This window comes from Anastrepha obliqua, chromosome 6 (genome assembly GCF_027943255.1).
Source record: "Anastrepha obliqua isolate idAnaObli1 chromosome 6, idAnaObli1_1.0, whole genome shotgun sequence".
Taxonomy (NCBI): Eukaryota; Metazoa; Arthropoda; class Insecta; order Diptera; family Tephritidae; genus Anastrepha; species Anastrepha obliqua.
The window spans coordinates 52395654-52539832 of NC_072897.1; the positions used below are offsets into that span (position 1 = coordinate 52395654).

General features: G+C 41.6%; 2 protein-coding genes, 3 long non-coding RNA genes and 1 pseudogene across 6 annotated transcripts; 1 reads left to right on the top strand and 5 right to left on the bottom strand.

Moving 5' to 3' along the window:
• Positions 1–8568: 8568 nt before the first annotated feature.
• Positions 8569–15617, bottom strand: LOC129250014 (uncharacterized). Of its 2 annotated transcripts, none has more exons than XR_008582788.1 (3): positions 15172–15617; positions 14970–15119; positions 8569–8786 (listed from the first exon to the last, which is right to left on the bottom strand). It is a non-coding gene; the product is annotated as an uncharacterized LOC129250014 (long non-coding RNA). The 2 variants fall into 2 exon arrangements; XR_008582789.1 differs by lacking the exon at positions 8569–8786 and adding an exon at positions 14820–14906.
• Positions 15618–29245: 13628 nt separating this feature from the next.
• LOC129249976 (uncharacterized) lies at positions 29246–30732 on the bottom strand. Its single transcript, XR_008582772.1, has 3 exons — positions 29598–30732; positions 29396–29545; positions 29246–29332 (listed from the first exon to the last, which is right to left on the bottom strand). It is a non-coding gene; the product is annotated as an uncharacterized LOC129249976 (long non-coding RNA).
• Positions 30733–43781: 13049 nt separating this feature from the next.
• LOC129250011 (uncharacterized) lies at positions 43782–44372 on the bottom strand. Its single transcript, XR_008582787.1, has 3 exons — positions 44094–44372; positions 43892–44041; positions 43782–43828 (listed from the first exon to the last, which is right to left on the bottom strand). It is a non-coding gene; the product is annotated as an uncharacterized LOC129250011 (long non-coding RNA).
• Positions 44373–67045: 22673 nt separating this feature from the next.
• Positions 67046–68224, bottom strand: LOC129250526 (putative nuclease HARBI1). Its single transcript, XM_054890148.1, has 4 exons — positions 68084–68224; positions 67871–68015; positions 67660–67815; positions 67046–67573 (listed from the first exon to the last, which is right to left on the bottom strand). The coding sequence occupies exons 1-4, from the start codon at positions 68222–68224 to the stop codon at positions 67476–67478; spliced, it is 540 nt and encodes a 179-aa protein (XP_054746123.1). The 3' UTR covers positions 67046–67475.
• A 163-nt stretch (positions 68225–68387) lies between these two features.
• Positions 68388–69758, top strand: LOC129250527 (uncharacterized; annotated as a pseudogene).
• Positions 69759–75621: 5863 nt separating this feature from the next.
• On the bottom strand, positions 75622–113133 carry LOC129250020 (ephrin type-A receptor 4a-like). The gene is made up of 7 exons (XM_054889669.1): positions 113086–113133; positions 110758–110886; positions 110609–110704; positions 110184–110554; positions 109984–110130; positions 109597–109926; positions 75622–79538 (listed from the first exon to the last, which is right to left on the bottom strand). The coding sequence occupies exons 1-7, from the start codon at positions 113123–113125 to the stop codon at positions 79434–79436; spliced, it is 1218 nt and encodes a 405-aa protein (XP_054745644.1). The 5' UTR covers positions 113126–113133; the 3' UTR covers positions 75622–79433.
• Between the last annotated feature and the right edge of the window lie 31046 nt (positions 113134–144179).

Consider the following 144179-nt stretch of genomic DNA (forward strand, 5'->3'; position numbering starts at 1 on the left):
TAGAATGTGTTTGTACAATATGGATATCAATTGGAAGCTGTTGGTGAATGCTTTAGTACAGAGTATTTCTCATGCCGCTCCGTGACTGAGGTCTCGAGATATAGGTCAAAATGTGGGCCCGGGTAACCTTCGGATGTGTATATACAATATGGGTATCAAATGGAAGCTGTTGGTGAATGCTTTAGTTCAGAGTATTTTTCATGCGGCTCCGTGACTAGGGTCCCGAGATAGAGACCAACACGTGGACCCTAGAATGTGTTTGTACAATATGGGTATCAAATGGAAGCTGTTGGTGAATGCTTTAGTTCAGAGTATTTTTCATGCCGCTCCGTGACTAGGGTCCCGAGATAGAGACCAACACGTGGACCCTAGAATATGTTTGTACAATATGGATATCAATTGAAAGCTGTTGGTGAATGCTTTAGTACAGAGTATTTTTCATGCCGCTCCGTGACTGGGGTCTCGAGATATAGGTCAAAACGTGGGCCCGGGTAACCTTTGGTTGTGGATGTGCAATATGGGCATCAAATGAAAGCTGTCGATAAGTGCTTTAATGTGGGGTAATTTTCATACCTATTGATGACTAGGGTCTCGAAATATATGCCAAAACGTGGACCCACCATGTCTTTGCCCAGCGAAGCGGGCCGGGTTTGCTAGTAATAAATAAAGCTACTTTCTGTATACTGTGAATTACGCCACTTAACTAAAACTGAAATAAGAGTTGTTTTGAAATTAATTGCTTTTAAATTTGCTCGTATGATGTTTACTGTTAAACACAATTTACCGTTATTATTTTGATTTGTATATGTTTGTACATCGTAATACTAGGTATGAGAAAGGGTAACAACAAACATTAATAACCCGTATATCTTTATTTCCCTTATTCCACCACCCATCTATAAAAACGTATAACTACGTGACCCGCGCTCTACCCACAGTTTGCGAAAAACGTATTTTTATGTGTCCCGCACACAATGTGTTAAGCTCCCGACGCCCGAATGCCGTAATCGGAGTCCAACCACCACCCATCGCCGACGAAGAGCTCCAGCTTCCCCGAGAATCCCGCGTAACCTTGGCACAATTACGTTCTTGATACTGTATCAGGTTAAACTCCTACTTATCCAGAATCGACTCCGATATACTAAACATATGTCCGGCATGTGAAGACACCCCGCAGGACACTAACCTCCTTTTCATATGCCCCATCAAACCCACTCATCTAACACCCCTCTCCCTCTGGACCCAGCCTATCGAAACAGCAAGTTTCCTGGGCCTACCGTTAGATGAGCTAGACGAAGACGACCGTTGATTACACTACACTGACAGGGCAAAGTTACTGCTACAACAAAAACAAGACTCGTAACGTCAAATCTTACAGTTTTGTACAAACGTTAGACTAACGGACAAAAATTAGAACGAGTAATAAAGAGAGAATTTAAAAGGGAACAAATAAAAAGCTGTAAAATGTAAGTCCTATATTAACTAAACTATAAACAAGGGTTGCTCAGGGGTTCTCCAAATGCTCAAAGGAAGAGGCACCTAGCTGCTGCCGAAACAGAGAATAGCGGACCCGATCCGAACGTATCCATGCTGTCGGGTAACTCCAGTCATTTTTTCACGAGACGTGCACCAACAGCCCAAAAGCGAGTCGATACAACTGCTGCAGATGTTATTAAAAAGCAGCTGGAGCCTCAGCATTTTGCTCAGCGAGATATGAAGCTAGACAATCTCGCTTCGACTAGGCAGCGAATGTGTTCGGCACTTGAAAATATGTGCGACCTGAGAGCAGCCGAGCTGGAAGAAATGCGCAGCCACCATAGAAACATGGAGTGCTTGAATGCGGCCCAAAATCAAAAACAACAGCAACAAATGTTAGAAGTAGAAAATAAGAGTCTAGAAGCGTTGTCTATAAAAAAAAATAGAGGGCAATACCAGTCTTGGCGGGATTTGCCGACAGCCCGTTCGCACAGCACCAAGTGTCAATCCGATCCAGAGTTTTCTGCACTTTCTTGCAGATGTTCATAAGCGAAGAGCCTGTTACCAAACAAGCAACATCGTCCGCATATGCTTGTGCGTAGACTCCCGAATCATTTAAGGTGGTGAGTAGAGGATCGATTACCATGCACCAGAGTAATGGAGACAGCACACCGCCTTGGGGGCAGCCCCTGTTAACCCCAGATGACACCAGCAGATCTTCCTCTCCTCGCACCGAAACGATTCTTTGGGCCAACATCGAACGAATCCAATTTACTAGCACCCGGTCTACGCCGTGCCTACCAGCAGAGTTACACATACTATCAAAAGTGGCATTATCAAACGCCCCCTCTATGTCTAAAAAGATACCCATAGCGTAGTCCCTCCTGTCGATGGCCAGCTCTACCCTAGCAACAAGGTTTTGCAGTGCCGACTCGCAGGATTTTCCCCTCTGATAGGCATGCTGAAATAGAGACAGAGGGTGAGCCTTCAGCGACTTCTGACGTATGCGCAGTTCCTCCAGTCGTTCGAGACTTTTCAGCATGAAAGAGGTCATGCTGATGGGTCTAAAGCTTTTGGGGCTGGTGCAGTCGTCTTTTCCAACCTTTGGGATGAAAGCGACCCTCACCATCCTCCAAGAGCGTGGTATGTAAGCCAGTGCCAGGCATGCCGAGAAGATTTTCTTCAGGGCTGCTGTCACGAACTCTGCACCCTCCTTCAGCATAGCAGGATATATGCCATCTGGTCCGGGCGACTTGTAGTCGCCAAAAGATTTGACGGCAAATCGAATGGCGGCCTCATTCACCACAGATCTGGCAACGAACCAGTCATGCCGAGAAGGTGTAGCAGCTCTGACAACTGCCTCTATCAATAAGGGCTGTTGCCGGCTGATGCTTATCTGATTACCAGGAAAGTGAGACTCCATCAGCAAGCTGAGTGTCTCACTTTTCCGCTCCGTGAAGGAGCCATCAGATTTCCTAAGTGACCCCAGCTTTGCCGTTGGGTCCCTTTTCAGGATCCTAACCAATTTCGCCGTGTCACTCAGAGATTCAATACCGCTGCAGAATTCCCTAAATGAGGCTTTTTTCGATTACAAACGTTGGCTGTGAGCCCTTGTTTTGTATGTCTAGGCAGGAGGACGCGATAAATTCGAATAGTCGAGAGCCCCGTCCATTGCACTTGCTGCTGCCCCAGATTGTATGCTGGGCATTAGCATCGCAACATAGGATGAGGCCCAGACTGCGCCGCTCACAGAACCTCACGAGACTAGTGGCCTTCCCGGGTGGTGGCCCTTCCAGAGCATCGTAAGGAAAGTAAGCAGATGCAAACACAAACTTCGACCATCCGCGTCTACCTCTATAACACACCTCTGCCGCTACCAGGTCTTGGCAACAGAATTGCTCAAGACCCGTCACAGTGAGATGGGATGATACTATAAGACCGGTCCTAGGTCTGCTAGAACTCCTGTCATATAATAACGTGGCCCCTTTCAGCGCACTTAAGCCACAGAGACGGCCCCTAAAGACCCAGGGCTCTTGCACTGCTGTTATGTGGGGTAATGTGTGCAGCTGGGAAAGCCTTCTACTTAGTAGTGCAGTAGCGGCTTTGGAATGCTACAAGTTAATTTGCGTGACCGTCAAGGGACGATAGCTACAGGAATCGTCCGAGTCAATCATCTGGGAAAGACATGAAAGCTGACCGTCCCAAAGAAGAGACTCAGACGGTTCCCGTACCGTGAGCCCATGACATCAACACTGGCCTCGTCCACTCGCACCACAAGAGTAGCTCCTTCCTTCCCGTCCCGGTTTTTACTCTTGGTGTACGAGACGACTCGCCAAATCCTCGTGTTGATGCCCGGATTCTGGGCACGTAGACAGGATAGGACATCCGCCGTAGACAGGTCTGGATCCGGAATCCAGCAGATGGCCTTCCTGAGGGGTACACTCTCCTCGCTGTAGACTGCGAAGCGAGTGGTCCCCATGGGGGGCACGTTATTGACCACGGTCCTGATCCACTCGAAGTTGGCCAGAGACACGCACGTCACCTTTATGGTGCCGTCCTTTGTCTCATAGCCCTTCGCGTTGGCTTCCGGACCGGAGGCAATAACCCGACGCATCAGTTGGCTTTTGCAGTATTTGATTTCTGCATCCGTCAGCTGATGGTCAGGCCCCAGTTTTCCCATCACAACCACAGGTCGTGGGCCAGCAGCCTTCTCGCTATAGGATGGCTTGGCCGCACCCTTGGATGTGCTTGGGCGAAGGTCCAGCTCCCGATCCTCCACTGACGAAGATTTCGCCGACAGCTGTGCTGGACATTTTGTCGAGGCGCCGATAGGGACGTGGCCTAGCAGAACCTTTTCCCGGCACATTGACTGGCGCCAAGACCGCGCTCGTACCTTGGGGGGTCGTGGCTCGGCCATTGGCGGCAACCGCAGGGCAGGGAGGTGTGCTGCTTTCAGCCACCGTCTTTCTCCGCTTGCCTCGAGAGCGAGACAACTTGGGAGTGCCTGTGCCCACCGTAGATTCGGTAGCTTCCGTGGGTGTCACTTCCGCTGACCGAGGTCGTTTGGAAGACACAGACGCAAAAGGGCCGGCAGAGCCACATGAGGATTTCTCCCGCATGAGCCTTGCCCGCTGCTTTCTTCTCTTCCTCCTTGCCGCGCTCTTCGATTTCCCTGCTTCTTTGGGAGATCGTGCAGCCACCGAAAAGACCTCATAACTCAGGCCCTCAGAAGCAGGGAAACGTTTTTCAGACTCTGAAGGAGAGGAGATTGCGATAGCAACCCCCGTCTTCTCCAGGATGCGCTCTCGCTCGTAGAGCTGAGAGACTTGGGTAATGGTTGGGGCCTCCAGAATCCATGCCCCTGCCGCCGAAGCGGGTGGATTGCCACTTGTTTTCCATTGCCTTTTGGTTTTTTTCGGGACTCCTCCCTAGCCAGTTTGGTTCGCGGATGGCACCCTGATTCTATGCCAACTTTGAGTCATCACACGAGTGTTGAACCCACCCCATCAGGGAAGGCCACTCTTGTGATGCCAGGGCTCCTTATCCACCACCTGGGACGCGCCCGATGGGAGATCAGGCAACTCCACGGGTGACATCCTTACTGCAGTCAAATGATTTAAGTTGTGGCTCCCCATCTCCATTAAGCGCTGCTAAAACATCTGGCGAATTGCTTGACTAATTACGCATGTTGAAACCACATTTAGAGTGAACATCTCGTACATTTTTTGCCAATTTGATATCTTCGTCGACGGTTTGAGTCGAATCAATAAAATCATCGACGTAATGGTGATTCTTTATTGCACACGCTACCTGAGAATTTTGAGCAGCGTGTACCGAAGCATTTAGGTTTCGCACGTAATGCGCTATACATGGAGAGCAAGAAGCACCAAAACTTAAAACGTTGAGCCTGTAAACGTTTATCGGATCATTCATGTTAGTACGCCAGAGAAAACGCTGAGCATCTGCGTCTGGGTGTCGTAACTTAATGCGGTGGAACATTTCTTCGATATCACCGCATATTGCGATTCTACCCATCCAAAAGTTGAATAATATATTTACTAGTGGAGTTAACATATCTGGCCCTTTCAGTAAGAAATTGTTTAGGGATACATCTCTAGATTTAGCGGCTGCATCCCACACAAGTCGAATTTTATTTGGCTTGTGCGGATTGCGGACAATAAATACCGGCAAATACCAAATTTTGTCACCACGATCATTTATAGCTTCGTTCGGTAACTTGGTCGTATAATTTTTCTTAATTAAGTTGTCAATTTGTTGCTGCATATTGCGTTGTAGTTTAGGATTGCTAGATAACTTACGTTCCAGACACTTAAAGCGACTAAGAGCTGTTGGCAAGCTGTCTGGCAATCGTATATTATCATTTGACCACAGCAAGCTCGCGGTGTACTGACCCTCATGCAACTCGCAGTTACCCAAAATTTCTATGGCTCGTTGATCTTCCATTGAAACTGGATTTACCTTTGGCACTGAAATTCCAATATTTTCATTCAACATGAAAGACTTTACGAGTTCATGCAAGTTGTTATCGCTCTCACAGTCGCATTTATGTAAGTTTAATCCGTTACATTTACTCTGATTATTACCGCCACCAAAAATTGTCCACCCTAATTTGGTTTTCGCCCCTACGGGATCTTGCCATCCACCTTCACGGACCTTCTGTGCCATTATCAAATTGGGGTTATTTACACCAATAAATAGTTTAGGAACTATGTCAATAAAGTTTGGCAAGGGAATGCCTTTTAAATGTGCATATTTTGTTATCAATTGGTCAGCATTCAATGTTGATGATGACATATTTAAGCTACTAACCGTGTAAACACCTCGGAGTGGATATATTTTCGCACCTTGAATATTACCTGAAATTCGTAAATCGAGTCGTTGCGAATCAGCTTCATATCGGTTTATATCTCCAGTCCAGTGAATGCATAGAGGATCGTGAACGCCAGCCTCACCCAATTCATCTGCAAGTGTTTGATCTATAAGTGTCAGTGTAGATCCATCATCCATAAACGCGTATGTGGATATTGTTTTATTTCTTCCATACAAAACTATCGGCAAGATTCGAAAATATGTGGTGTTGTTGCTGGAAATCGAAAGGTGATTATTCAGAATCGTTGAAACTTCACTATTTTTGTTAACATCAGAATTGTGAAGGAGTCTGTGGTGACGTATTGTACAGCTATCCACCCCACACGACTTATTACTCCAGCAGCGGCGAGAGTGTGTTCCCAAACACTGGTGGCATAGATTTTTCCTCTTAACAAAGTCCCATCTCTCATTCATAGTGAGTGCTTTAAACCGGTCACACTGAGGAACCTTATGCGGGTTATTACATACTGCGCATCTGGGCATAGATTTTGCTTCTTCGTATTGTTTTAAAACGGCATCAGATTTTGAAAGAGGATTCTAATTTTTAATAGCTTCTTTGATGGATGCTTTAAAAAACCTGTAAATGTATTTATTTATTTCATTCTTTTAGTTTTTACATATTTTTTTACAATTCATAATTTAATTATATTTCAGTTTTTATTTACCTTAGTTTTCCTCTCTTATTCTTTATTTCTTTCAATTAAACCTTATATGTGTCCGCGTGCACAGATAAAAATGAAATGAGCGATATGAAAGAGTAAAGCTTAGTTATAATGACAAGTGATAATTTCGCGCAGAGTTGCTCTATTTCGTAAATTTTTACGGGTTGCTTAAGTCGGCAACATATGGGAAATCTCGGTTTTTAATTACGGATTGGGAGTTAAGCACGAAAAAGTAGATCACCTACTTACATATATGTAAACGTATTATAAGTCTTGGCTAACACAGTTCTAAGTGAATGTTAGAAGCAAAATATTATAAAAACCTTTATTAACTAAACATTTAAATGTATCTTTTCTCCTACCGAAAACTGTTGAAATGGAAAGTAGAGTCAGCTAAAAGTAATTATAACTATTGCTATTAATATTATTTAAAATCATACTTGTGTACTTCAGAAAAAAAATATAAAATCGGGTTCTCCACATGTAAACATATCGAAATAAATAGTTCTTTAATTTATGGGATAAACCTTTTTTCAGGATTTAAGAGAGGATTTTTTGGCTGGAATTTAGGACAATGTATATTTTGGAATTTCTGGCAAACTATAATGTTTTTTTTAATGAAACTTGGTGGAGATGTTAGTGAGGTGTTAAGGAACACTCTTTTTAAATTTAAATTATTCGGGAAATAATAATTTTTTAATTATTTACATTCAAAATGCCCTCGGGAACTTCACTATAATTTGCCACTTACACTCTATATTTTTTAACATTTCACTAAAATTCACCAAATATACACTGCCACGCGTGTTTTTACCGATTTTTATGCTAATATTCTAATTATATCTATTAAAATTAAATGCAAATTCATTTGCCTATGCAATCACATTCCAATTTTAAGCGCGAACAAGAAGATTGGAATTACAACAGTATGGTGTTGCCGGATGCCTGCAAATGAAAACAAAAATTAAATACTTGAGTTAAGTGTTAATGATGGGAATGGGGGTTATTGTGCCTGCTTACTATATCGCTTTGGAAAAAACGGTAAAAGGGGGTGATAGAGGGGTGTATCCCCATCTTAAAACTGAAAACAGAACTTGCCGGAGGCTTATAGTTTTTAAGTAATTTAATGCTAAAGTTCTATAATTTAGCGAAAAGTTGGTGTTGCCATACACCTGAAATGAAAACGAAGTTCGCACGCAGGGATGTTCAGTGGAAGGTTCATTGTAAAACTGCAGTATTTTTTTTCTGTAATTTAGAGTTGAGAAATAATTTTGAAAATAAAAACATACAACTCATTTAAACTTAAAAACAATGATATTAAGCGTATCACAAAAAATAATAAAGTAATTAAAATTAAATAAAATTAAGGCTGCAATTTAGAACATTGTATATTTTGGAATTTCTGGCAAACTATAATGTTTTTTTTAATGAAACTTGGTGGAGATGTTAGTGAGGTGTTAAGGAACACTCTTTTTAACTTTAAATTATTCGGGAAATAATAATTTTTTAATTGTTTACATTCAAAATGCCCTCGGGAACTTCACTATAATTTGCCACATTACACTCTATATTTTTAACATTTCACTAAAATTCACCAAATATACACTCCCACGCGTGTTTTTACCGATTTTTATGCTAATATTCTAATTATATCTATTAAAATTAAATGCAAATTCATTTGCCTATGCAATCACATTCCAATTTTAAGCGCGAACAAGAAGAAGATTGGAATTACAACAGTATGGTGTTGCCGGATGCCTGCAAATGAAAACAAAAATTAAATACTTGAGTTAAGTATTAATGATGGAAATGGGGGTTATTGTGCCTACTTACTACATACACGCATATGACGTTTTAATTTTGGGTTCATGGTTTTAACACGGAAAGGAGTTTTACGCAAAACTACTGTGCATTGCGTAGCCGGAGTTGGACTGATGAGGGTTATTTTTTTGAAGAGCGGCCGAAGGCCGCCCACGCGAAAAGGAGTTCTACGCAAAAATACTGTGGATTGCGTAGCCGGAGTTGGACTGATGAGGGTTATTTTTTTGAAGCGCGGCCGAAGGCCGCCTACGCGATAAGGAGTTCCACGCAAAAATACTGTGTTAATTAATTTAATTTAATTTTAATTACTTTATTATTTTTTGCGATACGCTTAATATCATTGTTTTTAAGTTTAAATGAGTTGTATGTTTTTATTTTCAAAATTATTTCTCAACTTTAAATTACAGCAAAAAATACTGCAGTTTTACAATGAACCTTCCACTGAACATCCCTGCGTGCGAACTTCGTTTTCATTTCAGGTGTATGGCAACACCAACTTTTCGCTAAATTATAGAACTTTAGCATTAAATTACTTAAAAACTATAAGCCTCCGGCAAATTCTGTTTTCAGTTTTAAGATGGGGATACACCCCTCTATCACCCCCTTTTTACCGTTTTTTCCAAAGCGATATACATTATACTAAATTTTAGCCGATTTATTCGATACATCACGCTTCCGTGGCTATGATTCCTTTAATTCGCACGAATCTGTCTGGCTGGCGTCTTATGGTACAAAAGATTTTCTGATTCTCTTACACACCAAGTTTATCTTTATTTACTTAATTAAGCATTGAATACTCGCATCAGAACAGCCACGAGATACTTCCTGATGTCTTCCCTGGAACTCCTCCATAACGAGACTACCATGCTCCCGGTTAAGAAGCAAAGTGAAACACTCCGCAAGCAGTTCCTACTTCGTTGCTCAAAGAAAACCGAAACCTATAGGGTCGTCTAATTTTCCAGAAACTACAGAATGTCAATTTGCCGGCAATTGCATGGCTGAAGAAATTGTGTGCATTAAAAATGATTCCGAAACTGCCGCCGAAAATAAGAATCACCTATTTTCGATCGAGGGTGAACCAGACAGACACACATACTGGTGTCAGTAGTAAATTTTAGGTAAAATCTAATTCGGTCTGGTTGTTAATTTTTGGAAACAAACACACTCCTAGATAATGAGAGTTATAGTTTATAGCAATGGAGGGAAATTTGTGTTAACATATAAAACGAGGGCGTGGTTTTAATTCGGCCTCAATAATATATGTCGGATCTATATAAGGTGGGTAGCGAGGCATGGACCCTGGTACAGTCGAGTTTTATCAAGTCGTAATTGAGATACAGGCGGTATGGGTATTTATTTTTTGGTTTATTATTTATCCCAAATTTTAATAATTTTGTATTTTTATAATAGAAATATCACATTTTTTTGCTTTTTTGAAATTTCTCATGGACGTTCTCTCGACATTCAGCACTGTAAACGACGACGCCCCCACCAGGATAGTGGGCAATTACAGCAGCCCGTCTGACATCACAATTGCTAGCGCAGGTCTGATAAATAGCATAACCTGGCGACCTATGCTATTGCTTGCATCAGACCACTTGCCCATTATCATCTCGATCGAAAAACCTGCCGACTTTGTTTCCGAGGATCACCGGTCATATATATAAAGACATCTTCGCCGCTCTCCCCCCCTCCCACCGATGTGCGCGCAAGGCCAACGCGCATTGCGCGAGGTAATCACAGCCACCGCGGCTCGCTTCATACCCGCTGGAAGGATACGAGACATACGTCCCAATCTCCCAGCTGAAGCAGCTGTTCTGGCGAACGAGCGTGATCTCCTACGCCAGGCTGATCCCGGGGATCCTCAGATAAAGGATCTCAATTCGGAGATCCGACAACTGGTAACCCAACATAAGCGGAACAAATGGGAAGAGCATCTGAAGTCCTGCAACTTCCCCTCTGGTGTGAACAAGCTCTGATCCACCGTAAGGTCCCTGTCGAACCCGACGAAGAAAAACAAGCAGGATATAACCTTCAACGGGTGTACTTCGTCGGATCCGAAGAGATGCGCGAGTTACTTCAGCCGGCAATTTATTCTGCATCCTTCGGCCGACAGATTAAACGTAGTGCCACCAGACGGCCGCACAAACCGACATATAACAGTGCACCACTTTTAAGCTTTCGATACAGTCAGCCACGCCACGCTAATCGATGACATTTTACAGTCGACACTCCCGCCAGGGCTGAAGGGGTGGACCGCGAACTTCCTGAGTGGTCGTCATTCGTCGGTGATATTGCGAGACCAAACATCCAAACAGAGGAAAATAAATCAAGCAATTCCGCAGGGTGGTGTCCTTTCACCCTTGCATTTTAACTTCTACATCTCGAGACTCCCCCAACCACCAGAGGGAGTCTCCCTGGTCTTCTACGCCGACGACTGTACGAGAATGGCGTCGGGCAATGACATTGATGGCCTTTGCTCGAAGGTAAACGACTACCTCGCCTGCCTTTCTAGCTTCTTCACTGCGAGGAACTTACAACTTTCCCTACTAAATCCACGACGACCCCCTGGACAAAAGAGATAAAGCTGCAACTCAAGGTGCAAGTCGATGACACACCAATTCCGACGGTGAACAACCCCAGAATATTGGGAGTTACCTTTGACAGCTTGCTCTCCTTCTCAGCGCATACAACCGCTATTGCAACTAAAGTACAGAATCGCAACAAGGTCCTCAAGTCGCTTGCCGGCAGCAATTGGGGCAAAGACTAGAAAATTTTGCTGTCGACTTTCAAGGCAATAGGACGACCGGTTCTAAATTATGCTGCGCCTGTCTGGTCGCCTGGAACTAGTGATTCGCAGTGATCGAAGCTACAGACGTGCCAAAACACCGCCATACGGACCGCGACAGAATGTCTCATGATGTCCCCAATACAACACCTACACGACGAAGCCAATATGTTGCCTGTGAAGGAGCATAACAAACTGCTCAGTAAGTTCCTGCTAGGGTGTTACCGCAGACCTCACCCATGCAGACATGTGCTTGAGCCTGAGCCAGCTCCCAGGCATGTCAGGAGGCACTTCCTCAACTACAAGGAAGAGATCCAAGATAAAACAGACAGACAGCTACTGGATCGGACAGTGCATAGACAGACCATCAACGACATTCATCGGGAGACTCTCATCACCTTCTTAACACATTGTGGTCGGGCGTTTTGTGCCAGTGCATTACGGCTGGAGCGGGTAATTTATTGAAAAATGTGCGCGAATTTTATTGTTATTAAAAATCAGTATAAATTTAAAAAGGCTCTGATTTCTTTTTTTAACTTTTATTTTCTTATCTTAGAATATATTCTCTATCGTTATTATCTATATATATAAATGTGAAAATCTGTCCCTATGTTCGCTTATAACTCGAGAATGGCTGAACGGATTTATCTTATCTTGGTCTTGAATTATTCGTGGAGGTCTAGGGAAGGTTTTAAAGGTGAGAAAAATTCGAATAACTGCCGGGAAAATGGTCAAAACGTGGACCCGGGTAACCTTCGGATGTGTATATACAATATGGGTATCAAATGAAAGCTGTTGGTGAATGCTTTAGTTCAGAGTATTTTTCATGCCGCTCCATGACTAGGGTCTCGAGATAGAGACCAAAACGTGGAGCCTAGAATGTGTTTGTACAATATGAATATCAAATTGAAGCCGTTGGTGAATGCTTTAGTACAGAGTATTTTTCATGCCGCTCCGAGACTGGGGTCTCGAGATATAGGTCAAAACGTGGGCCCGGGTAACCTTCGGATGTGTATGTACAATATGGGTATCAAATGGAAGCTGTTGGTGAATGCTTTAGTTCAGAGTATTTTTCATGCCGCTCCGTGACTAGGGTCCCGAGATATAGGTCAAAACGTGGACCCGGGTAACCTTCGGATGTGTATATACAATATGGGTATCAAATGAAAGCTGTTGGTGAATACTTTAGTTCAGAGTATTTTTCATGCCGCTCCGTGACTAGGGTCCCGAGATAGAGACCAACACGTGGACCCTAGAATGTGTTTGTACAATATGGATATCAATTGGAAGCTGTTGGTGAATGCTTTAGTACAGAGTATTTCTCATGCCGCTCCGTGACTGAGGTCTCGAGATATAGGTCAAAATGTGGGCCCGGGTAACCTTCGGATGTGTATATACAATATGGGTATCAAATGGAAGCTGTTGGTGAATGCTTTAGTTCAGAGTATTTTTCATGCGGCTCCGTGACTAGGGTCCCGAGATAGAGACCAACACGTGGACCCTAGAATGTGTTTGTACAATATGGGTATCAAATGGAAGCTGTTGGTGAATGCTTTAGTTCAGAGTATTTTTCATGCCGCTCCGTGACTAGGGTCCCGAGATAGAGACCAACACGTGGACCCTAGAATATGTTTGTACAATATGGATATCAATTGAAAGCTGTTGGTGAATGCTTTAGTACAGAGTATTTTTCATGCCGCTCCGTGACTGGGGTCTCGAGATATAGGTCAAAACGTGGGCCCGGGTAACCTTTGGTTGTGGATGTGCAATATGGGCATCAAATGAAAGCTGTCGATAAGTGCTTTAATGTGGGGTAATTTTCATACCTATTGATGACTAGGGTCTCGAAATATATGCCAAAACGTGGACCCACCATGTCTTTGCCCAGCGAAGCGGGCCGGGTTTGCTAGTAATAAATAAAGCTACTTTCTGTATACTGTGAATTACGCCACTTAACTAAAACTGAAATAAGAGTTGTTTTGAAATTAATTGCTTTTAAATTTGCTCGTATGATGTTTACTGTTAAACACAATTTACCGTTATTATTTTGATTTGTATATGTTTGTACATCGTAATACTAGGTATGAGAAAGGGTAACAACAAACATTAATAACCCGTATATCTTTATTTCCCTTATTCTACCACCCATCTATAAAAACGTATAACTACGTGACCCGCGCTCTACCCACAGTTTGCGAAAAACGTATTTTTATGTGTCCCGCACACAATGTGTTAAGCTCCCGACGCCCGAATGCCGTAATCGGAGTCCAACCACCACCCATCGCCGACGAAGAGCTCCAGCTTCCCCGAGAATCCCGCGTAACCTTGGCACAATTACGTTCTTGATACTGTATCAGGTTAAACTCCTACTTATCCAGAATCGACTCCGATATACTAAACATATGTCCGGCATGTGAAGACACCCCGCAGGACACTAACCTCCTTTTCATATGCCCCATCAAACCCACTCATCTAACACCCCTCTCCCTCTGGACCCAGCCTATCGAAACAGCAAGTTTCCTGGGCCTACCGTTAGATGAGCTAGACGAAGACGACCGTTGATTACACTACACTGACAGGGCAAAGTTACTGCTACAACAAAAACAAGACTCGTAACGTCAAATCTTACAGTTTTGTACAAACGTTAGACTAACGGACAAAAATTAGAACGAGTAATAAAGAGAGAATTTAAAAGGGAACAAATAAAAAGCTGTAAAATGTAAGTCCTATATTAACTAAACTATAAACAAGGGTTGCTCAGGGGTTCTCCAAATGCTCAAAGGAAGAGGCACCTAGCTGCTGCCGAAACAGAGAATAGCGGACCCGATCCGAACGTATCCATGCTGTCGGGTAACTCCAGTCATTTTTTCACGAGACGTGCACCAACAGCCCAAAAGCGAGTCGATACAACTGCTGCAGATGTTATTAAAAAGCAGCTGGAGCCTCAGCATTTTGCTCAGCGAGATATGAAGCTAGACAATCTCGCTTCGACTAGGCAGCGAATGTGTTCGGCACTTGAAAATATGTGCGACCTGAGAGCAGCCGAGCTGGAAGAAATGCGCAGCCACCATAGAAACATGGAGTGCTTGAATGCGGCCCAAAATCAAAAGCAACAGCAACAAATGTTAGAAGTAGAAAATAAGAGTCTAGAAGCGTTGTCTATAAAAAAAAATAATAAATATATTTTATTGAAGACCACAAAAGTTTTGTGTTAAAATTTGGACGAAAACGTGTTATCAGCCAAAGTTCCAAGGCGTATCCAACGTATCCTGAGCAACAAATATAACACTTTGAATTATGTAACGGAAATTACTCAAATTGTGCAGACATACCTAGTATCCAAGTATTTCGTTCCCCTTCTAGATATTTCCTCTCAAAAAAGGATCTCCCATAGCTCACATTCCATATATGAGGTTGGTGGTTGCTCCCGGAATATTGCGCGTTCAAGTAGCAGATTCTCATTTTATGGTATTGTCAAATATCTGAAAGTAAATTAATTAGAAATTTATAGTATAACTTATTAGCAATACTTACAATCATGTCATTGATACTGTAGTAGCCCTTCCGGTTGTAGTAGAGGAATTTTTCTTTATTGGGGAAATAATTTTTAAGTGCGTCTCATCCACACACAAAATGATGCAAGACATCTATATATTTGATAGAACTCCATCTTGCTTTGCCGTTTTTCATTGGCACTGCTATTAAGACTTCCCCCTTGGCACACAATCGTGTTTGTAGTGGCGTCAATACGTCTTTTAGCACATAGCTAAATGCCGACTGCCCCATTGGCACTTCGAAATATTTGCCAACTCCGTGCTGATAGCCTCCTTCTGCAAGAAACCGTAAAAAAGACGATAGCCGGAGAACTGAGGTCATGGATGATGATCTTGCTGAGCGCTGCCTTCAATAAAGACAAAACGTATATAAAGGCAGCTTTATTTAACCGGTAATTTTTGATAAGGCTATTTTAAACCGTATTTAAGTAAACTTTTTCTTTAACAAAAATGCAAGCATTTACATTGATTCGTCCATATCGAGAGAGTTGCTTGCATCCCACAATATTATTCGCTCAATTTTGAGACTCCGTTTGCTTCTCTTACTTTCCTCCTCCATCAACACAACCGCACATGTCAACGAATACAATTTAATTTGAAAATTCAACTAACTTGTCAAAAAACTTGCTAAATTGTTTTGTTTACATTGAAGTGAGCTGTTGTCGAAATATGAAAATATCGAAGGTTTTCCACGACGAACTCTATGACAGGGCTGAATATCTTTTGGAACATTGAATTGGAGGAATTATAGAGACGTTTATTTGAAGAAAAACTTCCTATGTTGGCGCGTGATTTTTCTCGTTCAGACCGGTACACGCAATGTATGTTTTCTCAGTAGTATAGTGAGTGCTTATTTTACAAGTTGTGTAACACGTGCCCTTTTTTCATTCTGGCAACAGATTTCTGCCAGTAAGTATAACTAAAAAGGTTGTGGGAATGTTTTTTTTTTTTGGTAATTTTTACCTTTTTAAATAATAGGATACATGGATATGGAAATAAGTGATTCGTTTGATAAATCTATAAATAAAAGCCAGCGAGATTACGGATTCTTTCTTCCTCCTCAGAATAGGATTTTGTTAATATTGGCAGGGTAGTGAGTGAATGTTCCACGGAAGTAGAAGATTTGGTGTCTAAACCAGAGAGCGAGGATCACGATGGAGAAATAACTTCAGTCATAAATGAGTATTCGGAAAAAGAAAAGTTTTTAAAAACACTGGCCCCTATTATGAGTTGGACTCGATCTTCGATATTCGCTGGTTGTCGAAGATCGAAAATCGAATGTCAATTTAGTATTATGAGCGGAGCATGCCTATCGAAATTTTCGTTGTATACCGAATTTACAGTCGAATGCAATTTTGCTTTCGATTGTGCAGCGTATTGTGGGAAAGTTCATAATTTAACGGTTGATCCCAGTCTATTCCACTTCGCCAGATATCTTGAATAAGAATCTTTAGATATGAAGTTAAGCAAGCTACTAGTCCCAGCGGATCGAAAACTGACATGAGCACTTGCAATACTTCTCTCTTTGTAGGGGCGACCCTGTCCGCGAATACATTGCGCTTAAGCCGAACAAATTTGAGCACGTAGCGGAATGTATCGGATTTTGGTTCCCAGTACATACCAAGTATTTTTTCGAAATTTATGACATCCCTTTTTTTTTTTTTTTGTCGGGACAACTAGCAAGTGCAGCACTCAGACATTAATTGAGTCCATTGCACTACACTTGGATTCCCTTTTAATTTTCTTTAAATCTACCCGATCTCCGAAGAAATCTGAGTAGATCTTGTGGTGCCAAGGAGCCAAGATGGTCGCTTCTTAACACATCAGTGCCAAAGACCTCAAACCTGATTCGGGCGAAGGCGGGGCAGACACACAGGAAGTGGTCCGCCGTCTCATCCTCCTCTTCACAAGCTGGGCAGAGTACACTGTCTGAGATGCCCAACCTTTCCATGTGCTTTGCCCACAGAAAGTGGCCCGTCATCAGTCCAACCAGCCGTCTGCACTCCCCTCTGCTTAATGACAGAAGGGCTTGCGACAGTCGATCGGACATGGCAGGTAACATCAGTTTTGTCCATCTGCAGCCTCTCTCAGCCTGCCAAGCTCGCTTGTGGGTAGTAGTTACCCATTTGCTAATCGTGGCCGTGATGGCCGCAGAGGGGAGTGGCAAAGCGGGCTCTGCGCCAAAGAAGTTGGCTTCAGAGCCCATCTTAGCTAAGGAATCAGAGGTCTCGTTACCCGCGATACCCAGGTGTCCCGGGACCCATGTTAGCATCAGGCTATTATGTCTACCGACATAGTTCAGCCTGGACTTACAGGACTTCACTACCCCTGATGTGGTTTGAGGGCTGTCTAAGGCCATAAGCGCTGCTTGGCTGTCGCTGCAGACACATATAGATCTGCCTCTCCATCGTTTTTCCACAACAAAGTTCATGGCTTCTTGAACTGCATACACCTCCGCTTGAAACACAGATGCATGCATTCCAAAAGCAAAGTGCAGTTTTGTCCCGCTGGATTCCACGTAGACCCCAGAGCCGGAGCCATGCTCGGTCCTGGAGCCATCCGTAAAAATGCGAAAACAGTGTTTGCCGGGCTCATTTTCTGAGTCTCCCCACAACTGAGCCTCTGGTAGCACTACACTGTATCTCTTTTCAAGTACGACTCTTGATGGCATTGAGTCAAGGGGCATGGAGAGAATCGTTGGATCGATGTCCATGCCTTCTCTGTGTTCCAATGCCGGACAAGGGCCGTACCAGTTCCCACTGTGTTTCAGTCTGCAGATGGCCTTCAGGGCCTCTCCTCGGATGAAAGCATCAAATGGTGGTAAACCAATCAGAGCATCTAGTGCCGGGCCTGAAGTAGTCGGAAAAGCTCCGGTGCAACAGATGGCCACAGTGCGTTGTAGTCTCGATAAGGTCCTCCTGACTCCCGCTAGGGGTAGTCTACTCATCCAGACCACTGATGCATAGGTCATAATGGGTCTTATCATAGCCGTGTAGATCCATAGGACCTTGCTAGGAGAGAGACCCCACGTTTTCCCAAAGTCACCTTTGCACTGCCAGAAAGCTGTCAGCGCTTTGGATGCCTTTGTCTCAACGTGTGATTTCCATAGGAGCTTACTATCGAGGATTACTCCTAGATATTTAATTTCCTTGGATAGCTGGATTGTGACTTCTTTTAGCCTTGGCAGAACGAGTCCGTCAAGCTTCCTCCTTCTGGTAAAGAGGGCAATACCAGTCTTGGCGGGATTTGCCGACAGCCCGTTCGCACAGCACCAAGTGTCAATCCGATCCAGAGTTTTCTGCACTTTCTTGCAGATGTTCATAAGCGAAGAGCCTGTTACCAAACAAGCAACATCGTCCGCATATGCTTGTGCGTAGACTCCCGAATCATTTAAGGTGGTGAGTAGAGGATCGATTACCATGCACCAGAGTAATGGAGACAGCACACCGCCTTGGGGGCAGCCCCTGTTAACCCCAGATGACACCAGCAGATCTTCCTCTCCTCGCACCGAAACGATTCTTTGGGCCAACATCGAACGAATCCAATTTACTAGCACCCGGTCTACGCCGTGCCTACCAGCAGAGTTACACATACTATCAAAAGTGGCATTATCAAACGCCCCCTCTATGTCTAAAAAGATACCCATAGCGTAGTCCCTCCTGTCGATGGCCAGCTCTACCCTAGCAACAAGGTTTTGCAGTGCCGACTCGCAGGATTTTCCCCTCTGATAGGCATGCTGAAATAGAGACAGAGGGTGAGCCTTCAGCGACTTCTGACGTATGCGCAGTTCCTCCAGTCGTTCGAGACTTTTCAGCATGAAAGAGGTCATGCTGATGGGTCTAAAGCTTTTGGGGCTGGTGCAGTCGTCTTTTCCAACCTTTGGGATGAAAGCGACCCTCACCATCCTCCAAGAGCGTGGTATGTAAGCCAGTGCCAGGCATGCCGAGAAGATTTTCTTCAGGGCTGCTGTCACGAACTCTGCACCCTCCTTCAGCATAGCAGGATATATGCCATCTGGTCCGGGCGACTTGTAGTCGCCAAAAGATTTGATGGCAAATCGAATGGCGGCCTCATTCACCACAGATCTGGCAACGAACCAGTCATGCCGAGAAGGTGTAGCAGCTCTGACAACTGCCTCTATCAATAAGGGCTGTTGCCGGCTGATGCTTATCTGATTACCAGGAAAGTGAGACTCCATCAGCAAGCTGAGTGTCTCACTTTTCCGCTCCGTGAAGGAGCCATCAGATTTCCTAAGTGACCCCAGCTTTGCCGTTGGGTCCCTTTTCAGGATCCTAACCAATTTCGCCGTGTCACTCAGAGATTCAATACCGCTGCAGAATTCCCTAAATGAGGCTTTTTTCGATTACAAACGTTGGCTGTGAGCCCTTGTTTTGTATGTCTAGGCAGGAGGACGCGATAAATTCGAATAGTCGAGAGCCCCGTCCATTGCACTTGCTGCTGCCCCAGATTGTATGCTGGGCATTAGCATCGCAACATAGGATGAGGCCCAGACTGCGCCGCTCACAGAACCTCACGAGACTAGTGGCCTTCCCGGGTGGTGGCCCTTCCAGAGCATCGTAAGGAAAGTAAGCAGATGCAAACACAAACTTCGACCATCCGCGTCTACCTCTATAACACACCTCTGCCGCTACCAGGTCTTGGCAACAGAATTGCTCAAGACCCGTCACAGTGAGATGGGATGATACTATAAGACCGGTCCTAGGTCTGCTAGAACTCCTGTCATATAATAACGTGGCCCCTTTCAGCGCACTTAAGCCACAGAGACGGCCCCTAAAGACCCAGGGCTCTTGCACTGCTGTTATGTGGGGTAATGTGTGCAGCTGGGAAAGCCTTCTACTTAGTAGTGCAGTAGCGGCTTTGGAATGCTACAAGTTAATTTGCGTGACCGTCAAGGGACGATAGCTACAGGAATCGTCCGAGTCAATCATCTGGGAAAGACATGAAAGCTGACCGTCCCAAAGAAGAGACTCAGACGGTTCCCGTACCGTGAGCCCATGACATCAACACTGGCCTCGTCCACTCGCACCACAAGAGTAGCCCCTTCCTTCCCGTCCCGGTTTTTACTCTTGGTGTACGAGACGACTCGCCAAATCCTCGTGTTGATGCCCGGATTCTGGGCACGTAGACAGGATAGGACATCCGCCGTAGACAGGTCTGGAGCCACAGAGACGGCCCCTAAAGACCCAGGGCTCTTGCACTGCTGTTATGTGGGGTAATGTGTGCAGCTGGGAAAGCCTTCTACTTAGTAGTGCAGTAGCGGCTTTGGAATGCTACAAGTTAATTTGCGTGACCGTCAAGGGACGATAGCTACAGGAATCGTCCGAGTCAATCATCTGGGAAAGACATGAAAGCTGACCGTCCCAAAGAAGAGACTCAGACGGTTCCCGTACCGTGAGCCCATGACATCAACACTGGCCTCGTCCACTCGCACCACAAGAGTAGCCCCTTCCTTCCCGTCCCGGTTTTTACTCTTGGTGTACGAGACGACTCGCCAAATCCTCGTGTTGATGCCCGGATTCTGGGCACGTAGACAGGATAGGACATCCGCCGTAGACAGGTCTGGATCCGGAATCCAGCAGATGGCCTTCCTGAGGGGTACACTCTCCTCGCTGTAGACTGCGAAGCGAGTGGTCCCCATGGGGGGCACGTTATTGACCACGGTCCTGATCCACTCGAAGTTGGCCAGAGACACGCACGTCACCTTTATGGTGCCGTCCTTTGTCTCATAGCCCTTCGCGTTGGCTTCCGGACCGGAGGCAATAACCCGACGCATCAGTTGGCTTTTGCAGTATTTGATTTCTGCATCCGTCAGCTGATGGTCAGGCCCCAGTTTTCCCATCACAACCACAGGTCGTGGGCCAGCAGCCTTCTCGCTATAGGATGGCTTGGCCGCACCCTTGGATGTGCTTGGGCGAAGGTCCAGCTCCCGATCCTCCACTGACGAAGATTTCGCCGACAGCTGTGCTGGACATTTTGTCGAGGCGCCGATAGGGACGTGGCCTAGCAGAACCTTTTCCCGGCACATTGACTGGCGCCAAGACCGCGCTCGTACCTTGGGGGGTCGTGGCTCGGCCATTGGCGGCAACCGCAGGGCAGGGAGGTGTGCTGCTTTCAGCCACCGTCTTTCTCCGCTTGCCTCGAGAGCGAGACAACTTGGGAGTGCCTGTGCCCACCGTAGATTCGGTAGCTTCCGTGGGTGTCACTTCCGCTGACCGAGGTCGTTTGGAAGACACAGACGCAAAAGGGCCGGCAGAGCCACATGAGGATTTCTCCCGCATGAGCCTTGCCCGCTGCTTTCTTCTCTTCCTCCTTGCCGCGCTCTTCGATTTCCATGCTTCTTTGGGAGATCGTGCAGCCACCGAAGAGACCTCATAACTCAGGCCCTCAGAAGCAGGGAAACGTTTTTCAGACTCTGAAGGAGAGGAGATTGCGATAGCAACCCCCGTCTTCTCCAGGATGCGCTCTCGCTCGTAGAGCTGAGAGACTTGGGTAATGGTTGGGGCCTCCAGAATCCATGCCCCTGCCGCCGAAGCGGGTGGATTGCCACTTGTTTTCCATTGCCTTTTGGTTTTTTTCGGGACTCCTCCCTAGCCAGTTTGGTTCGCGGATGGCACCCTGATTCTATGCCAACTTTGAGTCATCACACGAGTGTTGAACCCACCCCATCAGGGAAGGCCACTCTTGTGATGCCAGGGCTCCCTATCCACCACCTGGGACGCGCCCGATGGGAGATCAGGCAACTCCACGGGTGACATCCTTACTGCAGTCAAATGATTTAAGTTGTGGCTCCCCATCTCCATTAAGCGCTGCTAAAACATCTGGCGAATTGCTTGACTAATTACGCATGTTGAAACCACATTTAGAGTGAACATCTCGTACATTTTTTGCCAATTTGATATCTTCGTCGACGGTTTGAGTCGAATCAATAAAATCATCGACGTAATGGTGATTCTTTATTGCACACGCTACCTGAGAATTTTGAGCAGCGTGTACCGAAGCATTTAGGTTTCGCACGTAATGCGCTATACATGGAGAGCAAGAAGCACCAAAACTTAAAACGTTGAACCTGTAAACGTTTATCGGATCATTTATGTTAGTACGCCAGAGAAAACGCTGAGCATCTGCGTCTGGGTGTCGTAACTTAATGCGGTGGAACATTTCTTCGATATCACCGCATATTGCGATTCTACCCATCCAAAAGTTGAATAATATATTTACTAGTGGAGTTAACATATCTGGCCCTTTCAGTAAGAAATTGTTTAGGGATACATCTCTAGATTTAGCGGCTGCATCCCACACAAGTCGAATTTTATTTGGCTTGTGCGGATTGCGGACAATAAATACCGGCAAATACCAAATTTTGTCACCACGATCATTTATAGCTTCGTTCGGTAACTTGGTCGTATAATTTTTCTTAATTAAGTTGTCAATTTGTTGCTGCATATTGCGTTGTAGTTTAGGATTGCTAGATAACTTACGTTCCAGACACTTAAAGCGACTAAGAACTGTTGGCAAGCTGTCTGGCAATCGTATATTATCATTTGACCACAGCAAGCTCGCGGTGTACTGACCCTCATGCAACTCGCAGTTACCCAAAATTTCTATGGCTCGTTGATCTTCCATTGAAACTGGATTTACCTTTGGCACTGAAATTCCAATATTTTCATTCAACATGAAAGACTTTACGAGTTCATGCAAGTTGTTATCGCTCTCACAGTCGCATTTATGTAAGTTTAATCCGTTACCTTTACTCTGATTATTACCGCCACCAAAAATTGTCCACCCTAATTTGGTTTTCGCCCCTACGGGATCTTGCCATCCACCTTCACGGACCTTCTGTGCCATTATCAAATTGGGGTTATTTACACCAATAAATAGTTTAGGAACTATGTCAATAAAGTTTGGCAAGGGAATGCCTTTTAAATGTGCATATTTTGTTATCAATTGGTCAGCATTCAATGTTGATGATGACATATTTAAGCTACTAACCGTGTAAACACCTCGGAGTGGATATATTTTCGCACCTTGAATATTACCTGAAATTCGTAAATCGAGTCGTTGCGAATCAGCTTCATATCGGTTTATATCTCCAGTCCAGTGAATGCATAGAGGATCGTGAACGCCAGCCTCACCCAATTCATCTGCAAGTGTTTGATCTATAAGTGTCAGTGTAGATCCATCATCCATAAACGCGTATGTGGATATTGTTTTATTTCTTCCATACAAAACTATCGGCAAGATTCGAAAATATGTGGTGTTGTTGCTGGAAATCGAAAGGTGATTATTCAGAATCGTTGAAACTTCACTATTTTTGTTAACATCAGAATTGTGAAGGAGTCTGTGGTGACGTATTGTACAGCTATCCACCCCACACGACTTATTACTCCAGCAGCGGCGAGAGTGTGTTCCCAAACACTGGTGGCATAGATTTTTCCTCTTAACAAAGTCCCATCTCTCATTCATAGTGAGTGCTTTAAACCGGTCACACTGAGGAACCTTATGCGGGTTATTACATACTGCGCATCTGGGCATAGATTTTGCTTCTTCGTATTGTTTTAAAACGGCATCAGATTTATGCGTGTGCAAATGAGCTTCACGCTTGTTAAGTTTCTCTGAAAGTGATGCTGGATTCGTAACACGGCAAGCTTCTTCAGCCAATGTGGGCAACCAGGTAGAAAAATCTTTCAGCAAGGGTTATTCATGCCAGTTGAATAAATTGCCCAGTTAAGTTTTGACTCCTGAGAGAGCTTCTCAACGAATTCCTGGAATAGTAATGGGCTGTTGAGGTAACCGCTTAGTTTGCTTGCATGAATTATTGCTACTATATTCTTGATAGCAAATGCAAAGTCGATGAGTAGATCAAGTTTACCCTTAGGCTATGGTAATTGACGCGCCCTATCAATAAGTACTCAATAAGTATTTGCTCAGGGCGTCCAAAATACATTCTGAGCGTATTTATAATATCAGGTACCATCTCCGGTAATACCAGTAAATTTCGCACGACCTCCCTAGCCTTACCACGTAGACATTTTTGAAGGCGAACTAAATTCTCATGATGAGAGTAACCAGCCATTTGTGTGCTCTGTTCATATGCACTAACAAAAATATGCCATTCTTGGGGGTCACCGTTAAATACCGGCAAGTCTTTTGGCACGCATTGCCGCGCTGCAAACTGCGAAGTCGTAAAATTACAAGTATCGGCTGATTGAGTTGCGAACGTGCTGTACTTGTTGGTGCTGTGAACCGAATTACCGTTGCAGTCTACATGTAAGGCCTGACTACGCTCTGCCGCAGTCCGCGTCGACGGCTGACGTGGTGACTGCATAACTGTATGTACCGGTACCTCACGCGCTGGACATATGTTGGTTCTGTTATTTTGTACAGGCTGCACTGGAGTAGGAGAAAATGCTGTGTTACCGCTCACATTAGTTCCACACATTTTGGTGGGGCCAATAACACATGGGCCTTCGTTGACAATATCTACTTCCTCGTCTGCATCTTCTGCGTTTAAAATGCGAAATTTTTCCCGCAAATACTCTTCTCTTAAACGCATGGTCTCTTCTAGTTGCTGTAAACGGAGCTGTTTTTTTCTGCTATGGATTATCAATTCTTGTGGTGCGCTGAGACTGCTACCGTCGCCATCTAGATTTATTTGTAAATTTTGATCTAAAGGCGGTGCAGGATTAGTGAGGTTATACTCACAACCATTTTGCACTACAACTTCTTCAGCCATTGTGTTTAGCGTTGCTGGAGCACCGTTTAATTCCGCCATCATTTAATAAGGTTTTTTTAAGATTTTGTTGTAAAGAAAAGAGGATTCTAATTTTTAATAGCTTCTTTGATGGATGCTTTAAAAAACCTGTAAATGTATTTATTTATTTCATTCTTTTAGTTTTTACATATTTTTTTACAATTCATAATTTAATTATATTTCCGTTTTTATTTACCTTAGTTGTCTTCTTTTATTCTTTATTTCTTTCAATTAAACCTTATATGTGTCCGCGTGCACAGATAAAAATGAAATGAGCGATATAAAAGAGTAAAGCTTAATTATAATGACAAGTGATAATTTCGCGCAGAGTTGCTCTATTTCGTAAATTTTTACGGGTTGCTTAAGTCGGCAACATATGGGAAATCTCGGTTTTTAATTACGGATTGGGAGTTAAGCACGAAAAAGTAGATCACCTACTTACATATATGTAAACGTATTATAAGTCTTGGCTAACACAGTTCTAAGTGAATGTTAGAAGCAAAATGTTATAAAAACCTTTATTAACTAAACATTTAAATGTATCTTTTCTCCTACCGAAAACTGTTGAAATGGAAAGTAGAGTAAGCTAAAAGTAATTATAACGTAAAATAAAAAAAAAAACATTTATATGCCTATTGCTATTAATATTATTTAAATTCATACTTGTGTACTTCAGAAAAAAAAAATAAAATCGGGTTCTCCACATGTAAACATATCAAAATAAATAGTTCTTTAATTTATGGGATAAACCTTTTTTCAGGATTTAAGAGAGGATTTATCCGATACTTCACGCTTCCGTGGCTATGATTCCTTTAATTCGCACGAATCTGTCTGGCTGGCGTCTTATGGTACAAAAGATTTTCTGATTCTCTTACACACCAAGTTTATCTTTATTTACTTAATTAAGCATTGAATACTCGCATCAGAACAGCCACGAGATACTTTCTGATGTCTTCCCTGGAACTCCTTCATAACGAGACTACCATGCTCCCGGTTAAGGAGCAAAGTGAAACACTCCGCAAGCAGTTCCTGCTTCGTTGCTCAAAGAAAACCGAAACCTATAGGGTCGTCTAATTTTCCAGAAACTACAGAATGTCAATTTGCCGGCAATTGCATGGCTGAAGAAATTGTGTGCATTAAAAATGATTCCGAAACTGCCGCCGAAAATAAGAATCACCTATTTTCGATCGAGGGTGAACCAGACAGACACACATACTGGTGTCAGTAGTAAATTTTAGGTAAAATCTAATTCGGTCTGGTTGTTAATTTTTGGAAACAAACACACTCCTAGATAATGAGAGTTATAGTTTATAGCAATGGAGGGAAATTTGTGTTAACATATAAAACGAGGGCGTGGTTTTAATTCGGCCTCAATAATATGTGTCGGATCTAAATAAGGTGGGTAGCGAGGCATGGACCCTGGTACAGTAATTGAGATATAGGCGGTATGGGTATTTGTTTTTTGGTTTATTATTTATCCCAAATTTTAATAATTTTGTATTTTTATAATAGAAATATCACATTTTTTTGCTTTTTTGAAATTTCTCATGGACGTTCTCTCGACATTCAGCACTGTAAACGACGACGCCCCCACCAGGATAGTGGGCAATTACAGCAGCCCGTCTGACATCACAATTGCTAGCGCAGGTCTGATAAATAGCATAACCTGGTGACCTATGCTATCGCTTGCATCAGACCACTTGCCCATTATCATCTCGATCGATGAACCTGCCGACTTTGTTTCCGAGGATCACCGGTCATATATTAACTTCAACAAAGCTGATTGGACCAGATTCGCGGAATTTACTAAAGACATCTTCGCCGCTCTCCCCCCCTCCCACCGATGTGCGCGCAAGGCCAACGCGCATTGCGCGAGGTAATCACAGCCACCGCGGCTCGCTTCATACCCGCTGGAAGGATACGAGACATACGTCCCAATCTCCCAGCTGAAGCAGCTGTTCTGGCGAACGAGCGTGATCTCCTACGCCAGGCTGATCCCGGGGATCCTCAGATAAAGGATCTCAATTCGGAGATCCGACAACTGGTAACCCAACATAAGCGGAACAAATGGGAAGAGCATCTGAAGTCCTGCAACTTCCCCTCTGGTGTGAACAAGCTCTGGTCCACCGTGAGGTCCCTGTCGAACTCGACGAAGTACAACAAGCAGGATATAACCTTCAACAGGTGTACTTCGTCGGATCCGAAGAGATGCGCAAGTTACTTCAGTCGGCAATTTATTCTGCATCCTTCGGCCGACAGATTAAACGTAGTGCCACCAGACGGCCGCACAAACCGACATATAACAGTGCACCACTTTTAAGCTTTCGATACAGTCAGCCACGCCACGCTAATCGATGACATTTTACAGTCGACACTCCCGCCAGGGCTGAAGGGGTGGACCGCGAACTTCCTGAGTGGTCGTCATTCGTCGGGAATATTGCGAGACCAAACATCCAAACAGAGGAAAATAAATCAAGCAATTCCGCAGGGTGGTGTCCTTTCACCCTTGCATTTTAACTTCTACATCTCGAGACTCCCCCAACCACCAGAGGGAGTCTCCCTGGTCTCCTACGCCGACGACTGTACGAGAATGGCGTCGGGCAATGACATTGATGGCCTTTGCTCGAAGGTAAACGACTACCTCGCCTGCCTTTCTAGCTTCTTCACTGCGAGGAACTTACAACTTTCCCTACTAAATCCACGACGACCCCCTGGACAAAAGAGATAAAGCTGCAACTCAAGGTGCAAGTCGATGACACACCAATTCCGACGGTGAACAACCCCAGAATATTGGGAGTTACCTTTGACAGCTTGCTCTCCTTCTCAGCGCATACAACCGCTATTGCAACTAAAGTACAGAATCGCAACAAGGTCCTCAAGTCGCTTGCCGGCAGCAATTGGGGCAAAGACTAGAAAATTTTGCTGTCGACTTTCAAGGCAATAGGACGACCGGTTCTAAATTATGCTGCGCCTGTCTGGTCGCCTGGAACTAGTGATTCGCAGTGAACGAAGCTACAGACGTGCCAAAACACCGCCATACGGACCGCGACAGAATGTCTCATGATGTCCCCAATACAACACCTACACGACGAAGCCAATATGCTGCCTGTGAAGGAGCATAACAAACTGCTCAGTAAGTTCCTGCTAGGGTGTTACCGCAGGCCTCACCCATGCAGACATGTGCTTGAGCCTGAGCCAGCTCCCAGGCATGTCAGGAGGCACTTCCTCAACTACAAGGAAGAGATCCAAGATAAAACAGACAGACAGCTACTGGATCGGACAGTGCATAGACAGACCATCAACGACATTCATCGGGAGACTCTCATCACCTTCTTAAGCTCCCGACCCCCGAATGCCGTAATCGGAGTCCAACCACCACCCATCGCCGACGAAGAGCTCCAGCTTCCCCGAGAATCCCGCGTAACCTTGGCACAATTACGTTCTTGATACTGTATCAGGTTAAACTCCTACTTATCCAGAATCGACTCCGATATACTAAACATATGTCCGGCATGTGAAGACACCCCGCAGGACACTAACCTCCTTTTCATATGCCCCATCAAACCCACTCATCTAACACCCGTCTCCCTCTGGACCCAACCTGTCGAAACAGCAAGTTTTCTGGGCCTACCGTTAGATGAGCTAGACGAAGACGACCGTTGATTACACTACACTGACAGGGCAAAGTTACTGCTACAACAAAAATAAGAGTCGTAACGTCAAATCTTACAGTTTTGTACAAACGTTAGACTAACGGACAAAAATTAGAACGAGTAATAAAGAGAGAATTTAAAAGGGAACAAATAAAAAGCTGTAAAATGTAAGTCCTATATTAACTAAACTATAAACAAGGGTTGCTCAGGGGTTCTCCAAATGCTCAAAGGAAGAGGCACCTAGCTGCTGCCGAAACAGAGAATAGCGGACCCGATCCGAACGTATCCATGCTGTCGGGTAACTCCAGTCATTTTTTCACGAGACGTGCACCAACAGCCCAAAAGCGAGTCGATACAACTGCTGCAGATGTTATTAAAAGCAGCTGGAGCCTCAGCATTTTGCTCAGCGAGATATGAAGCTAGACAATCTCGCTTCGACTAGGCAGCGAATGTGTTCGGCACTTGAAAATATGTGCGACCTGAGAGCAGCCGAGCTGGAAGAAATGCGCAGCCACCATAGAAACATGGAGTGCTTGAATGCGGCCCAAAATCAAAAGCAACAGCAACAAATGTTAGAAGTAGAAAATAAGAGTCTAGAAGCGTTGTCTATAAAAAAAAATAATAAATATATTTTATTGAAGACCACAAAAGTTTTGTGTTAAAATTTGGACGAAAACGTGTTATCAGCCAAAGTTCCAAGGCGTATCCAACGTATCCTGAGCAACAAATATAACACTTTGAATTATGTAACGGAAATTACTCAAATTGTGCAGACATACCTAGTATCCAAGTATTTCGTTCCCCTTCTAGATATTTCCTCTCAAAAAAGGATCTCCCATAGCTCACATTCCATATATGAGGTTGGTGGTTGCTCCCGGAATATTGCGCGTTCAAGTAGCAGATTCTCATTTTATGGTATTGTCAAATATCTGAAAGTAAATTAATTAGAAATTTATAGTATAACTTATTAGCAATACTTACAATCATGTCATTGATACTGTAGTAGCCCTTCCGGTTGTAGTAGAGGAATTTTTCTTTATTGGGGAAATAATTTTTAAGTGCGTCTCATCCACACACAAAATGATGCAAGACATCTATATATTTGATAGAACTCCATCTTGCTTTGCCGTTTTTCATTGGCACTGCTATTAAGACTTCCCCCTTGGCACACAATCGTGTTTGTAGTGGCGTCAATACGTCTTTTAGCACATAGCTAAATGCCGACTGCCCCATTGGCACTTCGAAATATTTGCCAACTCCGTGCTGATAGCCTCCTTCTGCAAGAAACCGTAAAAAAGACGATAGCCGGAGAACTGAGGTCATGGATGATGATCTTGCTGAGCGCTGCCTTCAATAAAGACAAAACGTATATAAAGGCAGCTTTATTTAACCGGTAATTTTTGATAAGGCTATTTTAAACCGTATTTAAGTAAACTTTTTCTTTAACAAAAAGGCAAGCATTTACATTGGTTCGTCCATATCGAGAGGGTTGCTTGCATCCCACAATATTATTCGCTCAATTTTGAGACTCCGTTTGCTTCTCTTACTTTCCTCCTCCATCAACACAACCGCACATGTCAACGAATACAATTTAATTTGAAAATTCAACTAACTTGTCAAAAAACTTGCTAAATTGTTTTGTTTACATTGAAGTGAGCTGTTGTCGAAATATGAAAATATCGAAGGTTTTCCACGACGAACTCTATGACAGGGCTGAATATCTTTTGGAACATTGAATTGGAGGAATTATAGAGACGTTTATTTGAAGAAAAACTTCCTATGTTGGCGCGTGATTTTTCTCGTTCAGACCGGTACACGCAATGTATGTTTTCTCAGTAGTATAGTGAGTGCTTATTTTACAAGTTGTGTAACACGTGCCCTTTTTTCATTCTGGCAACAGATTTCTGCCAGTAAGTATAACTAAAAAGGTTGTGGGAATGTTTTTTTTTTTTTTTTTGGTAATTTTTACCTTTTTAAATAATAGGATACATGGATATGGAAATAAGTGATTCGTTTGATAAATCTATAAATAAAAGCCAGCGAGATTACGGATTCTTTCTTCCTCCTCAGAATAGGATTTTGTTAATATTGGCAGGGTAGTGAGTGAATGTTCCACGGAGGTAGAAGATTTGGTGTCTAAACCAGAGAGCGGGGATCACGATGGAGAAATAACTTCAGTCATAAATGAGTATTCGGAAAAAGAAAAGTTTTTAAAAACACTGGCCCCTATTATGAGTTGGACTCGATCTTCGATATTCGCTGGTTGTCGAAGATCGAAAATCGAATGTCAATTTAGTATTATGAGCGGAGCATGCCTATCGAAATTTTCGTTGTATACCGAATTTACAGTCGAATGCAATTTTGCTTTCGATTGTGCAGCGTATTGTGGGAAAGTTCATAATTTAACGGTTGATCCCAGTCTATTCCACTTCGCCAGATATCTCGAATAAGAATCTTTAGATATGAAGTTAAGCAAGCTACTAGTCCCAGCGGATCGAAAACTGACATGAGCACTTGCAATACTTCTCTCTTTGTAGGGACGACCCTGTCCGCGAATACATTGCGCTTAAGCCGAACAAATTTGAGCACGTAGCGGAATGTATCGGATTTTGGTTCCCAGTACATACCAAGTATTTTTTCGAAATTTATGACATCCTTTTTTTTTTTTTTGTCGGGACAACTAGCAAGTGCAGCACTCAGACATTAATTGAGTCCATTGTACTACACTTGGATTCCCTTTTAATTTTCTTTAAATCTAACCGATCTCCGAAGAAATCTGAGTAGATCTTGTGGTGCCAAGGAGCCAAGATGGTCGCTTCTTAACACATCAGTGCCAAAGACCTCAAACCTGATTCGGGCGAAGGCGGGGCAGACACACAGGAAGTGGTCCGCCGTCTCATCCTCCTCTTCACAAGCTGGGCAGAGTACACTGTCTGAGATGCCCAACCTTTCCATGTGCTTTGCCCACAGAAAGTGGCCCGTCATCAGTCCAACCAGCCGTCTGCACTCCCCTCTGCTTAATGACAGAAGGGCTTGCGACAGTCGATCGGACATGGCAGGTAACATCAGTTTTGTCCATCTGCAGCCTCTCTCAGCCTGCCAAGCTCGCTTGTGGGTAGTAGTTACCCATTTGCTAATCGTGGCCGTGATGGCCGCAGAGGGGAGTGGCAAAGCGGGCTCTGCGCCAAAGAAGTTGGCTTCAGAGCCCATCTTAGCTAAGGAGTCAGAGGTCTCGTTACCCGCGATACCCAGGTGTCCCGGGACCCATGTTAGCATCAGGCTATTATGTCTACCGACATAGTTCAGCCTGGACTTACAGGACTTCACTACCCCTGATGTGGTTTGAGGGCTGTCTAAGGCCATAAGCGCTGCTTGGCTGTCGCTGCAGACACATATAGATCTGCCTCTCCATCGTTTTTCCACAACAAAGTTCATGGCTTCTTGAACTGCATACACCTCCGCTTGAAACACAGATGCATGCATTCCAAAAGCAAAGTGCAGTTTTGTCCCGCTGGATTCCACGTAGACCCCAGAGCCGGAGCCATGCTCGGTCCTGGAGCCATCCGTAAAAATGCGAAAACAGTGTTTGCCGGGCTCATTTTCTGAGTCTCCCCACAACTGAGCCTCTGGTAGCACTACACTGTATCTCTTTTCAAGTACGACTCTTGATGGCATTGAGTCAAGGGGCATGGAGAGAATCGTTGGATCGATGTCCATGCCTTCTCTGTGTTCCAATGCCGGACAAGGGCCGTACCAGTTCCCACTGTGTTTCAGTCTGCAGATGGCCTTCAGGGCCTCTCCTCGGATGAAAGCATCAAGTGGTGGTAAACCAATCAGAGCATCTAGTGCCGGGCCTGAAGTAGTCGGAAAAGCTCCGGTGCAACAGATGGCCACAGTGCGTTGTAGTCTCGATAAGGTCCTCCTGACTCCCGCTAGGGATAGTCTACTCATCCAGACCACTGATGCATAGGTCATAATGGGTCTTATCATAGCCGTGTAGATCCATAGGACCTTGCTAGGAGAGAGACCCCACGTTTTCCCAAAGTCACCTTTGCACTGCCAGAAAGCTGCCAGCGCTTTGGATGCCTTTGTCTCAACGTGTGATTTCCATAGGAGCTTACTATCGAGGATTACTCCTAGATATTTAATTTCCTTGGATAGCTGGATTGTGACTCCTTTTAGCCTTGGCAGAACGAGTCCGTCAAGCTTCCTCCTTCTGGTAAAGAGGACAATACCAGTCTTGGCGGGATTTGCCGGCAGCCCGTTCGCACAGCACCAAGTGTCAATCCGATCCAGAGTTTTCTGCACTTTCCTGCAGATGTTCATAAGCGAAGAGCCTGTTACCAAACAAGCAACATCGTCCGCATATGCTTGTGCGTAGACTCCCGAATCATTTAAGGTGGTGAGTAGAGGATCGATTACCATGCACCAGAGTAATGGAGACAGCACACCGCCTTGGGGGCAGCCCCTGTTAACCCCAGATGGCACCAGCAGATCTTCCTCTCCTTGCACCGAAACGATTCTTTGGGCCCGCATCGAACGAATCCAATTTACTAGCACCCGGTCTACGCCGTGCCTACTAGCAGAGTCACACATACTATCAAAAGGGGCATTATCAAACGCCCCCTCTATGTCTAAAAAGATACCCATAGCGTAGTCCCTCCTGTCGATGGCCAGCTCTACCCTAGCAACAAGGTTTTGCAGTGCCGACTCGCAGGATTTTCCACTCTGATAGGCATGCTGAAATAGAGACAGAGGGTGAGCCTTCAGCGACCTCTGACGTATGCGCAGTTCTACCAGTCGTTCGAGACTTTTCAGCATGAAAGAGGTCATGCTGATGGGTCTAAAGCTTTTGGGGCTGGTGTAGTCGTCTTTTCCAACCTTTGGCATGAAAGCGACTCTCACCATCCTCCAAGAGCGTGGTATGTAAGCCAGTGCCGGGCATGCCGAGAAGATTTTCTTCAGGGCTGCTGTCACGAACTCTGCACCCTCCTTCAGCATAGCAGGATATATGCCATCTGGTCCGGGCGACTTGTAGTCGCCAAAAGATTTGATGGCAAATCGAATGGCGGCCTCATTCACCACAGATCTGGCAACGAACTAGTCATGCCGAGAAGGTGTAGCAGCTCTGACAACTGCCTCTATCAATAAGGGCTGTTGCCGGCTGATGCTTATCTGATTACCAGGAAAGTGAGACTCCATCAGCAAGCTGAGTGTCTCACTTTTCCGCTCCGTGAAGGAGCCATCAGATTTCCTAAGTGACCCCAGCTTTGCCGTTGGGTCCCTTTTCAGGATCCTAACCAACTTCGCCGTGTCACTCAGAGATTCAATACCGCTGCAGAATTCCCTAAATGAGGCTTTTTTCGATTCCCGAATAAGCCTCTTGTAGTTCTTCTGAACATCACGGTATCGCTCCCAGTCCTCTGCAAGGTTAGCTCTCGGTTCCACCACGGAACGGGAGTCCGGCTCGGGAGAGGTCGAATTAGACAGGCTGACTCAAAACAGTCGGTTAGGGCAGCGTTGAGTTTCTCAACAGCCGCCTCAATGGCCTATTCTTTTCGAAGTCTTGGTGGCGCAACGTCAAAGTCCCGCAACGCCTCCCTGAACTTCTGCCAGTCTGTTTTTCTTGGGTTTCTAGAGGGCAATGACATTTGTGCCTCCTCGCCACACTGAAACTTAATGTACCTGTGGTCCGAGCACGAATCTTCGGCAAGGACTCTCCAGTTCTTGATTGACCACCCAAGTTTTGAGTTTGATAGGGTTAGATCAATCACCTCCTGCCTTCTAGCCGTTACAAACGTTGGCTGTGAGCCCTTGTTTTGTATGTCTAGGCAGGAGGACGCGATAAATTCGAATAGTCGAGAGCCCCGTCCATTGCACTTGCTGCTGCCCCAGATTGTATGCTGGGCATTAGCATCGCAACATAGGATGAGGCCCAGACTGCGCCGCTCACAGAACCTCACGAGACTAGTGGCCTTCCCGGGTGGTGTCCCTTCCAGAGCATCGTAAGGAAAGTAAGCAGATGCAAACACAAACTTCGACCATCCGCGTCTACCTCTATAACACACCTCAGCCGCTACCAGGTCTTGGCAACAGAATTGCTCAAGACCCGTCACAGTGAGATGGGATGATACTATAAGACCGGTCCTAGGTCTGCTAGAACTCCTGTCATATAATAACGTGGCCCCTTTCAGCGCACTTAAGCCACAGAGACGGCCCCTAAAGACCCAGGGCTCTTGCACTGCTGTTATGTGGGGTAATGTGTGCAGCTGGGAAAGCCTTCTACTTAGTAGTGCAGTAGCGGCTTTGGAATGCTACAAGTTAATTTGCGTGACCGTCAAGGGACGATAGCTACAGGAATCGTCCGAGTCAATCATCTGGGAAAGACATGGAAGCTGACCGTCCCAAAGAAGAGACTCAGACGGTTCCCGTACCGTGAGCCCATGACATCAACACTGGCCTCGTCCACTCGCACCACAAGAGTAGCCCCTTCCTTCCCGTCCCGGTTTTTACTCTTGGTGTACGAGACGACTCGCCAAAGCCTCGTGTTGATGCCCGGATTCTGGGCACGTAGACAGGATAGGACATCCGCCGTAGACAGGTCTGGATCCGGAATCCAGCAGATGGCCTTCCTGAGGGGTACACTCTCCTCGCTGTAGACTGCGAAGCGAGTGGTCCCCATGGGGGGCACGTTATTGACCACGGTCCTGATCCACTCGAAGTTGGCCAGAGACACGCACGTCACCTTTATGGTGCCGTCCTTTGTCTCATAGCCCTTCGCGTTGGCTTCCGGACCGGAGGCAATAACCCGACGCATCAGTTGGCTTTTTCAGTATTTGATTTCTGCATCCGTCAGCTGATGGTCAGGCCCCAGTTTTCCAATCACAGCCACAGGTCGTGGGCCAGCAGCCTTCTCGCTATAGGATGGCTTAGCCGCACCCTTGGATGTGCTTGGGCGAAGGTCCAGCTCCCGATCCTCCACTGACGAAGATTTCGCCGGGCAGACAGCTGTGCTGGACATTTTGTCGAGGCGCCGATAGGGACGTGGCTCAGTAGAACCTTTTCCCGCCACATTGACTGGCGCCAAGACCGCGCTCGTACCTTGGGGGGTCGTGGCTCGGCCATTGGCGGCAACCGCAAGGCAGGGAGGTGTGCTGCTTTCAGCCACCGTCTTTCTCCGCTTGCCTCGAGAGCGAGACAACTTGGGAGTGCCTGTGCCCACCGTAGATTCGGTAGCTTCCGTGGGTGTCACTTCCGCTGACCGAGGTCGTTTGGAAGACACAGACGCAAAAGGGCCGGCAGAGCCACATGAGGATTTCTCCCGCATGAGCCTTGCCCGCTGCTTTCTTCTCTTCCTCCTTGCCGCGCTCTTCGATTTCCCTGCTTCTTTGGGAGGTCGTGCAGCCACCGAAGAGACCTCACAACTCAGGCCCTCAGAAGCAGGGAAACGTTTTTCAGACTCTGAAGGAGAGGAGATTGCGATAGCAACCCCCGTCTCCTCCAGGATGCGCTCTCGCTCGTAGAGCTGAGAGACTTGGGTAATGGTTGGGGCCTCCAGAATCCATGCCCCTGCCGCCGAAGCGGGTGGATTGCCACTTGTGTGGATTCCACCTGGAGTAATAGAACCATTGTTTTCCATTACCTTTTGGTTTTTTTCGGGACTCCTCCCTAGCCAGTTTGGTTCGCGGATGGCACCCTGATTCTATGCCAACTTTGAGTCATCACACGAGTGTTGAACCCACCCCATCAGGGAAGGCCACTCTTGTGATGCCAGGGCTCCCTATCCACCACCTGGGACGCGCCCGATGGGAGATCAGGAAACTCCACGGGTGACATCCTTACTGCAGTCAAATGATTTAAGTTGTGGCTCCCCATCTCCATTAAGCGCTGCTAAAACATCTGGCGAATTGCTTGACTAATTACGCATGTTGAAACCACATTTAGAGTGAACATCTCGTACATTTTTTGCCAATTTGATATCTTCGTCGACGGTTTGAGTCGAATCAATAAAATCATCGACGTAATGGTGATTCTTTATTGCACACGCTACCTGAGAATTTTGAGCAGCGTGTACCGAAGCATTTAGGTTTCGCACGTAATGCGCTATACATGGAGAGCAAGAAGCACCAAAACTTAAAACGTTGAGCCTGTAAATGTTTATCGGATCATTCATGTTAGTACGCCAGAGAAAACGCTGAGCATCTGCGTCTGGGTGTCGTAACTTAATGCGGTGGAACATTTCTTCGATATCACCGCATATTGCGATTCTACCCATCCAAAAGTTGAATAATATATTTACTAGTGGAGTTAACATATCTGGCCCTTTCAGTAAGAAATTGTTTAGGGATACATCTCTAGATTTAGCGGCTGCATCCCACACAAGTCGAATTTTATTTGGCTTGTGCGGATTGCGGACAATAAATACCGGCAAATACCAAATTTTGTCACCACGATCATTTATAGCTTCGTTCGGTAACTTGGTCGTATAATTTTTCTTAATTAAGTTGTCAATTTGTTGCTGCATATTGCGTTGTAGTTTAGGATTGCTAGATAACTTACGTTCCAGACACTTAAAGCGACTAAGAGCTGTTGGCAAGCTATCTGGCAATCGTATATTATCATTTGACCACAGCAAGCTCGCGGTGTACTGACCCTCATGCAACTCGCAGTTACCCAAAATTTCTATGGCTCGTTGATCTTCCATTGAAACTGGATTTACCTTTGGCACTGAAATTCCAATATTTTCATTCAACATGAAAGACTTTACGAGTTCATGCAAGTTGTTATCGCTCTCACAGTCGCATTTATGTAAGTTTAATCCGTTACCTTTACTCTGATTATTACCGCCACCAAAAATTGTCCACCCTAATTTGGTTTTCGCCCCTACGGGATCTTGCCATCCACCTTCACGGACCTTCTGTGCCATTATCAAATTGGGGTTATTTACACCAATAAATAGTTTAGGAACTATGTCAATAAAGTTTGGCAAGGGAATGCCTTTTAAATGTGCATATTTTGTTATCAATTGGTCAGCATTCAATGTTGATGATGACATATTTAAGCTACTAACCGTGTAAACACCTCGGAGTGGATATATTTTCGCACCTTGAATATTACCTGAAATTCGTAAATCGAGTCGTTGCGAATCAGCTTCATATCGGTTTATATCTCCAGTCCAGTGAATGCATAGAGGATCGTGAACGCCAGCCTCACCCAATTCATCTGCAAGTGTTTGATCTATAAGTGTCAGTGTAGATCCATCATCCATAAACGCGTATGTGGATATTGTTTTATTTCTTCCATACAAAACTATCGGCAAGATTCGAAAATATGTGGTGTTGTTGCTGGAAATCGAAAGGTGATTATTCAGAATCGTTGAAACTTCACTATTTTTGTTAACATCAGAATTGTGAAGGAGTCTGTCGTGACGTATTGTACAGCTATCCACCCCACACGACTTATTACTCCAGCAGCGGCGAGAGTGTGTTCCCAAACACTGGTGGCATAGATTTTTCCTCTTAACAAAGTCCCATCTCTCATTCATAGTGAGTGCTTTAAACCGGTCACACTGAGGAACCTTATGCGGGTTATTACATACTGCGCATCTGGGCATAGATTTTGCTTCTTCGTATTGTTTTAAAACGGCATCAGATTTATGCGTGTGCAAATGAGCTTCACGCTTGTTAAGTTTCTCTGAAAGTGATGCTGGATTCGTAACACGGCAAGCTTCTTCAGCCAATGTGGGCAACCAGGTAGAAAAATCTTTCAGCAAGGGTTATTCATGCCAGTTGAATAAATTGCCCAGTTAAGTTTTGACTCCTGAGAGAGCTTCTCAACGAATTCCTGGAATAGTAATGGGCTGTTGAGGTAACCGCTTAGTTTGCTTGCATGAATTATTGCTACTATATTCTTGATAGCAAATGCAAAGTCGATGAGTAGATCAAGTTTACCCTTAGGCTATGGTAATTGACGCGCCCTATCAATAAGTACTCAATAAGTATTTGCTCAGGGCGTCCAAAATACATTCTGAGCGTATTTATAATATCAGGTACCATCTCCGGTAATACCAGTAAATTTCGCACGACCTCCCTAGCCTTACCACGTAGACATTTTTGAAGGCGAACTAAATTCTCATGATGAGAGTAACCAGCCATTTGTGTGCTCTGTTCATATGCACTAACAAAAATATGCCATTCTTGGGGGTCACCGCTAAATACCGGCAAGTCTTTTGGCACGCATTGCCGCGCTGCAAACTGCGAAGTCGTAAAATTACAAGTATCGGCTGATTGAGTTGCGAACGTGCTGTACTTGTTGGTGCTGTGAACCGAATTACCGTTGCAGTCTACATGTAAGGCCTGACTACGCTCTGCCGCAGTCCGCGTCGACGGCTGACGTGGTGACTGCATAACTGTATGTACCGGTACCTCACGCGCTGGACATATGTTGGTTCTGTTATTTTGTACAGGCTGCATTGGAGTAGGAGAAAATGCTGTGTTACCGCTCACATTAGTTCCACACATTTTGGTGGGGCCAATAACACATGGGCCTTCGTTGACAATATCTACTTCCTCGTCTGCATCTTCTGCGTTTAAAATGCGAAATTTTTCCCGCAAATACTCTTCTCTTAAACGCATGGTCTCTTCTAGTTGCTGTAAACGGAGCTGTTTTTTTCTGCTATGGATTATCAATTCTTGTGGTGCGCTGAGACTGCTACCGTCGCCATCTAGATTTATTTGTAAATTTTGATCTAAAGGCGGTGCAGGATTAGTGAGGTTATACTCACAACCATTTTGCACTACAACTTCTTCAGCCATTGTATTTAGCGTTGCTGGAGCACCGTTTAATTCCGCCATCATTTAATAAGGTTTTTTTAAGATTTTGTTGCAAAGAAAAGAGGATTCTAATTTTTAATAATATAGCTTCTTTCATGGATGCTTTAAAAAACCTGTAAATGTATTTATTTATTTCATTCTTTTAGTTTTTACATATTTTTTTACAATTCATAATTTAATTATATTTCAGTTTTTATTTACCTTAGTTTTCCTCTCTTATTCTTTATTTCTTTCAATTAAACCTTATATGTGTCCGCGTGCACAGATAAAAATGAAATGAGCGATATAAAAGAGTAAAGCTTAGTTATAATGACAAGTGTTAATTTCGCGCAGAGTTGCTCTATTTCGTAAATTTTTACGGGCTGCTTAAGTCGGCAACATATGGGAAATCTCGGTTTTTAATTACGGAATGGGAGTTAAGCACGAAAAAGTAGATCACCTACTTACATATATGTAAACGTATTACAAGTCTTTTCTAACACAGTTCTAAGTGAATGTTAGAAGCAAAATGTTATAAAAACCTTTATTAACTAAACATTTAAATGTATCTTTTCTCCTACCGAAAACTGTTGAAATGGAAAGTAGAGTAAGCTAAAAGTAATTATAACGTAAAATAAAAAAAAAAAAACATTTATATGCCTATTGCTATTAATATTATTTAAATTCATACTTGTGTACTTCAGAAAAAAAAATAAAATCGGGTTCTCCACATGTAAACATATCAAAATAAATAGTTCTTTAATTTATGGGATAAACCTTTTTTCAGGATTTAAGAGAGGATTTATTCGATACTTCACGCTTCCGTGGCTATGATTCCTTTAATTCGCACGAATCTGTCTGGCTGGCGTCTTATGGTACAAAAGATTTTCTGATTCTCTTACACACCAAGTTTATCTTTATTTACTTAATTAAGCATTGAATACTCGCATCAGAACAGCCACGAGATACTTTCTGATGTCTTCCCTGGAACTCCTCCATAACGAGACTACCATGCTCCCGGTTAAGGAGCAAAGTGAAACACTCCGCAAGCAGTTCCTGCTTCGTTGCTCAAAGAAAACCGAAACCTATAGGGTCGTCTAATTTTCTAGAAACTACAGAATGTCAATTTGCCGGCAATTGCATGGCTGAAGAAATTGTGTGCATTAAAAATGATTCCGATACTGCCGCCGAAAATAAGAATCACCTATTTTCGATCGAGGGTGAAGCAGACAGACACACATACTGGTGTCAGTAGTAAATTTTAGGTAAAATCTAATTCGGTCTGGTTGTTAATTTTTGGAAACAAACACACTCCTAGATAATGAGAGTTATAGTTTATAGCAATGGAGGGAAATTTGTGTTAACATATAAAACGAGGGCGTGGTTTTAATTCGGCCTCAATAATATATGTCGGATCTATATAAGGTGGGTAGCGAGGCATGGACCTTGGTACAGTCGAGTTTTATCAAGTCGTAAATGAGATACAGGCGGTATGGGTGTTTGTTTTTTGGTTTATTATTTATCCCAAATTTTAATAATTTTGTATTTTTATAATAGAAATATCACATTTTTTTGCTTTTTTGAAATTTCTCATGGACGTTCTCTCGACATTCAGCACTGTAAACGACGACGCCCCCACCAGGATAGTGGGCAATTACAGCAGCCCGTCTGACATCACAATTGCTAGCGCAGGTCTGATAAATAGCATAACCTGGTGACCTATGCTATCGCTTGCATCAGACCACTTGCCCATTATCATCTCGATCGATGAACCTGCCGACTTTGTTTCCGAGGATCACCGGTCATATATTAACTTCAACAAAGCTGATTGGACCAGATTCGCGGAATTTACTAAAGACATCTTCGCCGCTCCCCCCCCCCCTCCCACCGATGTGCGCGCAAGGCCAACGCGCATTGCGCGAGGTAATCACAGCCACCGCGGCTCGCTTCATACCCGCTGGAAGGATACGAGACATACGTCCCAATCTCCCAGCTGAAGCAGCTGTTCTGGCGAACGAGCGTGATCTCCTACGCCAGGCTGATCCCGGGGATCCTCAGATAAAGGATCTCAATTCGGAGATCCGACAACTGGTAACCCAACATAAGCGGAACAAATGGGAAGAGCATCTGAAGTCCTGCAACTTCCCCTCTGGTGTGAACAAGCTCTGGTCCACCGTGAGGTCCCTGTCGAACCCGACGAAGTACAACAAGCAGGATATAACCTTCAACAGGTGTACTTCGTCGGATCCGAAGAGATGCGCGAGTTACTTCAGCCGGCAATTTATTCTGCATCCTTCGGCCGACAGATTAAACGTAGTGCCACCAGACGGCCGCACAAACCGACATATAACAGTGCACCACTTTTAAGCTTTCGATACAGTCAGCCACGCCACGCTAATCGATGACATTTTACAGTCGACACTCCCGCCAGGGCTGAAGGGGTGGACCGCGAACTTCCTGAGTGGTCGTCATTCGTCGGTGATATTGCGAGACCAAACATCCAAACAGAGGAAAATAAATCAAGCAATTCCGCAGGGTGGTGTCCTTTCACCCTTGCATTTTAACTTCTACATCTCGAGACTCCCCCAACCACCAGAGGGAGTCTCCCTGGTCTCCTACGCCGACGACTGTACGAGAATGGCGTCGGGCAATGACATTGATGGCCTTTGCTCGAAGGTAAACGACTACCTCGCCTGCCTTTCTAGCTTCTTCACTGCGAGGAACTTACAACTTTCCCTACTAAATCCACGACGACCCCCTGGACAAAAGAAATAAAGCTGCAACTCAAGGTGCAAGTGGATGACACACCAATTCCGACGGTGAACAACCCCAGAATATTGGGAGTTACCTTTGACAGCTTGCTCTTCTTCTCAGCGCATACAACCGCTATTGCAACTAAAGTACAGAATCGCAACAAGGTCCTCAAGTCGCTTGCCGGCAGCAATTGGGGCAAAGACTAGAAAATTTTGCTGTCGACTTTCAAGGCAATAGGACGACCGGTTCTAAATTATGCTGCGCCTGTCTGGTCGCCTGGAACTAGTGATTCGCAGTGAACGAAGCTACAGACGTGCCAAAACACCGCCATACGGACCGCGACAGAATGTCTCATGATGTCCCCAATACAACACCTACACGACGAAGCCAATATGCTGCCTGTGAAGGAGCATAACAAACTGCTCAGTAAGTTCCTGCTAGGGTGTTACCGCAGGCCTCACCCATGCAGACATGTGCTTGAGCCTGAGCCAGCTCCCAGGCATGTCAGGGGGCACTTCCTCAACTACAAGGAAGAGATCCAAGATAAAACAGACAGACAGCTACTGGATCGGACAGTGCATAGACAGACCATCAACGACATTCATCGGGAGACTCTCATCACCTTCTTAAGCTCCCGACCCCCGAATGCCGTAATCGGAGTCCAACCACCACCCATCGCCGACGAAGAGCTCCAGCTTCCCCGAGAATCCCGCGTAACCTTGGCACAATTACGTTCTTGATACTGTATCAGGTTAAACTCCTATTTATCCAGAATCGACTCCGATATACTAAACATATGTCCGGCATGTGAAGACACCCCGCAGGACACTAACCTCCTTTTCATATGCCCCATCAAACCCACTCATCTAACACCCCTCTCCCTCTGGACCCAACCTGTCGAAACAGCAAGTTTCCTGGGCCTACCGTTAGATGAGCTAGACGAAGACGACCGTTGATTACACTACACTGACAGGGCAAAGTTACTGCTACAACAAAAACAAGACTCGTAACGTCAAATCTTACAGTTTTGTACAAACGTTAGACTAACGGACAAAAATTAGAACGAGTAATAAAGAGAGAATTTAAAAGGGAACAAATAAAAAAGCTGTAAAATGTTCTCCAAATGCTCAAAGGAAGAGGCACCTAGCTGCTGCCGAAACAGAGAATAGCGGACCCGATCCGAACGTATCCATGCTGTCGGGTAACTCCAGTCATTTTTTCACGAGACGTGCACCAACAGCCCAAAAGCGAGTCGATACAACTGCTGCAGATGTTATTAAAAAGCAGCTGGAGCCTCAAAAGGACTTCCAGGCAAATAGTGTACAGCATTTTGCTCAGCGAGATATGAAGCTAGACAATCTCGCTTCGACTAGGCAGCGAATGTGTTCGGCACTTGAAAATATGTGCGACCTGAGAGCAGCCGAGCTGGAAGAAATGCGCAGCCACCATAGAAACATGGAGTGCTTGAATGCGGCCTAAAATCAAAAACAACAGCAACAAATGTTAGAAGTAGAAAATAAGAGTCTAGAAGCGTTGTCTATAAAAAAAAATAATAAATATATTTCATTGAAGACCACAAAAGTTTTGTGTTAAAATTTGGACGAAAACGTATTATCAGCCAAAGTTCCTAGGCGTATCCAGCGTATCCTGAGCAACAAATATAACACTTTAAATTATGTAACGGAAATTACTCAAATTGTGCAGACATACCTAGTATCCAAGTATTTCGTTCCCCTTCTAGATATTTCCTCTCAAAAAAGGATCTCCCATAGCTCACATTCCATATATGAGGTTGGTGGTTGCTCCCGGAATATTGCGGGTTCAAGTAGCAGATTCTCATTTTATGGTATTGTCAAATATCTGAAAGTAAATTAATTAGAAATTTATAGTATAACTTATTAGCAATACTTACAATCATGTCATTGATACTGTAGTAGCCCTTCCGGTTGTAGTAGAGGAATTTTTCTTTATTGGGGAAATAATTTTTAAGTGCGTCTCATCCACACACAAAATGATGCAAGACATCTATATATTTGATAGAACTCCATCTTGCTTTGCCGTTTTTCATTGGCACTCATATTAAGACTTCCCCCTTGGCACACAATCGTGTTTGTAGTGGCGTCAATACGTCTTTTAGCACATAGCTAAATGCCGACTGCCCCATTGGCACTTCGAAATATTTGCCAATTCCGTGCTGATAGCCTCCTTCTGCAAGAAACCGTAAAACAGACGATAGCCGGAGAACTGAGGTCATGGATAATGATCTTGCTGAGCGCTGCCTTCAATAAAGACAAAACGTATATAAAGGCAGCTTTATTTAACCGGTAATTTTTGATAAGGCTATTTTAAACCGTATTTAAGTAAACTTTTTCTTTAACAAAAAGGCAAGCATTTACATTGGTTCGTCCATATCGAGAGGGTTGCTTGCATCCCACAATATTATTCGCTCAATTTTGAGACTCCGTTTGCTTCTCTTACTTTCCTCCTCCATCAACACAACCGCACATGTCAACGAATACAATTTAATTTGAAAATTCAACTAACTTGTCAAAAAACTTGCTAAATTGTTTTGTTTACATTGAAGTGAGCTGTTGTCGAAATATGAAAATATCGAAGGTTTTCCACGACGAATTCTATGATAGGGCTGAATATCTTTTGGAACATTGAATTGGAGGAATTATAGAGACGTTTATTTGAAGAAAAACTTCCTATGTTGGCGCGTGATTTTTCTCGTTCAGACCGGTACACGCAATGTATGTTTTCTCAGTAGTATAGTGAGTGCTTATTTTACAAGTTGTGTAACACGTGCCCTTTTTTCATTCTGGCAACAGATTTCTGCCAGTATGTATAACTAAAAAGGTTGTGGGAATGTTTTTTTTTTGGTAATTTTTACCTTTTTAAATAATAGGATACATGGATATGGAAATAAGTGATTCGTTTGATAAATCTATAAATAAAAGCCAGCGAGATTACGGATTCTTTCTTCCTCCTCAGAATAGGATTTTGTTAATATTGGCAGGGTAGTGAGTGAATGTTCCACGGAGGTAGAAGATTTGGTGTCTAAACCAGAGAGCGAGGATCACGATGGAGAAATAACTTCAGTCATAAATGAGTATTCGGAAAAAGAAAAGTTTTTAAAAACACTGGCCCCTATTATGAGTTGGACTCGATCTTCGATATTCGCTGGTTGTCGAAGATCGAATCGAATGTCAATTTAGTATTATGAGCGGAGCATGCCTATCGAAATTTTCGTTGTATACCGAATTTACAGTCGAATGCAATTTTGCTTTCGATTGTGCAGCGTATTGTGGGAAAGTTCATAATTTAACGGTTGATCCCAGTCTATTCTGTCCGCGAATACATTGCGCTTAAGCCGAACAAATTTGAGCACGTAGCGGAATGTATCGGATTTTGGTTCCCAGTACATACCAAGTATTTTTTCGAAATTTATGACATCCTTTTTTTTTTTTTTGTCGGGACAACTAGCAAGTGCAGCACTCAGACATTAATTGAGTCCATTGTACTACACTTGGATTCCCTTTTAATTTTCTTTAAATCTACCCGATCTCCGAAGAAATCTGAGTAGATCTTGTGGTGCCAAGGAGCCAAGATGGTCGCTTCTTAACACATCAGTGCCAAAGACCTCAAACCTGATTCGGGCGAAGGCGGGGCAGACACACAGGAAGTGGTCCGCCGTCTCATCCTCCTCTTCACAAGCTGGGCAGAGTACACTGTCTGAGATGCCCAACCTTTCCATGTGCTTTGCCCACAGAAAGTGGCCCGTCATCAGTCCAACCAGCCGTCTGCACTCCCCTCTGCTTAATGACAGAAGGGTTTGCGACAGTCGATCGGACATGGCAGGTAACATCAGTTTTGTCCATCTGCAGCCTCTCTCAGCCTGCCAAGCTCGCTTGTGGGTAGTAGTTACCCATTTGCTAATCGTGGCCGTGATGGCCGCAGAGGGGAGTGGCAAAGCGGGCTCTGCGCCAAAGAAGTTGGCTTCAGAGCCCATCTTAGCTAAGGAGTCAGAGGTCTCGTTACCCGCGATACCCACGTGTCCCGGGACCCATGTTAGCATCAGGCTATTATGTCTACCGACATAGTTCAGCCTGGACTTACAGGACTTCACTACCCCTGATGTGGTTTGAGGGCTGTCTAAGGCCATAAGCGCTGCTTGGCTGTCGCTGCAGACACATATAGATCTGCCTCTCCATCGTTTTTCCACAACAAAGTTCATGGCTTCTTGAACTGCATACACCTCCGCTTGAAACACAGATGCATGCATTCCAAAAGCAAAGTGCAGTTTTGTCCCGCTGGATTCCACGTAGACCCCAGAGCCGAAGCCATGCTCGGTCCTGGAGCCATCCGTAAAAATGCGAAAACAGTGTTTGCCGGGCTCATTTTCTGAGTCTCCCCACAACTGAGCCTCTGGTAGCACTACACTGTATCTCTTTTCAAGTACGACTCTTGATGGCATTGAGTCAAGGGGCATGGAGAGAATCGTTGGATCTATGTCCATGCCTTCTTTGTGTTCCAATGCCGGGCAAGGGCCGTACCAGTTCCCACTGTGTTTCAGTCTGCAGATGGCATTCAGGGCCTCTCCTCGGATGAAAGCATCAAGTGGTGGTAAACCAATCAGAGCATCTAGTGCCGGGCCTGAAGTAGTCGGAAAAGCTCCGGTGCAACAGATGGCCACAGTGCGTTGTAGTCTCGATAAGGTCCTCCTGACTCCCGCTAGGGATAGTCTACTCATCCAGACCACTGATGCATAGGTCATAATGGGTCTTATCATAGCCGTGTAGATCCATAGGACCTTGCTAGGAGAGAGACCCCACGTTTTCCCAAAGTCACCTTTGCACTGCCAGAAAGCTGCCAGCGCTTTGGATGCCTTTGTCTCAACGTGTGATTTCCATAGGAGCTTACTATCGAGGATTACTCCTAGATATTTAATTTCCTTGGATAGCTGGATTGTGACTCCTTTTAGCCTTGGCAGAACGAGTCCGTCAAGCTTCCTCCTTCTGGTAAAGAGGACAATACCAGTCTTGGCGGGATTTGCCGGCAGCCCGTTCGCACAGCACCAAGTGTCAATCCGATCCAGAGTTTTCTGCACTTTCCTGCAGATGTTCATAAGCGAAGAGCCTGTTACCAAACAAGCAACATCGTCCGCATATGCTTGTGCGTAGACTCCCGAATCATTTAAGGTGGTGAGTAGAGGATCGATTACCATGGACCAGAGTAATGGAGACAGCACACCGCCTTGGGGGCAGCCCCTGTTAACCCCAGATGACACCAGCAGATCTTCCTCTCCTTGCACCGAAACGATTCTTTGGGCCCGCATCGAACGAATCCAATTTACTAGCACCCGGTCTACGCCGTGCCTACTAGCAGAGTTACACATACTATCAAAAGGGGCATTATCAAACGCCCCCTCTATGTCTAAAAAGATACCCATAGCGTAGTCCCTCCTGTCGATGGCCAGCTCTACCCTAGCAACAAGGTTTTGCAGTGCCGACTCGCAGGATTTTCCACTCTGATAGGCATGCTGAAATAGAGACAGAGGGTGAGCCTTCAGCGACCTCTGACGTATGCGCAGTTCTACCAGTCGTTCGAGACTTTTCAGCATGAAAGAGGTCATGCTGATGGGTCTAAAGCTTTTGGGGCTGGTGTAGTCGTCTTTTCCAACCTTTGGGATGAAAGCGACCCTCACCATCCTCCAAGAGCGTGGTATGTAAGCCAGTGCCGGGCATGCCGAGAAGATTTTCTTCAGGGCTGCTGTCACGAACTCTGCACCCTCCTTCAGCATAGCAGGATATATGCCATCTGGTCCGGGCGACTTGTAGTCGCCAAAAGATTTGATGGCAAATCGAATGGCGGCCTCATTCACCACAGATCTGGCAACGAACCAGTCATGCCGAGAAGGTGTAGCAGCTCTGACAACTGCCTCTATCAATAAGGGCTGTTGCCGGCTGATGCTTATCTGATTACCAGGAAAGTGAGACTCCATCAGCAAGCTGAGTGTCTCACTTTTCCGCTCCGTGAAGGAGCCATCAGATTTCCTAAGTGACCCCAGCTTTGCCGTTGGGTCCCTTTTCAGGATCCTAACCAATTTCGCCGTGTCACTCAGAGATTCAATACCGCTGCAGAATTCCCTAAATGAGGCTTTTTTCGATTACAAACGTTGGCTGTGAGCCCTTGTTTTGTATGTCTAGGCAGGAGGACGCGATAAATTCGAATAGTCGAGAGCCCCGTCCATTGCACTTGCTGCTGCCCCAGATTGTATGCTGGGCATTAGCATCGCAACATAGGATGAGGCCCAGACTGCGCCGCTCACAGAACCTCACGAGACTAGTGGCCTTCCCGGGTGGTGTCCCTTCCAGAGCATCGTAAGGAAAGTAAGCAGATGCAAACACAAACTTCGACCATCCGCGTCTACCTCTATAACACACCTCAGCCGCTACCAGGTCTTGGCAACAGAATTGCTCAAGACCCGTCACAGTGAGATGGGATGATACTATAAGACCGGTCCTAGGTCTGCTAGAACTCCTGTCATATAATAACGTGGCCCCTTTCAGCGCACTTAAGCCACAGAGACGGCCCCTAAAGACCCAGGGCTCTTGCACTGCTGTTATGTGGGGTAATGTGTGCAGCTGGGAAAGCCTTCTACTTAGTAGTGCAGTAGCGGCTTTGGAATGCTACAAGTTAATTTGCGTGACCGTCAAGGGACGATAGCTACAGGAATCGTCCGAGTCAATCATCTGGGAAAGACATGAAAGCTGACCGTCCCAAAGAAGAGACTCAGACGGTTCCCGTACCGTGAGCCCATGACATCAACACTGGCCTCGTCCACTCGCACCACAAGAGTAGCCCCTTCCTTCCCGTCCCGGTTTTTACTCTTGGTGTACGAGACGACTCGCCAAAGCCTCGTGTTGATGCCCGGATTCTGGGCACGTAGACAGGATAGGACATCCGCCGTAGACAGGTCTGGATCCGGAATCCAGCAGATGGCCTTCCTGAGGGGTACACTCTCCTCGCTGTAGACTGCGAAGCGAGTGGTCCCCATGGGGGGCACGTTATTGACCACGGTCCTGATCCACTCGAAGTTGGCCAGAGACACGCACGTCACCTTTATGGTGCCGTCCTTTGTCTCATAGCCCTTCGCGTTGGCTTCCGGACCGGAGGCAATAACCCGACGCATCAGTTGGCTTTTTCAGTATTTGATTTCTGCATCCGTCAGCTGATGGTCAGGCCCCAGTTTTCCAATCACAGCCACAGGTCGTGGGCCAGCAGCCTTCTCGCTATAGGATGGCTTAGCCGCACCCTTGGATGTGCTTGGGCGAAGGTCCAGCTCCCGATCCTCCACTGACGAAGATTTCGCCGGGCAGACAGCTGTGCTGGACATTTTGTCGAGGCGCCGATAGGGACGTGGCTCAGTAGAACCTTTTCCCGCCACATTGACTGGCGCCAAGACCGCGCTCGTACCTTGGGGGGTCGTGGCTCGGCCATTGGCGGCAACCGCAAGGCAGGGAGGTGTGCTGCTTTCAGCCACCGTCTTTCTCCGCTTGCCTCGAGAGCGAGACAACTTGGGAGTGCCTGTGCCCACCGTAGATTCGGTAGCTTCCGTGGGTGTCACTTCCGCTGACCGAGGTCGTTTGGAAGACACAGACGCAAAAGGGCCGGCAGAGCCACATGAGGATTTCTCCCGCATGAGCTTTGCCCGCTGCTTTCTTCTCTTCCTCCTTGCCGCGCTCTTCGATTTCCCTGCTTCTTTGGGAGGTCGTGCAGCCACCGAAGAGACCTCATAACTCAGGCCCTCAGAAGCAGGGAAACGTTTTTCAGACTCTGAAGGAGAGGAGATTGCGATGTTGTTGTTGTTGTTTTTAACAGCATAGTTAGCCCTGTCAGTGTAGGTATATCATCTATCGTCTTCGTCTAGCTCATCTAGGGGTAGGCCCAGGAAACATGCTGTTTCGACAGGTTGGGTCCAGAGGGAGAGGGGGGTTAGATGAGTCTGATTAAGGGGGCATGTGAAGAGGTGGTTAGTGTCGTGCGGGGTACCTTCACATGCCGGACATGTGTTTGGTATGTCGGGGTCGATTCTGGATAGGTAGGAGTTTAACCTGCTACAATATCCAGAACGTAATTGTGCCAATGTTACACGAGTCTCACGGGGAAGCTGGAGCTCTTCATCTGCAATGGGTGGTGGTTGGACTCCGATTACGGCATTCACGGGACGGGAGTTCATAAAGGTGGTAACGGTCTCCCGGTGAATGTCGTTTATTGACTGTCTGAATACTGTCCTGTCCAGTAGATCTCGGTCAGTTTTGTCCTGGAGTTCGTCAGCGTAGTCGAGGAGGTGTCTCCTGACGTGCCTGGGAGGCGGCTCAGGCTCAAGCAGGTGTCTGCAGGGGTGAAACCTACGGTAACACCCCAGCAGGAACTGCTTGCTGTGCAATTTGTTGTGCTCCGCTACTGGGAGCATTTGTGCCTCGTTGTGCAGGTGTTGTATGGGTGACATCAGGAGGCACCCGGTCGCTGTCCGAATGGCGGTATTCTGACATGTCTGAAGCTTTATCCACTGCGAATCACTAGTACCAGGCGACCAGACAGGCGCAGCATAGTTTAGAACCGGCCGGCCAATTGCCTTAAATGTCGAAAGCAACAGTTCTTTGCCCTTGCCCCAAGTGCTGCCGCCCAGCGATTTGAGGACCTTGTTGCGATTTTGGACTTTAGTGGCAATTGCGGTTGTATGCGCAGAGAAGGAGAGCAAGCTGTCAAAGGTTACACCCAAAATTTTGGGGTTATTCACCGTCGGAATTGGTGTGTCGTCGACTTTTACCTTAGGGGACAGCTTGACCTCCTTTGTCCAGGTGGTGAAGAGGGTCGCCGTGGACTTGGTGGGGGAAAGTTGGAGGTTCCTCGCAGTGAAAAAGCGAGAAAGGTCGGTGAGGTAGTTGTTCACTTTGGAACACAGGTCATCGATGTCATTGCCCCCGACGCCATTATCGTGCAATCGTCAGCGTATGAGATCAGGGAAACTCCCTCTGGTGGTTGGGGGAGCTTCGAGATGTAGAAGTTAAAAAGCAAGGGTGAAAGGACACCACCCTGCGGTACGCCTTGCTTAATCTTCCTCTGCTTTGACATTTGATCTCGAAAAATCACTGACGAGTGACGACCGCTCAGGTAGTTCGCGGACCACCTCTTCAGCCCTGGCGGGAGTGTCGACTGATAAATATCATCTAGTAGCGTGGAATGGCTGACTGTATCGAAAGCCTTCTTTAGGTCCAACGCTACTAGAACAGTCCTCTCGCAGGGGCGGTTTTGGTTAAGCCCGCGATTTATCTGGGCGTTTATGGCGGTGAGTGCTGTGGTGGTGCTGTGCACTCGTTGGAATCCGTGCTGATGTGGGGCTGGGGCCAGGTGTGTCGTGAAGAGTGGGAGTAGGAGGGCTTCAAGTGTCTTCACTACTGGGGAAAGGAGAGTTATCGGCCGATAAGACTCCCCTAGGTTGGCGGGTTTCCCAGGTTTCAATAGTGGGACCACTCTCCCTGCTTTCCACTTGTCAGGGATGATGAGAGTGGCCAGAGACAAATTGAAGACCCTTGTGAGGTATCCTACTCCCAGGGGTCCCAGATGCTTCAGCATCAGCGCGTTAAGTCCGTCAGGGCCGATGGCTTTCGATGATTTCGACTTGTTGATGGCCCCCTGAACCTCATCACCGGAGAAGGTAAGTGGCGCACTGTCGTTCGTCAGTTTGTGCAGCCTTCTGGTAACACGAGGTTTGGTTCTGTCGGCCGGAGTATGCAGTGTAAACAGCCGGCTAAAATAGCTCGCGCATCTCTTCGGGTCCGACGAAGTACAACCGTTGAAGGTGATCGCCACCTTGTCGTTGTGTTTCGTCGGGTTCGACAGGGACCTAACGGTGGACCAGAGCTTACCCACTCCTGAGGTGAGGTTACAAGACTTCAGGTGCTCAACCCATTTAGTCCGCTTATGTTGATTTACCAGTTGCCGGATCTCCAAATTGAGATCCCTTATGCGGGGATCCCCGGGATCGGCCTGGCGTAGGTGGTCACGCTCGTTTGCTAAACTGGCTGCTTCTGCTGGGAAGTGAGGACGAATGTCCTTATAACATCCAGCTGGGATGAAGCGAGCCGCAGCAGCTGTGAGCACCTTGCGGAATGCGCGTTCGCCGACGCGCACATCAGTGGGGATGGGAAGAGCGGCGAAGGTGTCCTCGGTGAATTCCGTGAAGCCGGCCCAATTGGCTTTTTTAAAGTTAAAATAGGACCGGTGATTCGCGGAAACGAAATCGGCAGGTCTCTCGATCGAGACGATAATGGGCAAGTGGTCTGATGCAAGCGATAGCATAGGTCGCCACGTTATGCTATTTATCAGACCCGCGCTAGCTATTGTTAGGTCAGGCGAGCTGCTACAATTGCCCACTACCCTGGTGGGGGCGTCGTCGTTCACTGTGCTGAATGTCGAGTCGTCTATCTGCTCTGCCAATTGCTGTCCCCTACGATCATTTGGCAGGCTTGAATGCCAAAGATCGTGATGCGCATTGAAGTCACCTACAACCAATCGGTTTTCACCTCTGATGAGCGCACCTATATCAGGGTGATATCCTGCCGGGCAGCAGGTGACAGGGGGTATGTATGTATGTAAAAATTTCGAGCTCGGAATCGCCTGACCGGACAGCTATACCTTGACATTCTAAGGTGCTGTCCCTGGGGTCGATTCCTTCATCGATAAGACGATACTGCACAGTGTGGTGGACTATAAACGCTAGGCCACCACCGTTGTCTCGCTCGCGATCGTGTCTGTGCACGTTGTAGCCATCGCTGGTGATCAGAGATGACCGAGCGTGCAACTTTGTTTCTTGGACCGCAGCTATCTTGATACTGTGCCGGTTCATAAAGTCGACTATCTCGTCGACCTTACTCGTAAGTCCGTTGCAGTTAAACTGGAGAAGCTTGAAGCTTCTCGGTGAGGTCAGTGTAATCCGGTGGGTGAGGGACGCGTGGGGTTGACTACGTTGGACCTGCTGTGCAATCCACTGTGGTTGTTGCGGCCTGATAGTGGTGGGCGGCCGCGCCTCCGGAGGAGGTAGTGGGTGCAGAGCTCTGCAGCAGGGGGCAACGTAGGCAGTTGTCCACTCACGGGTGGTGCGCAGGCCGGAACATCTCCGAAAATGGCACCAGCCACTGCAAGAATTGCATTGGACTGATACCAGATTCCGAGGTATTACGGTCTGACACACGGAACAGACTGTACGGGGGACCAGGAGCTGCTGGTTTGTCCCCGCACTGGGGTTGGAGCAGGAAGGGATAGGAGGGGTTGAAGGGGAGTTGTGTTGCTCCGATAGGCTCCTCACCGTGGAGGTGTGGGTTGTGGTCGCGGTTGGTAGTGCCGGCCTATCAGGGGGTGTTTTAGCCGTGGAGGCGTCAGTCGCCTGTTGGCGGGAGCAACACGTGGCCACATACCGTGTGGACCACTCCCTGTGCGACTTAAGGCCTGAGCAGGTCTTAAGATGGCTCCACCCGTTGCACTTATTGCACCTAACCGAGGTGGAGTTCGGGTGGAGCCGTTGATGGCAGACGCAGCAGTAGAATACCTCTGGCCCAGGGTTGGATTCGACTCCAGCCCTGAGGAGAAGTATTTGGAGCAGGTTTGCTCCTGTGACGTAAGGGGTAAGGTGATATACGATACACTAGACAGGGCTAGTGTACTGGGGCGGCAGCCCTTGGTCGGGAAAAACCCGAGTCATTCCGGTAACGTAGAACCGGCTGCCATGGGAGGAGATTGCGATAGCAACCCCCGTCTCCTCCAGGATGCGCTCTCGCTCGTAGAGCTGAGAGACTTGGGTAATGGTTGGGGCCTCCAGAATCCATGCCCCTGCCGCCGAAGCGGGTGGATTGCCACTTGTGTGGATTCCACCTGGAGTAATAGAACCATTGTTTTCCATTACCTTTTGGTTTTTTTCGGGACTCCTCCCTAGCCAGTTTGGTTCGCGGATGGCACCCTGATTCTATGCCAACTTTGAGTCATCACACGAGTGTTGAACCCACCCCATCAGGGAAGGCCACTCTTGTGATGCCAGGGCTCCCTATCCACCACCTGGGACGCGCCCGATGGGAGATCAGGCAACTCCACGGGTGACATCCTTACTGCAGTCAAATGATTTAAGTTGTGGCTCCCCATCTCCATTAAGCGCTGCTAAAACATCTGGCGAATTGCTTGACTAATTACGCATGTTGAAACCACATTTAGAGTGAACATCTCATACATTTTTTGCCAATTTGATATCTTCGTCGACGGTTTGAGTCGAATCAATAAAATCATCGACGTAATGGTGATTCTTTATTGCACACGCTACCTGAGAATTTTGAGCAGCGTGTACCGAAGCATTTAGGTTTCGCACGTAATGCGCTATACATGGAGAGCAAGAAGCACCAAAACTTAAAACGTTGAGCCTGTAAACGTTTATCGGATCATTCATGTTAGTACGCCAGAGAAAACGCTGAGCATCTGCGTCTGGGTGTCGTAACTTAATGCGGTGGAACATTTCTTCGATATCACCGCATATTGCGATTCTACCCATCCAAAAGTTGAATAATATATTTACTAGTGGAGTTAACATATCTGGCCCTTTCAGTAAGAAATTGTTTAGGGATACATCTCTAGATTTAGCGGCTGCATCCCACACAAGTCGAATTTTATTTGGCTTGTGCGGATTGCGGACAATAAATACCGGCAAATACCAAATTTTGTCACCACGATCATTTATAGCTTCGTTCGGTAACTTGGTCGTATAATTTTTCTTAATTAAGTTGGCAATTTGTTGCTGCATATTGCGTTGTAGTTCAGGATTGCTAGATAACTTACGTTCCAGACACTTAAAGCGACTAAGAGCTGTTGGCAAGCTGTCTGGCAATCGTATATTATCATTTGACCACAGCAAGCTCGCGGTGTACTGACCCTCATACAACTCGCAGCTACCCAAAATTTCTATGGCTCGTTGATCTTCCATTGAAACTGGATTTACCTTTGGCACTGAAATTCCAATATTTTCATTCAACATGAAAGACTTTACGAGTTCATGCAAGTTGTTATCGCTCTCACAGTCGCATTTATGTAAGTTTAATCCGTTACCTTTACTCTGATTATTACCGCCACCAAAAATTGTCCACCCTAATCTGGTTTTCGCCCCTACGGGATCTTGCCATCCACCTTCACGGACCTTCTGTGCCATTATCAAATTGGGGTTATTTACACCAATAAATAGTTTAAGAACTATGTCAATAAAGTTAGGCAAGGGAATGCCTTTTAAATGTGCATATTTTGTTATCAATTGGTCAGCAATCAATGTTGATGATGACATATTTAAGCTACTAACCGTGTAAACCCCTCGGAGTGGATATATTTTCGCACCTTGAATATTACCTGAAATTCGTAAATCGAGTCGTTGCGAATCAGCTTCATATCGGTTTATATCTCCAGTCCAGTGAATGCATAGAGGATCGTGAACGTCAGCCTCACCCAATTCATCTGCAAGTGTTTGATCTATAAGTGTCAGTGTAGATCCATCATCCATAAACGCGTATGTGGATATTGTTTTATTTCTTCCATACAAAACTATCGGCAAGATTCGAAAATATGTGGTGTTGTTGCTGGAAATCGAAAGGTGATTATTCAGAATCGTTGAAACTTTACTATTTTTGTTAACATCAGAATTGTGAAGGAGTCTGTGGTGACGTATTGTACAGCTATCCACCCCACACGACTTATTACTCCAGCGGCGGCAAAAAAAAAAAAAGAAGCGAGAAATGGAAAGTCATGGTGAAGAGCATTGAGCATAGGTTTCTCAAAACAGGCGACCCTGGACGCAGGGTGAGTAAGTAAGTGTCCTTCTTAGGACGCCGTCTTGGCCCTCTACCTCGAAGCAATGCGGAAGCAGTCCCGGGGTGGAGGGAAAACTCCAAGAGAAGAGGGGGGATATTTTTAGTGGATTCACCACACACGTAGTAGCGACGGTTACGATATGGTGCGAAGGGATTTTTAACCCAACCTCACCGCCAAAAAAAAAAAAAAAAAAAACTCCAGCAGCGGCGAGAGTGTGTTCCCAAACACTGGTGGCATAGATGTTTCCTCTTAACAAAGTCCCATCTCTCATTCATAGTGAGTGCTTTAAACCGGTCACACTGAGGAACCTTATGCGGGTTATTACATACTGCGCATCTGGGCATAGATTTTGCTTCTTCGTATTGTTTTAAAACGGCATCAGATTTATGCGTGTGCAAATGAGCTTCACGCTTGTTAAGTTTCTCTGAGAGTGATGCTGGATTCGTAACACGGCAAGCTGCTTCGGCCAATGTGGGCAACCAGGTAGAAAAATCTTCCAGCAAGGGTTATTCATGCCAGTTGAATAAATCGCCCAGTTAAGTTTTGACTCCTGAGAGAGCTTCTCAACGAATTCCTGCAATAGTAATGGGCTGTTGAGGTAACCGCTTAGTTTGCTTGCATGAATTATTGCTACTATATTCTTGATAGCAAATGCAAAGTCGATGAGTAGATCAAGTTTACCCTTAGGCTATGGTAATTGACACGCCCTATCAATAAGTACTTAATAAGTATTTGCTCAGGGCGTCCAAAATACATTTATTTATTTTATTTTTTATTTTATTTATTTATTGTCTTTGAATGGATACATTCTTACAGACTATATTAAGCTAATGTACAATAGTTTATTAATTACTAAGAAGAGAACGATTTAAGATGATTGACTAAGATGTCATACGGCCATGTAAAATCAGCACCAGAAGAATTGAAAAACATATTTAAATCTGAACATGCCCTAGGAATCGGAGCATTCATCCCATAGTTGGTTCTCGAGAAGCCAATTTTAAAGGTTTCGTACTGTCGGAGCCTCATATTGGGTATATTAAATTGTATTTTACTTAAAAGGGAAGGACAGTCAATAGATCCAGAAATAATACGAATAATAAATGAGCACGATAGAATAGAGCGTCTGCTATCAAGTGGTTTTAAGTCAATTAATAAACATCGAGAGCGGTACGATGGTATAGGTTCAGAAAAGTTTAAAGATCGGAGCGCAAAACGAAGAAAGACTTTCTGAACTCTCTCAATCCGATTAGACAGACCTATTTGGTACGGTCTCCAAATAATAGCGGCATACTCTAATCTTGATCTAACAAAAGCACAATACAATGTTTTGAGAGTGTGTGGGTTGGTAAATGCAGAAGAATTTCGGCGAACGAATGCTAGCATCGCATATGATCGTCTTATGACGTGGTTAACATGGCTGGTGAAATTCAGCTTAGAGTCGAAAATAACGCCTAAGTCTTTAATTTCCTCAACGGATTGCAAAGGTAAGCCAGCAATATTATACGAAGTATGCAAAGTATTGTTTGATTTAGCATATTTTACGTGAAAGCATTTACTAATATTTAGTGACAGATGGTTTAAATAGCACCAGTTCCGGACATTGTGCAAGTGGGTTTGCAACTTTTCAGAGTCCCTAACACTGTTAATCACCGCAAATATTTTAAGATCATCAGCATACAACAAGTGTTCTGCAAACGAAAAGCAAGAACCAATATCGTTAATAAAGAGTATAAAGAGGAGGGGTCCTAGAATACTTCCCTGTGGGACACCGGAGGATGCAATAAATGCACGGGATGTCGTATTATCGACGGCTACAACGCAGTGTCTGTTGGACAAATATGATTTGATCCAAGACAAAAACGTGGAGTGTATACCCAATGATGCAAGCTTTGACAAGAGTATTCGGTGCGAAACTTTGTCAAACGCTTTAGAGAAGTCTGTATAAATTGCATCAACTTGAGATCTGTTCTGGAAGGCTGAAATGCAGTAATCAGTGAAAATAGACAAGTTAGTGACAGTGGAGCGACTTGCGACGAAACCATGTTGGTTGGTAGATATTAGGCCTTTGACAGCAAAATATAACTTATCATTTACTGTTATCTCAAAAAGTTTTGAGACAGACGAAAGCTTCGAAATCGGTCTGTAATTGCTAACATCGTTTTTATTTCCACTTTTAAATATAGGCGTAATGGAAGTAAATTTCCAGTCGTCAACAAAGATACCAGTGAACAACGATTTATTGAATATAATTGTAAGAGGCTCAGCGAGACACAAGCAATTCTTCAGCAAAATGCCCGAAAGGCCATCTGAGTCAGTTTTCGTTGTAGACTTAAGCTTCGTAATACCCTTGACGACATCAGTAACAGATAGGCACAAAGTCCCAAAATTGAGAGGTGAAAAACTATTAGAGGGCAAACTAGAATCGGAGTCTAGGTCGGGTTCAAAATTAGAGCAAAAAAAGTCAGCAAATAAATTGGCAGATTCTATGGCAGAATTTGCATATTTACCATTATAAAAAACACTGTTTGGCACCATTGAGCAAGACTTTTTTGATTTGATGAATTGCCAAAAAGCCTTCGAATCCGAAATAATATTATTTTCGAAATTCAAGATGTAATTTCTATATATATTTCTTGTTCAAACAGTTAAACTCTTTTAAATGGCATTGAAATTTTGAGAAGTGCATTGGGTCTCCAGACCTTTTATACAGTTTAGAGAATTTGTTTTTTACATTCTTTAGGTGCCTAAGCCGTTTGGTATGCCAAGGTGTCTTATATACTTTCTTATGATAAATAGGAATGTGCTTCAAACACAGCTCAGAAACCTTAGTCTTAAAAAAATGAAAACAAGAGGTAACATCATTGTCGTGGAAGGCATTATCCCAGTCAATACTTGATAAAATTTCGTTAAAAATTGAGAAGTCGCATAAGTTGTAGTTAAATTTGATGTTAGGCTCATCGGATACCTCAGAAAAAAAATTCCAACTCAAGAGAAAGAGGAACATGATGTTTATCAGTTAAAGATATGGGAGCAATGCCTTCCGACAACGTGTAGTTGATGTTATTTGAAATGAACACTAGATCTAGGATTCTATTAAGGCTATTATAAAAACCATTGATTTGTGATAAATCAATGCTTAAAAAGCTATCAATGACATGAATTTCGGCTGAAGAATTTACATTAGAAGCCATAAAAGCAGCCGAGTTTCTAAGTGGGGACCAATTCAGGCGACATAAATTAAAATCACCAAGGACACAAAGATGACTGTCACCAGCTATGCTTGATGCTAATGACACAACATTGTCAGCATGTGCAAAGTATAAATGATCCGGACTATTCGGCGGAATGTAGGATGCACACACATAAACTGATCCAGCTGAGCCATAAACACGTACACAAAGCTGATCGATGAGTGTGTCAGAATTGGTAAGTGTAACCAATGATGCCCGAAATTTTCTCCGAACAGCAATGAGAACACCACCTCCTCTGGAACAACCAGATTTGACAGGGTCACGGTCTTTACGGAAAACATCGTACAAATTGAGGTCAAAAATTTCGCAGTCGAAGAAATTTTCATTCAGCCAAAATTCAACGAATACAAAAATATCAAAGTCTAAGAAAGAACTTTTCATATATACCGTGGAACATTTAGTCCGAAGTCCAGATATATTTTGAAAATACAATTTTAATAACTTATTACTAGCGATGGAGTTAGCTGCAGAAGTTACGGAATTAGAGGTGGAGTGACGTCTTTTCGAAAAAAAGTGAATGGCCGAATTTTTACGTTCGTAGGCCATATATCCGCATTTAAAAGCTTATCATAGGAAAATTCAGATACGCCTAGCTTAAAGTTGATTTTCTTGAAATCCTTTACGAGGGTATCCTTTTTGATAAGCATATAGGAGGACAGAAATTTGCGGTCAATTTCTGCATGTTTCGCAACATAATCAACAATATCGGCAGCTGTCACAGTATTTGAGAAGGACGATATGTGCAGCCACTTCATGTTCGGAACTACACTTAATTCACTATTTTGGTTTGAACCAATAACTAAAGGTTGTTTAACCTTTTTCCTATTAGCTCTAGTTCTGAGCGTATTTATAATATCAGGTACCATCTCCGGTAATACCAGTAAATTTCGCACAACCTCCCTAGCCTTACCACGTATACATTTTTGAAGGCGAACTAAATTCTCATGATGAGAGTAACCAGCCATTTGTGTGCTCTGTTCATATGCACTAACAAAAATATGCCACTCTTGTGGGTCACCGTTAAATACCGGCAAGTCTTTTGGCACGCATTGCCGCGCTGCAAACTGCGAAGTCGTAAAATTACAGGTATCGGCTGATTGAGTTGCGAATACCTGATTTGGCGAACGTGCTGTACTTGTTGGTGCTGTGAACCGAATTACCGTTGCAGTCTACATGTAAGGCCTGACTACGCTCTTCCGCAGTCCGCGTCGACGGCTGACGTGGTGACTGCATAACTGTATGTACCGGTACCTCACGCGCTGGACATATGTTGGTTCTGTTATTTTGTACAGGCTGCATTGGAGTAGGAGAAAATGCTGTGTTACCGCTCACATTAGTTCCACACATTTTGGTGGGGCCAATAACACATGGGCCTTCGTTGACAATATCTACTTCCTCGTCTGCATCTTCTGCGTTTAAAATGCGAAATTTTTCCCGCAAATACTCTTCTCTTAAACGCATGGTCTCTTCTAGTTGCTGTAAACGGAGCTGTTTTTTTCTGCTATGGATTATCAATTCGTGTGGTGCGCTGAGACTACTACCGTCGCCATCTAGATTTATTTGTAAATTCTGATCTAAAGGCGGTGCAGGATTAGTGAGGTTATACTCACAACCATTTTGCACTACAACTTCTTCAGCCATTGTGTTTAGCGTTGCTGGAGCACCGTTTAATTCCGCCATCATTTAATAAGGTTTTTTTAAGATTTTGTTGCAAAGAAAAGAGAATTCTAATTTTTAATAGCTTCTTTCATGGATGCTTTAAAAAACCTGTAAATGTATTTATTTATTTCATTCTTTTAGTTTTTACATATTTTTTACAATTCATAATTTAATTATATTTCAGTTTTTATTTACCTTAGTTTTCCTCTCTTATTCTTTATTTCTTTCAATTAAACCTTATATGTGTCCGCGTGCACAGATAAAAATGAAATGAGCGATATAAAAGAGTAAAGCTTAGTTATAATGACCAGTGATAATTTCGCGCAGAGTTGCTCTATTTCGTAAATTTTTACGGGTTGCTTAAGTCGGCAACATATGGGAAATCTCGGTTTTTAATTACGGATTGGGAGTTAAGCACGAAAAAGTAGATCACCTACTTACATATATGTAAACGTATTATAAGTCTTTTCTAACACAGTTCTAAGTGAATGTTAGAAGCAAAATGTTATAAAAACCTTTATTAACTAAACATTTAAATGTATCTTTTCTCCTACCGAAAACTGTTGAAATGGAAAGTAGAGTAAGCTAAAAGTAATTATAACGTAAAATAAAAAAAAAAAACATTTATATGCCTATTGCTATTAATATTATTTAAATTCATACTTGTGTACTTCAGAAAAAAAAATAAAATCGGGTTCTCCACATGTAAACATATCAAAATAAATAGTTCTTTAATTTATGGGATAAACCTTTTTTCAGGATTTAAGAGAGGATTTATTCGATACTTCACGCTTCCGTGGCTATGATTCCTTTAATTCGCACGAATCTGTCTGGCTGGCGTCTTATGGTACAAAAGATTTTCTGATTCTCTTACACACCAAGTTTATCTTTATTTACTTAATTAAGCATTGAATACTCGCATCAGAACAGCCACGAGATACTTTCTGATGTCTTCCCTGGAACTCCTCCATAACGAGACTACCATGCTCCCGGTTAAGGAGCAAAGTGAAACACTCCGCAAGCAGTTCCTGCTTCGTTGCTCAAAGAAAACCGAAACCTATAGGGTCGTCTAATTTTCTAGAAACTACAGAATGTCAATTTGCCGGCAATTGCATGGCTGAAGAAATTGTGTGCATTAAAAATGATTCCGATACTGCCGCCGAAAATAAGAATCACCTATTTTCGATCGAGGGTGAACCAGACAGACACACATACTGGTGTCAGTAGTAAATTTTAGGTAAAATCTAATTCGGTCTGGTTGTTAATTTTTGGAAACAAACACACTCCTAGATAATGAGAGTTATAGTTTATAGCAATGGAGGGAAATTTGTGTTAACATAATATATAAAACGAGGGCGTGGTTTTAATTCGGCCTCAATAATATATGTCGGATCTAAATAAGGTGGGTGGCGAGGCATGGACCCTGGTACAGTCGAGTTTTATCAAGTCGTAAATGAGATACAGGCGGTATGGGTGTTTGTTTTTTGGTTTATTATTTATCCCAAATTTTAATAATTTTGTATTTTTATAATAGAAATATCACATTTTTTTGCTTTTTTGAAATTTCTCATGGACGTTCTCTCGACATTCAGCACTGTAAACGACGACGCCCCCACCAGGATAGTGGGCAATTACAGCAGCCCGTCTGACATCACAATTGCTAGCGCAGGTCTGATAAATAGCATAACCTGGTGACCTATGCTATCGCTTGCATCAGACCACTTGCCCATTATCATCTCGATCGAAAAACCTGCCGACTTTGTTTCCGAGGATCACCGGTCATATATTAACTTCAACAAAGCTGATTGGACCAGATTCGCGGAATTTACTAAAGACATCTTCGCCGCTCTCCCCCCCTCCCACCGATGTGCGCGCAAGGCCAACGCGCATTGCGCGAGGTAATCACAGCCACCGCGGCTCGCTTCATACCCGCTGGAAGGATACGAGACATACGTCCCAATCTCCCAGCTGAAGCAGCTGTTCTGGCGAACGAGCGTGATCTCCTACGCCAGGCTGATCCCGGGGATCCTCAGATAAAGGATCTCAATTCGGAGATCCGACAACTGGTAACCCAACATAAGCGGAACAAATGGGAAGAGCATCTGAAGTCCTGCAACTTCCCCTCTGGTGTGAACAAGCTCTGGTCCACCGTGAGGTCCCTGTCGAACCCGACGAAGTACAACAAGCAGGATATAACCTTCAACAGGTGTACTTCGTCGGATCCGAAGAGATGCGCGAGTTACTTCAGCCGGCAATTTATTCTGCATCCTTCGGCCGACAGATTAAACGTAGTGCCACCAGACGGCCGCACAAACCGACATATAACAGTGCACCACTTTTAAGCTTTCGATACAGTCAGCCACGCCACGCTAATCGATGACATTTTACAGTCGACACTCCCGCCAGGGCTGAAGGGGTGGACCGCGAACTTCCTGAGTGGTCGTCATTCGTCGGTGATATTGCGAGACCAAACATCCAAACAGAGGAAAATAAATCAAGCAATTCCGCAGGGTGGTGTCCTTTCACCCTTGCATTTTAACTTCTACATCTCGAGACTCCCCCAACCACCAGAGGGAGTCTCCCTGGTCTCCTACGCCGACAACTGTACGAGAATGGCGTCGGGCAATGACATTGATGGCCTTTGCTCGAAGGTAAACGACTACCTCGCCTGCCTTTCTAGCTTCTTCACTGCGAGGAACTTACAACTTTCCCTACTAAATCCACGACGACCCCCTGGACAAAAGAAATAAAGCTGCAACTCAAGGTGCAAGTCGATGACACACCAATTCCGACGGTGAACAACCCCAGAATATTGGGAGTTACCTTTGACAGCTTGCTCTTCTTCTCAGCGCATACAACCGCTATTGCAACTAAAGTGCAGAATCGCAACAAGGTCCTCAAGTCGCTTGCCGGCAGCAATTGGGGCAAAGACTAGAAAATTTTGCTGTCGACTTTCAAGGCAATAGGACGACCGGTTCTAAATTATGCTGCGCCTGTCTGGTCGCCTGGAACTAGTGATTCGCAGTGAACGAAGCTACAGACGTGCCAAAACACCGCCATACGGACCGCGACAGAATGTCTCATGATGTCCCCAATACAACACCTACACGACGAAGCCAATATGCTGCCTGTGAAGGAGCATAACAAACTGCTCAGTAAGTTCCTGCTAGGGTGTTACCGCAGGCCTCACCCATGCAGACATGTGCTTGAGCCTGAGCCAGCTCCCAGGCATGTCAGGGGGCACTTCCTCAACTACAAGGAAGAGATCCAAGATAAAACAGACAGACAGCTACTGGATCGGACAGTGCATAGACAGACCATCAACGACATTCATCGGGAGACTCTCATCACCTTCTTAAGCTCCCGACCCCCGAATGCCGTAATCGGAGTCCAACCACCACCCATCGCCGACGAAGAGCTCCAGCTTCCCCGAGAATCCCGCGTAACCTTGGCACAATTACGTTCTTGATACTGTATCAGGTTAAACTCCTATTTATCCAGAATCGACTCCGATATACTAAACATATGTCCGGCATGTGAAGACACCCCGCAGGACACTAACCTCCTTTTCATATGCCCCATCAAACCCACTCATCTAACACCCCTCTCCCTCTGGACCCAACCTGTCGAAACAGCAAGTTTCCTGGGCCTACCGTTAGATGAGCTAGACGAAGACGACCGTTGATTACACTACACTGACAGGGCAAAGTTACTGCTACAACAAAAACAAGACTCGTAACGTCAAATCTTACAGTTTTGTACAAACGTTAGACTAACGGACAAAAATTAGAACGAGTAATAAAGAGAGAATTTAAAAGGGAACAAATAAAAAAGCTGTAAAATGTTCTCCAAATGCTCAAAGGAAGAGGCACCTAGCTGCTGCCGAAACAGAGAATAGCGGACCCGATCCGAACGTATCCATGCTGTCGGGTAACTCCAGTCATTTTTTCACGAAACGTGCACCAACAGCCCAAAAGCGAGTCGATACAACTGCTGCAGATGTTACTAAAAAGCAGCTGGAGCCTCAAAAGGACTTCCAGGCAAATAGTGTACAGCATTTTGCTCAGCGAGATATGAAGCTAGACAATCTCGCTTCGACTAGGCAGCGAATGTGTTCGGCACTTGAAAATATGTGCGACCTGAGAGCAGCCGAGCTGGAAGAAATGCGCAGCCACCATAGAAACATGGAGTGCTTGAATGCGGCCTAAAATCAAAAACAACAGCAACAAATGTTAGAAGTAGAAAATAAGAGTCTAGAAGCGTTGTCTATAAAAAAAAAAATAATAAATATATTTTATTGAAGACCACAAAAGTTTTGTGTTAAAATTTGGACGAAAACGTGTTATCAGCCAAAGTTCCAAGGCGTATCCAACGTATCCTGAGCAACAAATATAACACTTTAAATTATGTAACGGAAATTACTCAAATTGTGCAGACATACCTAGTATCCAAGTATTTCGTTCCCCTTCTAGATATTTCCTCTCAAAAAAGGATCTCCCATAGCTCACATTCCATATATGAGGTTGGTGGTTGCTCCCGGAATATTGCGCGTTCAAGTAGCAGATTCTCATTTTATGGTATTGTCAAATATCTAAAAGTAAATTAATTAGAAATTTATAGTATAACTTATTAGCAATACTTACAACCATGTCATTGATACTGTAGTAGCCCTTCCGGTTGTAGTAGAGGAATTTTTCTTTATTGGGGAAATAATTTTTAAGTGCGTCTCATCCACACACAAAATGATGCAAGACATCTATATATTTGATAGAACTTCATCTTGCTTTGCCGTTTTTCATTGGCACTCATATTAAGACTTCCCCCTTGGCACACAATCGTGTTTGTAGTGGCGTCAATACGTCTTTTAGCACATAGCTAAATGCCGACTGCCCCATTGGCACTTCGAAATATTTGCCAACTCCGTGCTGATAGCCTCCTTCTGCAAGAAACCGTAAAACAGACGATAGCCGGAGAACTGAGGTCATGGATGATGATCTTGCTGAGCGCTGCCTTCAATAAAGACAAAACGTATATAAAGGCAGCTTTATTTAACCGGTAATTTTTGATAAGGCTATTTTAAACCGTATTTAAGTAAACTTTTTCTTTAACAAAAAGGCAAGCATTTACAATGGTTCGTCCATATCGAGAGGGTTGCTTGCATCCCACAATATTATTCGCTCAATTTTGAGACTCCGTTTGCTTCTCTTACTTTCCTCCTCCATCAACACAACCGCACATGTCAACGAATACAATTTAATTTGAAAATTCAACTAACTTGTCAAAAAACTTGCTAAATTGTTTTGTTTACATTGAAGTGAGCTGTTGTCGAAATATGAAAATATCGAAGGTTTTCCACGACGAACTCTATGACAGGGCTGAATATCTTTTGGAACATTGAATTGGAGGAATTATAGAGACGTTTATTTGAAGAAAAACTTCCTATGTTGGCGCGTGATTTTTCTCGTTCAGACCGGTACACGCAATGTATGTTTTCTCAGTAGTATAGTGAGTGCTTATTTTACAAGTTGTGTAACACGTGCCCTTTTTTCATTCTGGCAACAGATTTCTGCCAGTAAGTATAACTAAAAAGGTTGTGGGAATGTTTTTTTTTTGGTAATTTTTACCTTTTTAAATAATAGGATACATGGATATGGAAATAAGTGATTCGTTTGATAAATCTATAAATAAAAGCCAGCGAGATTACGGATTCTTTCTTCCTCCTCAGAATAGGATTTTGTTAATATTGGCAGGGTAGTGAGTGAATGTTCCACGGAGGTAGAAGATTTGGTGTCTAAACCAGAGAGCGAGGATCACGATGGAGAAATAACTTCAGTCATAAATGAGTATTCGGAAAAAGAAAAGTTTTTAAAAACACTGGCCCCTATTATGAGTTGGACTCGATCTTCGATATTCGCTGGTTGTCGAAGATCGAAAATCGAATGTCAATTTAGTATTATGAGCGGAGCATGCCTATCGAAATTTTCGTTGTATACCGAATTTACAGTCGAATGCAATTTTGCTTTCGATTGTGTAGCGTATTGTGGGAAAATTTGTTAAAATGTAAGCTGTTTGCGATTATTTATTGTTTTATAGTAACCAAATAATAAACATGTACTAATTTTGTCAATTTTATGTAGGTCGAAAGTCGTGAATACCAAACAGCAATTAGAAAGGCTGGTTGCATTAATGGAAGAGAATCCACAATTCGTAAAAGGGATTTGCACAAAAGTTCAAGCAGCGAAAAATGGGAGGAGTTTACAACGGAGCTGAATTCCTTGGGACCACCAGTTAGAACGGAATGGTTTTTTTGGGATGTTTGTAGAAATACATTTTTATATTCCCTTGGCAGGTATGGGCTGACGAATGACGAATATTTGAATAAAGGAAATTTATAACAAAAATAAAAAAGAAACTATGGCGTAAAGGTTTTTATTTAATACTTTTTAGTTTTTCCCATAATATTCTAAGAATTTCATTTCTTATGTTTTCTGTTTCTCCGTTATTTGACTCCACTTCAATATCTCCAGCATCATCGCTGAGGGTCTCATTGGATAACTCTTCATCCGGAAGTTGAACACTGTAAAGCAGACAAATGTTGTGCAAAGCTGCCCACGCATTAATAATTTGTTTTGCTTGTTTTGGAGAATAGTGGAGAGCTTTTACCTGCAACAATAAATCGGGTTTTCAAGACTCCAATTGTTCTCTCAAGGATACTTCTCGCTTTAGCATGTTGTTTGTTGTATGTCCTTTGTGGAGACCCTTCCTCAAAGTTTCTGAACGGCGTCATTAAATATGGTTTTAGAGCGTATCCAACATCACCTGAGACAGACCAAAATGATTAAAAGCGGAATTTCAATTGGTGTTTATTACATACCGAGGAACAAAGTATTGGGACGGCCATTGAGATGTTGCTCCTTTAAATGCGCTTTCAATAGTAACATATTGAAAGCCATAGAATCATGAATAGCTCTTGGATTTTTCGCATTCACATACGTTATTTTCATTGTATGATCACAAACCTAAAATTTACATTGTTCGCATTTAGAATTTATAACTCACATTTACATATATGCAAATGTCTACTTACAATCAGAGCATTAATGTTGTAGAATCCCTTCCTGTTGTAATACCAATGTTGAGCGACAATTTTAATATGCGTGCCATCAACACAGCCAATTATTCCTGGAATCCGGTATTTGCTATAAAAATGTGCTTTTATTCGCTGCATGTCAGCCTCTGTACTACGAAATTGTATTCATCTTTGGCAAATATAATTTTCCAGGACATCTATTACCTCCCGTTGTACTCATTTTCACAAAAAAATACTTTTATTTTACTTTTAAAAATGAAAATTCGTTCGATCAGCGCTTTCGACTACAGTCGAAGATCGAATGTTGCTCATAATAAAGGCCATTGACTGTAATAACGCCGTAGCCGAATGGTGCGTGACTACCATTCGGAGTGAAACACCAATATGAAGAAAACGTTTTTTCTATTAGCGGTCGCCTCTCGGCAGGTAATGGCAAGCCTCCGCGTGTATTTCTGGCAGGAAACAGCTCCTCATAAAAAAAAAAATATCTGCCGTTCGGCGTCGGTTTAAATCTGTAGGTACCTCCATTTGTGGAACAATCACACATAAATCAAGACGCGCGCCACAAATAAGAGGACGAGCTCGGCCAAACACCCAAAAGGGTATATAAATATATACATATATGGACAGAGTTATAAGTACGGCTACGCGAAGCTATAGAGGCAGGTGACATCAATGTCGACGAATATGTGTTCCAGCCGGAAGCTCAATAGTCATCAACAAAAGCGGAACAGAATACAGAGCATCCAGGACCAACATCAGGTATAGACATGATTGTGATGATGCCTGCAATATCTCCAATCGCCTCGCAAATGTCATCGCAGATATCGCAAATGTCACAAATGTTAGCCGAATTGTCGTCGCAGATAAATGTGCAGCTGAGAAGACACATGTAACGTCATAACTGGAAACGATTCAGGCTGAATTAGATGCACTGAATACTTGCCCCTCTGAACTTCAATTGAATCATCCGAATATTTTAAGCAGTTGTCCCAAAGTAAAACTTACATTGTTCGATTTTACTGCATCAATCCCAATTTTTAAGCTCCAGTTCGAAAAAACAATAATAAATTACTAGAACACTGCAAACAAAGTTGCTGTATTGGTTGTCTCACCTACGGATTCAGCCACCGACACACTGCAGGCAGTTCCAGAAGCCAATTGTGGTAACTTTGAGAGTCCCATGATAGCTATAGAGAGACATTACGGGAGTGACCACAGGCAACAAATATTCCAGGTAAAACTGAAAAGGCAATAGAAAGTCATATGTCTAAGGCATTTTGGGTGCAATGGAATAGGCTTCAGATGATTGATGGGGTTCTGCATCGCGTATGGGAAAGCGAAGACGGAAATCATTCCCGTAATCTGATAATAGATCCTAAATTCAGAATGACATTCGTGTTAGAGGAATTTCACAATGGGAAAGCGGAGGTCATCTGGTTATCACTAAAACGTTGGAGAAGATTAAGCAGCGGGTTTACTGGGCAAATTGCACAGAATCAGTTGACGAATGGATTTGAAATAGCGCGCAGTATATGGCAGCGAAAAGTCCAAAGAGTAGAAGTCAAATAACCAACCTTTGCTGAGGTTTTTGGGCAGAACTGGGTGGCTAAGTTTAGTTAAATTAGGGCCAAGGAAGAAAATTCGAGTCCGCAATATTTAGAGAGATGTGTTGATTGATGGGGATTAAGAGAACTCGTTCTCATCTGCAATCGGATGGAATGGTCGAACAAAGACATCCAAATGTTCATATTGGCCTATCGCTCGGGTGCACATTAAATTAGTAGCAAATCACCCGCAAATACCATCTTTGGAAGTGATTTAAAGCTTCCGGCTGATTTATCGCTAATGAGTAATAAAATGAAGGATCAATTTGCACGTGCTGTGAACTCCGAAGGATTTAGCGGAGGTAACTTGGTACATCGTTATAATTCGCAAAGAAAGGGACTTCTCAATGTGATTAAAAGGTTTAATGATGGGGTATGTCGTAAACAGTAATGCAAAACTGGAACAGAGGAATTATAAAAAGTTGTTTACTTGGAGAAACACGTAATAATACCCTTGGCAAAAAGTGTGCGGCGCTCTATATCTTATCAAACAACATTTCACAATGGACTATCTATAGCTCTACAGTAGGATCTGACAGATTCTCTAAGCCGTCCTGACTGCAAGGTTATGCAAGACATGACAAAGGGGTAGAGTTGTTTCATACCTCGTAGTCTGCAATAATAAATGATATGGTAACTGTCTGATTTTAATATTTCGAAAAACTGTTCTATAGATATCAGTCAAGAACTTTGTCTCATATTAAACAATTTTTGTGTCTTTATCAAATGGTCGTTATCTTTATATGGTGTTGTCGGATTTTATTGCAGAGATCGCAGGAAGTGATCTGAAACACAACTCATGAAATGTTAATCTCAGTTTCAATTCGTAAATACTGAACTATAGTGAGACGAGTCTACGTAGTCAACGAAGATATTTATAAGCTTTTAATCCTTGTTGCAAATAGTCTGCATACAAATTAATGTCGTTCCTTTGCGATCAGTCAAATTATCCTTTGATTTACATGATGAGTTCATATTTCTGCGGGTGCCGTGAATGCTTCCTAAATTTTAAAATTATTATGATGCACATAAAAGGTGATAAATATATTTTTTATATAATTTACTAGATATAAACAAACAATATAAATAAGATATATAAATTTCAAAAGGTCTTCAAAATACTCCGTCGTATCTGATCCAACACGCGTCACCAGCCAGCCGAAAGCCTAATTATCATATTATGCAAGTTTTGTAAAAAAAAAAATAAAAATACTTGAGCACTTAGAGCGCTACTTTATTGCTACACAAACCGTTGAAAGGGAGAGGTTGAAGCGGTCGGCAGAATCTCTATAATAGCATTCCGCTTGTTCAGCAAACCACAGTAACAGCCCATACCCGCAGTCCGCAGAAATACAAATTCGACGAAATTCACACCCGCGGGACAACACTGCTCAAAGAAAATCAAATATAAGTTGTTTATTTTCCTATAAAAGTAAGCTTACATAATTTTCTAATTTTCAAATTTTAAATTTCTTTTTGGTTTTATTGTTAAAAAACAAACAATTTTGGCTTTGAAATATAATGTATTGGTCGTTCGGTTAAGAATACCGTAGTCTGGCCATTATGATATAATTTTCGACCATTAGCTTACTAGCGTCGGAGCTATTTCTTCCAAATATAATACAAACTTTTGTCCACGCTAGTGGAAAGTTCATTGCCGTTGGACTGACAAGAAATAATAATTTTTCTAACGGCTCAGGCAGTTCACAATTTCCGACTTCGTTCAAGTATTCTCCAGCAGCTACCACACACTCGCTTCAAGAATTGTGATGCTTACAAAGGTCTGCAGCGTCCCTCCACCTATAGTTACGACTGCAAACGGACGCTTATCTTCGAGTAAGCGATCTATTATATAAACGTAATAGCGTGACAGACGGTATCTCTTCAACTACACTGTCGGGATCCAGGACAAAACATAACTACAACTACTGGACCGGGGAGTATATAGACAGACAGCCGGTTCTACGTTACCGGAATTACTCGGGTTTTTCCCGACCATGGGCTGCCGCCCCAGTAAACTAACCCTGTCTAATGTACCGTATCCCACTCCAAATCTCACGTCACAGGAGCAATCCCTTGCAGCACGTTTGCTCCGAATACTTCTCTTCAGGGTTGGCGCCGAACCCAACCCTGGACCAGAGGTATTTTACTGCTGCATCTGCCACAAACGGCTCCACCCGAACTCCACCTCGGTTAGGTGCAATAAGTGCAACGGGTGGTGCTACCTGTTCAGGCCTTAAGACTCATAGGGAGTGGACCACAAGGTATGTGCCCACGTGTTGCTCCCGCCATGAGGCGGCCCCTGCCTCAAGGGCGCTACCGTCCTCAGGGCACTTCAAACTGCCGCCACCAACAATACCTCAACGGTAAGGAGCCCTCAGGCGCAACAAAACGCCCTCAATGACCCACAACCCTCCTGCTCCTATCCCAGTGCGGGGACAAACCAGCAGCTCTTGGTCCCCCGCACCGTCTGCTCCGTGTGTCAGACCAGGGTCCCTCGGAACTTGACAACAGTCCAGTGCAAATCTTGCAATGGCTGATGCCATTTTCGGAAGTGCTCTGGCCTATGCACCATCCGTGAGTGGACACGCGACTTCGCTGGAACGCACAGCAGGACCAACGCAGACAACACCACGCGTTCCTCACCCCCCGAGTTACGATCACACTACCGAGGAGTTTTAAACTCTTACAACTGAACTGTAACGGACTTACGAGTAATATTGACGAGAAAGTCGACTTCATGAGCCGACTTGGAATCAAGATAGCTGCGGTCCAAGAGACAAAACTCCACGCTAGCTCCCCCCTGATCACCAGAGACGGCTACAACGTGCACAAAAGGATAACGAGGGAGACCACGGGGGAGGCTTAGCGTTTATAGTCCACCATACAGTGCAGTATCGTCTCATCGATGAAGGCATCCACCGCAGGGACGCCACCTTAGAATGTCAAGGGATAACTGTCCGGTCAGGCGATGCCGAGCTCGAAATATATAATATTTACATACCCCCTGTCACCTGCTGCCCGGAAGGATATCACCCTGATATTGGTGCGCTCATCAGGGGTGAAAACCGATTGGTAGTAGGTGACTTTAATGCGCATCACGATCTTTGGCGTTCAAGCCTGCCAAATGATGGTAGGGGACAGCTATTGGCAGAGCAGATAGACGACTCCACATTCAGCACTGTAAACGACGACGCCCCCACCAGGGTAGTGGGCAATTGCAGCACCTCGCCTGACATCACAATTGCTAGCGCAGGTCTGATAAATAACATAACCTGGCGACCTATGCTATCGCTTGCATCAGACCACTTGCCCATTATCGTCTCGATCGAGAAACCTGCCGACTTTGTTTCCGCGGTTCACCGCTCATACATCAACTTCAACAAAGCTGATTGGACCAGATTCGCATTCCCATTCCCATCGATGTGCGCGCAGGCGAACGCGCATTCCGCAAGGCGATCATAGCTGCCGCTGCTCACTTCATACCCGCTGGAAGGATCCGGGACGTACGTCCCAATCTCCCAGCTGAAGCAGCGGTTCTGGCGAACGAGCGTGATCCCCTACGCCAGGCCGATCCAGGGGATCCCCGGATAAAGGATCCGAGATTTTTACGAGAAAATTCCGAGATACGGCAACTGGTAACTCAACATAAGCGGAACAAGTAGGAGGAGCATTGGAAGTCCTGCAACTTCCCCTTTGGAGTAAGCACGCTCTGGTCCCTGTCGAAACCGACGAAGTACAACAAGGTGGATATCACCTTCGACGGTTGTGCTTCGTCGGATCCGAAGACATGCGCGAGCTACTTAAGCCGGCAATTTATTTTGCATTAAATTGGCCCATTGGCCCTGACGGACTTAACATGCTGATGTTGAAAAAGCTGAGTCCATTGGGAGTAGAATATCTCACCAGGGTCTTCAATTTGTCTATGGATACTTTCATCATTCCTGACAAGTGAAAATCAGGGAGAAAGGTCACACTACTGAAGCCTGGGAAACGCGCCAACCAAGGAGAGTCCTATCGTCCGAAAACTCTCCTTTACCCAGTAATGAAGACTCTTAAGGCCCTTCTACTCCCATTCTTGACTACCTCGCCTGCCTTTCTCGATTCTTCACTGCGAGGAACTTACAACTTTCCCTACTAAATCCACGGCGACCCCCTGGACAAAAGAGATAAAGCTGCAACTGAAGGTGCAAGTCGATGACACACCAATTCCGACGGTGAACAACCCCAGAATATTGGGAGTTACCTTTGACTTTAACTAAAGTGCAGAATCGCAACAAGGTCCTCAAGTCGCTTGCCGGCAGCAATTGGGGCAAAGACTAGAAAATTTTGCTGTCGACTTTCAAGGCAATAGGACGACCGGTTCTAAATTATGCTGCGCCTGTCTGGTCGCCTGGAACTAGTGATTCGCAGTGAACGAAGCTACAGACGTGCGAATGTTTCCGCGACAGTCGGTTCTACGTTACCGAAACGACCCGGATTTATATCCGGCCAAGGACTGTCACTCCAGCAGCATTCCCCGTATGTAAGTATGGGGAATGTTTATGCTACTACAACAACAACAACAACAACAACAGACGTGCCAAAACACCGCCATACGGACCGCGACAGGATGTCTCATGATGTCCCCAATACAACACCTACACGACGAAGCCAATATGCTGCCTGTGAAGGAGCATAACAAACTGCTCAATTAGTTCCTGCTAGGGTGTTACCGCAGGCCTCACCCATGCAGACATGTGCTTGAGCCTGAGCCCGCTCCCAGGCTTGTCAGGAGGCACTTCCTCAACTACAAGGAAGAGATCCAAGATAAAACAGACAGACAGCTACTGGATCGGACAGTGCATAGACAGACCATCAACGACATTCATCGGGAGACTCTCATCACCTTCTTAAGCTCCCGACCCCCGAATGCCGTAATCGGAGTCCAACCACCACCCATCGCCGACGAAGAGCCCCAACTTCCCCGCGTAACCTTGGCACAATTACGTTCTGGATACTGTATCAGGTTAAACTCCTACTTATCCATAATCGACTGCGATATACTAAACATATGTCCGGCATGTGAAGGTACCCCGCACGACACTAACCACCTCTTCACATGCCCCCTAAAACCGACTCACTTAACTCCCCTATCCCTCTGGACCCAACCTGTCGAAACAGCACGTTTTCTGAGCCTAACGCTAGATGGGTTAGACGAAGACGATCGGTGACTGTAGGTCCCTCCATTTGTGGAACAACATCAAGACGCACACTACAAATAGGAGGAGGAGCTCAGCCAAACACTCAAAAAGGGTGTACGCGCCAATTATAAAGAACTTTTCAGATTTTTTTATTTATTTCACTGTCTATCTGAAACAAATTTCCAAAATATGTTTTTTTTTCTCCAATGCTGTAGCCTACCTGAAGGTCTATGATTTGAAGACATGCATTGAGAAATAATAGAAGAGATACCTCTCCATATCTGCTCGATGTTCTCGTATGAGGAAAGGCTGAAATCACCGCAACCCGAGAGAGCAAAACAATAAGAAATTGCGAGGACACAACTCTGTGCAGCAAAAAAAGGCAAAAGCAGAAATATGTGAGTGCAACGAGTTTAACGCGTAACCGCATGAATGCATGCATTTAAATATGCTCAATCAATCATCAATGAACTGGCTGAATGAGCGGTGAACAAAAATCCAGCGGGTATTATAACACCAGCTCTGGAAGTATTTGATGCGGAACCTGGTGGTGGCGATAGAGGAAGAGTACAGTCGGCGCTGTATTAGTAAAGCCATCTGGCGGTCTTGGCTTCACTTAATGGTTCTGGTAAACGAAACTAAGCACGAAGAAAATGTTTTCAGCTGAAAATATAACCAAAATAACACATTTGATGGAGATCCCCATGAGCACCATGCCCTTTGGTAAAGGCGAACACTTCTGTCGTTAACTTAGTTTTAATTTTTAACTTATTTTATTTAAGTCTGGATTTTACTTTATGTTATTGGTTAGTATGGTAGCTCTTCCAAAGATGTGTGGAAAACAAAACATGCATTCTTGGTATAATATTTAAAACCACGCAGGTTTTTGGTTGTCAGTGTTTGTTGTTTTGTAAAAGAAATCAAATATTTTTGTTTTGTAATATAAAAAATGTTTTGCTTTTATTATATATATTCTATTAGCAATATTCGTTTTGTTTTCGATTTCCTAACGATTACAAAAGTTAAGTGCAAGAGTATTATATCCATTACAATCGACAACCGTTAATCTGGTTCAAGGATTCTGAAATCCAAAAGCCGAGTCCCACAAAACATTAACAATTAAAAAAGTGAGAGGGCGCACCATCCAAATCGTAATGAATCTTTAGTACAATTTTTTTAAAATTGGATTACAATACATTTGTATTCAAACTATAAGAGTTTGGGGAGCACTCTGTTGATCGACAAATTTGATAAATCGGCTGGTTTGAAAAATGGTTATTGGATTACCGCTGACGGAGTGCACTTTCATTTGTTAAACTATATACCGTTTTCTAATACTGGCATATTCATGTAGCAAAGGATTAAAAAATAATCAAACCGCGAAACGGTTATAATCAGCTACTCAATATTGTACACTACAATATTGCATATAATATTTTACACCAAATTAAAACCTTTTTTTAACAACATTTTGTCCATTCAAAAAGAACTTTAATTTCTATAGCGGAGCTTTAGAGGTATTACATTAAATATTGAAAGGCTTAAATAACTTACTATATTATAATTTTATTATCTTTTATCCTAAATTTGTCGCTTTTGCACTTTTCCACTAAGTTGCTAGTCCACATATTGCTTCGACCAGGTCATATAGGTATGAATATGTAAATATGGAGATCCAACTGATCTTACAAAGCATCCGCAATACAAACAATGCAAACTTAAACTCATCAGTATCATTGTAAAAGCGTGCTTAGCGTCAATTCTGTTATTTTACAATTTATATATATCAGCCACTGATTTTAACACTTTTGCTTGAAATGTATAGATCTCAGTCAACTTAACACTTGAAAAATATATTCATTGTATTTATGTCTACGCTTATAATATAAATCATTACTTTCAGAAGTGCTCAAATTACAGCGGTGCATATTCAGTCGTTGGCTAGCATGTTTCCAAAAGATTTATTGGATGTGGTGTATATTATAATATTGTACGTTATGCTTAGCGTATAAATATTTAATTTGCTTCGAATCCAACATAGTGGGTTAATATACAAAACCACAAGGAAATTTATTAGTATCGACTCGATTAATTTTCCTAAATTCTATTTTCCTATTTCAGAACACTATTGTTTTACTAGAATTTTATATTGCTTTAGTTTTCAGAAAGTCCACCATATATTGTAAAATCAGATTCTAATAGAAGAAATTGGTGGTCCTGTGTCAGTGTTTTCTATGAATTTGTCAAATATTATATAAAAAAGATGAAGCTCAAGATTTACATATTTATAGGTTCAACTCGGACTCAATTTTAAATTAACTCGATGCAAATTGTATACGAAATCGCATTTCAAATATATAAGAAATGTAACTAATATTGATTAAAATATGGACCTGTAAAAGTTTTCATAGACCATAACGACAAGCTTTTGCTTAATAATACAGATCTGACTTTGGAAGATAATAGAAAAATTAAAATTCGCGTTTGGTTGTTTTACAGAGAATTCGTGAGATAATTAGCATAGATTTGATTTTCCCAATAACGATTCAAAGTTGTTGTGTATAGAATTTTCAATTTCTCAGATTTTCAGAAAAACTATTCACGAATGGAAGATTTTGAGATTAAAAGACATCAGAAAAATGTACAGATGCCAATATTCATTTATTTTCTTTGATATGCTTTTACTAGCGGCATAATGGACTGACTACTACTACTGTATTCCCATGGCAGCCTTTTCTATATTAGCAGAATGACGTCGGCTTTTCCCGACCAAGACTGCCATCCCAGTAAACTAGTTCTCTGTAGTGCACGGTACCTTGCCCCTCATCTACAGTCACAGGAGCAAGTCTACTCCAAATACTTCTGTTCAGGGTTGGTATCGAACCCAACCCTGGACCAGGAGTATTCTATTACTGCGTTTGCCTTAAACGATTCTACCCGAACTCCACCGCGGTTAGGAGTAACAAATGCGCCAGATGGTGCCACCTTAAACCCTACTCAGGCCTTAAAACACATAGCGAGTAGTCCACACAGGTGTTCCCAGGGAGAATACTGGTGGATGTCAGGTTCCGAGATACTCTGGTCTGACACACGGAACAGACTGTGCGGGGGACCAAGAGCTGCTAGTTTGTCTCAGCACTAGGGTTGTAGCAATAGGGGCGTCCCAGGCACGTCAGGAGGCACTTCCTCAATTACGCCGACGAGATCCAGGGCAAAACAGATCGATAATTACTGGATCGTATAGTGCACAGACAGACTATAAACGACATTCATGAGGAGACACTTACCACCTTCCTAAGCTCTCGGCCACCGAATGCCGGAATCGGAGTCCAACCAGCACCCACACCAGATGAAGAACTCCAACTACACCGAGATACCCGCATAACCTTAACACAACTACGTTGTGAATACTGTAGCAGGTTAAACTCCTACTTATCCAGAATTGACTCCGACATTCCAAACATATGTCCAACATGTGAAGTCACCTTTTCACATGCCCCATCTAACACCCCTCTCTCTCTGGACCCAACCTGTCGAAACAGAAAGGGCTTGTTCGAGGCACGTAATAAAAGCGGCAATACTGCTGCACAGATGACAACTTCCAACACTGTTGCAATTGCTCAACTGATACTCTTCTGCTGTTCGGCAAACAAAAAAATTTTGATGCCGATTTATTTGTATTCGCGCGCAACATTTGCCGAATTTTTGACACCTCAAACGTGATACTTTTGATAATGTTGCCAGAATTTTTCTTCGAACGTGAAACTTTCACAAATCATGCAACACTGCGGTTGTGATTGAAGCTCGAATAAGCCCATAGTTTCCTGGGCCTAGATAAGCTAGACGAAGACAAAGCTATATTGCACTGACAGGGTTTAGTATGCTGCTACAATAGCAACAACAACTGACTACTACAACGAGTGTTATACTTAGTAGTTTCATACAAAAAACAGTCGTATTTTTTTTGCAACTTCATCATTATACTAGTATGAAAACATCCTCACACGTATGAAACAATTTTGTATGAAAATGTATTTTCTGCACGAAGCGAGTATTTGGAGTAAATTAAATAAAAATTAGAAATAATATCAATAGCTCTTATTTATAAATTATTGCAACTTCCTCTCATCTAAAGAAGTACGCAAGCTGTGGGATAAAATAAGGGAAATTGCTCCTATATTGCGCCGTAATTTAATTGAACTAGGAAAAAACATATAATATTTGTATCAGTAAAGAAATATAAAAATATACCGATTCTATTTTCAGTAAATTTCAGTCAATGAGAAAAACTCGAAGTTACAAATATCTATCAACACCTCACAATCCCGTTTTTTTTTGTGAACAAATATTTAGAAAACTTACAATGACTTTTTTGGCGTAAACTAGTTTTTGAAGAGTTAATATGTTTTTAAAGAAACTGGTTGAAAAGAACTCCACACACGCGAATTCTTCTACCATATCAATATTTATAATTAGTAAACATATTGTTTTGAACGATTTTTTCTCACAATAATAATGCTGTATTTACAATAAATAGGTCTACGAATATAATAAGTCTTAAATTATAGTATCCAACTGTCTGGCCTGGTGTAAGATCTTTTTTTGATGTCCCACTAAAGTTATACCCATATCAGATAATTGTTGAGCCGTTAAGCGGGAGATCTATAAAAAGGAAAAAATTATTAAAGGTATTACTTGTTATCTCTATATATCCCACTTTTTTTATCGCATTTGTTCTATGTTGCTGCTGCTGGATCATTTTGCAAATAAAATTTTAATAACACAACACCAAAAGGTATACAAATTTGCAAAAATAATTGCAAAATATAACAAATACCATAAATAGTGCGAACTGTAAACTAAATGTAACTATATATATGTATATAAATAGCTAAATCTATGCAATTACCAAGAGTGCTCATATTAACATAAAAAAGGATATACATTTAAGATAAAATAACTCAACCTTATGGTTGTACTGAATATACTTATTTATTATATTCTTATGTTATCAAATAGATTTCCAAGAGGAAGTAAAAAGATTTTGTCAATGTGTGATAGTATTAACACCACTTTTCTTTCAGCTTCACGCTTTATGTTCGGCTTTGTCACAAGTAAATCAATGTTCTTCTGATCTCGCTTTGCAGAGGTATTTCTTTTTACCTCATCCGGTGAGTTCGTCAACGTTTTAACTTCGGTCTTTCGTTGCATTTATTTAGGAACGTTATCGAAATCCCTAAATATTTTGCTGCAGATGTACGTGACATTTTTGGACCTTCATGGCGTGTGTATAGGAAAACTGCTTCAAATCGTGTTTCACACACGGAACTCATTCTGTAAAAACAAAATTTCTCACAAAACTAACAAATTGCTCAATGCATATCGCGAAAAGGATATGCTTATTTAGCAGTATTTAAGTTTTTTGTACCGGAATTGTAAATGTGAACCTAGTCGGTCATCATTCCCATGGCAGCCGCTTCTACGTTACCGGGATGACTCGGGATTTTCCCGACCAAGGGTTGCCGCCCTTAAACCAGCCCCGTCTAGTGTACCATACCTCACCACCAATCTATCGTCACAGGATCAATCCTACGTAGCAAGTGTGCTTCAACTACTTCTCTTCAGGGCTGGTATAGAACCCAACCCTGGACCAGAAATGTTCTATTCCATTCCAACATATTCGAACTCATCCTCAGTTAGGAGCAATAAGTGCAACGGATGGTGCCATCTTTAGACCTGCTCAGGCCCTAAGACACATAGGGTGTGGTCCACACGGTATGTGGCTACGTATTGCTCTCGCCACCAGACGGCCCCTGCCTCAACGGCTTTATCATCAAATGTGACGCCACTAACCAAACCTTAACGGTTAGGAGCCCATCGGTGCAACACAACTATCTCTCTGACATAAAACCCTCCTGCCCCAATCACAGTGCGGGGACAAACCAACAGCACGGTTCCTCGGGACCTGACATCAATGAAGTGGAATTCTTGCCATGACTGGTGCCACTTTCGGAGGTGCTCTGGTCTGCTCACCACCCGTGAGTGGACACGCGGTTACGTTACCCCCTGCTGTAGAGCTCTGCACCCGCCACCGCCCCCCGTGGCGCGGCCTCCCCCCACCATCAGCCCGCGACAACGGGTATGTTCAACAATGCATTATAATGCGCAACATACCATTTCATAGTGAGCAGTGCGTTCAAAAATGCAAATATGGCAGTACTGCAAATGCAACGCGTTCTTAAACGTCATTTTTGTATCAAAAGTCGTGCATTATTTGCCGCAAAAATTTTCACACTGCCAATAAATACGCTAGTACAATGTCTGATGATAAGTGGGTATTTAATTATTTATTTTAGCTTTTAATACAAAAATTGATGAAAAATACGATATTTAAACTTTATTTTATTATACTTTTCTTGGTTTTAGTGATTACTTTAGTACATCGGAGATAAAATATACTAATATTATAAAGAGGAAAACTTTGTTTGTTTGTTTGTTACGAATAGGCTCAAAAACTACTGGACCGATTTTAAAAATTCTTTCACCATTCGAAAGCTACATCATCCACGAGTAACATGGATCATATTTTATTTTGGAAATAAGGCTCGAGATATAGGTCAAAACGTGGACCCGGGTAACCTTCGGATGTGTATGTACAATATGGGTATCAAATGGAAGCTGTTGGTGAATGCTTTAGTCCAGAGTATCTTTCATGCCGCTCCGTGACTAGGGTCTCGAGATAGAGACCAAAACGTGGACCCTAGAATGTGTTTGTACAATATGGATATCAAATTGAAGCTGTTGGTGAATGCTTTAGTACAGAGTATTTTTCATGCCGCTCCGTGACTGGGGTCTCGAGATATAGGTCAAAACGTGGACCCGGGTAACCTTTGGTTGTGTATGTACAATATGGGTATCAAATGAAAGCTGTTGATAAGTGCTTTAATACGGGGTAATTTTCATACCTATTGATGACTAGGGTCTGGAAATATATGCCAAAACGTGGACCCGCCGTGTCTTTGAACCGAATTAAACCAAACTTACACACATTGTTAAGGAGGTATTGAAGATGGTTTCCGTATAGTATGGATACCTATTGGTAGATAGGGTCTCGCGATATAGGTCAAAACGTGGACCCGGGTAACCTTCGGATGTGTATGTACAATATGGGTATCAAATGGAAGCTGTTGGTGAATGCTTTAGTTCAGAGTATTTCCATCCGCTCCGTGACTAGGGTCTCGAGATAGAGACCAAAACGTGGACCCTAGAATGTGTTTGTACAATATGGATATCAAATGAAAGCTGTTGATAAGTGCTTTAATACGGGATAATTTTCATACCTATTGATGACTAGGGTCTCGAAATATATGCCAAAACGTGGACCCGCCGTGACTTTGCACCGAATTAAACCAAACTTACACACATTGTTAAGTAGGTATTGAAGATGGTTTCCGTATAGTATGGATACCTATTGGTAGATAGGGTCTCGAGATATAGGTCAAAACATGGACCCGGGTAACCATCGGATGTGTATGTACAATATGGGTATCAAATGAAAGCTGTTGATAAGTGCTTTAATACGGGGTAATTTTCATACCTATTGATGACTAGGGTCTGGAAATATATGCCAAAACGTGGACCCGCCGTGTCTTTGCACCGAATTAAACCAAACTTACACACATTGTTAAGGAGGTATTGAAGATGGTTTCCGTATAGTATGGATACCTATTGGTAGATAGGGTCTCGAGATATAGGTCAAAACGTGGACCCGGGTAACCTTCGGATGTGTATGTACAATATGGGTATCAAATGGAAGCTGTTGGTGAATGCTTTAGTTCAGAGTATTTCCATCCGCTCCGTGACTAGGGTCTCGAGATAGAGACCAAAACGTGGACCCTAGAATGTGTTTGTACAATATGGATATCAAATGAAAGCTGTTGATAAGTGCTTTAATACGGGGTAATTTTCATACCTATTGATGACTAGGGTCTCGAAATATATGCCAAAATGTGGACCCGCCGTGTCTTTGCACCGAATTAAACCAAACTTACGCACATTGTTAAATAAGTATTGAAAATGGGTTTCGTAAAGTTTGGTTGTAATTCGGAGCACTGGCAACGGGTACAGCGTTCTTTTGAGCCAGCCATAATGTCGCTTACTTTTTTAACGCTTGGGGCGGAACTGAACTGTCAAATTGACAGTGTGAGTTACAATGTGTCAATATTTCTTTCTGATTTGGATGCCATAAGGAAAAAGCGTAAGTGCAACATGTAAAAATTGTTTGTGAATTTTTTTGGAGTGGATTTTGGAACAGTGAATAATTTCTTACGAAATTTGAGAATTTAATGTGAAATCCGAATGAAATTATGTGTTCGTGGAAAAAACAATTTTTTTCGTTTTTTTTTTTTTTGAAAAATATAAATGGATAATGGTTAAAAAAGCTCCAATGCTTAATAAAACATATAAATTGAAACGAAAAATTCATGGATGATCAGGAAAAAGACGGTTGTTTCTTAGTTATTCATTTGCGTTGATTTGAAATTTAAAAACAATCTTCTTTTTTCCTGATTTTCAATTTGTATTTTATATTTACTCAAAAACAAATAGAAAAACAAAAAATATTGTTTATGCCAAAGCGATTGAATAAAGAATAAAGAAATAAATAATATGAAAACCATATATTTTCTGTTCTAAACCATATCTATTCTATTTTAGTGTGCCCAGCGAAGGGGGCGGGGTTTGCTAGTCGGAGATAAAATTACTGCTCAGAGTCCGACTGAGCATGGAGAACGAGTTCACATCGGGAAGGAGGAAAAAGAGCGTCCTCTGGGCTAAGGTCGTAGATGAAGTAAAAAAAGTTAATAAAGATTTAAAAATAGACAGAAACATCGCCCAGCGAAAATTTTCTAATTTACTCATCACATATAAGCGAATAAAAAAAAGATATTAAACTTTTGACAAGATATGTCCTTCTTTTAAGCTTTACACGGTTTTTTTTTTCTTAAATTTAATAAAAGACTATCGGTTTTTTCCTCACATACATCGTCCATGACCAAACTTAGTAACAATTCCATTTTACTGCACAGCGCGTTCATAAATGCATCAAATCTATTTCCAATTTTTCAACAAATCTATCAGTTGCATGAATTGTCACATTGACAGTGCTGCCAGCGCTGCAAGTACTGCGTATTATAATGCGTTTCTGAACATAGCCAACAACTGCGTAACGCGCATCAGGACCTCATAATTCCCATGGCAGCCGGTTACCGGAATGACTCGGGTTTTCCCGACCAAAGGCTGCCGCCCCAGTAAACTAGCCCTGTCTAATGAACAGCTTATCACCCCACCCCTTACGTCACAGGAGCAAATGCTTCTCCTCAGGGCAGGAATTGAATCCAACCATGGGCCAGAAGTATTCTATTGCTGCGTCTGCCATAAACGGCTCCACCCGAACTTCACCTCGGTTAGGTGCAATAAGTGCAACGGGTGGAGCCACCTTAAGACCTGTTCAGGCCTTAAAACCCACACGGTATGTGGGTCTGATGCATCCACGGCTACTACTCCTCCTAATAGGCCGGCACCACCAACCGCCACCACAACCCTTACCTCCACGGAATACCTCGGAATCTGGTATCAGTCAAATGCAATTCTTGCAATGGCTGGTGCACTTTTCGGAGATATTCCGGCCTGCGCACCGCACGTGAGTGGGCAACTGACTACGTTGCCCCCTGCTGCACCCGCAACCGCCCCCCGTGGCGCGGCCGTCCACCATCATCAGGCCCCAACAACTACAGTGGATTGCACAGCAGGCCCAACGTAGGCAACTCCACGCGTCCCTCACTTTCCGAGCTACTACGACCTTACCAAGAAGCCTCAAGCTTCTTCAATTCAACTGCAGCGGACTCACGAGCAAGGTCGACGAGATAGTTGACTTCATGAGCCGACACAGTATCACAATAGTTGTGGTCCAGCGAACCAAACTGCACGCTAGGTCCTCTCTGATCACCAGGGATGGCTATAACGTGCACAGACACAATCGCGAGCGAAACAATGGTGGTGGCCCAGCGTTTATAGTCCACCACACAGTGCAGTATCGTCTCATTGATGAAGGCATCGACCGCAGGGACAGCACCCTAGAATGTCAAGGCATAGCTGTTCGGACAGGCGATTCTGAGCTCGAAATATATAATGTTTACATACCCCCTGTCACCTGCTGCCCGGAAGGATATCACCCTGATAAAGGTGCGCTCATCAGATGTGAAAACCAATTGGTTGTAGGTGACTTCAATGCGCATCACGATTCAAGCCAGCCAAACGATCGTAGGAGACAGCAATTGGCAGAGCAAATAGACGATTCGACATTCAGCACTGTGAACGACGACGCCCCCACCAGGGTAGTGGGCAATTGCAGCAGCTCGCCTGATCTAACAATAGCTAGCGTGGGTCTGATAAATAGCATAACGTGGCGAAATATGCTTTCGCTTACATCAGACCACTTGCCCATTATCGTCTCGATTGAGAGACCTGCCGACTTCGTTTCCGCGAACCACCGGTCCTATTTTAACTTTAAAAAAGCTAATTGGGCCGACTTCACGGAATTCACTGAAGACACCTTAGCCGCTCGTCCCATCCCCACCGATGTGCGCGCAGGCGAACGCGCAATCCGCAAGGTGCTCACAGCTGCTGCGATCCGGTTCATTGCTGCTGGAAGGTTCGAGGACATTCGTCCTCATTTCCCAGCTGAAGCAGCCAGCTTGGCCAACGAGCGTGACCACCTACGCCAGGTCGATCCCGGGATCCCCGCATAAGGGATCTCAATTTGGAGATCCGGCAACTGGTAGATCAACATAAGCGGACTAAATGGGTTGAGCACTTCAAGACCTGTAACCTCACCTCTGGGGTGAGTAAGCTCTGGTCCACCGTTAGTCCCTGTTGAACCCGACGAAGCACAACGACAAGGTGGCTATCACCTTCAACGGTTGCACTTCGTCGGACCCAAAGAGATACGCGGGCTACTCTAGCCGACTTTTTATACTGCATACTCCGGCCGACAGAACCAAGCGTCGTGCTACCAGAAGGCTGCACAAACTGACGAACGACAGTGCGTCACCTGCTTTCTCTGGTGATGAGGTTCAGGGGGCCATCAATAAATCTTAAACATCAAAAGCCATTGGCCCTGACGGACTAAACGCGTTGAGGCTGAAGCATCTGGGACCATTGGGAGTAGGATTTCTCACAAGGGTCTTCAATCTGTCCTTGGTCACTCTCAACATCCTTGGTAAGTGAAAAGCAGGGAAAGTGGTCCCACTACTGAAACCTGGGAAACCCGCCAACCAAGGCAAATCTTATCGTCCGATAACTCTCCTTTCCCCATTAGTGAAGACACTTGAAGCCCTCCCACACTTCACGAAACACCTGGCCCCAGCCCCACATCAGCACGGTTTCCGACGAGTGCATAACACCATCACAGCACTCACCGCCATAAACGCCCAGATAAACCGCGGGCTTAACAAAAACCGCCCCTGCGAGAGGACTGTCCTAGTAGCGTTGGACCTGTATAATGCTTTCGACACAGTCAGCCATTCCATGCTACTAGATGACATTTATCAGTCGACACTCCCGCCAGGGCTGAAGAGGTGGTCAGCTAACTACCTGAACGGTCGTCACTCGTCAGTGATTTTTCGAGATCAGAGATAAAAGCAGAGAAAGATTAAGCGAGGTGTACCGCAGGGTGGTGTCCTTTCTCCCTTGCTGTTCAACTTATACAGCTCGAAGCTCCCCCAACCACCAGAGGGAGTCTCCCTGGTCTCATACGCTGACGACTATACGATATTGGCGTCGGGCAATGACATCGATGGACTGTGTTCTAAAGTAAACAACTACCTAACCGACCTTTCTCGCTTTTTCACTGCGAGAAATCTCCAACTTTCCCCCACCAAGTCCACGGCGACCCTCTTTACCACCTGGACAAAGAAGGTCGAGCTGTCCCTTAAGGTAAAAGTCGACGACACACCAATTCCGACGGTAAACAACCCCAAAATTTTGGGTGTAACCTTCGACATTTTGCTCTCCTTCTCAGCGCACACAACCGCAATTACCACTAAAGTCCATTCGGACAGCGACCCCTGTTGAACACCTTCACAACGAGGCACAAATGCTCCCAGTAATGGAGCATAACAAACTGCTCAGCAAGTAGTTGCTGCTAGGATGTTACCGCAGGTTTCACCCCTGCAGACACCTGCTTGAGCCTGAGCCGCCTCCCAGGCACGTCAGGAGACACCTCTTAAGCTACGCCGACGAAATCCAGGACAAAACTGACCGAAATTTACTGGACCAGACAGTGTTTAGACACCTTCCTAAGCTCCCGACCACTGAATGCCGAAATCGGAGTCCAACCACCACCTACAGCAGATGAAGAGCTCCAGTTTCCCCGCGAGACCCGCGTGAAAATGGCAAAATTACGTTCTGGATATTGTAGCATGTAAACTCCTACTTATTCAGAAGTGACCCCGACATACCAAACATATGTCCTGGATGTGAAAGCACCCCGCACGACACTTTTCACATGCCCCTTAAAACCCACTCATCTAACACCCCTCTCCCTCTGGACCCTCAAATCGCTTGCCGGCAGCTCTTGGGACAAAAAGAAAGAAATGTTGCTATCGACATTTAAGACAATTGGCCGGCCGGTTCTAAATTATGCTGCGCCTATCTGGTCGCCTGGACGAAGCTTCAGACTTGCCAGAACACTGCCATTCGGACTGCGACGGGATGTCCACTGATGTCCCAACTTCAAAACCTACACGACCAGGCTCAGATGCTCGCCCTGAAGGAGCACAACAAACTGCTCAGCAAGAAATTTCTGTTAAGGTGCTACCGTAGGTCCCACCCAAGCAGACACCTGCGTGAGCCCGAGCCGCCTCCGTGGCACGTCAGGAGGCACCTCCTCAATTACGCCGACGAGATCCAGGGCAAAACAGATCGACAATTACTGGATCGGACAGTGTACAGATGGACTAAAAACGACATTCATGAGGAGACACTTACCACCTTCCTAAGCTCTCGACCACCGAATGCCGTAATCGGAGTCCAACCACCACCTACAGCAGATGAAGAGCTCCAACTTCCCCGTGAGTCCCGCGAAACACTGGCATAATTACGTTCTAGATATTGTTGCAGGTTAAGCTCCTACCTATCCAAAATTCACCCCAACATACTAAACATATACCCGGCATGTGAAGGTACCCCGTACTACACTAACCACCTTTTCACATGCCCCATCAAACGCACTCATCCAACACCCTTCTCCCTCTGGACCCAACCTTTCGTAACAAAAAGTTTCCCGGGCCTACCGTTAGAGGAGCTAGACGAAGATGGCCGGTGATTTACATTACACTGACACGCTACATAAATATGTATACTGCTACAACAACAACACCAGACTCTATGCCTAGTAATTCCCAGGAATTCGAAAATGCATATGACAGCGTTTTTCCTTGTACAATATAGAGATCTATAGAGAGATATTTCATAAAAGAAGTATTATAAAATATAATTATAAAAATTTGCACAATAGCATATGTTTCATGTTTTTCTACTCTTCTCGGTTTGCTCACATATAAGGTTGTCAAAAAAGTCTTGCGGTATTTCCGCAAGCTTGTCTTTGCAAGCGCGTAGTTCTAGTTGTATTCGTCGCATCGGTTCACGCTAGAGCTTTTTGGAAAGCTCTTTTCACGTGCTAACACGTGTTTGATTAATTGTTGTTTGCTTTTAGTCGTTCGTGAGTTATAGCCTCGCAAACATGGAGCAAAATAAAAAGAAAATACGGCATATTTTACAGTACTACTACAATAAAGGCAAAAATGCATCTCATGCTGCCAATAAAATTTGTGCAGTTTATGGACCCGATACAGTTTCCATTTCCACCGCACAACGATGGTTTCAACGTTTTCGTTCTGGTGCAGAGGTGATCGAAGATTCGCCACGGTCCGGAAGGCCTGTCGTCGAAAATTGCGATAAAATCGCTGAATTGATCGAAACAGACCGGCATAGTAGCAGCCGTAGCATCGGCCAAGAGCTGGGCATGAGTCATCAAACCGTTATAAGCCATTTGAAGAAGCTTGGATTCAAAAAGAAGCTCGATGTATGGGTGCCACACGACTTGACGCAAAAAAACATTTTTGCCCGTATGGATGCATGCGAATCGCTTCTGAATCGCAACAAAATCGACCCGTTTTTGAAGCGGATGGTGACTGGCGATGAAAAGTGGGTCACTTACGACAACGTGAAGCGCAAACGGTCGTGGTCGAAAAGCGGTGAAGCTGCCCAGACGGTGGCCAAGCCTGGATTGACGGCCAGGAAGGTTCTTCTGTGTGTTTGGTGGGATTGGCAGGGAATCATCCACTATGAGCTACTGCCCTATGGCCAAACGCTCAATTCGGACCTGTACTGCCAACAACTGGACCGCTTGAATGCAGCACTCATGCAGAAGAGGCCATCTTTGATCAACAGAGGCCGAATTGTCTTCCATCAGGACAACGCCAGGCCACACACATCTTTGGTGACGCGCCAGAAGATCCGGGAGCTCGGATGGGAGGTTCTTTTGCATCCACCGTATAGTCCGGATCTCGCACCAAGTGATTACCACCTATTTCTGTTCATGGCGAACGAGCTTGGTAGTCGGAAGTTGTCCACAAGAGAGTTCTGTGAAAATTGGCTCTCCGAGTTTTTTGACAATAGGGAAGCGAACTTCTATAAGAGGGACATTATGAAGTTGGCATCTCGTTGGGAACTCGTCATCGAACAAAACGGCGCATATTTGACTTAAATCGCATTATTATAACCAATTTTATGAACAATTGAAAATTCAACAAAAAATACCGCAAGACTTTTTTGACAACCTTATATAAAAAATTATATTTGTTTTCGGGGAAAAAAGTACAAAATGTACAAGTGAACGGGCGTGTTTATAAATTGACCATCTTCTTCGAATAACGACGATTCTAGGAAATGACACTCTAGGCCAACTGACCATATCGGCTACTTACTGCCCTCCGAAACACAAAAACCAATCAACACAATACGCTAGCTACCTTAAAACTCTTAGAAGTTGAATTTTAACGCAAAAAAATATGATATGGGGCTCAAGATTTACAAACACCAAAGGAAATTCCCTACTTGACACTATTAGAACACACAATTTTAAATTTATAAGTAGAGAACCCAGTTACTGGCATTCTGACATTAAAAAAGTACCTGACTGGCCTGACTTTCTTTACTCGTATCATAAAATCAATTAAAATTAAAAACACGCTGATAATTGAATATTGTCTTAAGGGGTAACACCACTGTACACGCGTAAAATAAACACGATTTTTAAAGAATTTTTTTGTATAGAAGGAAAGAGGAAACAATCACTCTGATTTGGGAAGTTATTACTTATATACTAAAATACAAAACTACAAAGTTTGATCGAAAAATTTTACAAAATGGCGGCATTGGAGACATTTTTGTAATGTGGTTTCTCTTGAAGGAGTTCCGCGGCACGGAGCACAGAGGGTGCAAATTTTAATCTGGAACAAAGAAACATTTTTTTTCTTAATCTAGACAAGAATAGCTAGAGAAACACGTAGGGGATTTAAAAAATATTTATTTTTGTGGAATTAGCAGGCATTTGAAGGAAAAAACTCTATTTTGGACTAAAAAAACGGCACTTAAATAATTATAACAATCGTTTAAATTAATCTATCGAAAATCCCCTACGCTCTTCTTTTAAGAAGGTTATTATACAGACGTAGTGAAAAACCTGATTAAAAATATTTAAAATTGTTTGAGTTATGCTGCGTGCCAATTTCAGAAAACGTGTTTTGAGAAAAACGCGTTTAAAGTTTGGAATTTTGGAGAAGTCGTTAGGTAGCAGTCACTAACGCTTGGTTAAAAGCTTAAAATATTTATGAAATAGACTTCGGTAACGTATAAAACTTTTTGTTCTGTATTTTAAAAGGTTCAAAGAATTTTTTAAGCTTATAAAAAGAAAATCAATTTTTTGAAATTTCTACAGTGGTGTTACCCCTTAAGTTTCCTTCTGATCACCACCACAACAAATAGTAAATCGACCACTTTATAATCATCGTACAGACTGGAATGCTTTTACGGAGTTTATGGAATCTTGAAATTGAGATAGCTATAGCATTTTTTAATTACAACGTCCAAAGGTCCATAAATCTTCTGCAGAATCTTTCTCTTCATTAGATGTTGTCATCGTCCACGCTTATGCAACATACGATAGGACGGACATGATGAGAGCCTTATTAAGTGTTAGTTTTGTTCTTCGAGACAGGAATTTACTTCTCGATTGCCTACTTAGTCCAAAGAAGCACTTTTCGGCACGTTGAATTTACGGTTGATATTATTATAGGTTTTTATGCTGGTTCATAGATGAACGAAGTATTTTACAATCCCGAAATCATAACTGTCAATGGTGACGTGGGTGCCGATACGCGAATGCGCCGACTAGGAGATACCTCATTTTGTCCTAGTTCACCACCATACACATCCGCTTTACTTCTTTATCCAGTTTAGAAAAGGCAGAAGTAACAGCATGGTTGCTCAGGTCAAAAATTGTGTCTGAGCGATTAAGTTCTGCGGCTCGCACAATCTTTTCGAGCATGAGGTTAAAGACGTCACACGACAGCGAGTCAATTCTGACAGCGCTACTGGTATTGAGCAACGTCATTTTGCATAGTCGTATCGGTTTTGCAGGGATACCAAATTCAGACATCGCGGCATATAGGTAACTCCTTTTCGTGCTGTTTAACGGAGCTTTGAAATCGGCAAAAATATGGTGTGACGATTCTCCTTTCATGGGTATTTTCCAAGATTTGGCGTATTGTGAATATCTGGTCGATTGCGGATTTTCCAGGTCTAAAGCCTCACTGAACAGGCCCAATCAGTTGGTTGATGTTGGAATTCAGCCTTTCACGCAATACGCTCGCTAGAAGCTTATAGATATTTAGCCCAGATTGCAGGATCACTCTTCTTGTAGATTGGGCAGAGCACACTTAACTTCCAATCGGCTAGCATGCATTCATCCTGCCATATTTTGCATAGAAGCTGATGCATGCATCTTACCAGCTCTTCGCCGCCTTATTTGAAAAGCTCAGCTGGCAGTACGTCAGCTTCCGCGGCTTTATTGTCCTTTAGTCGCGTTATCGTTATTCTAACGTCTCAGTCGTCATCAAGAATAGGCATATCGGGATGTTGTTGTTGTAGCAGTATACTTAACCCTGCCAGTGTTATGTAGATCACTGGTCGTCTTCGTCTAGCTCATCTAATGTAGACCCAGGACACTCTCTGTTTCGACAGGTTGGATCCAGAGGGAGAGGGGTGTTGGATGAGTGCGTTTGATGGGGCATGTGAAAAGGTGATTAGTGTTGTGCGGGGTGCCTTCACATGCTGGACATATGTTTAGTATGTCGGCGTCAATTCTAGATAAGTAGGAGTTTAACTTGCTACAGTATTGAAACGTAACGGGACTTACGAGGAAGCAGGAGCTGTTCGTCTGCTGTGGGTCGTGGTTGGACTCCGATTATGGCATTCGGCGGTCGGGAGGTAAGAAGGTGTCTCATGAATGTCGTTATAGTCTGTCTGTACACTATCCGATCCAGTAATTGTCGATCTGGATCTCGTCGGCTTAATTGAGGAGGTGTCTCTTGACGTTCCTGGGAGGCGGCTCGGGCTCAAGCAGGTGTCTGCAAGGGTGGGACCTACGGTAGTACCCTAACAGAAACTGCTTGCTGAGCAGTTTTTTGTTCTCTTTCACGGGGCGTATCTGGGCATCATCACGTAAATGTTGTTGGGGGACATTAGTAGGCATCTTGTCGCTATCCGAATAGCAGTGTTTTGGCATATCTGTAGCTGTGTCTACTGCGAATCACTAGTTCCAGGCGAACAAAGAGGCGCAGCGCAATTTAGAACCGGCCGGTTATGCCTTTAATGTCGACAGCAATATTTTGTTGTCTTTACTCCAAGTGCTGTCGGCAAGCACTAGACCTTGTTGCGATTTTGGACTTTGGTGGCTGTAGCGGTTGTATGCGCAGAGAAAGAGAGCAAACTGTCGGAGGTAACTCCCAAAATGAAGACCAGGGACACTCTCTCTGGTGACTGCGGGAGTTTCGAGATGTAGAAGTTGATAAGCTAGAGTGAAAGGACACCACCTTGCGGAACTCCTTGCTTTATCTTCCTCTGTTTAGAGATTTGGTCTCGAAATATCACCGATGAATATCGACCACTCAGATAGTTCGCTGACCACCTCTGCAGGCCTGGCGGGAGTGTCGACTGTAAAATGCCATCTAGTAGCTTGGACTGGCTCACAGTGTCGGAAGTCTTCTTTAGGTGCAGCGCCAGGCTTTTTGTTGCCCTTGCGTAAAAGAAAAAGTGTTTGCTTCTTCCACCTCTTTGGGAAAGTGCCTTCAATAAGGCAGGTTTGGAATACTGCATGAAATATGTCTGAACGTTTGCAAATCGTTAATTTCATGGCTCTATTTGGTATACCATCTGGACCTGGAGCTTTTTTAGACTTTATTTTATTACACGCCGCTTGAAGTTCTTGTTCGGTGACACGAAGCAGATGACACTTCGTGTTGTATGCAGGATGACAAAATGTTTTCAGATCTTTAATTTTGCGCAACCTTACTGGGAAAGTAATTTGGCGTGTGAGTACATTTTTCGCTTTGGATAACACCACCCGGTACACAGTGTCCCAGGGGTTGATATCAGCTTCCCCACAAAGCTTCTTGAAACTTTCTTGCTTGCTAGTTTTAATGGCTATTTTTAGCGCCTGCCTGGCTGATCTCGGATTTTGAACATTTTCAACAAAATCAGGTCTCCATGTACTGTGCTGCATCTTGCGTCTAGCGCGGAGGCATTGAGATCTTAGTGATTTTATGTTCTCGTTCCACCAGCAGTATGGATAATCCTTCTACTAGGAGTTTCGTCCTATTCTCGGCAGAACCAGCAGGGGGTTGAAGTTGCTCAATCATAAATTTGAGGCCTTTACTATCAAGCTTCTCGTCCTTAGACTTTGGACCTGTCGGCTTGGGTGCAATTTAAGATTCCTTTCAGTAATGTCCATTATGATAGCTTGATGGTCACTGTGCGTGTAGCCCTCACTCAGCCTCCATTTGATCTTTGGAGCAAGAAAACCATTTGCCAGGATAATATCTATGACTGACCCCATTCCCATCTTACGGTAGGTAGAAGCTGACCCGCTTTGAACAGTAATGTGGAGTGGAGCGAATGGTTCAAGAAGCATCTCTCCTCTTTTATTTGTGCGTCGGCTGCCTCATTCGATAGCCCAGGCATTGAAATCACCCGCTATTTTTAAGGGCGATTTCCCACTAGCTTCCAGTACAATACGGTAGGTCAAGAATGAGAAATGTTGTTCTATCGCTTGTGGATGCCGGATTGTTGGTCCCTACTGTCAGAGAGCAGAAGTGAGAGTCGAATGGCGAATATTCAGGCTGTTAGTTGGGATTGAAATTTTTCTATGTCGAACATTCTTTGTGTTGTACGTTTTTTGCTGGACAGAGGCGTACTCGTACTCGTATTTTGGCTGCAACGAGGTAAGGATCTGAGTCGATGTTGGGCTCTCGGCTCGTTCATACATTTAAAACACTAGAAGCGTGTCTTCCATCTATCACAACATGATCGGTCTGGTTTCGCGTACATGGCCACAAAGTCTGTCTCCCACAACATATCCAACACCGAATTTGCGCCCGTTTACATATCCGCTGTTGTAGACGTCGCAAAGTCCTAAGATTTTCTTGTCTTCCCCCGTCCATCGCATCTCATGAATGGCAGTGATGACAGCTTTTGCTCTTACGAGGACATCAACCAGTCGGGCAGATGCACCTTGCCCATTAAGGGACAGAACATTCCAGATGCATACCCTCAAATCATAATTCTTAGTGCGTTTGTAAGGGTCGTCATTAGAGTAAACAGTTCTCATTCGTTGCTTTGAGTTGTTTTTAATTAGAGGAGATTATTACGAGGCAGGTCCCAAACTCAACGCAAAACCAAATATCCTGCGTTGCTTCGCCTTCTCACATTATCTCGATCACAAACGGATATTCCGGAGCTACCCATAAGATACTTGGGTGAAGCCCGGAAGTTCTGAGCTGCTTGGACCCCATGCAGAAAAATCGTCCTAACCACTCCCGAATGAATGGCGATCACGGACTTTCCCCACTTGCGTGGACTTTAACACACGGAACTATCCTTCATAAGTTATTCTAAATTCATGTTTGTTAAACTATTCTAATGCTTGCTCTTAATAATTTTTAAAATATAAAAGGCGTTTTTACAATTATGCGTGCGTGAAGCCAAGCATATATATATATACCACACCATAGGAGGAGGAGCTCGGCCAAACACCCAAAAAGGGTGTACGCGCCAATTATTATATATATATATATACACCCCTATAACACCCTTTTTGGGTGTTTGGCCGAGCTCCTCCTCCTATTTGTGGTGTGCGCCTTGATGTTGTTCCACAAATGGACCTACAGTTTTAGGCCGACTCCGAACGGCAGATATTTTTATGAGGAGCTTTTTCATGGCAGAAGCCCAGCATAACATAAAGCTTATATATTGTTTCCACATCTTCTAGCATATCATTCATTTCTTTTTAAATTGCGGAGCTTTGATTTTGTTCATCGGAAGCAAAGGTGTTTCTGTGCAAGTCTACAATTGTTGATATTTTATATTATATTATATTTTTTCTGCAAAGCTATTGTTCGTATTGCTTACTATCGATTCATTTGTTGTGAAACACGGAATTTGAAATAGGTAAATTATGTGAACTATTTTTCGGCAGTGATTTAATATCTCTATTTGTTAATTTTACATTCAAAAATTGGAATGATTTATTAGTCGATATAATTCAAAGATATTTTATTTTGGCTAAGAAGAATTGATAGTCTTATTACAAGATCTTTATCGGTTAAATGAAACACACATATTTTAGTATTTGGAGACTCATCAAGCAGGACCTGTCAGCGCTCGGGATTTGTAACTGTCACCAGGGAGCGCAGGAAAGAAACAGCTGGCAGGCTATTTTGATTTCGGCCAAAATCGACAAACGGTTGTAGCGCTACCTAAGTAAGTAGCTTAGAAGCAGCAACAACGTAAACAGAAGATAATGTCAAAAAAAAGTTCAATACTTATGTGGTGAAGTATGGAAAGATAGCTGATACTGCAACTCTGTGTTCGGCCTCATATTTGTTGCATGTATAGATTTACTTAAATATATATTAGCACGCAATGTAGTTCCACTGATTCGGGAAATTATCCTCAGGAAACAGTTTTATACTTGAAACAACAAGTTGTCTGAATAAACAGCAGGCTATTCTTCGGATTCCGTTATCGCTGAGCCCAACTTCTTGCTCTAGTATACTTTCTACGCTTGTGGATCCATATCTCTCTAAGTTCTGCAATCTCGCGTGTCCACCAATATACAGCATCTCTTTTTTTGATCATAACTATTTAAGGCATAGATGCGTTTAATCCTATCATAATGTATAGCATTGTTGTCTTAACTATTGTTTTTGCTGTACTATTTGTACAGACCGTCGTTTTATTTTGGTCAATTGAGTTCCAAGGAGCGTCGTTGGATTTTGCTTGTTTAAGTTTCATTTGCGTATAATTTTATTTCGATTTTCACCCACTTGTTGGTTTCTTATTTCAATACAAAATGAGATATATTGGTGGCCATTTCCATTGCACTCTTCCAGGACTCTCCAGTATTTAATAAACGTAGCTATGCTTTCCGAAGCTAGGGTAATGTCAAGTGTGGTGGTTTCACAACCTGGCTTTCGATACGTAGACGCTCCTGTGCTGAACACCACTGAACCTAGTCGGGCTGCCATGTCCACCACTCGTTTATCTCTTGAGTTCGTTGTCGCCGAGCCCCATTCGATCGGGGGTTTCCCTCTAAGATTAGGCGTCCTTCTAATGTCAGTGCTTTGTCTTCTATGCTTCCCAATTTCCGGTTGAATTCATCTATTTTGCCGTTCGGTGTAAGGTAACAGCTCATCATTGTGAGTTGGCTGTTTGAGCATAGGCGAATCCTTTGATCCTTTCGCAGTAACTGCGAAAGTTGTGTCCCTATAGGCAGTCTTACGGCGGCAGTTCTCGACTTGTCTTCGATCTAAGCTTTCTCGGATTGGACACATTGTTCGCTTAGCAATACTGCTTGAGATCCATTTCTAAGACCATTTTCCCGTTTTCACCGTTTCACCGTTTTCTTACTAGCGATTGTTTATTGATTTGTAATTGCCAGTAACTATCTACCTACCTACCTCAGTAACATCAGTTGGAATTAAATTTAGTAGTCATGATCTGATAGTTACTACTCTATATAGCCCACCACGACAGAAGAAGAATCATTATTGGTGGCGACTTCAACGCGAAACATGAGAAGCGGGGATCACGGTTAACAACAACTAAAAGTCGGGAATTATGGAAAGCAACAGAACAATGTGGAGGCAAAGTATTTCTAACAGGCAATCCTACCTACCGCCGCCGCCGTGGCTGAATGGATTGGTACGTGATTACCATTCGGAATTCAGAAAGAACGTAGGTCCAAGCCTCGGTGCAAAACCAAAAAGAATAATAAGTTTTTTCTAATAGCGGTTGCCCCTCTGCAGGCAATGGCAAACCTCCGACTATATTTCTGCCATACAAAAGCTCCTTATAAAAAAATATCTGCCGTGTAGAGTGGGCTTGAAACTGTAGCTCCACCCATTTGTGGAACAACATCTAGACGCACACCACAATTAGGAAGAGAAGCTCGGCCAAACACCCAAAAAGGGTGTACGCGCCAATTATATATATTAGGTGTGCAACTAAGTTCTCGCTGTTTGTCAATAGATGCCCCCAGTAGTGTATGCTAGTCGATTCTAACATAACCTAAACGTCATAAACCAAGCTAAGACATATGGTAAACAAACTGCTTCGACACATTAGTGATTTTGTTTTGGTATCATATACTTTTGATTTTGTGAAAATGTCTGATTTTGTGCCGAATAATCGTCTTTTGCGGGAAGTGTCCTCTTTCATCCAAAAAAAACGACGGCTGAAGCGCATCGAGAGCTTCAAACATTTTATGGAGATGCTACTTTAAGTGAAACCACGTGCCGAGATTGGTTCCGTCGCTTTAAAGACGGTGAATTTAATGTTGACGACCGTCCACGTGAAGGAAGGCCAAAAACCTTCGAAAACGCTGAATTGGAGACATTGCTCAATGAGGATCCGTGTCAAACGCAAGAAGAGCTTGCTTCAGTTTTAGGAGTTACCAGCCAACCCATTTCCAAGCGATTGCATGCTTTGGGAATGATATAGAAACAGGGGACTTGGGTTCCTTATGAGTTAAAACCAAGAAATGTTGGACATCGTTTTTTCGCCTGTGAACAACTGCTCCAGCGGCAAAAAAGGAAGGGTTTTCTTCATCGCATCGTGACGGGTGATGAAAAACGTATTCATTACAGCAATCCAAAGAAAAAAAGTCATGGGGACTGCCCGGTCATGTTTCTACGTCGTCGCCTCGGCCGATTATTCACGCTGCGAAGTGTATGCTAAGTATTTGGTGGGACGAAGTTAGTGTAATTTATTATGAACTGTTAAAACCAAGTGAAACCATCTTTGGGGATCGGTATCAACTTCAATTGATGCGATTGAGACGAGCACGAAAAGCGGCCGCAATACGCCGAGAGACATGAAAAAGTCATTCTACAGCATGACAATGCTCGGCCTCACGTTGCCAAACACGTTAAAACCTACCTGGAAACACTAAAATGGGAAATCCTACCCCAGCCGCCATATTCTCCAGATATTGCGCCGTCCGATTATCACCTGTTCCTATCGATGGCACATGGTCTAGCTGACCAGCACTTCCATTCATATGAAGACATCAAAAAATGGTTTGATCCGTGGATAATCTCAAAAGATGAACAGTTTTACCGCGACGGTATACGAGATCTACCAGAAAGATGGGAAAAAGTAGTAGCCAGCGATGGACAATACTTTCAATGATTCACTTGTAACCATTTTTTTAGAATAACATTATATTTTCATCAAAAAAATCAGCGAAAACTTAGTTGCGCTCCTAATATATATATATATATATATAATCCTACCTACTGGCCATCACACCTTAATAAGACTCCAGGTCTGATTGATTTCTTTATAGTAAAGCAAATTTCACACAACATAACGATTCTAGAGGACGGCTTAGATCTTAACTCCGACCACTCGCCAATATTCATGACAATTGATGATGAAACCAGAATCACTGAAAGCAATTAATATCTCTCAAACAAACTCACGGATTGGGAATTTTTTAAAAGCACACTGGGCATCTTTATAAACTCTTCAAACAAAATGAGTAATGTCGACGAAATCGAAAATGAAACAGCTAACCTGACAGCACAGATTCAACAAGCTACATGATTGAGCACTCCATTAACTGAGCGGAAAATTTATCAACACAGATCTCCACTACATATAATTGAACTAATAAAAGAAAAGGCAGAAAAAGATGGCAGACAATCAGGTCCCCATCTCTTATAACTGAATTAAACAGGTTGACCAAAGTGGTGAAATTTAAGATACATGAACACCAAAATAAAATATTAAATACAAAACTGAAAAACTTATCTGCGCAGAAAACTTCGGATTACTCACTCTGGAAAGCGATGGCTTGCATGAAACGACCAGCCTTGCACAATCACCCAATCAAACATCTTAATGGTAATCAAGCATGGGCAAAAAGCGTTCTAGATATGTCCGAGTTATTCGCACAACACCTTTAAAACATCTTTGAACCACATGAAAAGGAAATCAGTTTCTTGCCTCGTCCCACTGTCCAAGAATATCTTGAAATTGAAAATTTTACCATTGATGATGTCGCCAAGGAAATTACAAACTTAATATTAAAAAAAAAGTGCAGGATTTGACTTAATCCCAGCCGGGATTAAAATTAAAATGCATTACCTAAAGCATTAATACAACTAACTTCAATAATGAATGCATGCTAGAAATCCAAATATATACCATGCACTGGAAGATTTCTGAAACTAAAATGTTTCCAAAGCTGGGAAAAACTCCCAATTGCATTGCTTCCAGTAATCGGAAAATTTCGAAATTAATTTCCAAACGCCTAAAGCAAATAATGAAGACAAGCAACTAGCTCACTAATTAGGTTTTCGAGAGAAACATTCTACGATCGATCAAATACATCGCTTAGGATACACTATTGAAGAAGCTATAGAAAACAACCAAGTTTGTTCAACAATATTTCTTGATGTACGAGTAGCTCAGGCATTCGATAAAGTGTGGCATGAACGCCTGATCTGCAAACTAGAAACGATGCTGCAATAACAATACACTGAGTTACTCGAATCATATACTGATAGGAATTTTAGAGTAAAACAAAATCGCGCTTACTCAAACATTAAATAAAAAAATCGACACAGCAGGCTTACTAGTTTTTACTACAATCAGAGTAGCTACGTTTGCTGATGATACATGTATAAAAGTTGTTGGCGCCATCGAGCACGATTCAAACAGAAAGTTGCAAGCATCGGCAGCAAATTTTAATGTGGACTAAAACCTGGAATATTAAACTAAACGAGAGCAAATCTGTACACGGTGAAAACAACCTCCGTTATAGTATCCTGTTGCAATACTGGTAATTAAATACTTGGGAATGGCATTGGACACGAGACTGAAATGGAAGTAAAAAAGTAAAAGTACGATTTGTCAGTAAAAAAAAATTACATCTCTTCTGGACAGCTTTTTTGGATGGCCGATTCGCTCTTTTATTTTCGTACGAATTATCACATCAACAGAAATTTTCGAATAATGGTACTTTACAGTTACTTTTTCAATGTTTGCTTTGCATGAGTGAACCAAAGTAGATGGCAGACTTTTGCCATACCGCTTTTTTGTTGTTTTGTTAATTTTTTGTTTAATTTAATGAAATAATTCAATTCTTGTAATGAATAAATATGAACTCCGAAAAAAACTACATCAACAGTTATTTCAAATATTTTATACGTTCATGCTGTATATAGTCCTTCACGGTACAGTATAATTCAGCTGGAATTTCATCCGGTCCTACGGATTTTTTATTTTTTGCTGAATTTATTGCTTTTAATACCCCTTAAAAACCCCTGTGCTTTTTCCTGACAATATATCATTTGTAATGTTTAAATCGAAGTCTTGCTTGATTCATTATTAAATAAACCCTGCATATATTTTTCACCCAGTAGTTTCTACTTTTTCTTGCCCTGAAATTATTTGATTTCCATTGGATCATGTTAACACCGAACTTTTTTTTTTCTTTGGTCACCTTAAGTTTCTTTAATTTTTTTATGTAGAGCTCGTTGAGAAACAGTTGTAAGTTGTCTATTTCAAAATACTGAATATTTAACCAATTATGCTTTGCATCATTAATTTCTTTTCGGTTCAGTTTTAAATGCTGTGAATATTTCTTCTAAATGAGCTTGAGGGCATTGGCCCTTCAATATCACTCTCATTCCATATCTTTATGAATTAAATTACTTGCTGACTAGCGACAGGTGTAATATTTTATGTAAGCAGATAAAAAAAATTAAGAAAAATTGAAGTATATATATATTTGCATTCAACATTTTTATACTGGGAAATAAAAACATACAAATTCTGAGAAACTATGTCAAAACGAATCATACAAGAATAAAGTGTGTCACAGTTTTTAGTTTGCTACAAGTCTTGAATTTATAAACATAGTTCTTGCACAATGGCTCCAGTAGGAAAACATACTACTACTAATGATTGTGAAATTGCATGAAGAGGAAAACACTTTAAGAGAAATTGGCAAACAGAACTCATACAGTGCAATATATTATATAATTAGAAGATATATAAGTGACTTATCGATGGTAAATAAAATTCGACCAAGGCAAAAAACTTAGTTATCACGAAGAACGGATTATTTTAAAAGAAGATAAAATAATCCCTTTGTATCAACCATAGAAGTTAATTCAATGTTAAATGAAAATATCAGGTCAGTCCATAAGTTCGCGCTTTTTTAAAGGTGGTTTTAAAATTAATAAAAAATATGTTTAAAGTATTTATTAATCAATAATATATATTCCAAATTTTTAATTCCCTTCGCAAAAAATTTTTTGTCCTTAGAGCCAAAATACGCTTCGATATCCCTTTTTATAGCTTCTTTTGAGGAGTAGTTCTTGTTACTCATATGGGATTGAAGTCCACGGAAAAAATGATAATCACAAGGTACAATATCCAGAGAGTATGGTGGATGCGGCATTAGCTCCCATCCGAGCTCGTTCAGCTTGCCTAATGTTTGCCTTGTGTTTGCTCTTGCGTTGTCGTGGTGAAACAAAACTTTGCGTCTATTCACTAAAGACGGTCGATTTTTGTTAAGTGCCTAATTCAGGTTTGATAGCTGATGGGAATAATAATCAGCAGTTATCGTCTGGTTTGCTTCCAGAAGTTCATAATAAACAATACCGGCCATATCTCACCAAATAGACAGGAGAATCTTCTTGGGGTGAAGGCCATCTCTAGGGGTCGGTTCTGGTGTTTCATCTTTATCTAACCATTGGCGTTTGTGAACAAGATTATTGTAAAGGACCCATTTTCCATCACCAGTAACGATACGGTTAAAAAAACTTTCATTTTCAAGCCGTTGCAGCAGTTGAGAACACACATTCACTCTCTGCTGAAGGTTGGCGACGAAAGTCTATGCGGAACCCATTGTCCCAGCTTTGAAACCTTTCCCAACTGAACCAGGTGCCTGTGAACTGTTCCATGCGATGAATTTAACCTCTGAGCTATCATATTGACTGTCAAATTTGGCTCAGCTTCCACGAGCTCGAGCAAGGCGTCGGAGTTAAAGACTTCAGGACGACCAGCGCGCGGGGCATCCTCCACGACGCAGTTACCATTTCGGAATTTTAAAAACTACTTTTGCGCAGTCCTTACACTCACGGTATCCTCTCCGTGAACAGTGTTTGTTTCTGCAGCAGCAATTTTTACCACTTTAATATTATAAAAAAAATACAAAATATGCCTCTCGTTCGAAGATTCCATTTTATTTTTTAACAACACGTGCTTCTATCTGCGATTAAAATCACTTGTTGAATGCACAATATATCAAATAAAATATAAATAGTTCCGTTATATTCCGCGAATAATTTTTTTTATGCAAAAATCGTACAAAAGTGAAATTATGGGTAAAATACGCACGAACTTATGGTCTGACCTGATACTAATAAACTGGGTTGTAATGAAACTGTCCGAAAAACAAGAACGCACGCATGACATTTTTCACTAAACAGATATACGAGACTTGTAGACTCCTGAAAAACGGTAAAATCTCTATTCGTCACTTCTATGCTTATACTATTGTTTCAGGTATAATAGACTCATTAAAGTAAATATAATGTAAGTGGGTCAAATGGAAGGTACTAAAGAAAGCATACATGGTTGCCAAGATGTGGATAGTTTCCACGACAGTCGGTTCTACGTTACCGAAACGACCCGGATTTATATCCGGCCAAGGACTGTCACTCCAGCAGCATTCCCCGTATGTAAGTATGGGGAATGTTTATGCTACTACAGCAACAACAACAACAACAGCCAAAATGTGGATCATCTACAACCTCCCTAAACAACTCCAAACATCGTTCCCACAACAGTGGGTTCCACGTTACCGGAACGACACGATTTATATCCGCCCAAGGACTGTCACTCCAGCAGCAGAATTGTACAGAAAAGATGAAGATAAAGTTTTTCGTCATAAAGGCCAAAGGAACCAAAAAAATTTTCTGGATATAACTTGATAAGGAAAGATAGGTCGGCCGGCATGAGAGATGGTGGCACAGCAATACTAATCAAGGAAAACATTAAATTCACCAAATTCTTTAACCGCAAAATTGGTCAACTGTCATGCCTTGAAACTTGCATAGTTAAAATACATATGCCCCCGAATAACATTTTATATATAATAGCAGCATATTACCCAGGAGGAAATGCATTTAGTACAGAGTTTAACACAGTTTTCGAAGCCTTAAATCTCGAGCAACTCAATCACTATTACATATAGTGTTACCTTAGCAGTAAACACATGGACTGGGGGAATGCCCAAGATAATCCTAAGGGCAGAGCTTTAAAAGATTGGCTTACTACAAATGAGTTCAAATTTAGATGCAGTATGTATGCCTCTGTATCACCCTCATACATGAGTACAAGCTCATTTTTGGATGTCTGCATTGCCTACCACATATTAAATATACTAAAATCCAACGACACCGTCAACTGTTTGAAATGCCTTCACTATGACAGCGATCACAACGCCATAGAAATTATAGCTCGCAGAGTCGATAACTTTTTCACACTACTGGCCAACACAGAAGAAGGAACATTGGACTACAAAAAAACCAATTGGAAAAAATTCAAAAGCACCTTGACTTCTGAACTCCAGAACGCAATCCGAACACCAGAGAACAGAAACCTAGCTAATATTGAGATCGACCACCACTTGGACAAGCTAAACAATATTATACTTACTGCCATAGAAAAGAGAGTCTCGAAAACAAAAACTAACAATATTACTCATAACCTAGCCAAAATACCGGTGTTAAAAACATTACTTCAGAAAAAAGCAAAACTCTAACTAATATAAAAAAATATAACCGGTTACAACTACAGTGCTCTCTCAGCAACATACAACAAGAAAAGACAAAACTAAAACTAATCAAGAAACTTATCCAGGAAAATATCAAAATACATATAAACAATCAATTAGAACAGAAACTCTCTCACATTAATACTAGCGATCCTTCAAAAATATCCACTGTTCTCAAAAATCAGCTACATTATTAAAAACAACAAAGACGTAGTTAATGTGATTGGCGTCCACTTCGAAGCAATCCACTCTTCAAAACGGAATGTGCGTACTAATCTAGTTCACTCATAAGTAGATGCATGCTTCGATGAGTTTTTAAGAACAAAAACTTTATTTGATAGCATCGAATCGCAGAAAACAACATTTAGCAACGAAAAAAGAGCAAATGACCTTCACGAGGAACAGACTGAAAGCTTTTTCATTCTACCTAATGACCTCGCTGGGTATTCGCAAATTTAAAAAGTAAATTGTCAGCAGGTTTAGATAAAATACCAAATATCATTCTAAAAAATTTTCCCTCAGAGATAATTTTAGAATATTGTACTCTATTTAACAACATGTTGAACAATGCATATTTCCCACCTTGTTGGAAAAAGGCTAAAATGATTGTTATACCCAAAACAGACAAAGAAAAAATATAGGGGTTTTCAGTAAGAGCGCTTCAACTTTTGAACTTTTTTGAATAAAACACAAACGGTTTGACTTTTTTAACAATTTTTTTTTTTTATTATCGAGTTTGAACATATACATTTAAGTATGAAATTCGATTTCTTTTGCATGACCACCGCGTGCACGTTTTACGAAGTCCAATCGTTGAACCAAATTTTCGACCACTCTTTTGCATGAATCGGCCGAAATTCCAGCAATTTCGCGTTCAATATTGGCTCTGAGCTCACAAATCGTCGCCGGCTTGTTACTGTAGACCAATGACTTCACATAACCCCAAAACGGGACGGCTTGTTAAATGGACCGTAAAATGGCCGTAATGCTCTTAAAGTAGCAGCAACAGAACGATTATTTTCATAAAAAATTTGCACGATTTGCAATCGTTGCTCAAGTGTGTAGCTTTCCATGATGAAATGTGTACTAATGAAGTTTACAAATGACAAGCGAAAAATAAAAAATATTGCGTCGTTCGCCCTCCCTATCGGAAAAAAGTTGAAGCGCACCTATTGAATAACCCTATAGTATTAAAAATCTTAGGCCAATCAGCTTGCTTCCAAATATTAGCAAAGTCTTCGAAGTGGTAATAAATATGAACATCAATAGAATACTCGAAAATAACAACCTGATCAGCCAAAAACAATTTGGCTTTAAATATAGACATAATACAGACAAAGAAAAAAATAGTATTAAAAATCTTAGGCCAATCAGCTTGCTTCCAAATATTAGCAAAGTCTTCGAAGTGGTAATAAATATGAACATCAATAGAATACACGAAAATAACAACCTGATCAGCCAAAAACAATTTGGCTTTAAATATAGACATTCGACTACTCATGCTATCAACCTTCTAGTCTCGGAAATAAACTGGAACTGGAATAAAAAATACGTCACAGGAGCTTGCTTCCTAGATATCGAAAAAGCGTTTGACCAAGTATGGATAGAAGGACTTATAACAAAACTTATCGGATACAAATTTCCTCTCCATCTGATTATATTAATTTACAATATGCTCTGTAATACAACATTCTCGGTATGGATAAATAATATAAAAAGCAATCGAGATTACTATATAAAAAATGGACTACAGCAAGGAACTGTAAATGCCCCCACCCTCTTTAACATATACATAGTAGACCTACTGCATAAAATCGACAATATAATAGCCTTCGCAGATGATGTTGTTATTTACCACTCAGACAATACAATTGCCAACATAAACACACATCTCCAACTTAAATACAATACCGTAGAAGAATATACAACGGACTGGCACCTCAAATTAAACACCAACAAAAGTGAAAATATGCTATTCCGTCCCCCTATCAAAAAATGCAACACTAACATAAAAAAAAACTGGAAAATTTTCAAAATTAAATCTGAGAGCCCAAATACCACAATTCAACAAACCGATAAAGTCAAATACCTCGGCATACACTTAGATAAGTTCTTGTACTACAATCACCACATTAACAACCAAATAAAGAAAACAACTAGAGCATATTATGTTTATAAGAAAATGTTCTCGACGAAATTTCTGCATAACAGGCTAAAATCAATTATGTATCAGGCATTGGTAAGACCTATACTCACATATGGGTGTCCTATTTGGTATAACTTGTCACCATCTTACATGAAAAGGATAAGAAAACTGGAAAGAAGGATTCTAAGATCATGCACTTCCTTATATAGGACAGCAAAAAGCAACTACACCAAATATGTAACGAATGCAAAAGTATATAACACAGCCAAAGTACCCAGAATCGACTGTCATATAATAAATCTAATTAGGAGACACATAATGCGCTGTCTTTACAATAATAATAACACTCTAATAAGGGCACCTTACCATGAAAGCGATGAATATTTTCTGTGAACCATTAAAAATGGATTTACACCACCGGAAACATTCCTCTATCTTGATAAGAACGGTTTTATACAAAATAAGGACCATATACCGATAATTTATCACATTCATAGAAGAGCCAACGTTAAAACAGTCACGTAGAGAAAACCAACGTTTTACATACATACATCTCCCCCAGAGATAAAATAGAAGCCCTTGATATTAATAAAAAATGCTGGTGGCTAAACAATACACAAACGTAAACACTATTTCATGCCAAATACCCGACATAACTTCCTATTAAACCATTTTATCTTCTAAAGCTAAGCATGCACTGTTTTTTACAGATTTTTTTCTCTGCAATATAATCATAAAATATTATAAAAGCTTGAAATTAAAGCAGACACATCTAAAATACCATCAATTAATAAAATGTTACTATATATAAGGTTGTCAAAAAAGTCTTGCGGTATTTTTATTGAATTTTCAATTGTTCATAAAATTGGTTATAATAATGCGATTTAAGTCAAATATGCGCCGTTTTGTTCGATGACGAGTTCCCAACGAGATGCCAACTTCATAATGCCCCTCTTATAGAAGCTCGCTTCCCTATTGTCAAAAAACTCGGAGAGCCAATTTTCACAGAACTCTCTTGTGGACAACTTCCGACTACCAAGCTCGTTCGCCATGGACAGAAATAGGTGGTAATCACTTGGTGCGAGATCCGGACTATACGGTGGATGCAAAAGAACCTCCCATCCCAGCTCCCGGATCTTCTGGCTCGTCACCAAAGATGTGTGTGGCCTGGCGTTGTCCTGATGGAAGACAATTGGTTATACCAAATAAAATTGGTTATAATAATGCGATTTAAGTCAAATATGCGCCGTTTTGTTCGATGACGAGTTCCCAACGAGATGCCAACTTCATAATGCCCCTCTTATAGAAGCTCGCTTCCCTATTGTCAAAAAACTCGGAGAGCCAATTTTCACAGAACTGTCTTGTGGACAACTTCCGACTACCAAGCTCGTTCGCCATGGACAGAAATAGGTGGTAATCACTTGGTGCGAGATCCGGACTATACGGTGGATGCAAAAGAACCTCCCATCCGAGCTCCCGGATCTTCTGGCGCGTCACCAAAGATGTGTGTGGCCTGGCGTTGTCCTGATGGAAGACAATTCGGCCTCTGTTGATCAAAGATGACCTCTTCTGCATGAGTGCTGCATTCAAGCGGTCCAGTTGTTGGCAGTACAGGTCCGAATTGAGCGTTTGGCCATAGGGGAGCAGCTCATAGTGGATAATTCCCTGCCAATCCCACCAAACACACAGAAGAACCTTCCTGGCCGTCAATCCAGGCTTGGCCACCGTCTGGGCAGCTTCACCGCTTTTCGGCCACGACCGTTTGCGCTTCACGTTGTCGTAAGTGACCCACTTTTCATCGCCAGTCACCATCCGCCTCAAAAGCGGGTCGATTTTGTTGCGATTCAGAAGCGATTCGCATGCATCCATACGGGGAAACATGTTTTTTTGCGTCAAGTCGTGTGGCACCCATACATGAGCTTCTTTTTGAATCCAAGCTTCTTCAAATGGTTTATAACGGTTTGATGACTCATGCCCAGCTCTTGGCCGATGCTACGGCTGCTACTATGCCGGTCTCTTTCGATCAATTCAGCGATTTTATCGCAATTTTCGACGACAGGCCTTCCGGATCGTGGCGAATCTTCGATCACCTCTGCACCAGAACGAAAACGTTGAAACCATCGTTGTGCGGTGGAAATGGAAACTGTATCGGGTCCATAAACTGCACAAATTTTACTGGCAGCATGAGATGCATTTTTGCCTTTATCGTAGTAGTACTGTGAAATATGCCGTATTTTCTCTTTATTTTGCTCCATGTTTGCGACACTGTAATTCACGAACGACTAAAAGCAAACAACAATTAATCAAACAGGTGTTAGCACGTGAAAAGAGCTTTCCAAAAAGCTCTAACGTGAACCGATACGACGAATACAACTAAAACTAGGCGCTTGCAAAGACAAGCTTGTGGAAATACCGCAAGACTTTTTTGACAACCTTATATATCTGTAAGAAGCTCTTCATGTACTTGAGAACTCGTCTAGAGTCATTGTATAATCATATTATATACTTAAAACTATTGTTTATTTTAGTACATAACATTATTAATACCAAATAAATAAACAACTTAAAAAAAAAGAAACAAAGCCAAAGGAACCAAATACTGAGAAGAGAGTTTTGTATTATGTTTAAAAGACATTAAATTTTGCACGATTATTCAATTGGACTTGAATTCTATGCTTTTGTTTATTTCAACCCCCCTCGTAAATATATTTTTTTATGTGAATTCTATGCTTTTGTTTATTTCAACTTTAATATGATGGTTATGGTTATGGTTATTGCTGTGGTATAGCCCCACTAATTAGGTAGTAACATATGTTTACCTGTTGAGCAGTCACCAAATTAGCCTCTTTGAAATGCTGAGAATAGCGGGACATTTTAATATTATCCAACCACAAGTCGGTACTTATAAATATATTGTGACCACGTTGTCCTTCTAATATATGTGTTCCATCATTTTCTGGGGAATTTCTCGTTGTCAGCAGCGCTTGAGGTTGCCTTGCTAAATTATCTAAGGTTGATACTATACTTGAAAATGTTGGCCGATGGGTACGTTGTTTTTGCCAACAATCAAGCATTAGCTGGTATAATGCTTCAGGGCAATCCATAGGTGCTGGAAGTCGATAACCCTTTTCAATACTTTTTATAACATCCTGAAAATATACACATGTAACTGGATTTTTTCAAATATTTTAAGACGATAAAAATACCTGATTTGACCAGTTCCAATAAGGTCGCTCACCATACGACATAACTTCCCATAAAACTACACCATATGACCATACATCTGACGCTGATGTAAACTTACGAAAAGCAATAGCTTCCGGCGCTGTCCAACGAACTGGTATTTTCCCACCCTAAGAGATGGTTATTTTATCACGATTTTATATTGCTATTATTTAAAACTTACCCGTGTTGTGTATGCGTCACTGGCATTTTCTATCTCCCGTGATAATCCAAAATCAGCTATTTTACATATAAGTTGAGCATTAACAAGTACATTTCGAGCGGCTAAATCACGATGAACGTAATTCATGTCACTTAGATAGGACATCCCACTAGAAATGCCACGTAACATCACAATAAGCTGCAAAGTCTGAAATTTTCCATCATTGACTCGCAAAAACGTATCCAGACTGCCATTTTCCATGTACTCGGTAATAATCATAACAGGGTTAGAGCGAGTCACCACACCCTGAAGATATATAACATTCGGGTGGTCGAATTGCCCCATTATTGATGCTTCCGTTAAAAAGTCACACCGAGCCTTTTCAGAAGATCCTAAAATGCAGGTTCATATACTACCATTATCAATTTTAGCGCTGTCTTACAGACCTGGTTTAAGTGTTTTTATAGCAACATCTATGTCTTGGACGAAATTAGGGGGTATTTTCAGTCGACCTCGACATACATCACCGAATTCGCCTCCACCTATGGGAAGTACACATTATTTATTTAGAGGGAGTTGACTATCTATATATTACCAATAATAGCTTCAATTGTTATATAATTTGCATCGATTTCTCGCGCAAATTCCCGGATAGCTTGATTAGGATCTTCGTATGTATGCGGGTCAACATAACTTCGACTATTCCCAAAAAGAGGCGTTGTCACTGCAATGTGCAAGTGTTAATTATTATATTTATCAAAAATCTATTATAAGCTTATATTTTTAATCAAAATCACAACATAAAACAAAAGTGATTCAGTAGCATATTCTCGATTTGGCGATTAAAGTTAGATTAAGTTATATACTATTCATACAAAAGCAATGCTATACCGCAGAAATGTTAGATATGTAAAAATATAGTTAAATACCAAGCTGGCATAGTTCTTCATACTTTAAGAGTAAAAGCAAGAAATGTTTGTTAGGCATGTACATTGAGGTAAACATGTATTAACCAATTAATGTACTTATATAATCGTAATTCCATACAAAGAACTAAATCTAAGTTATTCTTAAAGAATAAAGTCCGTTCTGAATTGCACTACGAGACATAGTATAAAAAGTTTACCATATATTTGTATATACCTATATTGTAAAATGTATATTAGTAGAGTTTTTCAATAGGAGCGCACGAGTTTTGAAAGTGTATAGCGCTCATCTTTGTAAAACTTTAACTGACAAGTATGAAGGAAATTCTTATTTAGTTTTGAAATTTAACCGTGGAACGGAACATCATTGAACAAAGCGTTAAGATCGTTATTAAAAAGAGAGATTTGTTCGCCAAACGACCTTGCATTTCTCTGACGCATAGGCACTGCTTTGTCGGTCACCGATCCGGTTTTGTTATAATTACAATAACATTACTTTGCATTTCACTTTATAATATTTCAGCTAAAGGGCAAACAATTGTCATACAATATTAAATGTCTCATTTTCCTTTTATTTAGAGTGCTGTTAAATATAGTTTCTCATGTAGTGTTCGCGTTTCATGCCACTTTTTATTATGCCGCTGAAGATCATCTTCATTATTTGCTTATTTTATTTATAGATTTGTTTATTTACTTATAAAGTTAAAAAGCAATTTGTATATACATATTTTCCGTGCCTTGGTGTTTATATACCAGGTGTGTTCAAAAAGTATCGCGAATTTTGTGTTTTTTCAAAAATTATTTATTTATTCATTAATATCTATTTGGTCCCCTTCAAAGTAATCCCCATGAGATATTAAGCACTTGTGCCAACATTTTTTCCAATCTTCGAAGCACTTCAAAAAATCATTTCTTTTATCTTGTTCAGCTCCTCCTTCGATGCCGTCTTTATCTCGTCAATCATAGCGTAGCGTCGGATTGCTTCGCGCAAATCCGCATAACTTGCAGGTAATATTCCTTATTGACCGTTTCACCCTGCGGCAAGAACTCATGACGCACAACGCCCCTGCAATCAAAGAAAACGGTAAGCAAACCTTTTACATTCGAACGAACTTGGCGCGTATGTTTCGGTCTGGGTTCGTGCGGCTGCTTCCATTGAGATGATCGATCTTTGGTTTCTACGTCATAACCATAAACCCACGATTCGTCACCAGTTATGACCCTCTGGACCAAATTTGAGTCGTCGCGGACAGACTTCAGATACCAACATCTCATTAGCAATGTTCATGAATTTTGCGGCGATCCATCTCATGCCCTAATCATTGAAAAAAATCGAATGGCATGAGCCAATCTATATGTGATTCGACGGATGGCCAATACCATTTTCTTCACTTCATTAATTTTTTGGTCTGTTGTTAAAGGGCTCGGGCGTCCGGCACGCTTTTCGTCGTTTACATCTTCTCGGCCTTCTGAGAACATTTTGTGCCACCGATAAACATTGATTTGGTCCAAAGTATGTAGCTTCTCAGTATGACACAGTCAACATTCGGAATGCATTCGCGCACTTAATTTCGTTTTTCACACCAAATTTGATACAGGTTCTTCGATCCATATTTTTGAATAGGTAAAAATCGAAGACGAGCCGAAATACGTGCAAGCAAAGCAGCTGTCAACAATTAACTGAACATTAAAAATGGCCGAACTCGTCGGCATGAGTACCAACATATCGCCACAAAAAAATCGAAATTCAAAATACGTGACCTGCGAAAATTCAAAATTCGCGATACTTTTTACACACACCTCGTATAATATTATTTATAAAAAACAAAAACCCTCTTATTTAGATGAAATATTCTAAATATAATGGTATCATAGCGTTAAAATAATAAGCCTTTCAAATCGCAGCATGCAAAGTTAATTACTATATCTTAAATAGCCCATTTTGTGTCTGAAGAAAGTGTTTATAATTACTAATACGAATAGTAAAATAAAATTACCATTTGATTGAATGGTTTTAACGATTGGTGTGGTATCCATGGCATGAACTAAAATTTAAACAGAAAAAACTACTGATAAAAAAAGTTGCTTAAATATAATAATTAGGATATGTTAATTTGAAAAAATAGCATCTTAGTGAATATACTTTAGCTTACGGTTACATATAAAATCTCACAAAATCTTGCTACATATGACATCGAACACCACTAGAAAATGTATTTTATTAATAACAAAGAATAATAAAAATTATATGGATACTTAAAAATAATCACTTTAATTAATTAATTACTACGTACTTCATGTATATAAAAATTCCTATACAATATAAGAAAATTTGCGGCCTAATTGAATCACAACCAATGGTGTATATACCTACATAAATGTGAAAATTTGCTTGTAATTCGTACAGCCTTAAACCATTCATCTGAACGATCAGAACTTTTTTAAGTGGTGGTATTAAGGAGGAATTCCATTTCAAGTGATCTTGGACATTGCCGTCAATTATTGTAAAAATAATTTTGTTTGTATTTTTTAATTCATTAAGAAGCAAATTAAGAAAGATTATTGGCAAATTTAGAAATTTATTCTATATTGAAAATTGCTGTTATGTTACTTTTAAAATATTTATTGAATTTTCTTTTTAATTTTTCAGGAAAAATAGACTTTTTAAATCAAATTATTGTAGAAACGATCTTATTTAATTTGTTAAAAGAATTTTAGCCTTCTAAATTTAAATAATACTTTAATTATTGGAAGAAAATTTATGCATGTGGCTTTTAGATATCAGAAATCAGTACTCTCCTCTAGAGAGCGTAGCAATGGAAATTTTACTGCTACTTGACAATTTTTATAAGAAACCCATCAACTTTCTTAATTTTAAATAAACAATGTAATTCTTTTCTTTCAAATTTAAAAAATATATATTGAAAATCTTAAAGTATTTGGTAAAAAGACTAGAAGTAGAATGTTCCAGAAATAATTCTATAATATTACACTGTGTGAAAAAAAAATTACTTAAAAGTAGTTTTCTTTGGTATATATACACTTCTGCTCACATAATTAGGCCAGTTATCTTTTTACAATAAAGTCTTTTTATAAAAATATATTTAATAATATAACAATTGCCTCACAAATCAAAGCCACAAAATTTGTAAAAAATTTCCCCAAGGATGAGCAAATTTCAAAGAATTGTCATTAAAAGTTAAAATTTGTAAGAACCTTCAGAAAACTTCCACGTATACAGTTTACAGTATGTTCAATTTCAGTTCTACAATATAATAGAGATTTGAAGTCGCTGTATATATAAAAGGCTCTCGAACATGTGCTTTATATGGAAGAAAATTCTGAAATGTATGTATATATGTGTCTTAAGAAATTACGTTTTAAATGACTGTTTTGTTTCCCCTATGTACAGGGTTGGCCATATTAAACTGACCCATGTGATTATTAAAAAAATATGGAAAAAGAAACATTTTTTTGTGTTTCATTGTGAAAAACATTTAATTTAGTTCAAGGAGATTCGTTTACATCACTTTTTGAATATGATATCGCGCAAGTGGTCGCCCTTAGCACGTATTTGGATATGTACAGGGTTGGCCATCTTAAACTGACCCATGTGATTATTAAAAAAATATGGAAAAAGAAACATTTTTTTGTGTTTCATTGTGAAAAACATTTAATTTAGTTCAAGGAGATTCGTTTACATCACTTTTTGAATATGATATCGCGCAAGTGGTCGCCCTTAGCTCGTATAGCGTAATGTGCCCGTTTTTCGGCGTTTTCCATAGTTTTGGCCAGCGTCTCGGCCGATAAGGCGGCTATTGGCCTTAAGTGCGCCTAGTGTCTTTGGCTTGTTGACGTAAACCTTAGATTTCAAATTACAGTAAAAAGTTATAGGGTTACTCAATGGGTCAGTTTAATATGGCCAACCCTGTACACTGGATTTATAATACAGATTATATACAAATAAACTACTTTCAGTTCTGCTTTTAAAGAGTTATGAGGTATTAAGATCCGCTGAGGCTAGACGATATTGCATAAGATATTGGGCATTTTCTTATCTTCATCTTCTTCTTTATATATAAAAATGAATGTTTGTCTGTATGTCCTCGATGAACTCAAAAACTACTGGAGCGATTATTATAAAAATTGGTATATCTATATATTAATTATATATAAAAATTCAGCCGTTTTTCGCGTTGTGATGAACTTTACGGAGAATGGCTCAACCGATTTTAACCAAACTTTGCCACGTTGAAGAGACACATGTGGAGAAGGTTTGTGTTTTGAAATTTTAAGAATCGGATACCAGGGTCTCGAGAAATCGGCCAAAACGTGGACCCGGGTAACCCTAGGATGTGTTTGTACAATATGAGTAGCAAATGGAAGCTGTTGATGATTTCTATAGTATAGAGTATTTTTCATACCGTTCCGTGACTAGGGTCTCGAGATATAGGCCAAAACGTGGACCCGGGTAACCCTAGGATGTGTTTGTACAATATGGGTAGCAAATGGAAGCTGTTGATGATTTCTATAGTATAGAGTATTTTTCATACCGTTCCGTGACTAGGGTCTGGAGATATAGGCCAAAACGTGGACCTGGGTAACCCTAGGATGTGTTTGTACAATATGGATATCAAATGGAAGCTGTCGGTGAATGCTCTACTACAGAGTATTTTTCATGCCGCTCCGTGACTAGGGTCTCGAGATATAGGCCAAAACGTGGACCTGGGTAACCCTAGGATGTGTTTGTACAATATGGATATCAAATGGAAGCTGTTGGTGAATGCTCTACTACAGAGTATTTTTCATGCCGCTCCGTGACTGGGGTCTCGAGATATAGGTCAAAACGTGGACCCGGGTAACCTTTGGTTGTGTATGTACAATATGGGTATCAAATGAAAGCTGTTGATAAGTGCTTTAATACGGGGTAATTTTCATACCTATTGATGACTAGGGTCTCGAAATATATGCCAAAATGTGGACCCGTCGTGTCTTTGCACCGAATTAAACCAAACTTACACACATTGTTAAGTAAGTATTGAAAATGGGTTTCGTAAAGTTTGGTTGTAATTCGGAACACCGGCAACGCGTACAGCGTTCTTTTGAACCAGCCATAATGTCGTTTACTTTTTTAACGCTTGGGGCGGAACTGAACTGTCAAATTGACAGTGTGAGTTACATTGTGTCAATATTTCTTTCTGATTTGGACGCCATAAGGAGAAGACGTAAGTGCAAAGTGTAAACATTTTTTGTGAAGTTTTTTGGAGTTGATTTTGGAACAGTGAATAATTTCTTACAAAATTTGAGAATTTAATGTGAAATCCGAATGTTCAAATGAAATTATGTTTTGTGGATTTATTTTTTCGGTTCATATGCGATAAGCTACGATACACCATGAGCGAAAAAATGGTAAAAAAAATGAAAAAAACAAAAGAAATTGTTAAAGGATGCAAAAGAAGAGCACGAAAAATGCGTAACTTTGATGAAAAAATTAATAGTCTTATCATGCAAATTGTCAACTATTTTCAGAAGAAAAGAGATGATTTAAGAAAATCACAACAAAATAAAATAATCCTGACCATGTGGACTTGGCCTTTTAAACACATATGAATCGAAAATATAATCCACAAAATTGAAAAAAAAACATGTTTTAAAATCTCAGAATACTATAATTACAATCATGTTTATTACAGTACAAATGCCAAGACAACCACGTAATCATATTGGTCATTCGACAAATAATAATAGGCGCATGAGAAATGCCTGGAATAACGCGACATCAGAAGAACGTCAAGAACAAAATGAAGTAGTCAAACGATTGATGAATAATGTTATCCAAGCAACTATTTTAATTGGCAAATTTAAGAATGAAGACGTTCTAATACCAAGAATTCCAATGATTCCACCTGAATTGCCATTTGAATTCAAGCGTTTGCAACTGCCCATTCGTTTAGCATTTGTAATAACTATCAATAAATCACAAGGGCAAACTTTAGAAATATGCGGGATGAATTTAGAAGAAACAGTATTCACCCGTGGTCAACTATACGTTGGCTGTTCACGTGTTGGGAAGCCAAAAACATTATATATTTACTCAAAAACAAATAGAAAAACAAAAAAATTTTGTTTATGCTAAAGCGCTTGAATAAAGAATAAAGAAATAAATAATATGAAAACCATATCTTTTCTGTTCTAAACCATATCTATTCTATTTTAGTGTGCCCAGCGAAGCGGGCCGGGTTTGCTAGTATATATATATTTTTCTACGGAGAAGGTTTGTAGAATATGCTCATTGCTGCCACTCGCCACCAGGTGGCGCTGCAGAGTAGCAACTACTGCCCCGTTCAACCGATTTTTTTGAAATAAACAAAATCAATAAAATGGTTTAGAATGAATTGAATATGTGTGTACTGATTTTTCTTTAAAGTTATTTTTCTTAAATTTATTTTAGTTGTTGGCGCAGCAACGCGCGCCGGGTACAGCTAGTACCCCGAACATGTGGTTTATACGAAAGAAAATCCTTAAATGTATATACACATAGCTCAAATATTTTTAAGTTGATTAAAAACACATTATAAATTTATAGTGGAAAACATATTTTATTTATTTATTTTTTCATTACATTCTTTAGTTATAAAAGCGAACGAAAATAATAAGATTCCTCACTTCATTGTTTACATAACGGTAAGTAATTAAATCAACATGTAAATATTGCACCCAGAAAGTCTGTTGGATAGCAACCATGTTTTAGGACTCCACTCAATCCATCTGGCATTAAGTTTATTAACTTCTATGCTTCCTCAGTTATAATCTTCGCCCATTTTGCCCGCATAACACTTCGCAAAGCCACCTTATTTGTTATTGCATGCCGCTGAATTCATTTTTCTAATAGAGCCCACCGATGCTCAAAAGGATTGAGATCGGGATACTGTGGGGGGTTCTGAGCTGTTTTGAAGTGTGATACAAGAGCCTAAGCCATAACGATTCTCAGCTGAGTGCTTTGGGTAGTTATCTTGTTGGAACTAAATCGTTCTTGATAAGCCACGATTTTCGTCACTCTGTACCATCACGACTTTGTTTCTCAAGAGCAATTCCTGATGAACAATTTGACGACCTCTTACCCAAAAATACAAAATTTACTTTCGTCTGAAAAAATTACTTGTTTCTAAAAATCTGGAGACTTACTTAGCAAATTCAATGCGCTTTACGTTTTTAACAATTTTTGTTGATGTAATTCGAAGGTTAACCTTTGCCATATAGATTATGCTGCGATCTTATCAAACCAATAGTGTTCTTGGACGCCCAGATCTGGGCTTAGATGTTAAAATCTCGGTTTGCTTGTAATTGTTTACAGAGAAAAACGTTCTCCCAATAGCTTTGTCTATATTTCGGAAACTTTTTCCATCTTTCCACAATTTCAGAATTATTATTCTTTCTGATACACCAATATGTTTTCTTTTGGTTTCCTTGTTTTCATATTATTGCCATTTTTAATTAAAATTTGCAACTGAGTTCGCTAAAGCTGGGCGCACATAAACAGGGCACAATTCCCAGCGTTTTGTGTCTAGTCTGTAGCAGAATTAAGAAAAAAAACGAAAAAAAAGAAAAAAACCTGTTTTGAATAATTCACTTTTTATTTGCCATAATGATGGCTTTTTTTTGAAACGCTATAAATTTTTCATTAACACTTGTCATTTTTCCGTTTACTCTTAACTCGGTGTTGCGCATGTACAAAATTGTTTTTTACACATTGGAATGAACATCCATTTGAATGAAGTTTTATTTAATCGGTTTTTCAATTAATCCGATTCTTATATAATTTTTAAAGAGGAACTAGCGGTCCACTCTTTTTAACTTTGTTTCTCATTACCCACTGGAAATCTTTTCTTTTGAAAATGAAATAAATTTCAAAAAGTTTGAACCAATTTCATTTTCAGGTGTATCATAGTGCCAAGAGCAAACAGCAATATGGTAAGTTGTATGCCTTCAAGACGTATTAAATGAATAGGGATATAATGGTGTATATAATTATACATATTTCGTAGAATACGTATTACATTATATATTGTTACGAATTTGTCACGTTTTTATCGAAATAAAACGTCTTACAATAATTCCTTTGAGTTCGATGACTGGATTGTTAAATAAAAGTCACAAATTAATGGCAACACAAATGTATTGCTTTATTTTCAGCACTTAATTACTTAACCATTCCTTTACATGCTCACAAGCGTATCCTAAGACTAAGTGAAGCATTCTTCCTCTAAATCGAACGCATTAAATCGTTGCTTATCTATTTTTGGCATTCTCAATAATCGTGAACCCTTTATAACAGTGCTAGCCTCGCAAGGTCGACTGTAATTGCATCACTCATTCACTTGGGAGCAAAATTTTTTTTTTCTTTGGCAATTAATTAAGAAACCCGAAATGCTATATTTACTGGAAACAATTAGCAAAATTCCACAAATTTAAAATAGCCACATGGATTTTGTAAAATTAAAAATAATTAAATACAAAGATTGCTTGATGAAATGAACGCCAAAATTGGCCATAACTTTTTGATGTGATCTGACTGACTAAAACAAAGTGTGATGAACGCAAACTATTAACAGTTTCTTACGTTGTTGCGATTGCACTGGCAAAGCAATGTTGTCCGTTTTTAAAAGGCTTTGTCCGAAATGTCTAAGGTATGGTAATAACTTTTAATATTGACATAAATTAACGAAAATTTTCGTTAAATCTTAGAAAATTTAAAACATTTCTTGGGGAGGTCGAAGCACACAACGGTGATTCATTGATCTTTGCAGAAGTTAGGTGACATAGCCGGGAAGGAGCCTGGAAAGGTTTTCTGAAACTGGATGAGTCTCCAAATACTAAAATATTTGTGACTCATTTAACGAATAAAGACCTGGTAATAGGACTATGAATTCTTAGTGAAATTCGCAATATGATTAACGACTTTAATCTTGTATTGGACATATCTTTGAGTTATATCCACTAATAAATCATTTCAAACGAAAATTACAAATTTTAAATGAAAAATCAACATATTAAATCACTGCCGAAAAATACTTCACATAATTTACGTATTTCATATTCCGTGCTTCAAGAATTTTTCACAACAAATGAAAATAATAAATTATCATCAATTACACTAGTTTACACCAAAAATGGTCCTCGACCAGAAAGCGTTTTTTAGACTAATTTGAGGTCGCTGAAACCAAAAATGAATTTTGTTTTCTTTTCAAAGAACGGTTTCCGAGATATTCCCAAAAAACCTGTTTTTTGGGCAATAGTGCAGTTATTACCTTCAATCTCGAAAACAGTGCGCGCCATTTTTTTGAAGTGCATAAATTTCGAAAGGCACACATATAACCTACATGGCAATATATAATTCGTGTCAATGGAAGTCGTAGTTTTCGCAAAACAGCTGTTGAAAGTTAAAAAAAGGCATTTTTGACGTTTTTTACTAAATTATCAAAGTATATTAACTTGTTTCTGGAACAAAATTTTTTTTATATCGAAATAAGATAAGTTTTCTGAAAGACAATTTTGTCACCTACATTTTAAGCCTAAGCTTGTCTGAATCGACGAAAAATTGTAGAAGTTATGACCCATAAAGTCAACACGTGTGATTTTGCAGCTTTTGACTTGGCTATGTTTGAGGTCGAAAATACGATTTTACTCTCAAACTTCTTCTTTAATGTTGCACGGAATCTTCACGAAGTTGCATCCAGCAGTAGTCGCTCATCATTCCTTGATCCCAAAAGCCCTCATAACGCTTTTAAGTCGTAGCAATATCTTGATGAAATCGCTCGCTTTGTTCATCACTTTCAGCCCCCAAATTCGGAGGAAAAAAATCCACATGACTGTGAAGTAGGTGCATTTTTAACGACATGCGAGCACCTGTTAACTAAAACAAAGTTAATTGTATATTTTCCAATAATTTTCCAATCAATTTATATGATGGAGTATGTACGTTTTACAATACTAACCAATAGTTTTAAAGTATTTCATCATTGTATGAATCAATTGACGGTCGTTGTTGCTCCTGTTGTTTCCCAAGAATCCATGAACAACTTTTTGGAAAGCTTTCCAAGCTTTAGCTTCGGAACTGTCAAGGCATTGCTGAAATTATGTGCCCGTAAACAATTTCTTTATATGTGGACCGACGAATATACTCGCTTTGATTTTCTCTGTTAACAATCTTGGGAACTTGGTTTTCAAGTATTTAAGAGCTGTGTTTTCCGGTTTTTTTGCCAAAGCTTTCACAAAATTCTTCATTAGCTCTCTGTCGTCGTGCACAAATTTATACTTGCAGAAATATGGCGCCACCGAAAAATATACACAGATAATGGTCATACCTAGCTCTTATTTAGCTGGAATTGGTAAAATGGGCAATTAGCTGGAATTGGTACAATGGGCAAATAAGCCTATTCTGCGATATATATATATATATATATATTTATTTATATGAAATAAATATTGTTTTTAATTATAGTGAGCCTAAGAACAGTTAATTTGCGTGACTCAATACACAGGCTGGCATGATTTACTTTTGTTCGAAACCGTATTGTATACATCAAAAGGATATACGACAGACGATGAAATTGTTTTCATTCACATAATACGTTATAACTTCTACAATTTTTCGTCGATTCAGACAAACTTGGACTTAAAATGTAGGTGACAAAATTGTCTTTCAGAAAACTTATCTTATGTCGTATGTGTTATGACTTAATAAACTTTGATAATTTAGTAATGCCGTTTTTGTTAACTTTCAACAGCTGTTTTGCGAAAACTACGACTTCCATTGACACGAATTATATATTGCCATGTAGGTTATATGTGTGCCTTTCGAAATTTATGCACTTCAAAGAAATGGCGCGTACTGTTTTCGAGATTGCAGGTAATAACTGCACTATTGCCCAAAAAACAGGTTTTTTAGGAATATCTCGGAAACCGTTCTTTGAGAAAAAAAATAAAATTCATTTTTGGTTTCAGCGACCTCAAATTAGTCTAAAAAACGCTTTTTGGTCGAGGACCATTTTTGAAAGTGAAAATTCGAAAACTAGTGTTATAGACTTACACAAAAACACCTTTGCTTCCGATGGACAAAATCAAAGCTCCGCAATTTAAAAATAAAATAAAGATATGCTAGAAGATGTGGTATTACTTTTAGCGACGAGTACGGAATTATGGAAACAGATTTGTAGAAAAATACCCGCACAACACAAGTACAATGTATAACCTCTATTATATGCTTGGCTCTACGCACGTATAATTGTAAAAACGCCTTTTCTATATAAAAAATTAAATTGAAACTATTTAATTAATTAAATACAGTAGGTTCTGTTTTTATGCGGTAGATACGTTCCGCAAGAAACAGCAAAAAAAAAGCATTAAAAAAGCTACCAGTTCTATAGTAAAACTATAGATACGTTTCAAAAGTGATAAGAACCGCATAAATCCGAAATAATGTAATAAAATCGCATAAAAAAGCGCACTAGTCCCATATTATTACTATAGATACGTTCCATAGACCGCATGAATCTGAAATAATTAAATAAAATCGCACAAACAAAATACTGTGTTTTTGAAAATTATATCTTTATTTAAGAAACGTTAGAATCGAAAAATAAATTTACGTCAGAAATAGAATCAGACAATACCCACATGTTGGGCATTCGTTTAGGATTTGGCGTAAAATCACTTTCGTCACTTGAGGAAATGTACGAGGGGTGCCTTTTATATGTCGGGATTAGAGAACAAAAACAAATTTTAATCATCGAAAATCACTTTATTGTTTTTCAAAATATTCTCCATGAAGATCTATACACTTTTGCATGCGTTTGAACCAATTGTCGTAGCACTTTTGCCATAGAAATAGAATCAGACAATACCCACATGTTGGGCATTCGTTTAGGATTTGGCGTAAAATCACTTTCGTCACTTGAGGAAATGTACGAGGGGTGCCTTTTATATGTCGGGATTAGAGAACAAAAACAAATTTTAATCATCGAAAATCACTTTATTGTTTTTCAAAATATTCTCCATGAAGATCTATACACTTTTGCATGCGTTTGAACCAATTGTCGAAGCACTTTTGCCACTCTGAATGAGGTACCTCCAAAACATGCATTCTGAATGCCGCAACCGCTTCTTCAGGCGTCGAAAAACGTTGACCTCCCAGTTTGTTTTTTACGTACGGGAATAAAAAGAAGTCATTCGGTGCCAAGTCAGGACTATACGGCGGATGACCCATTAATTCGATGTTTTGGGTGCTCAAAAATGCAGTTGTTTGAGCCGATGTGTGAGAGCTCGCATTGTCCTGGTGAAGAGTGATCCGTCTTTGGCGATTGGTTTTCCTAATTTCTTGGAAGACAACTGGCAAACAAATGGTTGTGTACCACTCAGAATTTACTGTTCTGCGTTGTTCTAGTGGTACGGTTGCGACATGTCCAGTTTTTCCGAAAAAACAGGCGACCATTTGCTTGGAAGTGCTTCGTGCGCGAAAATCTTTTGTTGGATTTGGCTCATCTTAAAACACCCATACAGTCGACTGCTGTTCACTTTCGGGATCATATGCGTAAATCCATGATTCATCACCTGTCACGATGTCATAGACGTGTTTCGAAACCCCGCGATCGTATTTTTTGAGCATTTCCTTCGACCAATCGACACGAGCCTTTTTTTGAGCGATTGACAAATTGTGTGGGATCCAACGCGAACAAATTTTTTTGACAGTCAATTGTTTATGCAATATTGAATGTATGCTGGTCCCACTAATGCCTAAGATTGTCTCAATCTCACGATAGGTCACATGACGATCTTGTAATATCAGTTCGCGCACAGCATCAATGGTTTTCGGAACATCAACTGATTTTGGACGACCTTCACGAAATTCGTCTTGGAGTGAACTACGACCACGATTGAATTCACCATACCATCGATAAACACTGGTCCTTGATGAAGCTTCATCCCCAAAAAAATGAATTAAGTTCATCCATGCAATGTTGCTGAGTTAATCCACGTCGAAAGTTGTAAAAAGTAATCGCACGAAAATGCTCACGATTTAATTCCATTTTTGGACCGAGCAAAATCTTTTAAGCTACTGTAAACAACACAAATAGCTCTGGTATTTCAAAACGTTCTGAGTACGTAAAAGACAAAAAATGTCAAACTTTGTGATACAGCTGTCAGTTGCCAGATTGCAACACCAGGGTTGCCAAATCCCGAAATATAAAAGGCACCACTCGTACACGTCTGATCTAGATGGAGATGCAGGCGGTTCCATACTTGTAGGGTTATCATTTCTGATGTAATCTGTGATGAGTTTTTGCTTAGCTGGTTTAGAATCTTGTTTATATGTACAATTCCCGATAGGTCGACACGCATTTTTTAATTAAAAAAAAAACGCACTATTTCAAAACCGCATAAAAACAGAACCTACTGCATACTCAATGTAGGTGTGGCAAGGAGGGAATATTTGGTCCCACAGTCGGAAAATCAGCCTACCCGACGAAACATCCGGTAACGGACAGAGGCTGATCGACTTAGCATGTTGCGATAAATGGAAGATACGCTTCTGTGTGTTTTAGATGTATGGTACGTATGATCCAAGGACCCAACATCGACTCGGATCATTACCTTGTTGCAGCCAAATTACGCACAAGTCTCTGTACAGCAAAAAAACGTACATTTAACTACACAAAAAATGTACGACATCTGCAAATTTTTGACAAGCTGCAATCGCTCGACTCCCACTTCTATTTTCTGAGAGTACTTCCCAACAATTTGGCATATAAGAGGAATGGAAAAACATTTTTCATTCTTTACGTACCGCCGCCAAAAAAACAATTGGAACTACGAGGAATGTCAGCCAAATTACGCAAAAGCCTCTGTACAGCAAAAAAACGTACATTTAACTACACAAAAAATGTACGACATTTGCAAATTTTCGACAAGCTGCAATCGCTCGACTCCCACTTCTACTCTCTGAGAGTACTTCCCAACAATTTGGCATTTAAGAGGAATGGAAAAACATTTTTCATTCTTTACGTACCGCCGCCAAAAAAACAATTGGTACTACGACGAATGTCATCCTGCCGCGGAAAGAAAATTGAGCCACGCTGATATCGGGCGCAACGAGAGCCATGTGGGATCGCTCCCGGGAGCAGAAAAAAGCAGAGACGTATTATCAGAATGAAGAAACGAGAATCCCAAATACGTGAATGCGAGGATCTTGAGCTGCTGGCCAATAGGAAAAATACTCGAAAACTCTCCCGGAAAGTTTGCCGGCTTACAGAAGGTTTTAATACCGGGGTGATTTTCTGTAAGAACAAAGACGGCGATCTGGTGACTGACATCCAGAGCGTGACTGAATTACGGAAGGAACCTGCTAAATACTGGCATGTCACATAGAATATGAAGATCCCGATAATACAATCGTTGATGACGGGACTATCGGTCTGGTTCCCGACCATGACGAGGTGAAAATAGCTATAACGCGGCTGAAGAACAACAAGAGCCGTGGGAGCGAACGGACTGCCGGCTAAGCTATTCAAACATAGTGGCGAGGAGCTGGTAAGGTGCAAGCATAAGCTTCTATGCAAAATATGGTCGGATGAAAGCATACCTGCCGATTGGAATTTTAGTGTGCTCTGCCCAATCCACAAGAAGGGTGATCCTGCAATCTATGCCAATTATCGCGGGATTAGTTTTATAAATATCGCGTATAACGTTCTAGTGAGCGTATTGTGTGAAAGTCTGAAGCCCACCATCAACCAACCATTGGACCTTATCGGTGTGGCTTTAGACCTGGGAAATCCACAATCGACCAGAAATTCACAATACGCCAAGTCTTGGAAAAGACCCTTGAAAGGAGAATCGACACACACGATTACGGCTATGCAAAATGACGTTACTCAATGCCAGCAGCGCAGTCAGAATAGGGAAGAACTTCTCCGAGCCGTTTGATAGCAAACGAGGTTTCAGTCAGGGTGACTCGCTGTCGTGTGGCTTCTTTAACCTGATGTTGGAAAAGATCCTCCGAGCCGCAGAACTGAATCGCTCAGGCACAATTTTTTATAAGAGCGTGCAATTGTTGGCGTACAGCGATGATATTGACATCATCGGCTCCAAACTAGATAAAGAAGCAAAGCGAATGGGTCTGGTGGTGAACGAGGACAAAATGAGGTATCTACTGTCATCAAACAGTCGGCGCATTCGCGTATCGGCACTAACGTCACTGTTGACAGTTATAATTTCGGGGTTGTAAAAGGCTTCGTTAATTTAGGAACCAGCATAAAAACCGATAATAATATTAGCCTTCAAATCCAACCGAGAATCTATCTTGTCAACAAGTTCTACATGGGCGATGGAACAATGAGCTGTATGAGCTTTACGGCGACATAGACATATAGCAGCGAATAAAGATCCAGCGGCTTCGCTAAATGGCTCATGTCGTCCGAATGGATACAAACGCTCCTTTTCAAATCGCGCTTATCAAGAAGAAGAACATTCTCATCGTCCTTTAGGACGAATAGTTGCAAACATCGGTCCTGCTGTACTGCTGGGAGTGCCGAATAAAATTTACCACAAGGGTTTATTGCCGTCAGCTGCGAAGATTTGTGAAAGAACTAGCAAACATTGGATTTTACAAGAAAAAAAACAATCCTAAGCATCGAAGCCGGGATTAAAATGTTGGATTGGCCTTCACATTCGCATGATGCCCGCACTATTGAAAATGTTTGAACAATAGTTAAGCAAAAACTCAAAGGTAAAAAAATATGGACGGTCAAGCAGTTATCAAGGCGAATTCGGCTGATTTATTTATTTATTTATTTATTATTAAAGTCAAAACATACAACCATAGGTTATTTTTACAATGATTGACCTTAAGAATAGTTGACATAAAAGGATTAACAGTAAAATCAAAATTAAAATTAAAATTACAGATAGTTGTAAAAAAGTATAAGTTGGAGAAAGTATTAAAAGGAAAGTAAGGTAAAAAATAGTGGTAGCAGGAGTAGGGATTAATGGGAAGAGATTTAAAGTACATTCAGCAATTTTCGGCAAGATAACGAAGCAATTTATTTTTGAAGCACGAGCTTTCTTTTATACGTTTAATTTTGTAAGGTAAGGTATTCCAAAGACGGACAGAGAACACAAAGTATTGACGTTCAGTCACCAAACAACTGTATTTCATCGGGACTATGTTCAACGAGCGGCAGGACTTTGAAGGCATAAGTCGATCTTTGAGGTATCTGGGTTTTTGAGTGTTTATGATCTTGTGGAGTAAAACTAAACATTTAAACCTAAGCAAGTCGTTAAAGGATACGGAAGCAATTTTTTTCGCAAATACTGAAATATGGTCATAACGTTTTTTACAGTACACGTACCTAGCAATGTTGTTATACAAAACATTAAGCTTACTACGACACACACTATCACAAGGAGTATATAACTCGCAACCATACAGTAACGTTGGTAACAAATACGTTTTAGCTAGTAGCAGTCGAGTGTTTACTGGTGCAAAATATTGGGTTGTCCATAAATTTCGGAGCATACCATAAACTTTGCCTATGACAGTTAAAATGTGGTTGCTCCATGTCAAAGTTCTATTAAATTTAACCCCTAGATTTTTAACATTGTCCACATATTTAATCTCAGCGCCATTTAGTTTGACTTGTGTATAGCCATCGAGCTTGATATATTTTTTGTAAATAACGATGCATTCGGACTTATCAGGATTAAGAATTAACCCATTTTCAGAAGCCGACTTGCTTGTGAGGCTCAAGTCAGAATTCATATTGCTAATGCAAATATCAATGCAGCTAATGGGACAATGGTACACCTCTGGTTACAGGGAGAAAGTTTGACATGGTATTATCACTACATACGACTTGTAATCGGTCACTAAGATACGTTTCTATAAGAGTCAAGGCCGACGTTGAAAAGCTAATTAAGTTTTTAAGCTTCAGAATTAAGAGCTTATGGTCTACGGAGTCAAATGCCTTTGAATGGTCAAGTAGAGTTAGAAAGGTCACATGCCTTTTGTCAATGTTGAGCCTTATATCATCAGACACTTTTAGGAGTGCTGTGGTGCAGCTTCTACTACATCTAAACCCCGACTGCAATGTGTTCACCAAGGCGTTGCTATTCAAAAACGTGTTTATTTGGCGATGCATAATACGCTCAAGAACTTTGGATAAGAACGGCAGTATTGCAATCGGGCGGTAGTCTCCATTCGCTTTCTTGATAGGTATGATTTTGGCTTTCTTCCAAGAGTTGGGAAAGATTGACGTGGTTAAGACGGTATTCAGAGCATAAGTAAGATATTTTAAAATCTTTGGTAACAGGCATTTTATAAATTTTGGATGAATTCCATCCAGACCGGCCGCATTCGACTTGACACTAAGTATGGACTGTACTACCTCACAATCATCGACACATTCAAAACAAAAACTGGACATCACAACGTTAAGATTAGAATTGTAACTGTCGTAACATATATTATTAACAGAGCCGGGCAAGCGCACAAAATTCTCATTTAGTACATTTACATTAACATCACCTAGATCTAGCATAGGTTGATTTTTGTTCCCAATCCCGATCGCACGTATTTTGTTCCACGTCTGCTTCGAACCCACTGCAGTACTAAACTGCTGCTCATAGTATTTTAGTTTACTCAATCTAATTGCTTTGTTAACATCTCGTCTGCAAGCCTTAAAGATGTTATAAGTTTCCGAGGTTCTGAAGCTCTTCCATTTGCGATACGCTTTGTTGCGTTTGCAAATCAAGTGTTTAATATGGTTGCTGAACCATGGCCGGTTTTTATCAATTACTGGTTTGTGTACAAGTGGTACGAAGCGGTGAAAGAGCGAGCTAATGTTTTCTTCAATGAAGCTAATTTGCTCATTACTAGATATTAAGTTATGAATACATTCCCAGTCAATTTCCTCCACAGCCCCTTCAAGAAGCTCATAATCTATGCGTAGAAAATCACGGTATGAATAGTATTTAGTGTCATGGGTCAGTTGGAAGTTAAATGTCATGAAAATAAGATCGTGCTTAGAAAAACCTGGCACAGAAAGCTGGTCAAATAGGAGAATTTTAGCGGTATCGTTAACAAAAAATATGTCTAGCAAAGAGCTGCTAGTTTGCGTGAAATGTGTAGGCATAGAGCCGTTAACGGGGAACAAACTCAAGCTCCGCATGGCCAACACGAACTCATTTTCACATAGCAGGTCGCTGTTAAAATCTCCTGCTACAACGGTATTATTATAATTAAGAGACAAGTTTTCGATGAAATCAACAAACGATGCGTAGGCGATGTATTTGTTAGGTCTATATACACAGCCAATGAGGAGTTTGTCATACTTAGTTTTAATTTCAAGGAAAATATATTCTATTAGGTTCGTATTTTCCGAGATGCACTTGAGGGAGCAAGACAGACTATTTTTAACAAACACTGCAACACCGCCCCCACGCTTGGCTCTATCTGAACGGAAAGTTTTATAGCCATTAACACAAAACGAATCGTCATTATGCCACGTAGAGAACCATGTTTCAGATACACACACAACATCTACATCAGATGTCTCAAAGATATATCGAAATTCATCAATTTTAGATGGCAAACTCTGAGCGTTGAGATGACATATTTTCAGTCCAGACTTTAGCCTACTTAGTACGCGAATCATATTAAAAGTGGTATCTCTGCCCGTGTGAAGCCGTTTATCCTTACCTATCATTGGTGAGGGAAGTAAAGAAGAGGACATTGCATATAAGACCCTTTGAAACCCGAATATTACCGAATATGACAGGAAGTATAGTTAAAACAGGAGTTAAGAGAAAGTTTAAGTAGCGGAAATAGAGAATATGAATGGAAGAGATAAATAAAAGGAGAAGGACACAATTTATTCTTATTGAACTAAGTAGTAAGATGTTATTATAATAACTGCACAGTACTTTTCTTTCAAAAAATTCTGTATAAGTATCAATACTATCATTGTTAGTTACTAATTCTTCCATTTCCACAAAATTATTTAGTAGTCCTTGTATACTCAAGTATTTGCACCGGATGAAGGGGGCTGGTTGCTAATATAATTTCTCTTTTTCAATATTGATCTTTCGTTTGAAGAGTTCACAACTATGGTCAAAAGCACTATGATTTTCACTTAAATTTAAGCCGTATTTTTGGTTGGCCGAGGAACAGTTGATGCATTTCGGTATATCATTTAATTTCGAACACCCGCTGGATTTATGCTCCTCACCACAATGCGAGCATGCTTGAGTACGCTTACATTCCGTAGACTTATGGTTGAAGCCCAAGCAATTGTAGCATCTTCTTACAAAGAATGATTCTAGTACTTTATATTTTCCCCAATCAACTCTTAATGTACCCAATTCCAATATTTTTTTATATGCGTTTACTTGCACTTCAAAAATTGCATTGTATTTCACTATCTTATTTTTATCTTTAGTTTCGTATATCACCTTAAAAGAAATTTCCTCATGTTCCTTTGTTCTTTTTTCGTGCCTATCTGCTCTAACACTTCTTTAATTTCATTAATTGTTGCACTTTGGACTTTTAATTCCATATCCATTCCTTTCACACTTTCTCTAACTGTCTTTATATTTTCATTTAACGACTTGAGTGCATTTTTACATTCTCCACATAACACACACACAAGCTCGTTAGTCTCAATAGATTTGAGTAGATAATCCGCACCAATATATTTTGGATGATACAAACTCCCGCAAGATCCACTGCAAGCAACTGTACCACCAACTCTAACAGATTTATTGCACTTTTTGCAATCAAAATTCATTTTAAATACTTTTAATTTATTTATTTTTTACCACAGCGTCTGTTGCACTTCAATATTTACAAAATTCAATTTTCACACTTTAGTTTTTTTGTGCTTATTTGTGCTTTATTTAAGTTTTATTTATTTATTTATTTACGAGCACTTAACACGAACCAACGTCCGTACACGCGCACGTTTCAATTCAATTGAGTCTATTTCCTCCACAACTTGCGCAGAAATTAACACAAAGTAGCCAATGGCGGTGACTATACATTTTAGTGAACATATTGCATATAATAAGCCCAAACAATGCTGTTGGTTAAAATCGAATTGGTCAAATAGTTTCTAAGTTAAGGCGGTCACGCTTCTATTAGACATGCTGAATAAGCGTATAATCGTCGTCCCATGATAAATCCAAGTTTAGTTATATTACTAGATTTGCTAGTAACTCTAATCCCTGATTTTTACATTATTTTATTGCTTCTAAGTTGACCTCTTGAGCGGCCGCCGTAGCCGAATGGATTGGTGCGTGACTACCATTCGGAATTTACAGAGAGAACGTTGGTTCGAATTTCGGTGAAAACACCAAAATTAAGAACAAAATTTTTCTAAAAGCGGTCGCCTCTCGGCAGGAAATGGCAAACCTTCGAGTGTATTTCTGCCATGAAAAAGCTCCTCATAAAAATATCTGCCCTTCGGAGTCGGCTTGAAACTGTAGGTCTCTCCATTTGTGTAACAACATCAAGACGCACACCACAAATAGGAGGAGGAGCTCGGCCAAACACCCATATATATAAGTTGATCTATGAATTAAAATTTGACAAACTGTGTTTTGTATCGAACCATAATTTAATCGTTTGAATTGTAGATGTAGCTTTTAATTGTTGAGCAATTGGTACTGCTTATTTGTTTCATGATTTTTGTTCGTTTAACTCTAATTCCTTGTTCTTTGATTTTAATGGTGTACCTATACTGGAACAACTGCGGGTATAATGATACGGTTGATGGGAAACTCGAACATCTCAACAACAATCTGACTGCTCTGAATGATCGGCATGTCCCTATGAAACATAACAAAATACATGCCAAATGCGCAAGGTTGTATACTGATGTCTCGTGGAACCTGTACAAATTTAATCCTTCTCTTCCGTCTAGGGAAATATGTCAAAATTTGCAAAGCTCTGGACTTTATGGTAAAACTAACGAAAAATGCCAGTTAAACCTTGATATCTCAAATAATTTTTTTTATTGATTCTTTCCAACTCTACTAACCTTCAGAATATGGCTGTCGGTTTTTCCACCATGCAAGAAGAATTTGAGTTCGAAGGGGTTAGCAAGTCTGATGTTATAAAGGCTGTTATGGCCATAAAGTCGAATGTGCAAAGCTTCAATTAAAATCCTAAATGATGTTTAGATGCCATTCGATAATGGCGATTTAACACTCTCTGACTTTGAGAACCGTACTTTGATCTTATAAAAACTCTGGCACTTTTATGCATTTTCCCCGGACAGCTCTATAAACATTTCTTGGTCCTCTGACCTTTAGTATGTTTGTCAATGAAGTTGTTTGCTGTGCAAATATTTTAATGTCCATGCGTATTCTGATGGTATTTAGTTATACCTAATCTAATAATGTTACGAGGTATGTACGTATATGGCATTGCTGGGTATGCTCGTATGTTTACGAGTGCATATCGCCATAGAAAGATAAAATTCTTGGATGCAACATTTTATCATTTTTGGCGCCAAGAAACTATATGGTCATGTTTAAATTACCAAAGTGGAAGGTTCTTACATATTTATGCGACAAACTTCAACCAACCAAGTCACTGAAACATATAAACCGGTTCAATTGATTAGAGGCAATAATTTTTATAGAAGAAAATAGTTATTAAACCGTATTTGATCTAGTAATCTAAGATTTTCTGATAATTCAAGTGAATATTGTACTTTGCTCGAAAATAAACATGCATCAAAATATTATTCCATCTAACGGTATTTCGCAGCAGTACCACCTCGAAAATTCTCCCAAGAAAGTTCGCCGGCTTACAGAAGGTTTTAATACCGGGGTGATTTTCTGTAAGAACAAAGACAGCGATCTGGTGACTGACACAAGAAAATAACAATCCTAAGCATCGAAGCCGGGATTAAAATGTTGGATTGGCCTTCACATTCGCATGATGACTGCACTATTGAAAATGTTTGGACAATAGTTAAGCAAAAACTCAAAGGTAAAAAAATATGGATGGTCAAGCAGTTATCAAGGCGAATTCGGCTGATTTAGAGTCTATTTCCTCCACAACTTGCGCAGAAATTAACACAAAGTATGACTTGAGCCTGTGGAGTCATTATAGTCAATGGCGGTGACTATACATTTTAGTGAACATATTGCATATAATAAGCCCACACAATGCTGTTTGTTAAAATCGAATTGGTCAAATAGTTTCTAAGTTAAGGTGGTCACGCTTCTATTAGACATACTGTGTAGGCGTATAATCGTTGTCCTATAATAAATCCAAGTTTAGTTATGTTACAAAGTTCCACCGAATACTTCTGAAGCGTAAAAACGAAATATAGACAACCGGCGTTGATTACAGAATTTATTCATGTGAATTCTTAGTTCTAACAATTATTGTGTGAAGTCTTTGCGAAAGGTAAATAAGGAGAATGATAAATGAGAGAGAATTAAATATGCGTTTGGATTGCAGAGTTGCCAAATCGACATTATGCAACATATTCCAGCTCAATCCAAATGCATTCACACTTATTTCAATAAAGAAACTTTAAATTTCAAAACTTCAAAAATTCAATTAAAAAATCAAGCAAATTTCAACTTTAACAAGTTGCACGCCTTTATGTGCTTCTCTTTAGACATAATCTTCGTAAAAATGTCAGCTGCATTTTCTTCTGAGCTCACATATTCGGCTTCAATTGATCCGTCGTTGAACTTGTCCCGAATGTAGTGGTACTTGATGTCAATATGCTTGCTTCTAGATTGGACCTGCGCATTTTTGACCATTGATAACGCGCGTTGATTGTCACACAAGATTTTCGTCGGAGTAGCTACATATTCTTCAAAACCCATTTCATGCAATAAGCTACGCATGAATATGATTTCTTTGACACCTTGGTTAGCTGCCACATATTCAGCTTTCATAGTACTCAGTGCGACAATTGCCTGTTTTTTAGACTCCCAGGCCACAATACCTGCAGCCATAAAAATTGCGGAGCCAGAGTACGATTTTCGGTCAATAGGATAAAAACCCCAATCAAAATCTGTAAAAATAAGAAATTCATCCTGATTACGACTATAAGAGGTTATACCTTTCGAAGTTCCCCTCAGGTATCTCAATACATGTTTAGCGGTTTGAAAGTGATTTTGATGAGGATGCGATGATTGCCAGATACATGAGCCCACCGATTAGACTTTGATACTCTTTAATTGCGAGCCTATCACAATCGCCTTCACATTTTTGCCGATTTGTACCACTTGGCCACGGCGTAGATCCCAATTTACATTCGTTCATGTTCCAGCGTTTCAGTAGTTCCAGTGTATACTTGGCTTGATGAATCCGAATGGCACCTCGCAATCCGTCTCGCTCAATCTCCATTCCAAGGTAAAATTATATCGGGCCACGATTCTCTGCTTCCACATGCTCATTCAACTGCTCGATAGTCCGCTTCATCTCGTTTTCCGATGATGTTGCTATTATCATGTCGTCTACATATAACCCGATGAACTTACGTTGCCACCTTGACGCTTAACGTACACACAGCTATCAGAACGACATCTGCTAAAACCCATTATTTCGAGAACTTCTGTTGCCTTTCTGTTCCACTCTCGGCCTGCTTGTTTTAGACCATACAGAGCTTTTTCGAGTTTACAAACTTTATCGCGATTATTGACGTCATCATATCCAGGTGGTTGCCGCATATATACTTCTTCGATCAAATTACCATTCAGATACGCCGATACGATGTCCACATGGTTAACTAAGAGCTGATGTTTTGCTGCCAATGCGAGCAGTAAGCGAATGGTCGAATAACGCACCACGGGGATAAACGTTTCTGAGTAGTCAACGTTATATTTTTGAGAGCACCCCTGCGAAACCAATCTTGCTTTAAATTTTTCCACTGATCCATCTGGTTTCTTTTTAATCGTAAATACCCAGCTTGATCCTATAATATTTTTGTTTTCCGGCTTACTCACGAGTGACTACGTTTTGCTTTTGATCAAATAATTGTATTCTGCGTCCATAGCTTTATTCCAGTTTTTTGCATCTTCAGATTGCAATGCCTCTTCTACGGTTTGTGGATTTGCCGTGTACAAACTTAATTTTTGCTGCTTTGCACGATTTCGTGTTTGACGCCTTGCAGGTTCAGCCTCACTTTTCATTATTTCCAAATCCTTTCTGTATTCAGCATCTGATTCACTTATTTCCGTTCCAAATTGGTCCTCTCTTCTGTTTCCCGTATCCGATTCGCTGCTTGCCGTTTCAAACTGTTCCTCTACGTCAACGCTATTAATCACGTCAGTCGTATTATCTGGGTATGGAATCGCAACACAGAACGATTCAGATTCCTCCAGAGAATGTTCCTTGTCAAGTTTATCGAACGATTTTTCGAAGAAAGTGACGTCCCTTGCTTTAATTATTTGACGTTTTGCTGGATCGTAGAGTCTATATCCCTTTGTTGATGCCTCGTAGCCAACAAGTTTGCATTTAGACCCCTTTGGATAAAATTTTCCGCTGCTCCTATTTTTGTTTAGCATATCCGCGTCACACCCAAACACACAGAGATGAAACACCGAAGGTTTCCTTCCAAACCATCGCTCAAACAGAGTTGTATCAGTTAACACTCTCGTTGGTGACCTGTTCCGCAGATATGCAGCCGTGTTCACCGCTTCTGCCCACAGATATTGAGGTAAGCCATAACTCTGCAACAAACATCTCGCCATTTCGATGAGAGTCCTGTTCACCCTTTCCGCTACATCATTCTGTTGAGGGCAATAGTTTACCGTAGTTTGATGCTGTATGCCTCTTTGTTTAAAATACAACGTAAATTTCGAATTCACATATTCCTTGCCGTTATCAGTTCTGACTGTTTTAATTGATCGTCCCGTCATATTTTCCGCTAATGCCGCGAACGTTTTGACCGCTTCAAAAGCTTCCGATTTCTGCTTTAAAAAATAAACCGAAACGAATCGAGAGAAATCATCAATAAATGTTATCAAATATAACGAACCGCCAAGTGATTTAGTAGTAAATGGCCCGCACAAATCACTGTGTATCACTTCAAGTGGCTCTTTTGTTTTTATTTGCACTCTATTCTTTCTGGCATTTTAATATTTAGCCAGATGACCATATTTTTGTCAGATAATTTATTAAAGTCATTTGTATTTAAATGTCCATAACGCGAATGCCATTTTTTCCACTCATTTTCCGAGCACGCAGATTTACAATGCTGCACTTTTAAGTTTTTCGCAAAATTTACTATAAAAATGTCATCGTTTTCACGAGCCTCAAACAGTTTTTCATTGTTTTTGTTTCTTACAATCCCGCCGTCTTTTGAAAACATTGCCAAATTACCAGATTTTAATACTTTACTCATTGATAGAAAATTACACTCCAAGTCAGGGACATATAACACGTTCAAAATGGTAATTTTTGCAGTTGTCGTATTCATTTCTATCGTTTCTTTTCCCTCCGAGTATACGCTGTCACCCGAAGCGAGTACAATTTTTTGTTTCCAGCTATCAATATGTTCGAACATATCTTTCTTTGGACACATATGAGAGGTTGCACCGCTGTCCAAAATCCACGAGTCGCTGCTTACGTTGCTGTTCACTGCGTTAAATGCCGACGCCGCCGTTTTAGTCGTCGTCGCTGCCGATTGAGGGCGTTGAGGACACTGTGATCGTATGTGCCCTTTTTGATGACACCTATAACATTCGACGCTGTTGTTATTAGTGTTATTGCTCTTGTTGTTGTATCGAAAAATTCCATTCGATTTTCTGCCATCTCCTTTGTTCTGCTTAAATCGATTGCTGTTGTTGTTTCGATTTCGTGAGAATTCGCCGTTTGATGTTTTTGCCCATAAAAGCCGTTCGTCGCTAACGTCGCCTTTCACACTCTGCCGCCTTTCTTCTTCGAGAATTTTCGATACGAGCTGATCTTGGTTAGGTAACTGGTCTCGACTTTCAACTGCGACCACGGAGCTCTCCATCTCATCCGGCAACGCGCACAACAACAATACTGCTAAAAAATCCTCATATAACTCTATCCCTGTAGTTTTTAAATCGTCGATTATATTCCGAAATTCACCGATTTGCAGAGAAATTTTTTCTATTGGCTTGATTTTAAAACGTACGAGTTGTTTGAACAGATTAACCTTTCGGCACGCGGTATTTTCCTTATATAAATTCCTTAAAGTGACCCAAGCGTCTTTCGCCTTGTTACAGTTTTTTATATTAATAAGTTCGCTAGCACGCACACTAAAATTTATTGTTGCCAATGCCTTTTGATCCGCGACGATCCAGGCTACTTTTTGTGTAGCATCTTCCGGGCACTTGCTCACAATAGTATTCCACAAATCTAATGTAGTTAATAAGCTCCGAGCTTGCACCGACCAAGTCTAGTGATTATCACCGCTCAACTTTTCAATATTTGCGACCGAAAACGTTTTTATTTATTTTAATATCAATTCCGACCCGAATAAATCCTCTTATAATAAATTATCCTGGGCTCTGTCTGGGCCCACAACCTATGTTACAAAGTTCCACCGAATACTTCTGAAGCGTAAAAACAAAATATAGACAACCGGCTTTGATTACAGAATTTATTCAAGTGAATTCTTAGACCCAATTTACACGAGGAGACATCTGGAAGGGAAACATTTTGTTCAAGGGCGAAGGACGGTCGGGGAAGAGAGAAGGGATTTTGTCTCCTCGGCGACACGCTTTGCTCTTCTTATTCGTATTTCTTATCTTAAAGCAATTTTTGACAGTTGCTTCATTCGTTTTCTTCTTTTGTGGAAGAAAGTTCTAAGTTATGTGGTGGTTTTCGATCAAACGGAAGATAACAACGATGACAAACATTCGAACGCTGCTTGGGAAATACACGATTATTTTTGCTAGTAAAGTAGGCATAATTTAAAATAGTTATGGGACATGTTTATGTTGATTTCTAATTTTTCCCTGCATTTCTAGATCTTCTTCTTCTTAATTGGCGCTATAACCGCTTACGCGATTTTGGCCGAGTTTAACAAAGCGCGCCAGTCGTTTCTTTCTCGTGCTAACCGGCGCCAATTGGACACACCAAGTGAAGCCAAGTCCTTCTCCACCTGATCTTTCCAACGCAGAGGAGGCCTCCCTCTTCCTCTACTACCACCAGCTGGTACCGCATCGAATACTTTCAGTGCCGGAGCGTTTGTATCCATTCGAACGACATGACCCAGCCAACGTAGCCGCTGGATCTTTATTCGCTGTGCTATGTCTATGTCGTCGTAAAGCTCATACAGCTCATCGTTCCATCGTCTGCGATATTCGCCGTTGCCAACGTGCAAAGGTCCAAAAATCTTGCGCAGAATCTTTCTCTCAAACACTCCAAGCGTCGCTTCATCGGATGTTGTCATCGTCCAAGCTTCTGCGCCATACGTAAGGACGGGCATGATGAGAGTCTTGTAGAGTGTTAGTTTTGTTCGACGAGAGAGGACTTTACTGCTCAGTTGCCTACTTAGTCCAAAGTAGCACTTGTTGGCAAGAGAGATTCTACGTTGGATTTCAAGGCTGACATTGTTATCGGTGTTAATGCTGGTTCCTAAATAGACGAAGTCTTTTACAACCTCGAAATTATAACTGTCTACAGTGACGTGGGTGCCGATACGCGAGTGCGCCGACTGTTTGTTTGAAGACAGGAGGTACTTCGTTTTGTCCTCGTTCACCACCAAACCCATTCGCTTTGCCTCTTTATCCAGTTTGGAGAAGGCAGAACTAACAGCGCGGTTGTTAAGGCCGATGATGTCAATATCATCGGCATACGCCAACAATTGTACGCTCTTATAAAAAATTGTGCCTGAGCGATTAAGTTCTGCGGCTCGTACGATGCTCTCCAACATCAGGTTAAAGAAGTCACACGACAGCGAGTCACCCTGTCTGAAACCTCGTTTGGTATCAAACGGCTCGGAGAGGTCCTTCCCAATTCTGACGGCGCTGCTGGTGTTGAGCAACGTCATCCTACATAGCCGTATTAGTTTTGCGGGGATACCAAATTCAGACATCGCGGCATACAGGTAACTCCTTTCCGTACTGTCGAATGCAGCTTTGAAGTCGACGAAAAGATGGTGCGTGTCGATTCTTCTTTCATGGGTCTTTTCCAAGATTTGGCGTATTGTGAATATTTGGTCGATGGTAGACTTTCCAGGTCTAAAGCCACACTGATAAGGTCCAATCAGTTGGTTGACGGTGGGCTTCAGCCTTTCACACAATACGCTCGCTAGAACCTTATAGGCGATATTTAGAAGACTAATCCCGCGGTAATTGGCACAAATTGCAGGATCGCCCTTCTTATGGATTGGGCAGAGCACACTTAAATTCCAATCGGCAGGCATGCTTTCATCCGACCATATTTTGCATAGGAGCTGATGCATGCACCTTACCAGCTCCTCGCCGCCATGTTTGAATAGCTCAGCCGGCAGTCCGTCGGCGCCCGCGGCTTTGTTGTTCTTTAGCCGCGTTATCGCTATTCTCACCTCGTCATGATCGGGTAGCGGAACGACAATTCCGTCGTCAACGATTGGGGTATCGGGATCTTCACTTTCTCGGTGACATGCGCAGTTGTCACTGTTTAATAGGTTCGAGAAGTGTTCCCTCCATAATCTAAGATTGCTCTGTACGTCAGTCACCAGTTCGCCGTCTTTGTTCTTACAGGAAAACGCCCCGGTCTTGAAACCTTCTGTAAGCCGCCGAACTTTCTGGTAGAATTTTCGGGCGTTGTTCCTGTTGGCCAGCATCTCAAGCTCTTCGCACTCACGTATTTCGGCCTCTCGTTTCTTCTTTCGGATAATACGTCTCTCTTCCTTTTTCAGCTCTCTGTAGCGATCCCACATGGCTCGCGTTGCGCCCGATCGCAGCGTGGCTCTATAGGCGGCATCCTTTCTTTCTGCGGCAGCATGACATTCCTCGTCGTACCAATTGTTTTTTCGGGCTCGCATTTCTAGATACTCAAGTTAATTTTAAGTTAATTTTTTACATATGAAGTATTTTTAATTTAATTTTTTTTATTCAAGTATAAGAATTTATAGATATATTTCAATAAAAAAAAACAACAAATTATTTATTATTTAACCAGTTTGCATTTTTCATTCATATATTTAAGAAACTGTTGTCGAACGCTCTCTGCTTTACATGTAAGCGCGTGCTAGAATGCATCCGAACCAGACGATGCTAAAGTATTAAATGTCAAAATGTCGCGGAAACATTTTTGCCCGTGTGTACGCGAATGAAACATCAAAAGAGAATTTCCAGTGTCTCCCTTCCAGATGTCTCCTCGTGTAAATCGGGACTTAGTTCTAACAATTATTGTGTGAAGTCTTTGCGAAAGGTAAATAAGGAGAGAATGATAAATGAGAGAGAATTAAATATGCGTTTGGATTGCAGAGTTGCCAAATCGACATTACGCAACAAGTTAAATTACTAGATTTGCTAGTAACTCTAATCCCTGATTTTTACATTATTTTATTGCTTCTAAGTTGACCTCTTGAGCGGCCGCCGTAGCCGAATGGATTGGTGCGTGACTACCATACGGAATTCACAGAGAGAACGTTGGTTCGAATTTCGGTGAAAACACCAAAATTAAGAACAAAATTTTTCTAAAAGCGGTCGCCTCTCGGCAGGAAATGGCAAACCTCCGAGTGTATTTCTGCCATGAAAAAGCTCCTCATAAAAATATCTGCCCTTCGGAGTCGGCTTGAAACTGTAGGTCTCTCCATTTGTGTAACAACATCAAGACGCACACCACAAATAGGAGGAGGAGCTCGGCCAAACACCCAAAAAGGGTGTACGCACCAATTATATATATATCGGGGGCATTCTTTCTCAACGGGAGACCCCTATCCATCCAAAAATGTTTTTGACCTAGAGAGTTCTAATAGGGCTTAAAATTTAGCTCTTTTTATCTACTTTTCAATACAGAGTGGCCAAAAACGAAATTCAAGATGGCTCATTTAATATGGCTAAAAATGTAATCAAAATTCATTAAATTCATTCTAATAACCTGTGCCAAAAAAATTCATTTCAACGGAAAGAGTTGTACGAAGTCTCAAAATTTAGCTAATAAAGTTTACTTTAAAATACAAAATGAAAAATTTAAAAATCCAAGATGGCGGCCACAACATGGCGGACGTATTTTTGAAAAAACTCCTGAATTCGCATGAAACTCGTTACTCAGGGGTTTTTGGAGTCACTGATTACAAATCTGGTGTTGGTTTTTCAAAATTCAAAATGGCGGATCCAATATGGTGGACGGATTTTTGAAAAAACTCATGAATTCGCATGAAACTCGTTACTCAGGGGTTTTTGGAGTCACTGATTACAAATCTGGTGTTAGATTTCCAAATTTCAAAATGGCGGATCCAATATGGATAGCTAAGGTCCAGACAGTTAAGGCAAGAATATTTTTGTCCCAACCGGTAAAGGTAAGGCAAGATCATAGTCTAGACAGTTAAGGCAAGACTAGTTTTGGTCCAACCAGCAAAGGCAAGACAAGATCATATTCCAGACAGTTAAGGCAAGACTTGTTTTGGTTTTGGTTTTTCGACTGTAATAAAATACTTTAATACTTGTAAAATGTTTCTCTGACCATTTTACAAGTTTGTCATGGGATAAGATGGCTTCGAACGGCTTCTCTTTTAAACGTCGCGCCAATACCATCTGAGGGTCCTTTCCCATGCGCAGTCACATGTACATGCCATTCAGCTTTTACTCCAAAGTCTTCTTCTTAATGGACCAAGTTTGTCATTTGATATTTATTTTTGAAGTGTTGCTTGGCCCCATCGCTGAAATAAATTAATTTTTTCACATTATGGTTTTCCTTTGAATAAGGAATTAATATTCTTTGCATTGAATAAACAGCCGCAGTATCATGTCGAGTACTTTCAGATAAAAATAAAAGACTCTTATGTCGCAAATTATATTGTTTTATAATATAAATTTAACAGTAACATTGTTAATTGGTTCCACTGATTTTCCATCATTTGTCATTTTTACATGAATTTATCAAAGAATTGCTTGGGTTTCAATGAAAATAACGAACTAAACTTCAAAAAACTCATCAAATTCTTAACTTAACTGATTCCAAATCTATTAGGTATCAAGAAAACAAACCACCTTCAATTAATTTGTATAAAAAAATGTAAAATTGTCAATTGTCAATTGTATCTAAACAGCTATAATTTTAATTGTGAATTCTTAATGTCACATTTGTATTAAGCGACCCACAAAATCCTGCAAGACACAAATTCAATGTAAATTAAAAATATTTTTGACAAATCATTCGCCATATTGGATCCGCCATTTTGAAATTTGGAAATCTAACACCAGATTTGTAATCAGTGACTCCAAAAACCCCTGAGTAACGAGTTTCATGCGAATTCATGAGTTTTTTCAAAAATCCGTCCGCCTTATTGGATCCGCCATTTTGAATTTTGAAAAACCAACACCAGATTTGTAATCAGTGACTCCAAAAACCCCTGAGTAACGAGTTTCATGCGAATTCAGGAGTTTTTTCAAAAATACGTCCGCCATGTTGTGGCCGCCATCTTGGATTTTTAAATTTTTCATTTTGTATTTTAAAGTAAACTTTATTAGCTAAATTTTGAGACTTCGTACAACTCTTTCCGTTGAAATGAATTTTTTTGGCATAGGTTATTAGAATGAATTTAATGAATTTTGATTACATTTTTAGCCATATTTAATGAGCCATCTTGAATTTCGTTTTTGGCCACTCTGTATTGAAAAGTAGATAAAAAGAGCTAAATTTTAAGCCCTATTAGAACTCTCTAGGTCAAAAACATTTTTGGATGGATAGGGGTCTCCCGTTGAGAAAGAATGCCCCATAGATAAGTTGACCTATGTATTAAAATTTGAAAAACTGTGTTTTGTATCGAACCATAATTTAATCTTTTGAGTTGTAGATGTAGCTTTTAATTGTTGAGCAGTTGGTACTGCTTATTTGTTTCATGATTTTTGTTCGTTTAACTCTAATTCCTTGTTCTTTGGTTTAATTGCGTATACTGGAACAACTGCGGGTATAATGATACGGTTGATGGGAAACTCGAACATCTCAACAACAATCTGACATGCCGACTGAATGATCGGCATGTCCCTATGAAACATAACAAAATGTATGCCAAATGGGCAAGGTTGTATACTGATGTCTCGTGGCACCTGTACAAAGCTGCTCGTAATGAAGCAACCACCATTATCATAATCTTATATATAAAAATGGAGACGTTTTTTTGTGTTCGTTAGTCGCCGATTCACGCCTAAACGCATTCACCGATTTCAATCAAACTTTCACAGATCATTGGTATTGGTCCATAGATGGTTTATGTGAAGTTTTAAAGAAATCGGTAAAAGTATGCGTGCGTTGTGTAAGTGTGAAAAATACAATATTTGCGTGTTTCCCTTACACGGACATTACGTATACGCAAATGAATAGAATATACACAGTCATGAATAACATTGTTTCGATGTCGGGTGACTTATGCGACTGTATTATTCGTAACGCAATAGTTGTCCTCTCTTTTCTTTCTTTTTTATGCATGCGTGACACGGCATCAAAGCACATTGCTTTTTTTTAACTGGAAAAATATTTTGAGCTTCATTTGAACGTTTTATGATTTAGATAAAATAAAAATTCGTTAAATATATTTGATTCCATTAATAACCATAAGCCTGTATTTTTCGAAGCTCAAAGTTTTTGGACAAATATTGAAACGTTTACTTAAATTAAATTTTAAATACATATACATATATAAATGCGCAAATGTAAAAGTTTAGATGGATTTAAAATATACGAAATTATTCAGCGGTTGAATCCATAAATTTTTGAAATCCATCATATGGATCGACAGTCGCCATAAATGTTCTTTTAAAAAATAAAATGTGTTAATTTGATGGTAGCTCGAGTATTAAAATCAGGTTTCTATTAGTATAACTTTGTTCATGGGTTTGCGTAATTTTTTTGTGGTGAAAGTCTAAAACCAAGAAAAGAGAA

Coding starts and splice junctions, on each gene's coding strand:
- LOC129250020 (XM_054889669.1), bottom strand. CDS start 113,125: ATGGATACCACACCAATCGTTAAAACCATTCAATCAAATG. Junction 110,555..110,608: donor TATAAAAACACTTAAACCAG/GTCTGTAAGACA, acceptor CCTGCATTTTAG/GATCTTCTGAAAAGGCTCGG. Junction 79,539..109,596: donor ATTTGGTGACTGCTCAACAG/GTAAACATATGT, acceptor TCCTTTTTATAG/ATCTCCCGCTTAACGGCTCA.
- LOC129250526 (XM_054890148.1), bottom strand. CDS start 68,224: ATGCAGCGAATAAAAGCACATTTTTATAGCAAATACCGGATTCCAGGA. Junction 67,816..67,870: donor TCCCAATACTTTGTTCCTCG/GTATGTAATAAA, acceptor GGTCTGTCTCAG/GTGATGTTGGATACGCTCTA. Junction 67,574..67,659: donor AACCCGATTTATTGTTGCAG/GTAAAAGCTCTC, acceptor TCTGCTTTACAG/TGTTCAACTTCCGGATGAAG.